Source organism: Scomber scombrus, chromosome 2 (assembly GCF_963691925.1).
Source record: "Scomber scombrus chromosome 2, fScoSco1.1, whole genome shotgun sequence".
Lineage (NCBI taxonomy): Eukaryota > Metazoa > Chordata > Actinopteri > Scombriformes > Scombridae > Scomber > Scomber scombrus.
In genome coordinates, this window is record NC_084971.1 from 10,969,033 (window position 1) to 11,111,966 (window position 142,934).

The 142,934-nt window shown below is 38.9% G+C and overlaps 9 protein-coding genes across 14 annotated transcripts in view; all 9 read left to right on the forward strand.

The window, feature by feature from the left end:
- Window positions 1-7,452: 7,452 nt before the first annotated feature.
- Window positions 7,453-10,706, forward strand: LOC133987885 (tubulin beta-4B chain-like). The gene is made up of 5 exons (XM_062427368.1): window positions 7,453-7,616; window positions 8,717-8,825; window positions 8,938-9,048; window positions 9,180-9,424; window positions 9,505-10,706. The coding sequence occupies exons 1-5, from the start codon at window positions 7,560-7,562 to the stop codon at window positions 10,315-10,317; spliced, it is 1,335 nt and encodes a 444-aa protein (XP_062283352.1). The 5' UTR covers window positions 7,453-7,559; the 3' UTR covers window positions 10,318-10,706.
- Window positions 10,707-11,444: 738 nt separating this feature from the next.
- On the forward strand, window positions 11,445-19,682 carry dennd1c (DENN domain containing 1C). Of its 2 annotated transcripts, XM_062427380.1 has the most exons (23): window positions 11,445-11,580; window positions 12,064-12,128; window positions 12,733-12,776; window positions 12,895-12,944; window positions 13,050-13,169; window positions 13,256-13,325; window positions 13,411-13,491; window positions 13,585-13,650; window positions 14,366-14,419; window positions 14,635-14,745; window positions 15,082-15,182; window positions 15,371-15,416; window positions 15,524-15,625; window positions 15,839-15,964; window positions 16,221-16,322; window positions 16,898-16,988; window positions 17,084-17,124; window positions 17,216-17,266; window positions 17,375-17,422; window positions 17,520-17,627; window positions 17,890-17,969; window positions 18,072-18,285; window positions 18,381-19,682. In XM_062427380.1, exons 1-23 carry the CDS (start codon window positions 11,564-11,566, stop codon window positions 19,398-19,400), a joined length of 2,808 nt encoding a protein of 935 aa, XP_062283364.1. In that variant the 5' UTR covers window positions 11,445-11,563; the 3' UTR covers window positions 19,401-19,682. The 2 variants fall into 2 exon arrangements, with proteins under 2 accessions (XP_062283364.1, XP_062283371.1); XM_062427387.1 differs by lacking the exon at window positions 13,585-13,650.
- Window positions 19,683-25,500: 5,818 nt separating this feature from the next.
- On the forward strand, window positions 25,501-45,021 carry LOC133987932 (complement C3-like). 3 transcript variants are annotated; one of them, XM_062427426.1, is made up of 43 exons: window positions 25,501-25,658; window positions 26,464-26,659; window positions 26,847-27,009; window positions 27,536-27,630; window positions 28,032-28,120; window positions 29,085-29,167; window positions 29,293-29,380; window positions 29,539-29,641; window positions 29,889-30,009; window positions 30,282-30,397; window positions 31,187-31,333; window positions 31,705-31,804; window positions 31,934-32,028; window positions 32,166-32,357; window positions 32,528-32,683; window positions 32,947-33,076; window positions 34,057-34,125; window positions 34,402-34,596; window positions 34,722-34,830; window positions 34,949-35,037; window positions 35,203-35,342; window positions 36,251-36,463; window positions 36,651-36,702; window positions 36,812-36,901; window positions 37,083-37,289; window positions 37,619-37,697; window positions 37,842-38,001; window positions 38,158-38,253; window positions 39,358-39,508; window positions 40,266-40,351; window positions 40,725-40,802; window positions 40,908-41,063; window positions 41,179-41,241; window positions 41,366-41,447; window positions 41,569-41,617; window positions 42,006-42,096; window positions 42,214-42,303; window positions 42,401-42,503; window positions 42,682-42,771; window positions 43,529-43,621; window positions 43,709-43,792; window positions 44,335-44,479; window positions 44,744-45,021. In XM_062427426.1, exons 1-43 carry the CDS (start codon window positions 25,582-25,584, stop codon window positions 44,886-44,888), a joined length of 4,956 nt encoding a protein of 1,651 aa, XP_062283410.1. In that variant the 5' UTR covers window positions 25,501-25,581; the 3' UTR covers window positions 44,889-45,021. The 3 variants fall into 3 exon arrangements, with proteins under 3 accessions (XP_062283410.1, XP_062283424.1, XP_062283417.1); XM_062427440.1 differs by lacking the exon at window positions 34,402-34,596; XM_062427433.1 differs by lacking the exons at window positions 42,214-42,303; window positions 42,401-42,503; window positions 42,682-42,771; ... (2 more) ...; window positions 44,335-44,479; window positions 44,744-45,021 and having other exon boundaries at window positions 41,569-41,621; window positions 42,013-42,065.
- A 2,003-nt stretch (window positions 45,022-47,024) lies between these two features.
- Window positions 47,025-69,510, forward strand: LOC133987910 (complement C3-like). 3 transcript variants are annotated; one of them, XM_062427398.1, is made up of 43 exons: window positions 47,030-47,335; window positions 48,587-48,785; window positions 48,950-49,112; window positions 49,515-49,609; window positions 50,552-50,640; window positions 51,298-51,380; window positions 51,477-51,564; window positions 51,760-51,862; window positions 52,052-52,172; window positions 52,941-53,056; window positions 53,417-53,563; window positions 53,820-53,919; window positions 54,044-54,138; window positions 54,275-54,466; window positions 54,645-54,797; window positions 55,603-55,732; window positions 56,132-56,200; window positions 56,344-56,541; window positions 56,663-56,783; window positions 56,898-56,986; window positions 57,159-57,298; window positions 57,652-57,864; window positions 58,685-58,748; window positions 60,196-60,285; window positions 60,406-60,612; window positions 60,846-60,924; window positions 61,050-61,209; window positions 61,397-61,492; window positions 62,533-62,683; window positions 62,849-62,934; window positions 63,442-63,519; window positions 63,693-63,848; window positions 64,052-64,114; window positions 64,282-64,363; window positions 65,213-65,261; window positions 65,731-65,821; window positions 66,017-66,103; window positions 66,529-66,631; window positions 66,788-66,877; window positions 67,243-67,335; window positions 67,436-67,519; window positions 69,100-69,244; window positions 69,336-69,510. In XM_062427398.1, the coding sequence occupies exons 1-43, from the start codon at window positions 47,241-47,243 to the stop codon at window positions 69,475-69,477; spliced, it is 4,995 nt and encodes a 1,664-aa protein (XP_062283382.1). In that variant the 5' UTR covers window positions 47,030-47,240; the 3' UTR covers window positions 69,478-69,510. The 3 variants fall into 3 exon arrangements, with proteins under 3 accessions (XP_062283397.1, XP_062283389.1, XP_062283382.1); XM_062427405.1 differs by lacking the exon at window positions 69,336-69,510 and having other exon boundaries at window positions 47,028-47,335; window positions 69,123-69,244; XM_062427413.1 differs by lacking the exons at window positions 65,731-65,821; window positions 66,017-66,103; window positions 66,529-66,631; ... (3 more) ...; window positions 69,100-69,244; window positions 69,336-69,510 and adding an exon at window positions 64,451-64,530 and having other exon boundaries at window positions 47,025-47,335; window positions 65,213-65,264.
- Window positions 69,511-71,589: 2,079 nt separating this feature from the next.
- On the forward strand, window positions 71,590-99,469 carry LOC133987954 (complement C3-like). Its single transcript, XM_062427452.1, is given in 44 exon segments — window positions 71,590-71,745; window positions 72,562-72,760; window positions 73,343-73,505; window positions 75,147-75,235; window positions 75,507-75,595; window positions 75,911-75,993; window positions 76,095-76,182; window positions 76,367-76,469; window positions 76,598-76,718; window positions 77,376-77,491; window positions 77,678-77,824; window positions 79,570-79,660; window positions 79,771-79,865; window positions 79,959-80,144; window positions 80,320-80,472; window positions 81,230-81,359; window positions 83,188-83,256; window positions 85,238-85,435; window positions 85,534-85,648; window positions 86,734-86,813; window positions 86,911-87,050; window positions 87,704-87,919; window positions 88,070-88,133; window positions 88,217-88,306; window positions 88,480-88,686; window positions 88,843-88,918; window positions 89,063-89,222; window positions 89,379-89,471; window positions 90,904-91,054; window positions 91,208-91,293; window positions 91,422-91,499; window positions 91,661-91,816; window positions 92,108-92,170; window positions 93,048-93,129; window positions 94,037-94,085; window positions 94,523-94,610; window positions 94,739-94,828; window positions 96,561-96,678; window positions 96,916-96,941; window positions 96,943-97,006; window positions 97,867-97,959; window positions 98,051-98,134; window positions 98,600-98,747; window positions 99,068-99,469. Coding segments are annotated over 44 exon segments (4,947 nt in total). The 5' UTR covers window positions 71,590-71,668; the 3' UTR covers window positions 99,201-99,469.
- Window positions 99,470-101,251: 1,782 nt separating this feature from the next.
- asf1bb (anti-silencing function 1Bb histone chaperone) lies at window positions 101,252-106,670 on the forward strand. The gene is made up of 4 exons (XM_062432612.1): window positions 101,252-101,514; window positions 102,895-103,010; window positions 104,392-104,568; window positions 105,517-106,670. The coding sequence occupies exons 1-4, from the start codon at window positions 101,406-101,408 to the stop codon at window positions 105,712-105,714; spliced, it is 600 nt and encodes a 199-aa protein (XP_062288596.1). The 5' UTR covers window positions 101,252-101,405; the 3' UTR covers window positions 105,715-106,670.
- Window positions 106,671-108,568: 1,898 nt separating this feature from the next.
- Window positions 108,569-124,868, forward strand: prkacab (protein kinase, cAMP-dependent, catalytic, alpha, genome duplicate b). Its single transcript, XM_062427464.1, has 11 exons — window positions 108,569-108,981; window positions 111,113-111,174; window positions 112,305-112,433; window positions 114,023-114,121; window positions 115,436-115,518; window positions 115,877-116,003; window positions 118,234-118,329; window positions 119,089-119,211; window positions 121,676-121,735; window positions 121,835-121,939; window positions 122,033-124,868. Exons 1-11 carry the CDS (start codon window positions 108,936-108,938, stop codon window positions 122,156-122,158), a joined length of 1,056 nt encoding a protein of 351 aa, XP_062283448.1. The 5' UTR covers window positions 108,569-108,935; the 3' UTR covers window positions 122,159-124,868.
- Window positions 124,869-126,299: 1,431 nt separating this feature from the next.
- samd1b (sterile alpha motif domain containing 1b) lies at window positions 126,300-140,975 on the forward strand. The gene is made up of 7 exons (XM_062432885.1): window positions 126,300-127,469; window positions 128,669-128,891; window positions 129,258-129,379; window positions 136,829-136,883; window positions 136,992-137,109; window positions 138,838-138,952; window positions 139,065-140,975. The coding sequence occupies exons 1-7, from the start codon at window positions 126,318-126,320 to the stop codon at window positions 139,206-139,208; spliced, it is 1,929 nt and encodes a 642-aa protein (XP_062288869.1). The 5' UTR covers window positions 126,300-126,317; the 3' UTR covers window positions 139,209-140,975.
- An 857-nt stretch (window positions 140,976-141,832) lies between these two features.
- Window positions 141,833-142,934, forward strand: part of zgc:136908 (Transitional endoplasmic reticulum ATPase) — an 8,556-nt gene continuing 7,454 nt past the window's right edge. The window contains exons 1-4 of the mRNA XM_062441076.1: window positions 141,833-141,942; window positions 142,339-142,450; window positions 142,557-142,729; window positions 142,807-142,934. The exon at window positions 142,807-142,934 is cut by the window's right edge and continues 15 nt beyond it. Coding sequence (XP_062297060.1) covers window positions 141,833-141,942; window positions 142,339-142,450; window positions 142,557-142,729; window positions 142,807-142,934 — 523 coding nt within the window. The remainder of the gene's footprint in view (window positions 141,943-142,338; window positions 142,451-142,556; window positions 142,730-142,806) is intronic.

Consider the following 142,934-nt stretch of genomic DNA (forward strand, 5'->3'; position numbering starts at 1 on the left):
ATTGATAGAGGAAGATAGAAGACAGGGGGTAGATGTAAGGATTATATTATTTAAGGATTATTAACCATATAAATGATTTTTTATGTAGCTGACAAAACAGTATTATGTTATAATGGGGTTTTCAAAGTTTGAGAATGTGGGTCTCCCCTTAGACTAAGCTTGGAAAAAGGCATTCCCCACCCCACCTTAGTTTACCTGCTTAATTTTGCGCAATCCTGGATGCCTATGGGATCATGATTATGTTATTTGGTCCCATAGATGTTGGGATTTTGCTCTTTGAAATACATCAGACTACACCAAATACATAAATAAGATCTGTCCAAAGGCATTTATTAGTTTGTGAAAATGGGAATAACAGTAACATTTCCTGAAACTTGTGTACCTCTGAACTATCTCTTTAACCAAATGACACATATTTAGGCTATTCTATGTGATCTCCTTTTGATGACTAATGTAATAACTAATGTAATATTTTTTCTCTTCCATTCACAGAACCTCCTCTCACTCTCTTCTATTTGAAGGACCCGCCTCTTCAAAACATATGTCATAAATCATGTCTGAAGTGGATCCTTAATCAGCAATAAATAACTGGGTGGAGTCTGACACATTTGTACTTTAAATCAGTGAATTTCTCCTCCAAAACCTCAGCTGGACTCTTTTAAGGAACAATATCACTTTTCGTTTGCTGCTGTTTCCACCTCCTTAAATGCTTTAAATAATTTGCTCATGATGTGCACTAGCAGAAATAGACACGTTAGTCTTTATAGTGCCTTCATACATGAATATTGACATTAATACAACATAAAGAAAATCATCTTTTACAGTAAAAATGAAAACTGTCAATTTAGGGGAAAACGTAGGTGGCCTTGTCGAGATGAACTGCAAATTACAACCTTTCCACATCTTTGTTTCTATGGTTATGGTGAGTAAGACTTGTAACAAAAGAGTAGGAGAGCTCCAGTCAAAATGTGTGTGTGTGTGTGTGTGTGTGTGTGTGTGTGTGTGTGTGTGTGTGTGTGTGTGTGTGTGTGTGTGTGTGTGTGTGTGTGTGTGTGTGTGTGTGCGCGCGCCTTGTGTAGCATCTAATTTTTGAATGAAATTATTCAGCCAGAGGATGAGCAATTTGGATAGGATTGGAACTGTCAATCACATTATATGTACTTTTATATTACAATATATATGTCGTTATATTGTATACCTAGGTAAAATCGCCAGACAGGAAATCTAATTCTGTCTAATTCAGTGACTTTTCAGTGACATTCTTTTTTGACTACTTTTTTCATAAACATTACAGCAAAATATCTGATGGGTGACAAGTTTCAGTATGGATGAGTTAAGAAAATCAATGACTATATAATGTCATTCTACACAACATCTGTTTTTATATGTTTGGATTTTGATTGCTTTTATGCAATGCTTTTTAAATTGTATTTATTCTTATGTATGTTTCTTATTTATATAATAAATACAAAGGAAAATTGAGATGAATGGTGCAGACAGATTCTTCCTCTCGTTTTCTTGGTTGACAAACATGAATGCTGAATGTGTAAAGACGCAGAGGAATAAATCTCCTGAAGACCATACTGCTGCACACACGAACACATGTGAACACACTGCACACCCACACATTCTCTTTCCTTCCCTCCCTCAGTACATTATAGTCTTAGCCTGAACCATCATATTGATTAACAACAATGGCCGCCAGCCAAAATCACTTGCCCCGTTTATATCGAATCCCCGCCAGTCATAGATAAACAAGTAGCAAGAGGTTTCTGTGGGTTTTTACTCCAGTAATTCATGTATCACTTAAATTTTATTCACCTTCAACAGCAGCACTGATTTGGGTGTGAGTATCTACTCAAGAAAAACACTGAATCACAGTAATTAATAGATGTGTATAAAGTTTCATCTTTATGACAGTGTGTGAATAACACAATAAATGATGTTACATTATACAGCAAATCAAGTTCTTTCTGTGCTCAGCCAGTGTTTACTTTAGCTTTTTTTACTTGTGTTTCTCAAATGTATTTTGTGTGTGTGTGTGTGTGCATGATTGCACTTGTGTGTCCGTCCTTTTAAAGTGCTGAGTACCATCTTCAGTGATCTAGGTGTTTCCGACAGGCCGGGTGGGTTTATGACTCTCATAAATGGGAGGGAATGTGTCTGCCAGCTCTTGCATAAAATGACAAACTGCTGTTCAGGTGTTCACCTCAGTGTAACATATTTCAATAGCTGTGAAATTTATGAGCAGTAAGAATATGAAAGTGTGTTGAGCGAAGTGTGTGTGTGCTTTTTCAATCGGGACATTTTAACAAATCATACTAGGAGGAAAAGGCTGGACAGATGTTGTGCAGGAGATGCATAGACGATGGCATGACAGTGGTGATGTGTGAGACTGAGACTGAGAGAACAAAATATCTGAAACTATAGGGGAATATGTCATGAGGCGTCTTAGGCTTGATGGAGCGTTTTGAATATATGACATCAGGATATGTTCCTACAGAGGATAATATCCTCTGTACACTTCACAAGCACCAAAAGGAAAGGAGGAGGCAATTTTAGCAATTGTTTTTCGCAGAAAGTCAGATGTGTCTGTGTGTGTCATGTGCGTTAGTCTTAAAATGCTCCACTATTCTCCTGCTGCCAACAGAACTGTGTAAAAACTTAATGTGCCACTTGAAAATGATAAAAATCAAAAAACGAAAATTAAATCACAGGTAACCAGAGGCTTCAGTTTTCACCACCATCTTTCATGGGTAAATCAGCCTTTTTCATATACAATGCTGATTATTCCATAGAATTAGAAGCAAGCTGAAGAAATTTTCCGCTGGCATATTATGCAAATATGAGACACTCTATAGAAGAGGGGGAAAATAATTATGGTACAAATTTAAAACCTAAAGACCAAAACCTCACTTATTATACCATCTTCACAGACTTCAGTTACATTTTATTTTGTATGTACTCAGGGCACATAATACAATGCACTGATCTATAAATGATAACACATAAATAGTAATGAAGATGATAAGATGGCGCAAGGGATGTAATGGTGTCAGAGAAGCAGGCAGCAGAGTGAACCTTAGATCTCTGCTGCCACACGGTGGGTGTCAGATGTTACTACAGTTTTATGTTTTTGTTATTTGTTTTTGTTTTTTTTGTTTTGTCTTGTTGAATTACTCTTTATTCAAATCATGGGTCTAACAATGTTGTATTGCTGTTCAAATTGTAAAGCCCCCTGAGGGAAAGTTTTGATCAGGCGGAGCCCCTAATAACAACCTCTATAAGAACACATTGTGCAGTATACAGTGCTGCTGCCATCTCTGTATCTTCTTTAAATATCCACAGCACACACAGCAAACTGGAAATTTGATCTTAATTCAACTTTTTCATAGAGCCCCAGCAACCAGCATGTGCTCTTACATGCTAAAAGACTTCCCAGCTACTACTGTGCATCATTCTGTGGATTGTTTTGTAATATGCAGTGGCAGCATCATCAAACTGAAATAACGATGGACCCACCATAAGATTCATTCATTTAAATACCAATACCTGAACAGCTCCGATATTTTTTATCAGTTTAGTGGTACATATTCCTAAACAGGTTATGATTTCTCTCAAATTAGCATGCAGAAGATAAAACCTGAGCACTGGTTGACTCTGGTGGTCTTTAGCCTCAGAGCTGCTTAATGCTAATAGTGCTGCTTTGATAATAATAGTAAACTCTGTTTATACTTTAAAACAAGATGAAGCTCAGGATAAAGTTATGTTTTTCAAAGTCTCAATCAGTGTTAATATTTAATATAAAGACCGTATATTATATAAAGAGATAAAATGTACTGTATTACACTTCTCAAACATGTACATTTATACAATGTGTGCCTCCTACAGGTTTGTATGTTTTTTGTTTACATATGTGGCCCTAATACGCCATTGTAAAGTTCACATCATTTCACATTAATGAAGAATATTATTCAGTGTCTATGAATTTACAGTTAATGTGTATTTTCAGATTTTTCTGCCATCAATTTACAATTAAGTTGTAATTCCCAAAAATAGTCAATCTTTTTTTCTTTTTTTTTATATGGTCGAGTTTTGTACACACCACAAAATTAATTTCACATTCAAATTTCTTAATGAAAATAAAAACACTTTCTGTTATAAATCGGGCCAGTGCTATAGTGATCATACAGGACTGCGTTACCAGGAAATACACTGACATTAAATCGTTCTTTATTGTTTCTTAATGACAAAAGTGGCAAATTATGGTGATTAAAGATCAAATTCGACATATTATTGATGGCACAGTTTAGCAGTATTCAAATAAATAAATGAGCACGTATAAGAATGAGAAAAGCAGTTAAGATTATGTTTGATTAAAACCATCCAAACACAGCCAACTATTGCCTCAGATTCATGTTATTTGTGAACAATGTTGGCTGTATTTCAGTTTTTGGCTGCAATACTGACTGATCACTGTTTCGCTAGTTATTGACGTCACGGGTGTGGCTAAAGATAGTTTGAGGTTATAAGAAGACAATGTGATGTTCACACAAACCAACAGCAGATAATCTACTGCCGGCATGTTTATGTCCTCTTCCAAGTAACATGATCTACAATCTTGAATCCAGATGGTTTAAGATTGTGTCAGGATGATCTAAAACAGCAGCTCAGTGGGTGACTACTTGTGATATCATGTCAGCTCCTTACCTGCATGTGATGGTTCTCTTGTAAAACTTTGTTGAAAGAAGAAGGTCAGGGAATGCCATCCTGGTTGAAGATTGTCACATTATTTCCTTCCTGTCTTTCTTCCAGTCTCTGTTTTCAGGCTTCCTGTTTCTATGGGCAACAGCAGACACAATACAACAAACCACTCCCTAATAATGGACAACAGGCAAAGAACTCAGGGCTACAGCTCCCCCTGAGGAGGATACTGCAATCATATCCTCTGTTTTGTTTTTTGTGCTGTTTTTGTTTGTTTGTTTGTTTCTGGAAATATGGTAGTTTTATCAACCTGAGGGGAAATACATTTTACATTTAAAAACACAGTGACATGGTGAGAGGTATCAATCTTTTAAAGAACTCTTTTTCCAATTATATATTTAGATTGGACTACTTTTGACAAAAAGAAAAAAAAGTTTTGAACATTAAGGCCTTCATGTTAGAAATACAAATTGACCAGGAAATATAAATATGTCTATGTATGATGCTCACAAAGGTTTTAGATGACATTTTAGTGTGTTTATTTTCAACAAAGAGAAGTCTATGTCATAATCCCTTACAGCCTGGATGTGCCAGTTATGTGTCTGCATGTGTAAACATCATATTATTGTTATGAGAAATGCAAATATACAAGTGTATACTTTGAGAAACTGGATTTTAGGTTTTAATAATTGTCTGCCATGTGTAAAGTTACAAACTGCACCTGAGGAAAATGCAATGATGTTATGTTATTATGTTAATATGACATCCTGCATTCCTTTATTTCTCCCATCGGAAGAAGCCTGAGTGCACTCAGGACTGTAAAGATTTTGTGTGGACTGATAATATAATCATTTGAACAGTTGGGTTATTTCAATGTTTCATGATCAAATATTTACAACATATTTTTATGATCATCTCATAATTTCAAGGTTTTTGTAACTTTAAGATTGGGAAATCTTCAACAACTTTAAAGGATATGTGCAGGAATATTCTGATGGATTCTTTTTGAATCACTACAGTTGCCGGTAAACAGTTTTGCACCAAAAGTCCATCAGGAATGACCTATATATTACTCTGCAGGATTCTTGTTTGACCTTTATTGTAAGGGAGGTGGCGCTCCAACTCCAGTGATATAGTAGTCAGTCAGTAAAATCACATGAAAGAAGGTACATCTTTGACCCATCAGGTAGCTCAATCAGACCAAAAACAGACAGACAGTGAAAACCTGTACACTGTTAGGATCATGAACAGATAAAGGCTGGATTACCAAGTGGGTGGAGTTGCCAACTGCCCCAGGACCCCAAAAGTCCCTGTTTGCTGCATTTCAGTTGACTTTGGCAATTCTAAATATTCATTATTATAACAATTATCAAAATATTAATGTAATACCTTTATTACTTGAGTTTACACTGAGGCCACGCACTGCATATTCCTCAGTATATCTGTATTTCATCAAATTATCACATACTAATTGACACACCAGAAATCTGAAGCCGGTAGTATTCCAGCATAGGAATGCTAGTTGTTCTCTAGGTTTATCTTAAAAAAAAAGATGCCATGTACAGTTTGTTGAATGCACAACTTAAATATGACAATATAAATCAAACAGCAAATGTTTGAAGTATATGAAACCATACATATCACGTTCACAGAAAACAGGAGGTGGGGATGGAGGAGCAATATGGGCCCAACAAATGAGACTCATAATATAATGTGTGTATGTAAACATTAATTTGTAACAGGGAAACACACAAACACACACACGGTCATGTTCCCATCAGATCAGGGGAATTACATTGACTTACATTAATTTCCTGGAGACTTATCCTAACCATACATACAACTTGACTAACCCTAACCTTCACCTTAAACCAAGTCTTCCCCAAAATGAATGATCTACATGATAGGGATTTGCTTTTTGACTGCAAAAAGAAAGCAAGTCCCCACAACATGAGGAATACCTGGTACATACACAGACACACACACACGTTTCTCGTTTTATCCTTGTGAGGACACTCAATGACATAATGCATTCCCTAGCCTCTTACACTAACATTAACCATCACAATGCCTAAACCCAACATGTACCCTAAACTAAACCTAAACCCAGTTCTAACCTAACCCTCTTAAAGCCAAGTCTCAACCCTCAAATTGCCATTTGAAATTGTGACGACACAACAAAGAAATGTCTCTTAAATATAGAAAGATATGCACACACACACACACACACACACACACACACACACACACACACACACACACACACACACACACACACACACACACACACACACACACACACATAATAAACAGATAAATGGCTTCATCCAGTAGGCAATGTAACCTGCAGGACGGTTACATTGTCTCAATTATGCATCATTCCATTATCGCCATATTGCATCCAACCATATTTGAACTAACATGAATTATAACCTAGGATATTTGAACAAACATTTAGCCACATGTGTGTTCATTATTTCCCTCACACATAGGCTAATGCTGACCAGCACCTTTGGATCCAGTCTAGAGTGAAAGACTATTCTCGGGTTTTTATCTGTGTCATCTCATGCAGACATGTCAATCCCACAGTCACCGGTGTCTGCGCGGCGTTCTTCCAACCAGTCCGGGCAAGGCAGCCAATTTTTCCGGCCGTGCCCGGTTCCCGTTGCCATGGAGATGACGTCATGCTGCAGCACCGGGAGGAACGGCGCAGCCGCAGGCGGACGAAGAGAGAGGGGGAGGGAGAGAACGAAAGAGCTTACGACGCATCAACAGTCCTCCAGTCCAGCATTCAGCCAGACCGTCGACTAGCAATCACAGTTTCTCCAGCTCTCTCTCCACACAGCAACGACAACATGCGTGAGATCGTGCATCTTCAGGCCGGGCAGTGCGGTAACCAGATTGGAGCAAAGGTATGAACATACACTTCGGCCTTTTAGGTCAATTGTAATCAGTTTTATGTAACTGAATTCAAGTTTATCCCTGTTGCTGACTGTGTGGGCCGCTGTACGAGGCCTTGCTGTCCGTGGGAAATACTAAATAGGTCATCATAGAGGGAAGTGTTAGTGTGGTGGAGGCAGAGTACAATAGCATCCTTCAGGATGGGTGGTGACAAGCGAGATATCCCCGCTGATGCGGTGGATGCCATTTAAATGAGCAAATACATGAGAAATGAGCTGATCACTGTAAACTGCGACAGTGTCTCTCTCAGATCAGCCTGATCTGGCCTCTGAAATTATGAGGGCGTTGGCTGAAAAACTAATATATATTATTATATTATTTTATTTGTGTGATCTGATGTGATGTGATGTGATGTGATGTGTCTATGTGTGTGTTTGTGTGTGTGTGTGTGTGTCTGAGGGGTGTGGCACTCAGACACCGAATGATGTGCTGGTACGCAGCAATGCAGTTTTTCAGCACACACAGATTATATTTAATCATAATTAGGCCTACAGCTTGATATTTTATTAACATCCCTGCCTCAGCCTATAGGTATTTTCATATCCTTTAAATGTTCCTGTGTGTTTTGTCAATGTGTTATCCAGAGGTTCATTTGAGATTGATGAACCTGAATATTTACATAATACATTATCCAGGGCTGCAACTAACGATTTTAATAAAAGTACATTCATTATCGATTCATCTGTTAATTGCTTCGTCTATAAAATGTAAAGAAATCCACATTTTCAAGCCTAAGGTGAAATTTTCAGATCACGTTGTTGCGCCCATATAGTCCAAAATAAATAATAAATAAAAAATAAAAAATTTAAATCAATGCACAATTATATAAAACAGAGGAAAGAGGCAAATCATAATTTCTGAGAAGCTGAAAGCCGTAAATATTTAAATTTTTTCCTTCATAAATGACTTGATCAACTAGTAAATTCATTGTTGCAGCACTATAATATTAATATCAGGCTTTCCAGCGTTGTGATATTAAATGTAAATGTGTTAAATTCAGACTGTGTTTTGCATATTTTTATTAACTGGTGTCTCTCAAACATGTCTGTAGTTCTGGGAAGTCATCAGTGATGAGCATGGCATTGACCCAACAGGAAGCTACCACGGAGACAGCGACCTGCAGCTGGACAGAATCAATGTCTACTATAATGAGGCCTCAGGTCAGGATTGTCAAAATGAAATATTACTGTAGTGTGATATCTAAGTCACCACTTTTTCCTTTTTTCTTTTTTTTTTTTAATAAAAATGTTGAAACGAGTATTTGTGTTCTAGGAGGGAAATATGTGCCCAGGGCCATCTTAGTGGATCTTGAGCCAGGAACTATGGACTCTGTCCGCTCCGGCCCTTTCGGACAGATCTTCAGACCCGACAACTTTGTCTTTGGTATGATCAGCTGCACATGCACATATGTTGAATATTACATAGAAAATGGAAGGTTTTGATACTTAAATAAAGACACTTTCTATAAACAGACTAACTGTGACAGCAGATTGTAATTAACCCCTTCCTTCCAGGCCAGAGCGGAGCGGGTAACAACTGGGCCAAGGGCCACTACACAGAGGGAGCCGAGCTGGTGGACTCCGTCATGGATGTAGTGAGGAAGGAGGCTGAAAGCTGTGATTGCCTTCAGGGTTTCCAGCTTACACACTCCCTGGGCGGTGGTACCGGCTCTGGTATGGGAACTCTGCTCATCAGCAAGATCCGTGAGGAGTACCCCGATCGTATCATGAACACCTTCAGTGTGGTGCCCTCCCCTAAGGTACAGTGATCATGTCACACTGCTTGTTTGTGTTTTTTCTTGATTTTCATGTCGCTGACCTTAGTGTGTTCTGCCTCCAGGTGTCAGACACAGTTGTGGAGCCCTACAACGCCACCTTGTCTGTCCACCAGCTGGTTGAGAACACAGATGAGACCTACTGCATCGACAACGAGGCCCTGTATGACATCTGCTTCCGCACTCTCAAACTCACCACACCCACTTACGGAGACCTTAACCACCTGGTCTCTGCTACCATGAGCGGCGTGACAACTTGCCTGCGTTTCCCCGGCCAGCTCAACGCTGACCTCCGCAAACTGGCCGTCAACATGGTGCCCTTCCCCCGTCTTCATTTCTTCATGCCAGGCTTCGCCCCTCTCACTAGCCGGGGAAGCCAGCAGTACAGAGCCCTCTCAGTGCCAGAACTCACTCAACAGATGTTCGATGCCAAAAACATGATGGCCGCCTGTGACCCCCGCCACGGCCGCTACCTGACCGTGGCAGCTGTATTCCGTGGCCGCATGTCCATGAAGGAAGTGGACGAGCAGATGCTGAATGTGCAAAACAAGAACAGCAGCTACTTTGTTGAATGGATCCCCAACAACGTCAAGACCGCAGTGTGCGACATCCCTCCCCGTGGGCTCAAGATGGCCGCCACCTTCATTGGCAACAGCACAGCCATCCAAGAGCTGTTCAAGCGCATCTCCGAGCAGTTTACCGCCATGTTCCGTCGCAAGGCCTTCCTCCACTGGTACACTGGCGAGGGCATGGATGAGATGGAGTTCACCGAGGCAGAGAGCAACATGAACGACCTGGTGTCCGAGTATCAGCAGTACCAAGACGCCACTGCTGAGGAGGGAGAGTTTGAGGAGGAGGGAGAGGAAGAGGTGGCCTAAGGCTGAAATCACCCATCATTTCTTGTCTGCACTTGTCATAACTCCATCCATCCACTTATTTCAGTCCTACTCTGCTCTCTTTCTCTCACTCCCGCCTTTCCTGGTTCCTTTTCTCTCTGCCTCTCTTCTTACTTCCATTGACAGTCATTCCTCCAGCCACAGTGTAATTCACAGCACTAAAAAAACTGAATCTCTCATCTCAGTGCTCTTATAAAAGTAGCTAACACTGGTGTGCTTGTGGTCGTTTGTCAGTGGCTTTTCTTTTCATGCTCATCCATCAAACAGCTTATACCTGGACCAAAAAAATCCAATAAAACTGTTTAACTCACTTTAAATTTGATCACTTGTCTAATTTGGCATTGATTGAAATAAAGTTGTTGGAAATAAACACCTCATTGTGTGATTTCTTTTGTGTGATACATTTAGAATTTTAATACACAACATATAAACAAAACAAGTAGATAATTATACCTTATGTCATACCTTTTGAAATATATATAGGCTTACTAATTTCAGGATGAACAATTCAGCATCCAGAGATGTCACATAGGAAGCAAACCAAAATGGAGACCTGCATTGTCATCATATGCAGCAGTTTTACTTGACCACCACAAGGAGGCAGTGTGGGATCTGAGGGTTTAGTGTGTTTGAGCAGGATGTGGACATTGATGCCTCTTTTGTACTATGAAATCCATTATACCAAATGCTCTGTTGTGATGTGTGGTGCACATACTCCTCTATTGTAAAGGTGAAGGATTTTGAAGCCCTTGTATAGGTTTTTGTTGTTTAAATAGGATGGCATTAACACTAAAAGCATGTCTCTTGATACAAAGTATATAATGCATGATCAGAAAGCAGTGGTTTATATGGTCCCTGAGCAGGATTGCATTTTTTTTTTTTACTGTACCTTACTTCATCTCATCTTAATTTAACCTGTTCATCTCTTGGCTACAAATTAGCAAAATGAGAGATACATTTAAGTTTAGAGAAGTTATTATGAATACTGAGAGTTTGGGGAGGTAACAGACGTCATACATGCGTTCGCACTGACACTGACACAACACACATACTGCCATGAAGCAGGAAGTGTTTCATCAGTCCGGTGCTGATTGTGCAGACTACTGCTGCTGCTGTCTGCCTTCATTTACACCACTGCTACATCACAGATATGACCATCATCTAATACACCTGCCGAAGAGCTCTTTCTTCCTGGACAAACATATGGACACAGTCACATTCAGGAATTATGGGATCCAGACTGAAGTAAGTTAATCGTGTAATTTTTGATCGACTTCCATCATCATCACTCTGCCTGTCATTCTGTTCTTGTGGTTTTTATTACTTCCTCTCACAACTGCACAGGAAGTTTCCTGCAGCAACTTTGTTGCCATCTATAAGCTGCCACACTCTTCATGGTAGACCTGTTCATGTTCAAAGTAGAGCAAAATGTTCCTCTGTCTTTGTTACAAATAAGCAACATTTGAATGTGTTAATGTAATCACACTCAACTCTATCTGTAGACCTTAATACCATCATCCAATATATTAATAAAAGTTTATCATTGTCATTAAAAGCAAACCTGTTTCATAATGACCTGAAAGCTAATTATTTTCAGTTTTTGGAAATTATGATACAAGTAATCTGATAAATGTTTTCACTGCAATATCTCATCATTAGTGTCCGAGTCTGGTGAGTAACACATAACAAGTTAAACCTCACAAATGCTATGAACATCTCTCCTGTCAGACAAAACCCTGAGCGGACCTTCAACTGCTTCTTTGAAGCAACGTGCCCTGTTGCCAGAGACAAAGGTGGGTCCGTTTCAACCTCCACATTGTATCAAAAATGTGTCATCTGTTATCGCACCATTTACTGTGCAGAAGGAATTGTCAGCAACAGAGAAGTTGATTTAAAGTGTTCCTCAAACACTTTTGCATTACTTTTTTTACTCTCTTCTTGTCATTTTGTCATATGACAGACTACACTGACTACACCTAAGCTGGTTGATATGTTTTTTTTTTTTTTTTAAAGGAACATTTAAATCATTTATGCTGTATTATAAGATGATAATATATAACAATGTATGGTTAATGAAGGTGTCTCTGCTGTACTGTGAGTTGCTCATGCTTCCTGTCATGTGATCAGAAAAACCACACAGCTTGTCTAGTCGCATTTGAACCAGCACAAATTGTGGTAATCTGATAGACTGAGCAGCTGTGTGGAAACTGAAGGAAATACTTATCATTGACTATTGCAACAACTAGTCTATTATCAATAATTAAATACTTAATCCTCTTTGTATTTAACTCATTGTTGCCTTGATGTAAAACCCTGCTATAAATCCGTTGCAAGTTAAATTTGCATATAGGATAAGTGTTATTTTGATCTATTTATTTATTTATTTTAACGTTACAGATCCAGGTGTACAGTTTCAGTTTCCAGAGGACTTCGGTGATGAGGTAGCTACTTATGTCTCCTGCTCCTGGAAACATTGACACATTTATTGTCACATTGAAATGAACATTGCAGCTTTTTAAAGGACATTTTTTACAAAAACATTTTTCTCTTCCACTCTAGGAGTCCTGTCAAACATTGCCCAGGTTCTGCTTCCCATATGACATACAAAGGTGAATATAAGTTTGCCATGACTGTATTTGCTGTTGGTCACATTTGTGGCCTGACAGTTTTTCTATTTGTCCATCTCTTACTCCCTGACCCATATATCTGTTCAGGGTGAGGGATGGCGTGGCAGTGCAGCACTTTACTTTTGTTCTGACTGACCTTGAGGGATGCCAGCGCTTTGGCTTCTGTCGTCTCACCAACAGCACACAGACCTGCCTTTGCATACTCAGGTACAACTACATTATGTTTGTGTGAGGGATTCATTCTCATGTTGATCTGAACCATGCCTTTAACGCCATGCTCAAACTAATTACAGTTACCTTCCATGGTTTGAAGTGTTCTACAAACTTCTCAACAACTTAGCTGATTACCTATCAAAAGGACAGGTGAGTTTCGGTTGCTCTTCAGTTACTCTCTAATCCGCACACCCTTGTATGAGATTCATTAACATGATCTTCATTGTCTCAACAGACCAACGAGATGAAAGCGCTGCTGGCTGCACTCTACACGCAGCACTTACCGCTGGCAGCTGGATCTGTCACTCTGCAGATGGTAAATCTAAAATTAACCAATAAAAACCAGGAGTCTCACTTGACTTTATGGCCAATTCCTGTCAGTGGTTAGCATGTTGTGTTTTTTTCTGAGGGAGAGCAACTATTGGTCAGCACAAAAGTGTCCCATCCTGTCGGACACCCAGAGGGACAAGAGGGGGTGAGTCCCACAGGGGTTCATGTGGTCAAGCAGATACAGACTAACTCCTGCTTCCTAAACCTGATGTGCGTGGACTAAAACCATGTCACTCACCCCTCTAACTGATTAAATCTTCAAGTCAAAAATAACACAATTTGCACTAACTAATGTTCAGTGTGATCTGTGAACTAATTAAATTAACCCATGACTGCCCTCAACAAGCTGGTTGTATCTTGTGGATTTTTGTATTGAAAGAATTTCATTTCAAGATGTGAAAATACAGAAAATATTATTAAAGTTGTAATCCATAAGATTTCAGTCCTGATTGGTTACCAGGGTAACAGAACATGTGGTTTAATACCACAAGTAGGCTATGGCTTATAGAATGTAACTACTTAATAGCATTATTCATTGTTAATTATCAATATGTATTTCAGGAAAATTGTTGACCATAAATAGTACCAAAAATTGGTCTTGATTTATTGAAAATCTTAGGGATTGTAACTTTAGAGGTTCTGTTACAAGAATATATTAGCTTGCACAATAGTTTGCGTCAAATGACAACATTGTTTAACAGATGCAGTGAATTTTGGAATGAAAATCTAAAGTCTGGTCCACCTGTGATGCAGCCTTGTCTCTATGATGTTAAATATACTAAGCCAATTGAAAGCTAAAACACCTTAATTATATTTCCATCACTTTCTCAGTAATACTGACGTTTATTCCTTTTGATTAGATTCCATACTTCATTGCTCCAGACCCCAGAAGTCTCCCGTCCATTCCTGAAAATGTAAGTATGTTATAAACTCAGGATATATATCTTATATCCTGAAGTATAGGCTTTTTTGCACGGTGCTTTGCCCATTCAAATTGATGTATTTTATTTGTGTGATGTGGTGTGTGTGTGTGTGTGTGTGTGTGTGTGTGTGTGTGTGTGTGTGTGTGTGTGCGTGTGCGTGTGCGTGTGCGTGTGCGTGTGCGTGTGCGTGTGCGTGTGTTTGCCAGAGGAACTTGACAGAGCTCATTGTAGCAGTAGATGTGGGGAACCTGCTCCAGATCTATGCCAGCATGCTGTTTGAGAGACGCATCATCATCTTTGCTAGCAAACTCAGCACTGTAAGACATATTTCTTCTCCTATTTCTTATAGTATTTTATTTTATTTATTTTTTATTCACTGAAGCAGGTTCATTCTCTGGAAACTTAGGTAACCAGTGACCATATTTACCACAAGTGCCAAACCCCAACTTCTACCCATCAACATTCACCTAACCCCAGAGACTGAAACCACTGTAGCTTCTGCTGAATACATTTAAAGGGAAACCAAATTTCTATTGGCTGGGAGTCACACAGTGGCCACCATACGTGACCTATAACAAACCGCACAGGCAGCCTTGTGTGTCCTTGGTCTTATAACTGTCTCAAACCATCCTCCATCTTGTGTTTGTGTGTAGTTGACGTCTTGCGTGCATGCACTCACTGCTGTGTTGTACCCCATGTACTGGCAACACATCTTCATCCCTGTCCTGCCACCACACCTATTGGACTACTGTTGGTGAGATATCAATCAGTCAATCAGTCTATCTATCTATCTATCTATCTATCTATCTATCTATCTATCTATCTATCTATCTATCTATCTATCTATCTATCTATCTATCTATCTATCTATCTATCTATCTATCTATCTATCTATCTATCTATCTATAATAGATTCACAGTTTATTTTGTTTTATATTACAGTGCACCTATGCCGTACCTAATAGGGGTCCACACCAGTCTATCTGAGGTAAACTACTGTTAAAAATTATTATCACAAAAGTTTCACCAGACCTATGAATCTACCAGGTTTGTCCCCAGTCATGGACCCTTGATCATAATGTGTGTGTCTGACAGAGGGTGAGGAGTCGTGGGTTGGAGGAAGTTGTGATTCTAAACGTGGATACAAACACACTGGAAACCCCCTTCGATGACCATAAAAGGATACCTTCAGATGTGGTACAGTTATTAACACTCACACTAAGTATATGTTTGTGTCTCTTTGTTGGTGCCCATTTAACACTTAACACATTGTTTTATATAGTAAGGAGTAGAGTGTAGAGAGTAGAGAGTCTATTGTGTAGAGTCATTGTGACCATAATACATATAATGTAGAAAATTACACATTTCTCTGGATTAATGTCGTGGATAACAATGTAAATATGTCTCCAGATGTCCGGGCTGAAGGTATGTTTGAAGCGTCAGGCAGTGTCTCCCGGCTGTGGTGTCTCAAGGGCCTTCCTGAAAGCTCAGGCTCTGCTGTTTGGAGGCTACAGGGACTCGCTGCAGAGCAATGGGGTCAGAATGGCTTGTTGCCCCTTATTAACATTTTAATTTTAAATTGTATGAATGGTAGTTTGATAGTTTGTTAAACACTTGCAAAAAAAAGCTGAAAAAAACAGGAATCCATGTTTATGTAATTGGACAACTTTAAGTGTCATCTGCATTTCAGCAGATCTTCAGCTCTGCATGGTCCAGGCAGTTGGCCTACAGTATCTGTGTTTTTTGTTCTCATTGTTCTCTTGTTGTGTATATTGCTCTGTCTCTTTTGCAGGAGGGTGAAATGTTGTTCAGTGAGGAGTTGTTTTTAGATCACAAGTCCCACACTATGAGACAGTTTCTACAGAGTGCTGTTCATTTACAATCTTTCAAACAGGTACACAAATTATCTGGTCATTTGCTTCCCTCTGCTGGATAGATGTGCTAATTACAACATTTATGTCTGGTAGAACTTGCAACTCAATGTTTAGGTTTCTACAGATACAGTATTTACTGGAGAAAGGTTTTTTGGGTGAAATGTTGCAGCCGGTTTGTGTAATGCCAAACATCTGGTCCATCTCATATGGGATTACAAGACATTGCTACTTTATAAAACATTTATTTTATGGAAATACAAATACACAGAATATAAAAAAGCATGACACAAGATCTTTTTTTAGGGACCCAAGGTATTTTTTCACCAAATTTGCAACATGCATGCTGCTATTTGCTACATAAAATAATTTCCTATCCTGCTTTGACGTTTAACTCATCAAAACAAAAGCCATACTTGCAACCCATGCATGAGCATGTGAAGGCTATACATGATTTACTTAATCTTCAATTTGCAAGCATAAATCATTTGTTAAACATGACTGCCAAATTTATGAAATGGGCTAAATATCATTTTCAAGTTAAATGAGTATTGTCATGTAATATACAGTATTGTGATCAATACATATATTTTTCCAGTTCATTGATGGCCGCCTGGATATTCTGAATACAGGGGAGGAACCAGATGACCTCTTTGAGGAGGAGATTGTTAAGTGTGAAACAACAGCAGGTGGATATTTCTGCATATATATGTTCTGTCGCGTGATGTTAATTTATTGTATTATTCACTTATCTACTTTACTTTGTATTTTTGTCTTTTTGCAGGAAAAAGCAAATCTTATCAACAGTTGGTTGGTAATTTAAAGGTAAGTTCATTTAATCGTCATTGAAGCAAACATTGCATTTGTTCTCATCTTGTTGGAATCTGCAACAGGGGTATATTTCTACTTTTAACAGAAAGGGGGAGGAGCACTAATCCTCAACATGAAGTCCAAAGCAAACATAACGGTGAGTACAAGCTGAGGACTTCTGCTGGGTGGAGGAGAGGTCTGTGTTTCACAATTAAATTCTATCTGTATTACCAGAACAAGTCAAAATCTTTTTAATCTCTCCCAGGCCAAAGGTCTTGCAAGGTCTGGTTTGAAGAACCTGCTTATACACAAGGTGGGTTTGAGTTTATGTAGGTACTGACCTCAACTGGTACACATTCAGCTGTGGTTGTAATACTTTTACCTTGTGTGTGTATGTGTGTATAATGCAGCCCCACAATGAAGAGCACCGTCTTCACAGAGGTGGATCAGTGTCACACCGCAGTGCCCAATCTAACTGCCTCCAGAACCGGCTGCCAATCACACAGCACTTTGGAAAGGTGAGTTCAGTCTCACTCTACCACATCATTCAGAACAATCTCACACCTCAGCTTTATCTCACTAATTTTAAATGTACAAAATCTTCAAAAATAACAACAATCTTCCTCTCTGTTGTCTCACTATGCTTTTTCGTGCTGTTTTTTTTTTTTTTTTTTTTTTTACTTTTCATTGCTCCATATATGTTGCTTTATTGTGTTTCACAACAACATTTGTTTGTTGGGGGGACGTCTCTTTGCTTTGTTACTGTGTTGCTTATGTTAGTCACGTCCTCGTCGGCCAAATTACAAACATAGCGCTGCCAGCGACGTGGACTACATGGACACTGGAGATGCATGGGATGGGTGAGGGATGAAGAGATACAGAAATGGAAAAACCCAAGAAAAAGAATATGCAGCATGTATTTTCTTGTTTTTGCTATTCTGTTTATTATCTCTGTGCAACAGAGCTATGTCTGGGCCTGTGGCGGAGCCTGACTCCGACCGCCAGAGGGATGAAGAAGAGGAGGAAGATTCACTGCTGTGTGACCAGGAGGAGATGGATCTGCTTGGGGAGATCTTCGACACACTCAGCACTCGGAGCTCCCACGAACGTGGCCTGCTGTATGGCACACGCAGCCTGGATCTGTTTGGACCAGACAGTCATGACTATATTACAAAGGTAAGAAAATGAGGGACTGTCACACACACACAAACAAATGTATATATGACGTTTGTAATTTCTGGCATAATAACAGCTTTTGTTGTGTTTTCCAGCGCTGTCCAGCCAACCCGAGCCAGGAAAGCCTGTCTCTGTCCATCGGTGGCAGTGGCAGCCTGCACAGCTGGCATGTAGAAACTACTGAAGAACGGTTAGACCTCACAGAGGACTCTGATTTGCTGTGCCTGGACACCAGCATGCCAGAGGAGGAGAGATCAAAGAGTTTGCTGGTTGCATGTGCAATAGAGGAACAAGAAGAGGGACAGGGGGATGCCAGAGAAAAACAGGAAGAAGTGAAGGTAGCAATAAATGGGAACCAAGGAGGAGAAATAACAGACAAAAATAACTCTAAGGAAGTAAAGTTAGAGGAAGAGAAAAAGAAAGAAGATCCAGAAAAGAGAGTGTGTTTTGGAGAGGGCTATGTGATAGAAACAGTTGAGCAGCAAGAGGATGAAGGGTTGAAAGGAAAGGGGGAAAGTCAGACTAAGGATGTAGTTGAGGGACATGAGACGGAAGAAATAAATAAAACTGAAAAAAATGTAGCAAGTGGGGAAGAGGAAAAAGAGAGGCTGGAAGAGCAAAATGAAGTGGCGACAGAGTTATTAAACAAACTTATAAAACTAAATCCCCAGTCTGATCATCATCCTGACACTGTGGAAGAACAGCAAGGACAGAAGGAGACACCTAGTGTGAAAACAGAAGCTTCTTTTGGATCTCGGAGTCTCGCTGCCGACCTGACACCTCCAGCAGGCCAGGAAAAAAAGAGTGAAGCAGCAGTAAAGAAAGAAGAGCGGGAAATGAGACGGACCCCCCCTCCTCCTAAAGTCCTATCTGCTGTAACACGCTTCCAGTCTCAGGGACCCAGTCAAGACTTTCAAGTGAAGTCCAGGGCCAAGGGCTTGGCTGAACCTGAGAGACCTTGCAGCGTGTTTCGCAGCCGGGAGAACGCACAAACTCACCCATCATGTGACTCAAACACCCAATCAGATGCCAACAGCTGCTCCAAGGAGCATGAGGAGGAAGACCCACTCCCAATTATCAAAGTGTCTGAACTTAAGAAGAAATTTGAGGCTTAATGAGTAGGCCGCAGACTGGCAGGCAGGTTGCTTCACAGAGATTGATCAGATATTTAAACGGAGTTCATTTTGTATATGTGTGGACAAAACACATTTTGCACATCTGCTACTTTGTGATGGCCTATATGTCATTGTAATATGAATATTTTCTACAAATATACCTGTGAGAGAGATGTGCTCTCCATCAGCTACTTCCCCAACAAAAACTGACACATTCTGAGGATAATCCTTTCATTTTTGGCAACTCTTCACAACAGAATTTCAATAAATGACTAAACTAAACATCTACCTTTTCCACTCTTGGTTCAGGACAGGGGAAAGAAAGAGCAGTAGTACTCTGTGTGCACATTTATTAACATAACACTTTGTGTACTGTACATACTGATTTTTTTTCAAACTAAATCATGCTTTTTAATAAAAGTGCATTGCAGTCATAGTCAGTGTTTCTAATCAATATCCTTCATAACAAAAGTAATTCTTGTTTTATATATAAATACACAGAATACACAGTACATTAACAGACAAACCTCTGTACAAATACAAAATATACTAGAGCACAGGTCCCTTACGTGGCAAAATAAAGGGAGTGACTTGTTCAGATGAGGGAATACAACAGTGAGCAAAACGTCCACACTCCAAAAAACATACATTTCCTTTTCTCATGCAGGGAAGCCAGTGATAGAACTGATCAGATCGGATCAGTCTTTCTGTTGTCATCATGAGCACAACATTTCAGTGTTTATTGTGTTGGATCATTCCAAAGGACAGGTGGTTATATCCACAGGCTTGCACAGTGACAGTGAAGTAAAACTGAATATGGTGTAAAAATCAAAACAAAAAACAAAAAAAAGTAAGCAAGGCCACTTTTATACGTTCATCATATGAGTCGTTCTTCTTTGGGCAGTGGTAGAGGCAGGACAGGCTTTTCAGATCCTGCTGATCCTGTTTGTTTCCTCTCCTCTGCACTGGGATGGTACGTTCCCGCCATGCTCCTTTTCTTCCTGATAACGCATAGCAGCAGCAGCAGAGCCAAGCTGAGCAGGGATAGTACAGTGCAGACCAAAGCCGAAACTGTAGGTGTGATTAGTGTCTGCATCGCTTTGGTGACCGACAGCTGTGGAGTAAATCACACACACAGGTCAGCAAGTCAGAGGGGTCAATTAATGCATTACCTCAATTTAAACCACTGTTGACCACATGCAGCATTTTAAAGATCCAGACATCTCACAGAAATAACTATGTAATTTGGTACTATAAAATACCAATAAAATCCCCATACTAGTATTATATAATACTGCTTATATTGGTTAAATAGAGACAGTGCTCAGTTAGTAGACTTCAAAGTGAAACTTAACATTGGAGGACAGCGAGCGATTCAATACACAAAGAGAATAAAGTTCCTTGCAGTAAATCAGGATTAATCAATATTTTCATGGGTTTATTTTTCTCCTTTTGAGGAAATTATAATTTGTTCCAAAATACAAAATTCTTTTCAGGAAAAATCCTTTGATCAAATTACAGATAACAGGTGGGACAAAAAGCATTAGCGTTTCTTCTAAACTTACCTCTCTGATGTATAAAAAGTATCTATCAGGTCAGTGAGATGCCTGAGATCTTACATCTGGACCAAAGGGAGAATCATTAGATACAAGAAGACGATGGAACATCTGAAAAAAACCCCCAAAAAAAACACACAAATTGGGGATCAGATGGATCCTACTAGATGCTTTCTGAGATTTTATGCGTGAGGAGAAAAAAAAATCTCTAAGGCTTTTCAGAAATTCTTGTTGGTTTATGTAAAAAAAACAACTCACATTTATTCATACAACACATTTTGTAAGAAAAAAAAAACCAATCAGTTTGTTTTGGTATCATACACAAAGAAAATGCGAAAAGGGGGACAGGCCACCATCTCAGGTATACTGTATGTATACATGTAGCTACGTGTACTGTATATGCCAGACTACATATAACTAAATTCACTTTGAAATTATAAAAACTATAGTAAATTGCTGATGTTAAAGGACATTAAATAAAAACAGCTGCTTCTGGTGCCAGTTTTATTAAAATCGCCAGTCAGATGACCTGAGTGACCTGTGCATGGAAGAGAGAGTGCAGCAGTGATTGAGCGAGCCAGAGAGTGAATGAAGGGAGTGAGCAGCATTGGCAAGAACAAAGCCATGAATCAAATTGAATGAATGAAATGAATTCTGATTGTTTCATGGCAGTTAGGTGCTAAAGCACAAATAAACACACCCACACTTCCTCACAACCTTGCAGGAAGGTGCTGCGTTGTCGGATTTCGTGTGAATGCAGAGCTTCTTCCTGCTCACTGTGGCCTTTCTGCTCTCTGTGTGTGTATAGTTCAACACCAGACCTGCAGCTCTTTATTAAACCTATGAACCAGAGACAGAGAGCAGAGGAGAGATGAAGACAGTTCTGTAACCTGGCCGCTATGCAAAAAGTCCTGACTTCACACCCTGTATGCTGTCATTGGCTGGGGGCTACACACCCAAATGCCCATAAGTGTCCTGAACACAGCAAAAATAAAGAAAATACGAAAACACAGGAAGGTAAATACAATACCATAAACTTCTAAAAGGGTCATAACAAATGATTAAGAGGGCTTACTTTTAGTAATAACCTAATTCACTCATGCATACACCTTAAAGATATACTTCTTTTAGGTCTCTGAGAGCTTTGAATATCCAGAAGTAAGATCTTATCAATTCTAGCTCTGACTGGAAGATAGCTGAAACATTTAAGAACAACGATCAGGCCTATGTATCATGACTTAGTCAAGACAAGAACTGGAGTATAATGGATAAGCTGTACTTGAGTTGCCTTGAAGTCCTCTTTGAGAAAAATGGCAGCATACTGTTGCCTGATGTGTGTTAAACAGCAGAGACATTGTTCAATATACTCCAAACAACACCAGAAAGTGTAGCCTCAAACAACTCAAACATCACCACAGAGCCGAATTAACACTTCTAACGCGCACAAACCAGTTTATTTTCAGTGTGTTCTACAAAGGTAATATTTGCTGGGTTGTACTGGATTGCATTACACTCCTTAGGAGGTGTTGAATTCTCAGTGAGTGTACTATTGCCTAAAGGCCAAGCAACCAAAGACACTGAAAGTTGGTAGTGGAAATAAAGGAAAAAGAGAGAAAAACATTAATTTATATAACACTATGTGAGCACAGCTGTCAGTGTAAAAAGTATCCAAGCTGAAATGATCAGTCAATGCCTCAGTTGTCAACAGAATATTAATATTACTATTTTGGTCCACTAAAAAAAGCCATAGATTAGTTATTTCCAGCCTCTCAAATGTTAAGATTTGCTGATTTTCTTAGGATCTTAGGCTCCAGGAAACTGTGACTGGCATTCTTCTTCATTCCTGAAATTAGCCCTGCAACTATTAGTCAATTAATTGATAAGCTGATCCACAGAAAATTAATAATAATTTTGACAACCAATTAGTCATTGTAGTCATTTTTATGCAGATATGATAAATATTTGCTGGCTGCAGCTTCTTAGATATGAGGATTAAAAGTGTTTCTGTTTCACAGTAAACTGAATATTTGGATTCTTGACTGTTGATCAGAAAAAATAAGACATTGGAAGATGTCACCATGGGCTCTAATAAGCTTGTTTCACTATTTCTGATGTTATACAAAACAATCAATCAATTGAAAAAACTGGCAGATTAATAAATAATGAAAACAATTGTTAGTTGCAGTCCTTAACACATAACATGTTTTGAACAAATATCGATTATTATTAATAACAAGGCTGCATTTAAAAAAAGAAAGCCTTCTGCATCATATGATAAACTTGATCACTACACACTGGGTAAATGTAATCCTATAATAGGCAACAACATGTAAAGGAAACATCGAAAGTACAAAATTAGTCCTGGTAAGAGCTGAGAAAATACCATTGATTTGGCAGTAGAAGAAGAAAATATGCTAAACTCACCAGAAAAGTCCTTGCAGAGAAGCAGGAACTTTCTTCAATGAAAAAAGAAGTAAATCCCCTGTACCTCGATCTCTTAAGACAGAAAGGGCCTATATTGTCCCAAATTCTCGGTTAACTAATCACATAGACACACCTACCTGAGGTTTATATTGCCACAGGCGGATGCATGTCTCTTCACGGCGGAATGCAGGTCCTGCTACACCTGTTAAACCGGTGGCTCCTCTGCTCAGGTGAGAGTGCTGCTGCAGCTCCTGTGAAATGTCAGGTGAAACCACTGGTACTGCAGGTAGAGCACTGAAGCAGGTCCTGCAGGCTCTCTGGCTCAACAACACGCTGTTTAATAGGTTAATAGGTTCCTTCGTTGGTTACGTTTTTATTTAAAGGAATAAAAATAATGAGTTCAGTGAGAGTTACCTGTCCGGTTATGACGTCTCAAACTGAGATGACCTGCGCGTTCTTGAGGTGACGCTTGATTGAAGGTACGCTGCGGACGGAAATGAAGAGTGCCAAGGTTCGAGGTGTTTGCTGAAACTATTTTCTCCCACGCTCACCTGCCTGTCCATATGCAAATGAGATCGGTCACGTGTACCTCCCACCACCAATCAGAAACAGCTGCTTATCTCTCTCTCTCTCACACACACACACACACAACACACACACACACACACACACACACACACACACACACACACACACACACACACACACACACACACACACACACACACACACACTGCATCGGTCAGTTCAAATTCAAATATTTTATTTTCTGACATGTATTTTATTGACTTTTTTACTTTTGTATTACCATCAAGCCACAGAGCTCACTACAGAGAGGATGCGGACTGACGCCGTTTGCCTTGACAAACACATTGTCAATCACTCTGAGACCAGGCTGGCTTGGGTTTAATAATTAGAGAGAAAAGGCCTTGTACTGTTTGTGTCAGCTGAGGGCAATCTGCTTTCTGCCGCGGCCTAACCTACTTTCATTATTACTATTCAAACAAAGACACACTATGACCGCTCTGTGCTAAATCAAGTCTTAAAGGAAGTGGAGAAAAAAAATAAGACTGAGTCACAAGGAATAGATAAGAGCAGATATCTTATATACATCTTTAGATGAGTTACACAGAGTTTTCTCCTTTTATATTCTTCATGTCAGTGATGGAAAGAACATAAATGTAATAGTTTACAACTATTTATCAGAGATAAAAGTCACTCCATTTAACTGGAAATCCAAAGTGCAAAACAAAATGACTGTTCTAAACTTTGCCTTCTAAAGATTTGCTGTGCTGACTGGGCCACTTTTAGTTTCTTATTGGTAGTCATGTGATTTCATGAGTAACAATGAAGTGGAGTAAATTGAATTAAAATACTTATTAAAAAACAAAGGCAAAATGTTCAATAGGCTATACAAAAAGATTATTGTTAAACAGCACTTATATATTGTTTATGGGACTCGTTTGAAAATGTGGGTATTACTGTAAGTTTATTCTTGTTGAAATTCTTGCTGAAATAGTATGGCTGGAACTCCTTAAAAATACATAATCATGGCGCGCAGGTGGTCGAGTGGTTAAGAGCGCATGCCATGTACGCAAATAAAGGTGTCTATGCCAGAGAAAAAACAAACAATCATATAATTCGAGAAAGCAACAAACTAGAAAATTAATATACAAATAAATAACAAATTAAAATGATAGATTACCTCACTGGAAAAATTCCCTGGTGTTGCAACTCAAAAAATCCTGCCAGATAGACGCAATAGCTGTCTGTTTGTTTGTATATGTATGCAAATATACTGATTCAGCAGGCTGAGAATTACAACAATAAGTGAAATTTCCCTAGCAAGTAAAAGACAAAATTATCATATTAGAAAATGTCCATAAGAAGTGTGGAAATACTGTTTTAATGTAATTGATTAAAGAAGTGTTTACTCAACAGTGTTTAGAAGTTAGTCCAAAATGAAAGCCCTCATTGATTTTTCACTGTTTACCATTATCATTTATCAGAAGCGAGCAATTTCTCAACTGTTGCTGGTAAATCATGTGAAAGTCTGTTCTGTGTTTACACATGTGTACAGAAATCTTGGGGAGGGGGACGTACTAAACATTGGTGAGGACAGGTAGAGGTGGGGGAGGATAAAAGGAGAGTGCTGCAAAGCTCGAGTCTTCATCGACAGCAGACCAGGATCCGGTGGGAGGATGTGCAGAACTCCACTGTGGCTGCTGGCCTCTTTGGCCTTTGCCTCCCTGTCTTCTCTAGCTGATGGAGCTCCATTGTAAGTAGACCTTACTTACCTTCATACTCTCTTCCTGAGATTTAATTAATGCAGAGAAAACATAAAAATACAAAATATACAGTTTGTTCACTCAGCTTCCTGATATTCAAAAGTTTGCTATGAAACTAATGAGCGCAACAAGATCAGTGGTTGTCTGCATTTATAATTAATTTAAAAAGTGTATGTATACAAACAATAGTATTGTGTGAGTATTACACATACACACGCAGTACTGATTTCACTTGTGTCTTACATAATGGTCAGCAGATCAGTTTGCAGTCTCATAAGTCAAGGTAATGTGGTCTTTCAAATGATGCCAGTAAGTTGGCCCACAGAGTTTGCACAGTGATGCATTACACCAGAGACAGCAAACAGTTTTATTGATACAGTGCTGGAGTTTAGTCCAGATAATAAATAGATTACTCATTCTGTGTGAGGTCTACACTAGTTGGGTGGGCAGATTTGAGTTAATCAAACCTTGAACACACATGCTAAAAGACAGTGGTTCTAAATGTTGAAGGTCATTAGGGGGGGAAAAAGCTGAAAAAATTGTGGAAATACTGGATGTTTTAATCTCTTTAGGGCCACAACAGTTCTTTTTAAATGGGAAAAAAGGAAAAAACATCACCCACAGCAGGTTACAGCAGTAAATCTGTGTTTTAACAGTGACCATTATGATTAGCATTTGTGTTGCTTAATGCCTTACAATAAAAAAAGACCATGTTTGTCAGTAAGTCTGTTCATCCTGAGTTACAACGTGATTCAGTGCAGTCGTCCCTCTCTCTCTCTCCCTCCTGCACTGCAGGGATGTGATGTCTGCCCCCAACTTGTTGCGGGTAGGAACAGCAGAAAATATCTTTGTGGAGTGTCAAGATTGCACTGCGGGTATTTTCCAGGTCGAAATCAAGGTGATGAACCATCCAACTAAAACCAAAAGGCTGGCAACCACCGACGTGACCCTTAACGCAGAGAACAAATTCCAGGACTTTGGAAAAATTACGGTAAAATAAAAACTGTTTGTACATATGTACTGTATACTACAAATAATTGATTTTTCATATTTTGCTTGCATTAATCACCTAATCTGTAGAAATGTTTTTTCTATCAAGACCACAAACAAATACACTATGCATTTATAATTTCTTTCTGATTGTGCTCCTCCCTCAATGTTTGTGTCTCTGGTTTCAGATCCCTGCTGGGGACTTCAGTAAGGATCCCAATGTGAAGCAGTACGTGTACCTGCAAGCTCAGTTCCCTAACCAACTGCTAGAGCAAGTCGTCTTAGTCTCCTTCCAGTCTGGCTACATCTTCATCCAGACCGACAAGACCCTCTACACCCCCGACAGCATAGGTGAGTAACACAATGTCTACCCTTGTGAAAAAGTCTCTGGGTACTCCAAGATTTCTCCCTAGAAAATATATAAAACCTAACCCAATCTATTTCAGATGGTAAAATGTATTAAAATTGAATTGTTGCAAAATTGGGCAATAAACATTATGAACTACCTCTGCATGTTCATGAAGGACATGTATTTGCCGGTGTTGATAACATACAATGTTCATTTTAAAATGCAGAATATACTTCTTGAGATGAACTATAAGTCTTTCAACTGAGAGATATCAGTAACAGACAATGAGAAGAGAAACACATTTAATTAATAGAGATTACAAACACCAATAAGCAAATGCTCATATTCCCTTCTTAAAAATCGAATCCTCTCTGAGAACATCAAAGTTTGACTTCGACATTTTTAATTTTTCAAAATGAGTGACTACATGATAAATGATGTCAGTAAAATTGACCCATATTTTCACATAAGTGGAATAGTAAAGCCAAAACTCAAAATAGCTAAAGCGTGACCCCTTCTCTGTTTCAGTTCATTACAGGATCTTTGGATTGACGCCCAGTATGGAGCCTGTAGAGAGGGATGACGCCACCCAAACTGATGCTTCTATTTCCATTGAGATTATGGTAATGTATTTGTATCTTTGATAAGCACAGAATTCAATATAATATTGAATTCAGCTGTCACTGTTCAACTTTAGGCTGAATTAGTTCCATACCTTCCACGTTGTCTCCCTGCAACCCTAAACCAAACCCTAACCTCTTAAATATATAGATGACCATTGTTTCTTTCGAGTCGTCTCATCTGACACCCATTTGACCTCTCACTGTAAAAACAAATGTCTCCCTCTAGTGGTTGAGTTGTAGCCCCTCCATCAGAGGTAGACAAGACACTTTTACAGTGTCCATGGGCTGATCAGGCTTATGAATAGTACAAAAAGGACTTGTTAAAATATTATCAGAATTCAATAAATGTGTAAACTGGCAACGCTCACTTTTAATGATTGTTCAATTTTTCATATTTTTAGACCCCTGAAGACATCATTTTACCACTTGATCCAGTCTCTCTGAAATCAGGCATGCACTCTGGAGATTTCAAATTGGCTGAAATTGTCAGGTGTGTATTTTATTTGACTTGAATCACCTTACTGCATATTCCGCTTTAGTGGGCAGGTGTTAGTGGTGATTTATACATTTTTAACATGTAACATTTCGGATTGGAAACATTACAGTGATAAGCCTGAAAGTAGCAAGTTAGCAGTTACCAGGCAACCAGTGCAGACTCCAGGAAGTTTTTTTTTTTTCTTTCTTATTGAGACATAATACATTCATGTATCTGGAGGTCATGTAATATGACCAAAGCTCTCTCTGGCCGCCAATCTAATTCCACCAAAAACAATTTGGTGTAACATACACATATACAGTACATACATACACATAGGAAATAGAGTAATACACACACCCGCATACATTGACACACACATGTAGTTGCATTAAATCAGAATATCTACAGAGGTAGGTGAATGGCCAGAACAAGTAAAGAGAAAATAATTTACATAAATAATAATATCTATAGTTATAATTGTTGTACTATCTTTACCTATAGACTTAGCCATACTAGTTGTTTTCCTTTGTTTCCAGTATTTAAAGCCAAGCTGACTAGCTGCTGGCTCCAATTTTATGTTTCATGTATAGATATGAGAGTGTTTAAGTATCAATCTTCTCATGTAACTCTCCAGTTTCCCAAAAATATTCCAATGTGAATATTAATTGTAAATAATCATTGTACTAAGTACCACTAAACAGGGGTAAAATAAAGGTACTATAACCTTTTCTAACTATTGTTTAGTCAGCCAACCTAAATGTAGGGCACTAAAAGTTGCTGTTTCAGCAGCTCATTTAGGCATATCTCAACTTGTATAAGACATAAATAACTTCAATCTGAGGTGTGTACTCCAATGTTATGAATATTTTAACGTGTGTGTGTGTGTGTGTGTGTGTGTGTGTGTGTGTGTGTGTGTGTGTGTGTGTGTGTGTGTGTGTGTGTGTGTGTGTGTGTGTGTGTGTGTGTGTACGTTTAGTCCCGGACTTTGGAAAGTGGTTGCCAGGTTTCACAGCAACCCACAGCAGAAGTACTCTGCAGAGTTTGAGGTCAAAGAATACGGTGAGTCCCTCTTACTCAAACTGTTATTTCAATTTTACACAACTTACTTTTATTTTATTTATTCAGTTATTCATTTATTTATTTATTTATTTTAGACATCCAATAAAATGTTTCCAATTTTTCAGTGTTGCCCAGTTTTGAGGTCAAACTGATACCTCAGATCGCCTTCTTCTATGTGGACAGCAATGACTTCATTGTCGAAATTAAAGCTAGGTATGTGCAGGGTTTTGTTTTGTGGATTTAGAGACTGGGTTTGATAGAGGATGTAAAGGGTGTTTTGACTGTTCCTATTGTGATAGCACCTATTCTAACTCTCTCCCGGTTTTATTTGATTGTGGGCTAACAATGTGTCCTTTTTCTTGTGGTTTTAGGTATCTGTTTGGTAAAGAGGTGGATGGGACAGCCTACGTGGTATTTGGGGTTGTGCATGAGAGTCAAAAGAAGAGCTTTCCCAGCTCTCTTCAGAGGGTGCCGGTGAGCAAATACTTACACTTTTGTTGCATCACAAGTATTTACCCAAAGTGCTACAAAATCTGCAAAACTGCAGAACATGAAAACGTTCTGGGATTTTACTGTTGTCCATATGTCTACAGTTATAGCTGTTACATTCAGAGGGAGGTATTCATGTTCAGATTAATCCAGATTGACAAAAGAATTTACAAGCCCAACAAACTACTACTGACTGTATTTCAAGATGCATTTCTGTATTATCTCATGCTAGATAACGAATGGTGTTGGACGGGTCACATTGAAGAGAGAGCACATCACAGCAACCTTTCCAAATATCATTGAGCTGGTGGGGCATTATTTGTTTGTAGCTGTCAGCGTGCTGACAGAGAGCGGTAAGAAAGAGACTGTTTCTACCTGTTCAGTATGTTTGATCATGTCATTCACATGATTTAACAGCACATCAGTGTTCAAATTAATCTTAAATGAGTTTCCAGCACAACAAAGAGAAAGAAAGAAAATAAAATTATCAACATAAGTAAGTCAGAAATTGAATGGCTATACGGTGTTTCTGTGTCAGTTAGTCATGAATAAAACAAACACATAAAAATTCTTCAGTAATCAGTCTGTGTGTTTGTGTTTGTGTGTTTGTTTCTGTGTTTCACAGGTAGTGAAATGGTGGAGGCAGAGTTGAAAGGTATACAGATTGTCACTTCACCTTACAAAATCACCTTCAAGAAAACGCCAAAATATTTCAAACCAGGAATGTCCTTTGATGTTGCGGTAAATAATTATTTCCAGAAAACATTTCACAACTGAAACACATCACTGTTTGAACCTAACTTTTTTTGCCACCAGACATTATTGACATAACTTACTACAAAATACTAGTGCAATGCCTCAATCTATGATGGATCATTGATTTAAAGCAGATCTTTACACTGTAAAAATTCACACATAAACACACAGGGTCCCTATTTACTAAGTAGGGTTCAACAATACTTTACTTACTAGCGGTTAACAAGTAGACCTAACAACAAAGACCAAAGTTAATTGTCATGTTTAAGTGTCATAGATGCGAAGCAACAAACATTTTTGCATATCAAAAACTGTATGACCACCCACTTTCTTTCAAATAATGGAACAGACTCCCAAACCTGATGTCAAGTACTTTTTTTTAGACTTATTTCTTCCACTCCAAATTTCCTGATTACCTTCCTTAATATTTCTTGTTCTTAAGTGCATGCCAATATTCTCTGATCTGTGCAATGGGGCTATGCTGTGTAATAGAGAATGAGAGCATAATTCATGATATGGCAATGATCCAAAAAAAATCCTTTTTTATTTTTAACCACTTGCCCATTCAGACAATTAAGTTGCTAGATTTACTAGCCCGACATGGCATTTTATTTGCCTTATTGTTGAACCATGAAGTCCTAATACTTAGTGCCCAGTTTGTGCAGTTTGCAGCCAAAGTAATCTTGTAGCATTAGGTTACCATTGATAAAATGTGTCTTAATGAGGTACTTCAATGTTTTCAGACTGTTCAGCTGTGTGTGTCTTGAATGGCAGGTTGAAGTCCTGAATCCTGATGGGAGTCCAGCAGATGGTGTTATGGTAGTGGTTGAGCCGGGCGAGGTGCGTGGCACCACTGCAGCCAACGGCATAGCCAAGCTTACCATAAATACGGTGGCAGGAAACCAGGATCTGAGGATCACCGTAAGTCTCCAAAATGTTTTGAAAGTCTTAACCATTTTGCATTACAATCAGGTTTGGCAAATTATAGCTTAAACCTACAGCTTCTGAGCTAAAAGAAGAGTGAATATTAAGTTCTCACTCATCAGGTGGCCAGTTCTGTTTCTGCTGGAAAGTCGACTCTATCATGGCAAATTTATAAGCCAGCAATACAGACATTTTGATGTTCTCTCAGCTGATGTTCATCTGGCAACATGTTGTTTCGTTATTTCTACGATTGATTTAACTTTTTCTAGGGCTACACTCGTCAAGACCAGTATTGGATAGGATATACATTTTTTTTATTTAACTCTGTGTGTGTGTTCATGCTTATCTATGTGTGTGTTTAATTGCAGGCAAAGACAGAGGATCCTCGTATTTCACGTGAAAGGCAAGCAACAGCCACCATGAGTGCTGTCCCATATAAAACTAAAGGCAACAATTACATCCACATAGGTAAGGGTCCTCCTGAAACAACATCAAATAGTAAAAAGACAGTGTGAATGGCAGTGACTGTGCTGCCAAACACAAGATCTCTTCTGTGTCTATTATATAATCATTAATCACAAAATGTAATTTTTGCAGGGGTGGATACAGCTGAGCTGGAATTAGGAGACAACTTGAAAATCAACCTCAACCTCAACAGGCAGCAAAACCAAAATCCTGACATCACATACTTGGTGAGAGATGGTTTGCAAATGCGCATGTTTCTGTGTGTTGTGCGCATGCACAAGTGTTTATTTTGTGCTTCACACAACTTGTGTATTATATGCATGCATTTTAGATAAGTGCTGATGTTTTAAATCGATGCCCTTAGATCCTGAGCAGAGGTCAGCTGGTGAAACATGGCCGTTACGAGACAAGAGGACAAGTACTGATTGCCCTGATAGTTCCCATCACCAAAGAAATGCTGCCATCATTCCGCATCATAGCCTACTATCATACAAGTGACAATGAAGTGGTATCAGATTCTGTTTGGGTGGATGTCAAGGACACCTGCATGGGCACGGTGAGGCACAACACTAAAGTAGTTAAACTAATGAGGTTCTTCTAAACAAGTTCTGTGATATATTTTTGTAACTGCTTTAACAAATACAAATCTGCATGTTTCCTTCATTGCCCTTTCTACCACACACTTTTTGAGGTTTTTTCCTTCATTGCTCCTCCCTTTGCATATAGCTGAAGCTGGAGTCATCAAGACCTGCTCCATCCTATGAGCCTCGCAGGATGTTTGGTCTGAAGGTCACAGGAGACCCAGGGGCCACAGTAGGACTGGTGGCAGTTGACAAAGGCGTCTACGTCCTCAACAACAAGCACCGCCTCACTCAGAAAAAGGCAATTTCTTTATTCTATCTGTATTTTCTAAGCTATTTGAAAGGGGATTCATTTCTAAATCTATATGTAAAGCATAAATAACACACGTGTTCACTTTTCTGTATTTCTAAAGTACTACTAGGTACACAGTGTACAAGTGTGTTAGTCACTTGTACACAGGATAGGATATTGTCATGCAGCAGATTTTTGGCCTGCAGTTTGTCCTATGTTTACTGATACATCCGTTTTACTTAACCCTTGTGTGTTTGTATTTTGCTGCTCAGGTGTGGGACATAGTAGAGAAGTACGACACAGGCTGCACACCAGGTGGAGGGAAAGACAACATGGGTGTGTTCTACGATGCTGGGCTGTTGTTTGTGTCCAACACTGCTTCTGTGACCACATACAGACAAGGTGAAACTACTTACTCTGTAGTCACAGTTTTTATCCTACAGCTATAACCACACTCAATGCTGCTAATTAATATTGTTGACCACTGAATGTGCAATAGGGCCGTGCAATGACAGGACGTAACCTTGTGTGTGTATGTGGGTATACTTGGGCTGTTTTTACGTATAGTATACATTGATTATCTTTTCTTTTAGTAACTATTATATATTTTTAGTAAATTTCATTTAAAAAAATTTTTTAATGAATAATGCGAGATCACATCTAGAGATCTGTGCAGGATCTCGCGCGACCACACGGTATTTCAGTGATCGCGCGAGATGTTTACAGCTTTAGCAGTAGCAGCAGAGTAAAAGCTATCAGGTAGCTAAGTGTTTATTTTAATAAACTCCTGGTGTACTTACAAACTTTCCAATGCATCGATTTATGAGTAAAGACCCTATTTGTACTACTGTAGAAGTTTTAATAACCATCCAGGCATTATTAGTGGAGTACTTTACGAGATACACTGGTGGTTCCGTTAGCGCCTGTACTAAGCCATTCGGCTGATGGCTCTAACTCCACTATTTTGCGACCAAATGAAAAAAAAGGGCTGAGGCGGTGATTAGATAGACCTCATGGTGCATATGACGCTAGGTCGAAATTACACCGAACCATTGCTTTAATACACCTGTGCATCTCTGCAGCGAGAGAGAAAGTTTAACCACTAGAGGTCAGCAAAGACACAATTTTCAGGGGCTGTTAAGTGACTTCCATTTTGTGGTATTTGATTGATTTCACTTTATTATCATTTTTTTGCTCTGAGCACACCTAACTTCAACAGTCAGCCTCTATTCATAGTCCAACAAATGATATATGCAATTGCTAAATGACGTCATTCTGAATCTATCTTCATCAGCATCACATCACAGACACCATGTAGTACTCAAGCCTAAATTTTACATTGTTGAGTTCTTTTAAAGATCTGGTCTGTTTTGCATTTCCAGAACTGAAATGTCCGGCCCCCAGCAGGAGGAAACGAGCCACTACTATAACGGAAGTCACAACCAGCTTAGGTGAGAACCATGGCTGAAATTACCCATTAACCAAATATCCAGTCCCCTCTGCCACACAGCTCTCCGAAATGTTTGTAATTACAAACAATATTTGTCTTTTCTTACTGTGTATTAGTGAAAAGATAGAAGCACAATTCATGTTTCTATTTTTGTTGTGTAAATGTATTTTCATCTTACAAACATATTTTGAATAACTATGCAGTTGTCCATCACCTTCTTCTTGCTCTCCATACCTTCTCACCTCTGCTTCTCCTTCGCAATCTTCCATCTTTCAAGTGAGTAAGTATAAAGGAGTTGAACGTGACTGTTGTTTGGATGGCATGAGGGACACCCCCCTCTCATACACCTGTGAGGTGCGCAGCGAGTACATCACTGACGGTACAGCTTGTGTTGAGGCCTTCCTGCACTGCTGCAAGGAGCTGGAAAGCCAGCGAGCTGAGAAGAAGCAGGACAGCTTACAACTGGCTCGCAGTAAGAGACAGGGATGAGGGATGGGAGGAAAACCCTGAATGGTTACTATCCACAGTCATATAGGTACTTAGAAAACAATCACAGTCTCCAAGTGAAAATCTATTTTTTTAAAATCTATTCATCAGGTGAGGAAGATGACAACAGTTACATGGACAGCAATGAGATTGTTTCTCGTACCAAGTTCCCAGAAAGTTGGCTCTGGTCAGATATCAAACTGCCTCCTAGCCCTAATGGGTGAGTCAACTGAGATCTGTAAACACACACAAATACAATGGTAACTAATTTCATGATGCCACTTGAATTCTAAGTTACCTTTTACATGTCAACCTGATCACACTGTTCTATGTTTCAGTCGTCCCACAAGCATTACTAAAAATGTTCCTTTGCAAGACTCCATCACAACCTGGCAGTTCACTGGCATTAGTCTCTCAAGAACTCACGGTGAGGATTCAGTGACTAAAATATGTCTTGTGTTTTAATTTGTGTGCCTCCTTTTAGCCTTAAAACCAAAAACCCTCTATTGTACTGTCTCTGTATCCCTCACTTTTTTTCTTCTTGTCTCATCCCTTGCTTTGTTGTGTTTTTTTAATCTCTCCCATATTTAAGGAATCTGTGTTGGTGAGCCGTTAGAGGTAATTGTCCGGAAAGAATTCTTCATTGATCTCAGGCTGCCTTACTCTGCTGTCCGTGGAGAGCAGCTAGAAATTAAGGCAATTCTCCACAACTACAGCCCAGACCAAGCCACGGTAAGTCTATGTTACTCTGCTCTGGTGCTTCAGAACGTTCAGCAAGCCAATTAAACCATGATATTCATTTGGAGAGTTTGCAAACAGAATGGCAAAAACAATAGTAAATATTGGACTGACAACATGTGGCAAAAAGAGATATTATAAATGAAAGTAATGCAAGAAGCAATCTTTTCTCCAGTCTTTAATACTTGTGATATCTCACTTCAATATTCACTGTATGCCTTTCCATTCAAGATCAAAGTGATCCTCAGGGAAGTTTAAAGCATTACATTTTCTTCAAATGGGGACTGTATCTTTAATTGACTTAAACTAATACTGATCATTATTATTACTTATAATCATGCAAATCCCTATTTAAAGGTGCAGTGTGTCGAATTTAGTGGCACATAGAGGAACATACTTGGCAGAAACAGAATATATTATTCATAGGTGTATTTTAATTAGTGTATATTCACCTGAAAATAGGAATTGCTGTGTTTTTGTAATCTTAGAATGAGCCCTTTATATCTACATAGGGAGTGGGTCCTCTTCCATAAAGGCTGCCTTGTTGTACTCCCATGTTTCTACAGTAGCCCAGAACCACCAAACCAAACACTTCTCATGTTTTTGTGAGTTTCGCAGCAACCATAGGTTATCCTACACACTTGGTAGGCATAGGGTGTATTCTGGTAGTTAGAGTCTGCAATCTCACAACTAGATGCCCCTAAATCCTACACACTGGTCCTTTGAGACAGACAAAATGTTGTTATTCTATAGATAATTGTGAAAAGTGACATGAAATTATCTGTAGATGCTCAGAGGAATCAACATATTTCACTAGCATCTGCTACTGTGGGATGGGATCTTCATCTTTGATCAACTGCATGTACCTTATTTTCTTTCTCCATCTTTGCTTTGTTTTCAAGGTGCGTGTGGATCTGACTGAGACAGAGCATGTGTGCAGTTCAGCTTCTAAGAAAGGAAGGTATCGTCAGGAGGTTGAAATTGGACCCGAAACAACACGATCTGTACCCTTTATTATTATTCCTATGAAGGAGGGACACTTCCAAATAGAGGTCAAAGCAGCTGTTAAAGACTCATCACTCAGTGACGGAATCATGAAAATACTGCGGGTGGTGGTAAGTGGCTTTCAGCTAGTTGTACAATCTGTACTGCTGCCCTATTTAGCCACTTCATTGAGATCGAAGTCATATTGGTCATTGTCAGTAAAGGGAAAAACTCATCTTTTGGGGCCTAACCTTGATCCATGTAAAGAAGACTTGTTTGCTGTATATCAGTCTTTTAAAAGCAGTTTTTGTTTTTCAGCCTGAAGGCGTACTGATTAAATCTCCTCAAATTATAATTCTGGATCCTAAAGGTTTGTGTGACTTTAACCATTAAATTGCTACAGTATGGGCACAACAAAGTAATATGTTTTTATCACTTGGTAATTAATCCTCCAATTTGATCATGGTATGTCCCTTTAGGTGGTGAACAAAAAGAAACTCTCAACAGTGGAATTGCTAAGAAAGACGTGGTTCCAAACTCACCTACTAGCACACAGATCTCTGTGACAGGTGAGATATCATGTTGTTTGGGCATGCCAGGTGAAAAAACTGATTTAAACTGTTACTGTTGTATGTGTCTCACTGGCAATGACTTCACTGGTTGTGCAGGACCTATACATGTTTGTTTGGTTGTTTCTTCCAGTGGATCTGTAATGGTTTGGTTTCTGTGTGTGTGTGTGTGTGCATGCAGGGAGAGAGGATATAGGTCCACTGGTGGAGAACGCCATTAGTGGGAAGTCAATGGGTAGTCTGATCTACCAGCCCTCAGGCTGTGGAGAGCAAAACATGATCCACATGACCCTGCCTGTCATCGCGACCATGTATTTGGACAATACCAACCAGTGGGAAGCTGTGGGCTTTCAAAAGCGCAACGAAGCTCTTCAACACATCAAAACCGGTGGGCACACATAGATACAACAAATAACACAAAAATCTCTGAGTTGGATTTTTATATTTCTGATTTTGGCAGAGCTTGAATAAAAAATGCATGCTGCCCCTGCCCCACAGATCTGGGACAGGGACACTCAGAATATGGGTTGATTGCAACACATAGACTAAAGCAGTTTTCAATAGGATTTTCTTACTTTTATTACAAACAAAAAACCATGCTGTCAACATTATTTGAAAAGTAACCCAATTTAACAAGGCTTCTCAAATCGTGATCCATTGGATTAAATTAATTGAATGGCAGTCAGTGAAAAGGTTGTGTATTTTGTCTGTGTCCAGGCTACCAGAACCAGATTGCTTACCGTAAGAACGATGGTTCTTTTGCTGTGTGGGCCAAGGGCCACAGCAGTAGCTCCTGGTGAGGCATCAAACATTCATGAACACATGTGCAAATGTTTGCTCATCCTCCTTTAACTTAGATTTTGACTTTGTGAGGATGTATTTTATGTGACAATAAACGAAAGTAAACTTTTACACCCTCTTCTCTCCTCTCCTCTCTAAGGCTGACAGCATATGTTGCCAAGGTGTTTGCCATAGCCCAAAATCTGGTGGCAATAGAAAGACATGTGATCTGTGACGCTGTCAAGTATCTGATTCTCAATGCACAGCAACCAGATGGCATGTTTAGAGAAGTTGGGCGCGTGTACCACGGAGAGATGGTTGTACGTGAACTGATTTCGGTTACATCAGTCTTTAATTGATGATAAAAAAATTGCTAATCACATCACTATGATCTTACATTATATTAACAAATAGATGTTTATTCTGCTGATACTGATGATAATGATGTTCTGATAACTGTGTGTGTGTGTGTGTAGGGTGATGTTCGGGGTTCAGATTCAGATGCCTCCATGACAGCCTTCTGCCTCATTACTATGCAGGAGTCACGCACACTGTGTGATGCCACAGTTAATGTGAGTACCTCACCTCATCTTTTTCCCTCAGCAGGTTTATTTTTTCATTCACTGATTCAAATCAAGATTTCTCAAGTCACTGAATCACTATTAAGCAATTGACCAATAGTTAATCCCTGCCCCCCTCGTTATTGTTGCTAAGCCTGTGAAGCTTTCCATTCTTGCATGACACATACATTGTTAACAATACTCAATGTAGCTCACATTTTTATCATGTTTTCAGAAGACTGGGTAAAAAAAATGAGAATACATGCATTAATGCATGTTTCCATCCACTAGTGTTGACCTCAAATATTAGGAATTGGGCATATCAAGATACAAAGTTACTGGTGCTGATTCTCCAGTTGGGTGCTATTAAACCATTGCAGAAGATGAGGGTGAAACAAGATAATGTAATTGAGAGAGTGCTAGTCAAACTTCATACAACGGAGAACCATGTAGAAATGTGGTGGAATTTACATTAACATTTACATTTGTCTCATGTTTTGTTCTCTTCCTTTAATTGCCGCTTCAGCCTTGGCAGTGCACCAGACATTATATTTACAGTGAAAAAATAGCTAATAGTCTGATAATGATGTAACAGGGTTTCACAGTACTAGAGAAACTAATTTCTATATACACCGTGACTGATGTGTTTGTGCTATAACGTTTTCTGGGGGGTTTCTGTAGTGTAAGCTTCAACAAATCCAATAAAGAGCAGGACATGCTGACTAACATTATCCTAAAATCAAGTTTCCAGGTTTGGCTTAGTTAATTATTGCCTCTTTAGCATATCTGCTGCCACTTTAGTTAGAAATCTAGTTAGGCAGACGTGCAAACAATCGCAGCTTACCATACAGCACATAAAGACAGGCCTCATTCTTTTCTCTTGTGTTCATGTGTACCGTCAGGCTCAGTAGGGCTCTTACGGCAAAGAAGATGGTAAGAGAGTGAACTATCCAGACTTATCCCAGGTTCAAATACTGCTCTAACATATAGAGTGGATACTGAAGATTAATGAGTTGCTGTCTCAACCCTATTTTAAAGTCTTTTGTGTTCACACTAACATTTATTCTGTCTGCCTTGCTCTTCTACCTCTTTCCATCATCTTCTCCTACTTTCCAGAGTCTTCCAGGCAGTATAGACAAAGCTGTTGCCTACCTGGAAAAGCGTCTTCCTAGCCTCACCAACCCGTATGCTGTTGCCATGACATCATATGCCCTGGCCAATGAAGACAAACTGGACCAGGAGCTACTCTACAAGTTTGCTTCCCCAGGTGGTGTTACACAACATCATGTTAAACATATTTAGAAACAACATCTATAGATGTAATGTTATTGCAGATTCAGGAATATCAGTGAACACATCAGACAATAAAAACTAGAGTACAGAAATATCAACAATATGTTGGATGTAATTAAGAAACAGTATCACATTTACATAGATGTCATAGATGTCCATCAGAGCAAATGTTATGTTTCAACAATGTTCAATACATTCAAAAGCAGTGGAAGAAGTATTCAGATCCTAGAAATGCTTTTGTCTAAGAATACTCCACATAAAATACTCCAACAAATAATATTACTACTACAAGTAATAGTCCTTAATTAAACTGTTATTTAAGTAAAAGTACAGAAACATTATCAGCTAAATATACTTTACAAGGATAAAAGTGTTATGCAGACTGTTTTCTTCTAGAGTGTAATATGATGATAGTATATTACATTGTTTGTTTTTATTACTAACAAGTAACAAATATTTTAATGTTTTAGTTCAGTTCATGAATGTTGAGCCAATTTTAAATACTTTGGGTTGGTTAATAGTAACAGTGCTGCATCATAATCATCATAAAAACATATTTTTCTTCTTAGTATTATTATTATCATTAATATTATTATTATTATTAGTCACACTTTTTATTTAATTTATCACATATTAGGTTAGACATTTTGGGATTGGGGATTTAATAGCATATGAAGCTTTTCACAGGTACAGCACAGAAATAAAAAATGTTTTGTCTGTGTCTGATTCAGAGTTAAACCACTGGCCTGTCCCTGGGAGACCTGTCCACACCCTGGAAGCCACAGCTTATGCTCTTCTGGCTTTGGTCAAGGCCAAGGTGAGTACATCCTAATTATGTGTGTTTCACCAGTGCATCATGTTGCAGAAAACATACAACAGTCTTCATTCTTATTACCTCACCTGATGGTGCTGACAATTGGTAAATAGAGGCATTTCCCTGACTGGAGACTGAAGTCAGTGAAATGTGTCTGTTGGTAATGTTAAATGTAAAAATAAATCAGACATTGGGTTTTATTGTGATTGATTGTTTGTGTCAGGCAAGTTTCAACTCTCTGCAAGATGACATGGAAATAATAATTGAAAGTATAACCAGAACAGAATCAAGACTTCTCTCTATTTTCACAAATGTAAAAAAATCCAATACAGTCACACGGATTTCAACCTTTTTTCCCCCGCTTCTCCCAATAAAGAACTTTGAGAATGCTGGACGTGTTGTGAGATGGTTCAACAAAAAGCAGTTTGTGGGTGGAGGCTATGGATCAACTCAGGTAACACAGACGTCTCTGTCAACCTTGATACAGTGCATTCATATATCAATATTTTAACGTCAAATGGGTTCATGTTCACCTCCCTCTCACTCTTTGTCTCTCCAGTCTACCATAATGGTGTATCAGGCTGTAGCTGATTACTGGACAAGTGCACAAGAACCAGACTATGATCTGAATGTGGACATCAAGTTGCCAGGCAAGTCAGACCCTGACAAGTTCAACTTCAACAGGGACAACCACTATGCCACAAGAACATCTAAAGTGAGACACAATCATTACACAGAGACTCATTGATACCATCATGCCCTCTGCTTTCTGTGTGTGCTTCCCCTGCTGACCCCTTTGTATGTTTGTGTGCATATTTAAATCCCAACAGATCAATGATATAAACCAGGATATAAAAGTGACTGCCACGGGCACAGGAGAAGCAACACTGAAAGTAAGTACAAATGTTTTGGTTCTGATCATCTGTTGTTTAGCAGTGTGTCCTTTTGGAATTCCAAATTATTTCATTTCATTTGTCACACTGAATCCAATATTAAGATGTACTGTCTATTTGATAGATGGTATCGCTTTATTACGCTCTGCCTAAAGAAAAGGAGAGTAACTGCAAAACATTTGACCTGTCTGTGCAGCTCGTTGAAGGTAAGTTGATGCCCTCTGTCTCTTCCTCTTCAAATATTACTCTGTGATATTACTGTTTTTTAAGTTTTTTTTCTTAAATGAGGAAAACTACTAATGCTCTTCTAATGTTTTGCTCCTCCAGATAAAATGGATGAGGATGAGAGGGTATACAAGCTGAGAATAGAGATTTTGTAAGTACAATTAAGAAGTCATAATGACCAGTGTTTCAGTAACATGGCTTTATACAGATGTTTCAGTTTTGCAAAAAAAAATAAAAAATGCCTGCAGTACAGAAGAAAGGCAAAATCAGCAATTATTTTTACTTGCCCTGCCCCTCGTGTGCCTGATTTATTTCTTCGTTATCAACCCAACTTCACACATTTTTTTTGCATCAGAAAAATACAATGCCCAGGAGGAAGAGCTGATTCTTTTCCCTAATTCAAACTGTTTTTTGAAGCAACTGTAATAGTTTAAGATATTTGATTTGATATTAGATTACTGAAATGTTTCACTTTTTCACTTTCTCTCCATCCGTGTTATTCTGTTTAAAAAAATATTCTGTCTGTTGTCTGTGTTCAGGTATAAGAGCACTGAACGTGATGCAACCATGTCAATCTTGGATATTGGCTTGCTAACTGGCTTCACTGTTAACAAAGACGACCTTAACTTAGTAAGATATGCACATACCCATAGAGAGCTCAAAAGTCAGTATTTAGGAAAACAAGATGTTTTATAGATTAGGAAGTTGTGTGATGATGTGTGTGTGTTTGTATGTTTGTGTGTGTAGTTGTCCAAAGGACGTGCCCGCACCATTGCGAAATATGAGATGAACACATTCCTGTCAGAAAGAGGCTCCCTCATCATCTACCTGGACAAGGTGGGGCATCAATACCACTTCCCTCTACCCCCTTTCTCTCTTCTTTGTTCTTTCTGTATCTATCTTTGTCTCCTCTTTGTTTCACATCTCTCTACAGGTTTCTCACAGACGTCCAGAGGAGATCACTTTTAGGATCCATCAGAAGCTGAAAGTGGGCGTTTTACAACCAGCTGCTGTGTCTGTCTATGAATACTATGAGCGTGAGTCTCAAAGACACTTGTACTGTATGCTCTGTGTGCTTGAATAATTTTTATTTGCTGCTGCTAAATGTTCAAAGTAATAAACAAAATGGATAAGCAGATTAGATTTTCAAAATATTTTATGATGTACTGCAATCAGCACAAAATATTCTCTAAATATCTTTCTTTCTCGTTGTAGAGACACATTGTGTAAAATTCTACCATCCGGAGAGAAGAGCTGGAGAGCTTTTGAGGCTGTGCAGGGGTAACGAATGCACTTGTGCTGAAGGTAAGCAGGATGATGTCTAACAGGTAATCTAATCTGTCTATAGTGAAGCCGAGAGTGACTCTGAAGTTACATGCTCTGTATAACAAGGCTGACATGCAGATGTTACTCAGGCATAATGATTACCATGCACCCTCATATTTGCTGATTAGCACTAAAGACAAAGTAGTGATTACAATTCATTCTGAGGGGAACATTAATGTTTGTACCAAATTTCATGGCAATTCATAGTTAAAATATTTCAATCTGGACCAAAGTGATGCACCGACTGACAGACATTTCTTGCAAGACTAAAAAGAATGTTCAAACCTTGATGACATGTTTTCACAAGCTGAGTAGTAGAGCTTGGATGGGTAAATATGTATAAAATCAATAAAATGCCCCTTTACGTTCTAACAAAGTAGATGATCCCGGACTTGAGTTTACTGTAAATCACTAGATGGTAACATACAGTACTGTGAAGTTTTAGGCACTTAGATCTTTATGACTCTGGTTGTATGTTTGGGGTTGTTGTCATGCTGCAGAATGAATTTTGGACCAATTAGATGCCTCTGAAATGGTATTGTATGATGGATAAAAATCAAAATAAAGTTCCTAAAATATTTGCAGGGTAATGTAGTAATCAAAAACACCTGCACTCTGAACAAAAGAATACATTGCTGACTAAACTAAATTATGACTTTGATTACGGCTTCACTCACCCATCAACTTAACAGGTCATTAGTTGTGTATTTATTTTGTGCCTTTTGCCTGTTTCCAGAGAACTGCAGTATGCAGAAAAAGGGCGACATCCCCAACGAGCAGCGCACATCTAAGTTATGTGAGAGTACGCCAGACACCAAAATTGATTTTGGTAAGAAATATAAATGGACTACGTTTTTTGTTATTTGTGTTAGTATGGGAGCACATGAGCTAACATCAGCAACTTGTCTGTCCTCAGCATACAGAGTGAGACTGGAGGCCTTTCAGGACACTGGTACCACCGACGTTTACTCAATGCGGATAGTGCATGTCATCAAGGAAGGTGGGTATTTATCTACTTTGAACCTTCAAAACAATTTGAAGTTGAAGATGTCATAATTTTTTGCCACTATCTTATATATTTCAAATTTGAAGAGAGTTTGACATTGGAAAATTTGGGAAATTGAGTGAGATGAGAAGATTGATACCACTCTCCCCTGCCCCATCAAACGATCAGTCATTGCTTTTGTACTTCACCACAGATTAAACAAATGAGATGCAACATGTTAATTAGAAATGTATAAGTGCTGGTAGTTAGATTTTATTATCTTTGGACACAGCCTGACTAGCTGTCTTTATGCTAAGCTTACTTTGATGGCTCATGCTGTAGCTTCATATTCACCATACATGCTGTATATAATTATGGTATTGTTCCTGTTGTGCAAGCCGCCAGGAATAGAAGTTGAACATTTCTAAATATGTTGCTTTAAGTATAATTCCACTTGGAATATGTGAGAATACAATAATAATGTTTCATACTACACCTTTAGTTATGCATTTATTCCTTAAGCATCTTCTTTCTCTTCTCCTACATTGAAATTACAGGAAATGATGATGTGGGTCCTCTGGATAAAGTTCGTTCGTTCCTCAGTTATCCACACTGCCGAGAGGCTTTAGATCTGCAGGTTGGCAAAACCTTCCTTATCATGGGCACATCCAAAGATATTAGCAGAGATGAAGAGCGTCAAACGTAAGTTTGTTCTTTGTGTGTACCCCCACCACCACCACCCCAATAACGTTGTCTCCTTTTAACATTTTTACTTTTTCACTGCTTTCTATTACTAAATCATATACAAAATCAGGTTTGCCTGTCTTGTGCAGCTTAGTTTGGTGCAGAATTAGCTTTTTATGGAAGGAAGGGAGTCAGGCATCTCCCTCTGTTCTACACTTCAATCAAAAAAGTTTAATCCAGTGCACTACAGGTAGCTGACTACATGAACAATGTTCTCCTCAGGTATCAGTATGTGCTCGGCGAGAGATCCTGGATTGAGTACTGGCCCACAGACGCAGAGTGTCAAACTCAGGAACACAGACTGACCTGTTTGGGCATGGAGGAGATGGCCCAGCAGTTTGAATTCTTTGGATGTCAGCAGAAGTAAAACTGAAGGAAATTATTCTTTCTTTTAAAATGAACTGTTATTTAGTGTAAAACTTAAATTACTACAATGTAAGTGATGTAAAAGTTAAAATGTGTGTTCATCAAACTGTGTTGATTAAAATGTAATGGTCTTATTCCCATTGTCTGTGTCTTAAATTGATATAGGAAATGACTGTAGTGATTACTGTCAGGTTACTGTATAATAAGCTTTAGTAAATTCAACTGGAAGTTTAATTAATTTGAATTTTTCACGTCATAACAAAAACATCCCACACATCCCACATGGGATCACATGACACACGATAAACATATTCACAAAATATAACGGCAAATAACAACTTTCGGAATTTGAGATTCATGCTCCAAAGAAAACCAATTCATCAATGCAACCCTAACGCTGACCCTAACCCTAACACAGTATGTAGTAAGATAGACCAGCGGAAAAAGGCTTGTCAAACAGAACAATGAAAATACTGATGGAAATGTTCATGTACTTTTAGGCAGCTTTTATGTTGATTTATAGATATTGACCTTTCTGCAATAATCATGTGAAACATTTGTTTTACATGCCAATTAAAATGCATCTACAAGTCAGAGCATTTCACTAATTGTATTTATTTGTTGTGTTGTGTGTGCTATGCTGGTTATGAAAATATCAAACAAAAGAGTAAAGCATTTTTCATTGGTTTAACCCCACAAACAATTGAAAAAGGGAGCTGTCATTATAGAAATAGACCATAATGACTGCAATATTTATTGCAACTTCAATAACATCTGCATTCACTCCTTTGAAAATCTCACCCATGCATCTCTCTCCCTGCATGACTCTTTGCCACATCTCTCCCACAAACAAGGAGTACAGTGCTGACTGCCTATGTACACGTGTGTATAATAGATAATCTGTTGACCCCAAATTCATATTTGAAAATTACGTCACATGGTTTTAACCTAGTGCCAATGTTCAGTGCGAATGCAGGAAGTTGTGGGCCTGTTTCTGGATAAATTAGGTTCAGCTTGTGGAGAATGGCCTGTTGGGCATTCAACTTGTCCTACACAATTGGCATCTAATCCATTTTTTAAATCAAACAATACAACATATAACAAAGGCATGCATGCATATGTGTCGTAGGGAGTACATTTTACTCAGTACTCTTGAATGCAGCCCTGGCCTGTTCATTACGTCCTTTTTACTTGTAAAACTTTTTAATGGTATTTAAAAGTATTTTATATAAAAAAATTCAAATTTTACTCCCTCTTGAACTATTAACTGATTTATTTTTCCTTCCCAGCAACATGAGCAGTTTCTTAATTACTCGAATAAAATCTGACGATGTTGATGTTAAGCAGGTGTATGTTATCATATAATTATTAATACATTCACCATGCTTACATTCTCTAATTAGTGCTAAACACAAAGTACAGTTGAGGCTGATGCAGGAATTTGGCCACCATAGTTATTACAATTCATCAAAATGTACCAAATTTTATGTCAATCCATCTGATAGTTGTTGACACGTCATTTAAAACAAATTTCAACCTCATGATGTCAGTCTGATTCATCATCTGAAAACCATGATGTTTTTACCAAATTTTGTGGAAAGTAGTTGTTGAAGATATTTTTCAAGATAAGTGAAGACTGAGGAACATGTGTGGGGAGTCCAACAGCACTTAACACTTTTGTGGTTACATGTGTAACTGTGCCTTTGGGAAGTGCCAGTACATAGTTGTAGCCCTGCTGTTTATTTTAGCAAGGCAAGTTTATTTGTAATTCATTTCAACAACAAAGCAATTGAAAGTGCTTTGCATAAAACATAAAAGGCATCAATACAGGATATTAAAAACATATTTAGATACAATTAAAAAGGGTTAAATTGGAAATAAAATTAAGTTTAAACAATACAAGAAGGATAAAACAGGAGAATAAAAAAATACAGTGCAGTGCAGTGTAAAATATTTGGTTTAATAAAAGCAGTTGCGAACAGAAACAATCTTGAGAGTTGCAGTAAACTTGCAGTCTTCTGGGAGTTTGTTCCAGATATGTGAAGCATAAAAAACAGAACATTGCTTATCTCAGGTTATTTACACTGCCCCATAAGAGACATCAATCTCTTGTTCATTTTTAACAGCATCTCTTTTTGTTTGTTAATGTTACGAGAAGCGTTACAGAGCTAGCTAAAGAACCACAGGTCAGAGTCGCAGCTTCTGTCAGTGTTTGCTGTTATGACTGAAGACTGTAGAGTTGATCTCGGTAATAAACTGGAATAGTAGTGAGGAGAAATAAAGGTGCAAGAGGAGGGAGGTAGGTGTAAAAGGAGCAGGCGCAGGAGAGCGGGAGTTGGAAAAAACAGCAGATATGGGATCAGACAGGAAGATGTGTAAGACTCTGCTCTGGCTGTTGGCCTCACTAGCCTTTTTCTCCTGGATTTGCTCAGCTGATGGATCTCCACTGTGAGTAAACCCACCATAGCGTCACACCTTCTTCCTTGAATGTCTGTTCAAAGAGGCAAGAGTTAGTTAAAGTGAAAAGACATGAATTAGACAGACAGGAAAAAACCTGCTGTATGTAATGCCTGTGAGGACACCACAGCATCAGCACGTAGGCAGTGCCTGCATCTTGCCGAATTTGTTTTATGTATTTTAAATACCACTGTAGATGTGGGTTGATGAAATGCTGTTGACAAATAAAGGAGTATTTGCATGGCCAATAGATCTTGTATTTCCATTTCTTATTCTGAATTCCATTTACATAAATGTGTTGAACTGAGATATTTGTTTTTACTGTACAATAACAGGATTCATTTTATTTGTACTATTGTTACTGTTGGGTGCTTCCTATCTTCTTTATTTGAATAACCCAATATTAAATAGAGTGTATGCAATCATGCATTATCAATTATCCCTGACTCAGCTGGAGAGCTATAAGACCAGGAAACTAAATAGAAGAAGAACACTGACAATAATAATAATAATAATTTTTTGGTAAAACTGGCATTTATTCTGAGATTGCAACAGTGCTTCAGAATATGTGCAAATGCATTTAGGACCACATATATATGTTAGAGACTATTGACCAGAGTTATTGATAAATGACTATGATTAAAGACTGAGAGTATTAGTTTAACTCAGTTCCTTTTCACCTTTGTACTATATAATTAAAGTTGCAGCGTGTGTCACATAAATCAAGGACTTACAAAGCCAGTAGTTTGTTTTGTGTTGTTTTGAATTTGCACAGTGTTGCATCCTATCACGTACAGCAAACAGAGTCAAGAAAAATGATGAAATGTTTATTGATACACTGCTGGATCTTGGTCAAGATAATCAATAGATTACTCATTGTGTGTGAAGTCCATTCTGGAACAGATGATTTTCTTTTCTTTTTTTTCTTTTGCAAATTGAGGGAAACAAAACTTAAAACATAATCTACATCTAGCGCATTTCCATAACAACCTTTCATTCTTATTAGTATGTGTGTGTGTGTGTGTGTGTGTGTGTGTGTGTGTGTGTGTGTGTGTGTGTGTGTGTGTGTGTAGATTCCAGTGCTTGAATATATCTGCAACATAAAAACCAAAAAATGTATTGTAAGTAACTGTGTTTGTCAGTTCCTCAGCTTGTCAGTAAGTTAGTTCATCTAGAGCAGCAATGTGGTTCTTTCTATACACTGTCTACATATGGTCTCTTTCTCTCCCCTCTGCTCTGCAGGAAAGTGATGTCTGCCCCCAACTTGTTGCGAGTAGGAACACCAGAAAACATATTTGTGGAGTGTCAAGATTGCACTGATGATAATGACATCAGGGTCGAAATCAGGGTCATGAACTATCCAACCAAAACCAAAATGCTGGTGTCCACATCTGTTACCCTAAACAGTAATAACAAATTCCAGGGCTTGGAGCCCATTCAGGTAATGTGGAAATACTGAAATATATGTTACTGTTATTTGGTTACATTACCAAAATATATCATCTAAAATGTATAATCTAATCTGAAATAGTTTTCTAACATGACACAAGATTGATATTTTACCCTTGTCTGCTCCTCACACATTGCTTTTGTCTCTGGTTGCAGATCCCTGCTGAGGACTTTAGTAAAGATCCCGACATGAAGCAGTACGTGTACCTGCAAGCTCAGTTCCCTGACCAACTGCTGGAGAAAGTCGTCTTGGTGTCCTTCCATTCTGGCTACATCTTCATCCAGACCGACAAGACCCTCTACACCCCTGGCAGCAAAGGTAAGTGCAGCGCTGCGGAGAAACGCAATACATACTGGTGTTAATATGCTTCTTTCCTTATTGTTTTCTAGCTCCTTTATCGAGAACACACGAAGGGGCACTCGCACTGGATGCAATACCCCCAATTATCACTAGAAAAGCATCTGTCAGTTAATGCTGTGTTTCCTTGGCAATAATGTGCCCAGTTTGCAGCTATCAAAAGAGGCAAATACTTTTTTGGCACTTTTTACAAGCAGCAAAGTCACTATTATTCTCAAAGTCTCTGATTAAACCAAATCCCTCCAATATGTCCAAATTGGTCTTTATCAATGTCCACAATTTTGCTAATTCACCACTGGCTATTTTTGTCTTTGTCCGACCCTCCTTCAACCACTAACAGAAAAAGGAATCTCTCTCTGTCAGTTCATTACAGGTTGTTTGCACTGACGCCACATATGGAGCCTGTGGAGAGGAACAATAAAACCTATATTGATCCCTCTGTTGAAATTATGATTATGGTAATGTATTTAATCTTTTGAATAGCAAATGACTGAATGTATGGTTATATTATTGGGGGGGTTTTTTATAGATAATTTACAAACATTCACCATTGTTTCCCACATGCTTCTAAAAAACCTAAATTACAATGAGAGCAAGATCAGTTACACAGCTGTGCTTTGAGCTAAATACTGGCGACAGTATGCTAACATTTTTCATGTTGCTCTCTCTTCACACCCGTCCCACCACTCACTATAAAAAAGTGCATGCCTCCTCAAGTTGTTGAGTAGCTCATTTGAATGCAACCTTTTCTTTGAGATGGAGACATTTTAAGATGCATATAAAACACTCTACTATGCATAATAGTTTGAGTCTAACAGGATTGTTAGACAAAAAAGTTAAATTATCTTAAAATCCTTAAAATAACTTTTCCTTCTTCACCCTCAATAAAAATTCCAGAAGCTATAAATATGCAAATAGTCCTTTTAAAATGTGAACTATTTTGCATTAGATGACCCTTACTGCAATGTAAAGTCCATTCTCAGTGTTTGTGCACTGGATGCTTCAAGTTTTCTCATCACACTTGTGTACACTTGAATATCGAACCAGGATTGGCTTCACCAGTTGTGATGTTACCAATCATGCTTGTAGGCCATCCCTTTAAAATCTGATTTTCAGTGAGCACAGAGAAACTTTCCACTTTCAGCAAATGAATGTGAAAGCAAACTCTGCAGATATATCAGTCTGCACAATGAAGCTCAAACAAACAACCATAGGAACAAGATGAAAAAATGTTTTTCAAGAGTCAGTGAACAAGTTAATCAGACGTTGTTTCAGATGTAGAAAAAAATCGTATTAGGCTATTTGAGGACAAAGATTTAAAGTGAAAAATGTGCATGAAATTAATACAGTATTTTGTAAACCAATCACAGTAAATGGTTGTTGAATGTGTCTGATTTTAGACCCCTGAGGGCATCATTTTAGCACTTGATCAAACCATTGTGAAATCAGGGATCCACTCTGGACATTATCAACTTGCTGAAATTGTCAGGTAGGCTTTACATTTATTGTTTGCATTTACATTTTTTGTATGAATGGATAGATTCAGTTGCATAGCATTTAAGACTAAGAAACAATGTTAGCAGCTCTGTAAGGCTGTATGTCAATATATTGCAGGTGAAATGGTTTACCATCTTAGTTTAGTGTGTTGCTAACATTTGTTTATTAGCACTAAACAAAAACAGCTGAGATGGATTGGAATATCATTAGTTATTTGGTCACGAACCAAAATTCTGGACAAAGTTACATTTTGACCTGATGATGGCAGTAGGGGCCCCAAGCCTGTTATAAACAACAAGATCAATGTTTTACGTAAGAGACAGCCTTTTATAGGATAAAGTAGGTGTAGTGCAGCACTGTATAAATTGATGTGATGACTGTATGTAAAGTTTTGAGAATTTTAAAAGAATTTCTAAAAATTGTGATTAAACACTTGATGGAAACTGTACAATAATATCCAAATGCAACAACAAGCCACATATGTGCCAGTCTCAATCTGTGCATGACCTTCTTTCGTCATGCCAAACTTAAGTCACCAATTATAGGTTATGGTTTTATCAATACTAATCCTTTACTTGATGATGAAAGAAGTGTTCTTGGTGTGTTTTCGTGTGTGTTTTCGTGTGTGTGTGTGTGTGTGTGTGTGTAGTATCGGACTGTGGAAAGTGGTGGCAAAGTTCCACAGCAAACCACAGCTGACTTATTCTGCAGAGTTTGAAGTCAAACAATATGGTGAGTCAGAGCAGGGTTCCTTGACCTTTTATTAAAAACACAATGGTATACACTTGTACTTTCTTTTACATACAATGAAGTGTGTTCATTTTTCAGTGCTACCCAGTTTTGAAGTTAAACTGACATCTGAGGCCTCCTTCTTCTACGTGGACAGCCAGAAGCTCACCATCAACATCAGAGCTACGTATGTTGAGGTTCTTTGTTTTGTGGATTTGGTTTGATCGATTGGTAGATTAAAAAAGTAGAGTTGCTTGTTAGATATCTGCTGTTTTATGTGATGCCACGGTGTTTTTTGTTGTTGCAGTTTGATCATTATCATTTTGTCTGCTCTGTTTAGAGTTAATAGTGGAATAAACAATACATTTACTTGTGGTTTAAGGTATCTGTTTGGTAAAGAGGTAGATGGGACAGCCTACGGGGTATTTGGGGTTGTGCATGAAGGTCAAAGGAGGAGCTTTCCCAGCTCTCTTCAGAGAGTGCCGGTCAGTACATATTCACATTTTTGTTCCGTTACTGTCTATTAGCCAGTTCTTAAATTAATCCATCTTTTTTAATCATGCATTAAATTGTTTACAAACCTTAACCTTGTTTCACAGCTTGGCTTTTACCTGTGCTGAAAATACCAACTGTCCACTGACTATATTTCAAATTTCCGTATTGTGTCACATTAGATTGTGAACGGTCAAGGAGAGGTCACACTGACAAGAGAGCACATCACACAGACCTTCCACAACATCCTTGACCTGGTGGGGAGTCCTATATATGTAACCGTCAGTGTGCTGACAGAGACTGGTAAGAAATGGCTATGTTGTCTCTGTGTGTTCCTTCTGTTAAAACAAAAGACTGTGCTGAATGCAAAGATTTATGTGTCACATACTCGTATTTCATCAATATGTGTGTAGTGAAATGCAAGGATGACATATTCTAAAGGATGTGGTAGAAGGTTAATAATAATTTGAATAGGCTCCACATAGCAACATTGACCACATGTCTCAGACTGTATGCTGCCTTGTAGAGGTTGGACTCAATTCAAAATGGACTTGTGGAAAAGCTACCCAAATCCAATGTGCATTATTAATTAATTTTCAAAAAACAGAGACCCAATTCAAGGAGGACCCAGGACCCAGCTCTAATAGACCTAAGTATAACAGACCGATCCAAAATGTGGTCAACCCAAACAGACCGTAACAGAGAGAGAGCACAAACATCAGCAGCAGCATTAAGTTATTTCATTAATTAACAATGTGATCTGGTGGGAATGGTAGGGAATTATCCATTTTAACTTGTACAGTGATTTTCAGTTTCATATTGATTCAGCAGCAAACATTTGTGCTATGAGTGCTGAAATTTCCCAAACAGGAAAGACAAAAAAAAGCAACGAGTTCATAGGTAGGTTAAAGAAATGTGTTGATGTGTTTTTCTGTACTCAACTGAACTGTTTGTTTTCAATGAACCAGTCCAACAAGACCAGATGGAAGAAAAGTGCTTATACTGTATGTAGTTATGTAATTTGTGTGTTCGTTTGTGTTTGTGTGCATTCACATACATGTCTTTGCACAGGAACTGAAATGGTGGAAGCAGAGCTGAGAGCTTTCCAGATTGTCACGTCTCCTTATACCATCCAGTTCAAGAGAACACCCAAATATTTTAAACCAGGAATGACCTTTGATATGATGGTAAAGTACACATTTACAGCTGTGCAAAATTAAACCAAGGTTAAATTCCTTGAAACACATACATTGATACTTTTTTTTTTTAAATTAGTGATAATAGACATTTCTTCAATGACATGTGTGATTTTAGTGATGTGCCATTTTTTTAGTCTCAAAATGTTAATATTCTAAACAAAGCTAAAAATCCACGATGTTTAATACTTTCTTTATAATATTTTTTATTACTGCTATGATCACATCTGTCATGCATCTTGTGATGCAATTAAAAATCTCCTCAAACAGATACATTTCCTGCAAAAACTAGACCTTCACACCTACTGGGTTAGTTGGATGTTTCTTAATTGTTTGTGTCTTGGATGGCAGCTAGAAATTTTGAATCCTGACGGCACTCCCGTAGAGGGTGTTGAAGTGGGAGTTAATGCGGACGTGGTGCAGGGCATCACTGCATCCAATGGCATGGCAAGGCTTGCCATCAATACAGAGGAATATGCTGAATCACTGACAATCAATGTAAGTTTTGAGAACAGGCAAAGCTGAATTTATTTAATTACATTTTGCGTTAAAGCCATGCTTAGAAAATGTAGGCAATAAGTGAATATTGGACTGTTAACTAGTCAGAAACACGATAAGAAGTTACCTCTTCCTCACATCATGTTAGTCTCAAGTTGGATCTGTCAGAGTATGCCACTCTGATCCTCACGGACATGGTTGCATGACAATATTTACATAACTCTCAAAGTGTATAATCACCCATGTTCAATTGTAGGCAAAGACCAATGACCCCAATATTTCACCTGAAAGGCAAGCATCAGCCACCATGGTAGCTCTTCCTTATATCACCAAAAGCAACAATTACCTTCACATAGGTAAGCAACGTCCTGAATTACCATTAGATGGTAAAAAAAGATGGTGATGGTGGTGGCAGTGCAGTTAAACTACAATTCAAGATTTTTTAAATGTCTGACACTATTTGTTCTAATGTTATTTCAGGTGTTGATACAGCTGAAGTAGAATTAGGACAGAATATGAAAATGAACCTCAACTTCAACAAGCAGACAAATGCACAAGATGACATCACATACTTGGTGAGAAATGTTTTGCACCAGTACCTGAGTGTGTGAGTTGTGCACATGCGCAAGTGTTTGTTTTGTGCTTCACACAACTTTTGTATTATATATATGCATTTTAAATAAGTACTGATGTGTAAAATTGTTTGCCCAGATCCTGAGCAGAGGTCAGCTGGTGAAACATGGCCGTTACAAGACAGAAGGACAAGTACTGATTGCCCTGATAGTTCCAATCACCAAAGACATGCTGCCATCATTTCGCATCGTAGCCTACTATCATACAAGTGACAATGAAGTGGTATCAGATTCTGTTTGGGTGGATGTCAAGGACACCTGCATGGGCTCGGTGAGAAACCCCAAAAAAGGAGCAGAGTTTAAGCGAGCAAATAAAACACCAAAGACAAATTGATAAAGTTATTTATAGTTTTCTTGACATAAATACAAGTAGGCATGTTTTTCCTATTGTTGTTTCAACAAGTAAAAATCTGCATGTGTCCCTGCACTGTTCTTCCCTTCTTCTGTAGTTAAAGTTGGAAACAACCACAAATCCACCTTATTTACCTCGCAATAAGTTTGGACTGAAGATAACAGGAGACCCAGGGGCCACAGTGGGACTGGTGGCGGTTGACAAAGGCGTCTACGTCCTCAACAAGCAGCACACACTTACCCAGAAAAAGGCAATTTCTGTATCCTGTCTGTACTGTTAAAAATATTTAATAGGTTTAATTTAAAAAAAGACAACTATATTATATTTATAAAGTTCAGAATAAGATTGACCTGTGGCAGATGTACTAGATAAGTAAATGTCACTAATACCATAACCAGTGTGCAAAATACAGGGGGTCTGGCATGCCGGAAAATCTAAAAGAAAAAAGGCGTAATTATTTTCTATTTAACTGTGCAGTAAGGCTTATTTTCATGTAACTATTGAAATCTTTGATATCTTTTCTAACACAACAGACATATATTGCAGTCAAAGCATTTACAGCATTTGAATTTGCTCCAACTCTGCATATTTATCATATTCAATAAAAAATCTGAACATGAACTAATTCAAACTAAGCAGAAACTGTTATTTACGAAGCTATAAACCACAGAACAAAGAAATAAATAGACCAATAACAAAGCACAACTCTCCTTGTACTTGTATAGCTGCTGGGATTTGTTGGCCACCTATTCAGTTTTTGAAGTAGCCCCCATGGCACCAGGACCCCTAGCTGTAACATGATATTTCGCACACTGGCCATAAGAAATATGTAGTTTAGCTTACATAATGTAGTAAATGTACTAATAAATCTATTGTATGTATGTAGTATTTTTATCCATAGTGCTTTATGATTTTGCCTCTTTTTCAACTATGCAAACACACTTACACACCAACGGCGGTGGAAAGGCATTGGCCCAACCATTGGAAGCTGTTTGGGGATAAGTGTTTAGACTGCCCATACATGTGGCATTGTTTGTTGGTATTTTACTGCTCAGGTATGGGACACAGTAGAGAAGTACGACACAGGCTGCACACCAGGTGGAGGGAAGGACAGCATGAGTGTGTTCTACGATGCTGGGCTGTTGTTTAAGTCCAACAGTGCTTCTGGGACCCCCAACAGACAAGGTGACACTACTTAATCTGTAGTCTCATTGTTTTCCCTCCTTCTACTTCTCATACCATTCAAATGTTGCATTGTGTGGTGCCAGAAAATGAACATTTGGGCAACATAATCGAGCCTGGGCCAAGCTGAAGCAGGGCAAACAAAGGACAGCCATTTCAACCAAGTTTGACTACTTCAGCCACCAATTAAAAGTGGGTGTAAGAAGTAGGGTTTTCTAATGAATTCCTATTCTGTAGAATCAGAATAGGAATTCAATAGAAAACCCTACTTTTGTTTGTTGAGTTGTTATCAACATCTGTATGTAACAAAACAGGCAGCAGGTCAAAACACAGGTCAAGTCAAACGTCTAGATTTAACTTTTCTGGGTTCTTTTGAACATCTGGTCTGTGTTATGTTTCCAGAACTGAAATGTCCGGCTACCAGCAGGAGGAAACGAGCCACTACTATAACGGATGTCACAACCAGCCTAGGTAAGAATTTCTGCTCTCTATCTTGTTTCTAATCTAACCAATTTTATTTTTTTATTTACAACTGTGCAGTTGTACATCACCCTCTTCTTGCTCTCCATACCTTCTCACCTCTGCTTCTCCTACGCAATTTTCCTTCTTTCCAGTGAGTCAGTATAAAGAAGGACTACAACGTGACTGTTGTTTGGATGGCATGAGGGAAACCCCCCTCTCATACACCTGTGAGGTGCGCAGCGAGTACATCACTGACGGTACAGCTTGTGTCGAGGCCTTCCTCCACTGCTGCAAGGAGCTGGAAAGCCAGCGAGCTGAGAAGAAGCGGGACAGCCTACAACTGGCTCGCAGTAAGAGACAGGGATGAGGGATGGGAGGAAAACCCTGAATGGTTACTATCCACAGTCATATAGGTACTTAGAAAACAATCACTATCTCCAGGGAAAAAACTTTTTAAAATCTATTCATCAGGTGAGGAAGATGACCACAGTTACATGGACAGCAATGAGATCGTTTCCCGCACCAAGTTCCCAGAAAGTTGGCTGTGGTCAGATATCAAACTACCTGCTTGCCCCCAAGAAAAGTCTAACTGGTGAGGCAACAGAAATATACAAACTAAAAAATCATGCCACCACTAAAATTTCTCAGTAAAGTTCTAGGCAAGTTCTTGTGCCACTGAAACTAACAACACTTTTCTTTGTTTCAGCTACCCCACATCATTTCAGACAGAATTTCCTTTGCAAGACTCCATCACAACCTGGCAGTTTACTGGCATTAGTCTCTCAAGAACTCACGGTGAGGATTGTTACTAAAATCTGTCTTGTGTTTTAATTATGGCCCCTCACCTTAAAACAAAAAGGCCCACCCTCCATTGTACTGTCTCTTCAATGTCACAGTTTTTTTATTTCACCCGTCTACCCCTTAGTTATGCTTCATACCTTGTTGGTTTCTTTCTTGTTTTTTAAAGGTATCTGTGTTGCCGATTCTCTAGAAGTAATTGTTCGGAAAGATTTTTTTGTTGATCTTCGACTTCCTTACTCTGCTGTCCGAGGAGAGCAGCTGGAAATTAAGGCAATCCTTCACAACTACAGCCCCAATCCTGGCACAGTGAGTCTGTCATTCAATAAGCCAATGAGAGAGTATTTTTCATGAAATCAATCCTTAACATTCATACCGCTGGTAGTTCAAAAGAAGATGGATAATATTGGTAGGAATACTCACTGAAGCAATTGTATAGATCTTTTTCACTGGATATTGTGAGTATTCCGTGGTTGTTAAGGCCACACTCTTCAGTTGGTGCAGGAGCTGGACCTCTATTTTAGACACAAATAATGTTTTTCTTATTTTATAGGTAATTTCAAATAGTTCCTGACATTTTCAGAAGCCAATCCACTCTATGGTTGGGGGGAGGGTCATCTTTGAAGATGACCCTGTTTTTCCATCTTTGTCTTGTTTTCAAGGTGCGTGTGGAACTGATTGAGGTGGAGCATGTGTGCAGTGCAGCTTCTAAGCATGGGAAATATCGTCAGGAAGTTACAGTTGGGGCCGAAATGACACGATCTGTACCCTTCATCATTATTCCCATAAAGGAAGGACAATACCGCATTGAGGTCAAAGCAACTCTTAAAGAATCACTTCTCAGTGATGGAATCATAAAGATTCTGCGAGTAGTGGTAAGAGAACAAGACTATTTAACATTTCTCCTCTTGCAGTTAATTATTCAAGCTGTATTAAAATATTACCATGCTTAAGGAGGTCATATTATGCACATTTTTAGGTATATTTCCATATATGTAAGTGTGGGGGGGGGGGACTTTTTGTCATTTTTTGGTCAAAATTTCAACTTCTCCAATATGCTCTTTAATGTTCGAGTCGAAATCCAATCTGACATATGGAAGTGAACTTCACAAACAAGACATAGAAAAACATAAGCAAAAATTACAGCAACAAAGGAACAGATGGCTGTTTATGTTTCAGAGTAACTTGAAGTCAGAGGATTTGACTTACAGAGAACGTTTCTACATACATTAACCTCAAGTTTTGGAACTAACAAAGTTTAGCACAAATATCCAACATTATAACAGCATATAGATAACAGAAAATCACAAAAAGCATATGCCCCCTTCCAACTTTACATTTCATCTCAGGCTAGCAACAGCCCAATTTATGTATGTGTCGCTGAGTATGTGTAACCCAGTGGAAATAAAAGTTATCTTGACATTAGCTATTACAGTACAACTCATTATTACTTGTGTAAGTGCACCCCAGTCAGTGCTATTAGTGGTAAAAAAAAAAAAAAAACTCCTCAGAGTAACCCTAACCCTAACCCTGCTAGTTATTCTGATTCAGCTGTGGCACTTTGTTGAGTTAAAGAATTATAATCAAATCCAACTGTAAGATTTCACACCACTAATACTGATGCACCCCACTTTAAAGAGCTGTCTTGAAAATATTTGTGATTTCTGATGTTTGTCCTAACTGTTGCTTTTCCAGCCTGAAGGCTTACTGATAACATTTCCCCAGATAGTAACCCTTGACCCTGCAAAAAAAGGTGTAGGTGAGTTTACTTATTAAGCAGCTGTACTATGGAAAAACACAATAATTTAATATCTTTTGTTCAATTTTAATTTACTGGCCATCAATTACAGTACATGGTAATGACAAGAAATATATGCAAATTACCTACCAGGTAAAGTGGATGATACTGAAAATTGTAATACTTCAGTTACTCAGTAATTCCTGAGTATAATTTAAAAAGAGGTTGTGTTAGTAATCATGTTGTGAGGTGCAGAATTAACAGCCCTGATATTCAGCAAAACAGACAACTCTGCAAACCATTGATGGAAGTTGAAATACTATCTTATTAAGATAAAAGAATGTACTACTATAAAGGACTTATTTCTTGTTCGAGATGGTAGAAGTTGGAACTTACAGTGGAGCACATGAGCTGGATCTAAAACTATCTTCAGGCCATTTTAATAAGCAAGTTAGTCCTCATACTGTAGATCGTACAGATCATATGGAGAGTATTCATAGCAGACTGCACCCAAAAAGAGATGAGGGACAAAATCCACAGACCTCGTCCCATGCAAAAAATGCATCTTTAAATTGAGTTGAGATTACATTTTTAAACTATTTCTGGATCCTGGCAGTTAGGTTTGGATCTAATTGCCTTTGGGCAGCTCAGTGTTTAGGCTAAAAAGCAGGAACCTGTCAGAGGTGACAATTCATTGTTGTAGGTTGTCATTTGTCCTATTGATTGGTCTGAGAACATTGAGAAGGTGAGTCTTATCTAATGCTATTTGGTTCTGTTAACTCAAATTAATTGGAACCTATGCTGAGCTCAGTTGAGGACGTTCACTGAAATTCAGGTAGCAATCAAAGCAATCAAGCCAGTTAATTGCTGGTATAGCTAGTTGGCTTCATATTAATTGGTTTCCCTAGATGCTCTTAGAAGGGAGTTCTATAAAGTCCTATTCAGGCCCTGTAACTTGTGGGAAGGAGATCATCTATTATTCTACGCTTTAGACCTTGACAGTAAGTGGTCAGCCTAAGGGCTTCACCTGGATAAACTATCAAAGATGCAGAAGAAGGGTAGAAAGGTGTTCTCATTTATCATGGAAAACACAGCACCAGATACAAAACAAATGAGAACATCCAACATTTTTGGGAAAAAAAGTTCTTACTTACCCAAAAAGACTGTTTTTTAGTGTTTCATTGCTGAAGTTGTCAATTACAGGATCGTCCTGACAGAGCCATACCACCACCAGCCACACAGCCTCTGCTCCAACTGTTTGATTACAAGGCTGCTAGCATAGGTGGCTATTAGTGGCTAATGCTAACTGTGTACATAATCTGCGCCCTCAATTTTACTTGTTTAATGCAGAATAATATCTTGTCATTTCTATTTAATGAATGGCTTTTAAATTAAAAAGTTGCCACACCAGTTTATTATTTTCAAATTAATCACAAAACTTAAACACTTTCTACTTTCTACTGTTTAGATGGTCAACAAGTGGAAACTATCAACAGTAGAATTTCTATGAGAGATTCGGTACCAAACACACCAACTATCACACAGATCTCTGTGACAGGTGAGATATGTTCTGCCATAGTACAGTAAGTGGTGCATGTGTAAATTGTTACTGTTGCAAGCGAAATGTGTTCTTCTTAGTGGCAAATTATCATCTCACTGTTTGTGGTAATGTTTGCAGGAAGAGAGGATGAAAGTTTGATGTTTAAGAATACAATTAGTGGGGAATCTATGGGTAATCTGATCTACCAGCCCTCAGGCTGTGGCGAGGAGAACATGATGCACATGACCCTGCCTGTCATCGCGACCATGTATTTGGACAAAACCAACCAGTGGGAAGCTGTGGGCATTGAGAGACGTAACGAAGCCATTCAACATATCATTACTGGTAGGCACAGATAAATTAATTGATTAACACAGATACCAGAAATTGTGTTTAGAACCCTCATGAGTTAAATATGAAGCTCTCTGAGTTTAGCAAGAGTGGTTTCAAATGGGCTCTGGGAGACAGCAATAAAAAACACCTAACTGTGCTCTTACAACTGGCTTCCAGTGGATAAGATTCAGTACAGAGAAGAATGGCAATCAGTAAAGGGTTGTGTTTTTGTTTGATTTATCTAGGTTACCAAACCGAGCGGAATTCCTCCCGCAAAAATGATGGGTCTTTTGCTATGGATCTCAATCACCAAAGCAGCACCTGGTGAGGCATACGAACATACTGAAATGTTTAAACATCCTCATTTGACTTAGATTCTGTCTATGTGAGGATTGGTGGATTTCATGTAAATATTACACCCTCTCCGCTCCTTTCCTCTCTTTTCTAAGGCTGACAGCCTATGTTGTCAAGGTGTTTGCCATAGCCCAAACTCTGATGGCAGTGGAAAGACATGTGATCTGTGACGCTGTCAGGTTTCTCATTCACAACGCACAGCAACCTGATGGACAGTTTGGAGAAGTTGGAAAGGTGGCCCACAAGGAGATGATTGTACGTGCACTAATCTCAGTTACATCAGTTAATCATCTTGATGCTAAACAAAATAAAATACCTTACATGTCACTATCTATCATCTTGTGTGACTAAACAGATGTTTGGCACTACTGATAATGTTGGTACTGACGTGTGTGTGTGTGTGTGTGTGTGTGTGTGTGTGTGTGTGTGTGTGTGTGTTTAGGGAAATGTGCGTGGTACCGATTCAGATGCCTCCATGACAGCCTTCTGTCTCATTGCTATGCAGGAATCACGCACATTATGTGCTGCCACACTTAATGTGAGTACTTCAAACAATGCTTTTTTAATATTTATTTTCCCTCTCCTTTTTTATTTCTTAATTTATTGACCGCACACCACAATGGTAACTTCAGCTACTTATACTCCGAATGGCGCTTAAGGCACAGGATGTAAGAGGGACAAACTGTTTTACACTGGTGTCCTATATGTGTAATAATGTAAGAGTATCACAACAACCCACATATTTAGTATCAAACTTGATTTATTTAGGAAATCTCATTGAGTTCAAGATCACTTGTACACAGGTTACATGTACACAGGATCACAATAAGACAGTTCATTCACATCACAATCACAAAACAATCATTATACTCACTCACAGACACACTACTTAAAACGATAAACATAATTAAGAATATCAGCTCGTAAAACTTTAAATTTCATCAGAAGAACAATGGTCTGTAACTGTCCTTAGAGCTGTGTTAAAGCTGTGTCCAGTTCAGAGCTTCTGTGAGGAATTTTAAATCCAATCTGCTCTGTGACCTCAAGTCATGGTTATTAGCTCTGAGCTCAACTAAGAATGTTAAATAACCCGAAAACATAGATAGCAAGGACTTATAAATAAAGACATGGGTATGCTGTTGTCTTCTCGATGTCTGCTACTTTCCTGCTGTCCCAGTCTTAATTCTTTTTTTCTGAGGATGGTGGTAGTCCTGAGAAATGGGTTGGCAGCAGGATTTTACTGTTACCACTGTTACAATAAGGTAATGAGAAAGAATCCTGCCTGCATTAATTATGCCTGCCTGCACGCACTCAATTAATTAAGTGATGGGGTTTCCCAGTACCTATATTAGTCTATTAGAATTATTGGTATGAATATGAGTCTTAATTTGTCCTGTGATAAACTGGTGACCTGTCCACATTGTGTCTCAGCCAGTGTATGTTGGGATCAATTCCACACAACCCTGAACAGAAGTGGCTATTTAAAATAGATTGATGTATTAAAGTTATCTCACCCATTGTATTGCCTGTTAAGCAGTTCTCCCCCTTTCCCTGCCCTCATCTTCTTCTTCTTTCCAGACTCTGCCAGGCAGCATAGACAAAGCTGCTGCCTACCTGGAGAGGCGTCTGCTCAGCCTAATCAACCCATATGCTGTTGCCATGACATCATATGCCCTGGCCAATGAAAATAAGCTGAACCAGGAGTTCCTCCTCATGTTTGCTTCACCAGGTTTCTTCCTAAAATGTTTTTCACTCATTTGCGTACAAAATCTGCAGATGAATAGATCAGATAAAAACAAAGATATGTGATGAACAGTCTGCAATTATATATCATTATACATCTTTGCTTGTCACAAGTACAGTATAATGAATAAAATGTGTCTGTCTCCTTCAGACTTATCCCACTGGCCTGTACCTAAGGGACGAGTCTACACCCTGGAGGCCACAGCTTATGCTCTTCTGGCACTGGTCAAAGCTGAGGTGAGAACGTCCTACCTAGATGGGTTTCACACGCATGTCATGTCATGAAAAACTTTCAGTAGAGTCATCATTAATGTTACCACACAGGGCAGGAGGTTGGTGTAGGGGGGGCATTTCCCTCAGATCTCTGTATTACTGCTTGCCCTCCTAAGCACCTTTTTTTATTTATTTTAGTACAGAGTGAAAATCCACTCTCAGAGACTTCATAATATGTCAAAGAGAAAATAATGTCTCCTTTTATTTTTGAACAGCCTGCACTGGATAACCACACATTAACAAGATTAATTTGACAAAAATAAAAAGCCATGATGAAATATTGCTTGTTCAGAAATCTAAAAATCTAAGGTATACTTTATGTATAATCATATATGATGAAAATTAATTGTCTGCGATATAGCAGCTACAACAACATTTCTCTATTTTATTATAATAATTTTTTATTTTAAATATCAGATACAAAGTCAACCGCAGTGATTATAATCTCTCTGTTTTCATCTGTTAATAAAGGCCTTTGAGGAAACCAGACCCATTGTGAGATGGTTGAACAAACATCAGAGAACGAGTGGACGCTATGGATCACTTCAGGTAATGCACACATCTTATTCTCTCTCAATGTTGATACACTGTGTATCTCTAGCTTTTTAGTGCTTTCACCTGTGTTTTTTGTTAGGTAATCTGGGCTCAAACAATTAAACAATGGTTTGATCCCAGATTCTGCCAGGTAGTTTAGACAACCCTCCCACTCTTTTTCTCTCCAGGCTACCATAATAGTGTATCAGGCCGTAGCTGAGTACTGGACCAGTAAAAGAGAACCAGACTATGATCTGAATGTGGACATCCTGTTGCCAGGCAGGTCAAACCCTTACAAGTACAATCTCAACGTGGATAACCTCCTTAACACGAGAACATCTAAAGTAAGACACACACTCACACAGACACACAGAGACTCATTGATACAATTCAATTCAATTCAATTCAAAGGGTTTTATTGGCCTGTAGATTTCAAGAACAATGTTGCCAAAGCATGAATGTCCAATTTTTCCAAATAAAATGAATATGAATAAATATATAAATGTATAAATAATTAAACAGTGTGTGTGTATTTAAATCCTCATAGATGAATTATATAAACAAGGACGTGCAAGTCAAAGCCACTGGCAGAGGAGAAGCAACACTTACAGTAAGTAGTGTTAAATTTAAAAAAATGTTTTTCTGATCATCTATTGATGACCTATTTGAATACCAGATGTGGCCAAAGCCAGCTATGCCATCCATGGATCATACATTTTTACTTCTTTTACCTCATCACACTAAATCGAATATTAAGATGCACTGTCTATGTGACAGATGGTGTCGCTGTATTACGCTCTGCCTAAAGAAAAGGAGAGTGACTGTGAAAAGTTTAACCTGTCAGTGCAGCTCCTCCCAGGTAAGTTGATGTCCTTTGTTTCTTCATGTTTATATATGTGTAACTATTTGTTGTAATTCTTTCCCGTGTGTCTGACTTTCTTTTCAGTGTTGTATTGTTACCTGCTGCCTGTCTTTTTAAGCCTTCAATGAGAACAATAAATGAATTTAATGGTAAAGTCGTGAAAGGTAGCTAAATACATTTACTCAAATACTGTACTTTAGTACAATTTTACTTGTGCTCTACTTGACTGTTGCCATTTGATGCTTCTTTATACTTCCACTCCACTATATTCTATTATTTCTACTTCACTACATTTACAGCTTTGGTTACAACAGCTCCACCAATTAGTGATTTTTCCCTCTGAACTTCTCACATGATTTCATTTCAATAAATGTCCAAATATCAACGATTAAAGAAAAAGTCCAAAAAAATTCAGCAGATTTGTGTATCAGAACTTTGTTTTTTCTTCTTTCTTCTCACATCAATAATCTTATGACCCCTCAGATTTATTTGGTGACCCTTTGGAGGGGCCTGATATCTAAGTTGGGAACCACTGGACTAAACTAGCTAGCTGTATATAAAGTAGTTTAAACTAGCTCTACCTCCAGCAGCTACAACAGTAACATGATGCTCTAACACTGATGCTTCAGTATTAATAATCTAAAGATGTCATATATAATAATATATCAGTCAAAAGGACCAAACCATTACTTTGATAATACTTATGTACTTTGGTGGGATTTTTCATGCAGATCTTTTCTTGTAATGGAGTATTTTCCATTATTGTATTGGTACTTTTACTTAAGTAAATGATCTGAATATTCACTGATGGTAAAGCTATATTCATCAAATGTTTTGCTCCTCCAGAAAAAATGGATGAGGATGGGAAAATATACAATCTGAGAATAGAGGTTTTGTAAGTATAACCAATAAGTCATACTCATCAGTGTTTGAGCAATATCCCTTTATATAGAAAACTTTCTAACCAGTCATCCCCATGCATTATTTCACACTGATTCTTAATCTAATTTCCACTATTCACTTTTAAGTGTTTCAATTGTTTTTAATTGCCCTGTCCACCATGTACTGATTTCCTTGTTCCCCGCCCACATTTCACACCTTTTTTTGCTGGCTCAAATAATTTCATTTTTTATTGTTAAATTAATTTAAACAACATTTTCAACATTTGTTTGCCACAGTTTCAACTCAGTGTCCATGCTGAAAGCTGAAATTTAGAGTGTTGACAAAACTGTCAACACCACAATTATTGTTTTGTCAATTATTTTGAAATTAATTCTGACATTTGGATTTTTATTATTATTATTTTTTGCTTTTTGCTTTTTTTGTTTCCTTCCTTTTCATAAACCTTTTCTTTCTTTGTTCAGGTATAAAAACAAAGAACATGATGCAACCATGTCAGTCTTGGATATTGGCTTGCCAACTGGCTTCACTGTTAACACAAATGACCTCAACTTGGTAAGACATTCAATTACACACACAGTCAACCACACACAAAGAGTTCAAAGGTCACTGTTTAAGGATAGTAAAAACATTTGTTTTCATGTTTGTGTGTCTGTGTGTGTGTGTGTGTGTGTGTGTGTGTGTGTGTGTGTGTGTGTGTGTGTGTGTGTGTGTGTATGTGTGTGTGTGTGTTTGTGTGTGTTTGGGTAGTTGTCCAAAGGACGTGCCCGCACTATTACAAAATATAAGATAGACGACCAGTCAGAAAGAGGCTCACTCATCATCTACCTGGACAAGGTGAAGCATCAATATTATCTCCCTCTACCCCGTTTTCTCTCTTCCTATTTCTTTCTCTGCTTATCTTTGACTCTGTCCCGAATTGCAGAGCAGGAGGACCCAAATGCAGAGACTGCAAGCTGACAGCAACTGAAAAGAGTACTTTATTCTGGGCTGAGAAGGCAAAGGGTTAGGGTTAGGGGCTACGGTTATATACAGTCCACAGGACTGTACGGGCAGCCAGGACGATGGTCGATTGGGCAACAAAAGTGTTGGGGAAGCTCTCTGGGGCGCACAGCCACCTTCTGCCACTTTTTGTTTTGCCTTCTCAGCCCAGAATAACGTACTTCTTTCAGCCTCTATCACCATACAGTCTCTGCATTTGTGTCCACCTGCTCCACAGTGACACAGTGACAGTCTCATCTTTATTTCACATCTCTCCACAGGTTTCTCACAAACGTCCAGAGGAGATCACTTTTAGGATCCATCAGAAGCTGAAAGTGGGCGTCCTACAACCGGCTGCTGTGTCTGTCTATGAATACAATAATCGTGAGCCTCACAGACACAAAATATAGTATATGCCTCTGTCTCTATCTCACACAGTCACAGACACACAAACATACCATAAATTTGCCACCTTTGCTCTTCAACAATCCTGCAATTAGCAACAAAATATCTTGCGAGTATTGTTCTTTCCTGTTACAGAAACATACTGTGTGAAATTCTACCATCCTGAGAGGATAAATGGAGAGATACTGAGGCTGTGTCTAAAGGATGAATGCACATGTGCTGAAGGTAAACAGGTTGACTTCTACCTGAACACATAAGCGGGCCTATACAAAAATGTGTGATCTGAAATTAATTTCTGCTGGAAGGAGGTAAACCATATATTGATCACTGATAATTGATTTTGGGGTTGTGATGAAACATTGTCTGTAATTGTTTGATTGTTTCATCCATCATGTAATATAACTGATTGTAATGAAATAACCAGAATGATCTGACACAGGTAGCAAGCACATACAGGATCATGTAGGTTCAGCAGTCAGAGCTAAAGAATAACTTAAACTGTGACTTGTATAATGCTGCACTCAGGCGTCACCTCACTGGTACATGTGTATTTAATTGTGTCATCATTTGTGCCTGTTGTATATTTGCAGAGAACTGCAGTATGCAGAAAAAGGGCAAAATCAACAATGATGAGCGCACAGCTAAGACTTGTGAGATTACAGGTCAAAGCAAAATCGAATTTGGTAAGAGTTTTGTGTTTGTTCTTGTGAGTAAGTTAGAAATGTAGGGAATGAGTAAGCAAAGAGCATGTGAGCTAACAATCTGTTGCTCATCTGTCCTCAGTGTACAAAGTGAGAGTGGAAAATCTCACAGATGGTTTGTCCACTGACATTTACAGAATGCGGATACTGGACGTCATCAAAGAAGGTTGGTATTTATCTCCTTTGAAACATGGATTGCTTAAACTGTCAAAAGTTCCCCCTCATGTGTTTCTTTAGTACATCCGAGGTGCCATACCAAATCTCATACCAAAACAACATCTTTGTCCTTAACAATAATTCACTGTTGAACAAAACGACACTAATGTTAAACTGTGCTTGTTGTTATGCATGTAAAGATATCTACAGAAACAGAAACTTGGGTTTTTATTTTAGTTGAATATTTATCCAATGGGGCAAGAAACACTGGTAGCCATATGATCATAAAGGCAGTGCGAGTGCATTTGGTCAAAGTAAGTAATTCTGTAAGCTACATCTGCTTTCTCATCCAAATATGTTTGGCTAATCTTTAGGTCTGCTTACAGCATGTTTGATCTGTTGACTTGTGTTTCTTGCCCTGTTGATTTTTGTTGTGTTCCTAAAACTCAGTTATTTTCACTTTCCAATGTTAGCTTAACTGATGAAAATGATGGTCAGTTGGAGGGGATTTACGTGGAAAAATATGATTAGATTCTTCATTACCCCAAAAATTAAACAACTTCAGAAAGGCCATGCAAGGTTTGGACACTGCTGGAGGGAGTGTGGAAATACCCAGGCAAATCACTTTCACATCTTCTGGGACTGCCCTGTTATCCGTCCCTACTGGTTGGAAGTAGTAGAAAAGATTAAGACAATAATGGGGTTTGAGATTAAGCATGACTTCTGTACAATATATCTGGGGAATATCTCATTGACAATTAACTTTAGTGATAAGTATTTGATCAAAATAATGTTGGCAGCTAGTAAAAAAGTCATTACGAGAAGATGGCTATCTAAAGAACCTCCAACAAGAAGGGACTGGATTGGAACTGTTAGAGAAAAGTTGACTTTTGCCATGAACCTATGTATGGCCAAATATTCCATCTACTGGAGGAAATGGACGATTAATTTGGATGCATTGGCTCCTCAACATGACAACGTGTGATTGTGGAGGTGTGGGAATGTATATGCAGATGTGGGTGCACATGGGAAGATGCGGATGTGTGTGTGATTATATGTGTATACATATAATTACCGGTGTATATATGTACAATTACATATTTCTATATATGTTGTAACACTTACATATGCCTCTGGAGTACAATAGTCCCCTCAGGTGAGCATTGAGCCCAAATGGACTGTGCACTTTGGTTTTGGACTTGTGATAATACACGCTCATTGCTCTGTAAATGGCCACATGGGAGGATTGGTTTCTTGAGTGTGGGGACACAAACTGGTCTAGCATGATCTGATATATTGAGAAAGAAAAAATTGGCACGGACTGGAATACTCACCTCCTGAAATTGACACTGTCTCTATCACTGTAAAGATGATACAAATGTGATCCTTTGACCTAATTTTTTGTTGGTTTTTAAGTTGTGTCTGTGTTTTTTCCTTATCCTTGTATTATATATTAAAAAATCAATAAAAATTAAGTAAAAAAGAAAAGAAAATGATGATCAGAGATGCAAAAACCTAGTTTGTGACACCATAAACCTTAATTTTCCTTCCAAGAGCTATTTATTCTATGTGTTGCCCTATATTTTACAGGAACTTCTGATGTGGGTCCACAGGGTAAACTGCGCACATTCCTCAGCTTTCAGCACTGCAGAGCGGCTTTAGACCTGGGGATCAGCAAAACCTACCTCATCATGGGCACATCCAAAGCTATTTACAGAGATGAACAAAATCAACTGTGAGTTGGTAGTGTGTCTCGTGAGTGTGTTTCCCTCATAATATTGTCAGGATATAAACATGTGACCTGATGTGTTTTTGACTCTCCTCAGGCATCAGTACGTGCTTGGTGAGAGAACCTGGATCGAGTACTGGCCCACAGAGGTGGAGTGTTCAGAGGAAGAATACTCATCAACATGTGTGGGCATTGAGGAGATGGAAAGGCAATTCAAATTATTTGGATGTCAACAGTAGTGAAAATTGAAGTAAATAAAAGTAATAAAAGCATTTCTTTTTTTTCTTTCAACATGATCAAAATACTGTAAATACTCACTATACACAACCACACTGCTGGTGCTTATGAAGAGAAACCATTCAGTCAATGAGACACAGAGGCATGTAATAATATAGTAATAATATAAAATAATACAATATTTATTAGTGAATAAATGTAGCATTATCTTAGTTTAAATGCTGCCCTCTATCAGCTGATGAATGAAATTATGAATGGCTAAAACACTAAAACTCTAATTGCAATTTGGTGCCAAAGGCAACCACAAAGACTCACACACAACTGTGGTACTTAAAATACCTTGAAGAACTATGTCAGGATTACTATACAGGGGCAGTGCCTTCTTGTGCTGCCTCGTGGTCTACAGTGCCATCTTAAAAAGGTGTGGACTAGTCCACATTGTGTCAGAAATAGGGGGTTCATTTTTTTTTTAAATAGGCTACTGATTTCCTAAAATATTTTTCCTGTGTTTAGTATATTGAGTATACTCAGAACAATTGAATCCAAATAAGTATTAGACATACTGACACTCATACCTGTATCAGTAAACTGAGTCCCTAACTGTCCAGATTATACTGAGTATAATTTATAACCCTGATCAGGTCCCTGATCCACAAAAGAAAGCTCATGCTAAAGCAGCACAGAGACAGAATGAGGGGTAAAAGGAACAGATAAAAGTTACATTAAATAAACACCTCTACTACTCGGTGGCCCTCACTACTGCTGGCTAAAATGAAAATTGTTGCCTACAAATGTCGCCAGCTGGAGCTAATTAATGTCAGATTTCATTGCCTTTGCCTACTGGTTAATACTGTTTGGTAAGTATCCTGTATAAGCTACTTATGCTATAGGTGAAATTATGGATATGTTATGGATAATTATGGATTGTGTCAAGAAAGAAGCTCCACGTGTCATTTAGATGTGGGAAAAACAGTTACTACTGTTTGTCTAAAAGGACTTGATAGTGATTGCAACCTCCATGCAAACCAATGTTATTATAGTAAACTAAAACTGGGTGTGAAAAATAAGTTTAGTTGTTTATCTTATAGTTTAATCATTGCACTTACAAAACTAACTAAAAATATACAGAAGATGTATTTTGTTTTAGCCTTTGTACAACAAGCATGAGGAGGGATCAGTGCATATGTCTGAGACTGGGATGTCTACATGACTTTGAGTCCACTTTCTTTCAAAAGTGTTGTGTTTGTATTATAATACCTATTTTGAACTTCTTTAATTTTACCTCTGACAAATACTCCCTTATTATACAAACTGTGAAACCGACCCTGAACTCTGAGTTCATGAACTTTGAGATGGGAAATTCTGAGTTTTTGCAATACCAGCTTTTGGGGGGAAAGTTCCTGGAATTAAGGGAACACTTAATCATCACAGTATAACACTATGTCAGTTAAACTTCAGGGATATCAATCTGTCCATTTAGGAAGCACAAGTGATTGTGAATCAATTTCACCTGCTTTGGTGCAAATGAAAGTAACAACAGGCGCAATGAAGAGGCAAAAGCAGGAAAACCCCCCAAAAAGGGAATGGTTTTGCATGTGGTGTGCACAGACAGCTGCTGTCTCCTTATCCTTCCTGACTGATTCTTCTCTAGTTTGGTGTTCTGCTAGTGTCCTTGTCACTACTGGTAGCACTAGACAGTACCTGCAGTCCAATCAGGTTGCACACGTAGTCCAGCTCATCCAGGATGGCACATCCATACATACGGTTGCAAGAAGGTTTGCTGTGTCCCCCAGCACAGTCGCAAAAGCATGCGGTGATACCAGGAGACCAGGTTCTTTTCACAGATGAGAGGAGGTTCAAACTGAGCACATGTGACAGGCATGAAAGAGTCTGGAGATGCTGTGGTGAACATAGTGGTGTCATAGTCAGCGACACCCTGACTGCTGTTAGGTACAGGGTGTGTGATTAAGGTGTTCCCTTAATGTTTTTGATTAGTGTAACATAACATGCTGTTTTCAGGCTAAAATAATCAGTTTTATTTGTGTAAACTTGTACAGAGATACAGAGTACGCCAAACTAAATTTGGATTGGTTAAAAGAAAGGGGGTGGGAGGAGGAAGGGGGTGGATGGATATAGTGAGGTTGTTGCAGAGCATGACTGTACATTGACAGCAGATCAAGACAAGCCAGGAATATGTGGCAGACACAGCTGTGGCTGCTGGCCTTTCTGGCCTTTTCTTCCCTGACTCCTCTGGCTGATGGCTCTGTATTGTAAGTAGCCCTGGCTTAGCATTACACACTCTTCCTGACCCTGAATGTCTTTTCAAAATTGAACTTGAGCTGTTACAGTATATTGATATGGGCTCACGAAACCTTATAAACAAATGACGAAACCTAGGGAGAGGATTTAACTGGAAATGTGTCCATTGACAGTGAGAAACATGAACATATTTTTGAGGGAAAATGTTAAGGTGGATACTATCATACATACATTTTGTAAGGGGAATACGATGATAAAGGAAAATTACATTTGGGTGGCAGTGATGCACTTATTAATCTGATTTTAAACACATCTTTAATGTTTTGAGTCATGGCCTTTCACTAATCAAAAAGTTAGATAATAGAAGTTAGTTAATAATTGAAGAATATTCCATTTCATCTGTGTCTTATACAACGTGGAGCTGCACTCCAGTTTTCAGTTTTTGTCACAAAGTCAATATACTGTGATACCAGGTACAGCAAACAGAGTTTTTATTTTTTGCCAAACAGTATTTTATAAGTCCATCTCTGGAACTTGGGCAACGTAATTAATGGATCACTCATTGTGTGTGAAGTCCATGCTGGAGCAGAGGATCCTCTCCTTAGTCTTCCTATGTTACCTCCACACTTTTTAAAAGTACTTTTTACACTTGCAGACTATATGACCAAAATCATATAATCATTATTTACAGCAAAAGTCTCTCATCATTATTAGGATGTATTGATAGTTTATAGCAACTACATTTTGTAAAATGCATGTACAATAGCTCAAGTGTTTTCAGCCTGTACAGTAACACCACTCTACCTCTCTCTCCCACTGCTCTACAGGAGGGTGATGTCTGCCCCCAACGTGTTACGGATAGGAACAACAGAAAACATTTTTGTGGAGTGTCAAGATTGCATAAATGATGATGACATCAGGGTCAAAATCAGAGTAATGACCCATCCAACCAAAAACAGGGAGCTAAAAGCCACAGATGTGACCCTTACTAAGAAGAACAAATTCCAGGGCCTCGGACAAATTACAGTAATGAATAAATGAGTCTGATTAAAATTTTAAGTTTTAATGTGTGTGTGTGTTCATCAACTTATCTAAAGTAATATACTTATATAGATTGTCTACATATTCATATATTTTACATAGCTCTTATATGCACACATGTTTATAACTGCTTTGCACAGTTTTGCAAATCTGCCCATTTTTATCACCATTCAGTTTAAGCTATCTGGATATTTGTTGATGTTTTGTTTATATTGTACTTATTGTACTATTGAAAGCACATCCACTTATTTGACCAACATTGACAGTTTTGCAATAGTAGCATCATTTCATTTAATCATTGCAACCACAATCTATCTATCTATCTATCTATCTATCTATCTATCTATCTATCTATCTATCTATCTATCTATCTATCTATCTATCTATCTATCTATCTATCTATCTATCTATCTATCTATCTATCTATCTATCTATCTATCTATCTATCTATCTATCTATCTATCTATCTATCTATCTATCTATCTATCTAATTGCCATCTATAAGAGCCCATGATATGTACCTTCTGCTCTTTATTCACTGCTTATGTCTCTTCAAACGTATTATAGATCCCTGCTAAAGACTTCAATAAGGATCCCAACATAAAGCAGTATGTATTCTTAGAAGCTGTGTTCCCTGAAGGAGTGCTGGAGAAAGTCGTCTTGGTCTCCTTCCAGTCTGGCTACATCTTCATTCAGACTGATAAGCCCCTCTACACCCCCAGCAGCACCAGTGAGTCCAGCACTACTTCACTGTACACACCCACACACCTACCCCTGTAAAGTGTTTATATGAGTTGAGATGGCAGCCAAATACACCTTAAATGTGGAAAGTGAGAGGTCATTTTTATATACACTACCAGTCAAAAGTTTTAGAACACCCCAATTTTTCCAGTTTTTTATTGAAAGAATGTTTTCAAGCTTACCATCTTGGTCTTTTTTCCTAAGGTAGTTCTGGCATAGCTTGGACTTGTGTTTTGGGTCATTATCTTGCTGTAGAATGAACCCCTGACCAACTACGTGCATACCAGAGGGTACTGCATGGTGCTGCAGAATGCTGTGGTAGCCGACCCTGGATCCAGAAAAACAGCCCCAGACCATCATGCTTCCTCCTCCATATTTGACAGTTAATGTCACACATTGAGGAACCACCCTTTCGCCTCCTTGACAGCGTACAAAACTCCTGCGTGATGAACAGAATATTTTACATTTTGATTTTTGATTTTGAACACCTTCTTCCAGTCTTGAGTAGTCCATTGGTGGTGTTTCATGGCCCAGGCAAACCTCTTCTTCTTATTCTGACGTCTTAGCAATGGCTTTCTTGCTGCAACTCGACCTGTCAAACCTGCAACTGGAAGTCTTCTCTTCACAGTTGAAACTGAGACTTGCTTACTACGACCACTATTAAGCTGTGCTTGAAGCTATTGTCCTGTAAGCCGCCTATCATGCAAGCTGTTGACTCTCAGAAACTTGTCTTCTTACTCTGTTGTGGCTTTGGGTCTGCCAGACCTCTTCCTTTCACAGTTTCCCCCAGTTTCTGAGTGCTTGTTGAAGGAAACTGTACTCACTGACACCTTGACTTTGTTCACAATTTCTCTGTAGGAAAGACCTACATTTTTAAGTGTTTTTGTATAATTTTCAGTTTTGGGTAACCTTACCTTTTTTTTAACCTCTGGCAGTTCACCACTTACCTTTGTATCATTTCAAGCTATTCATTGGACTTGAACTGCTTGAATTTCAATAAAAAAAATGGAAAAATGTGGGTGTTCTAAAACTTTTGACCGGTAGTGTAGGTTGTGAAGGAAGCAAAGAATAACACTTATGTTTCAGTGAATTGAGTTATCACCTTGATCAGCACAACAGTGCTCACATGCTTTCCACTTGTCTGAGTAAAGAGCCCTGGGGGCACTGGCATTTAAAACATTTTTTGCTACCTCTAGAGGTTGACTCTTGCCTTTTGAGGAGATGGATGGAAGATTTCCCTTCTGTCTTGTTTAAGCAAGTCTGGCCACAATGATATAGCCCATAGCATCCTTGATAATAGGGACTTCAGGTCTGTAACCTATGTTTAGGTTGGCCAATTTGCAGTCACCAGAATTACTTCTGTCTCTTCCTTCCTCACCTTGTCAAGCACCTGCTGTAACATGCAAAAAGGTGGGAACACAAATAGCACAACCTTTGGCCGGTGGTGAACACTAACAGTATATAAATGTGGACGACATGTCTCCACTTGCTACTGCTATGCAAAAGTGAAGCCAAAATATAATAATAATAATAATAATAATAATAATAATAATAATAATAATAATAATAAAAATATGAATTCATTCATATTTGGTCATGATAACCTAAGCTGTGTTTCTTTCTCTGGCAGTCAACTACAGGATATTTGGAGTGACACCCGGCATGAAGCCTGTGGACAGGGATTCTGCAACTGATCATTTTATCATCACAGAGATTGTGGTATTGGACTACACCTTTCATTAACACAGAATGAAGTCCTCCTTAAAAAACACTGATCTTAGCAAAGGAAATGAAAAATCAACTAAAGATCCATGCATGTCCCTTTCTAGAATTTCAAAGGGTTATATAGCCTCTCCCTCAACAGGAAGGTTGGGGGATATAAGTATATTAAAGCTAATCAGCTACATATAGAATACAATCATTTCATTCAATCATTAAAGCACTTGTTGGAACTGGTGAAGCTCACATCAGTGGTTGTACTTATTTTTAGACCCCTGATGGCATAATTCTTCGAAAGGGTGAATTCTCTCTGCGATCAGGAATCCACACTGGAGAACACAAGCTTGGTGAAATTGTCAGGTCAGTATTCATTTTTACTTCAGCTTTATTTGTTTATAGTGTAGTTTATTACCTACCAGTGCTCAACACATAATGTTGTTTAGCAGCCAACCCTAACCCTAACCCTTTTTGCATGGCTTGGTCCATTGGATAAATTAATTTGTATTCCCCCAAGTTCAAGATAAGTCATTAAAAGCATAACATTTTATAGAAAGATAAAAGAGAGGGATACTTACCTAGTTGGTTTAATATTTCTGGCTTGTTACCTCTTCAACTAAAATAACACCTAACAAGTGACTGCTAACACACTGTGTGCTTATGTATGTGTAATTATAGTACTGGACTGTGGAAAGTGGTTGCAAAATTCAACAGCAACCCACAGCAGAGCTTCTACGCAGAGTTTGAAGTCAAAGAATATGGTGAATCCTTCATAACCTGAACTGTTGTTTAAAACCTATACAACATTTACTTACTTCTCATCTCATGTTGGACACACAATAAGGTGCATTTAATGTTTCAGTTCTTCCCAGTTTGGAGGTGAAACTCACTTCTCAGAGCGCTTACTTCCATGTGAATGACAAAGAGCTCACCATCACCATCAAAGCTATGTATGTGCAAGTTTTTTTTTTCTGTGAATTTATAGACCAGGTCATTGCCTTAGTAGATTGACTGACTTCAGAGGTTGTGCTGAAGGTTCTTACTAATGATGTAGATGTCATTTTTATTGATGTTGTGTTTTAACCATTTGCATATTTATTGTCCTATTTTTTTTTTTTTTAATGGGGGTTTTAGGTATTTGTTTGGTAAAGAGGTGGATGGGATGGCCTACGTGGTATTCGGGGTTGAGCATGTTGGTCAAAAGAACAGCTTTCCCGACTCTCTTCAGAGAGTGCCGGTGAGCAAATACAGTTTTGCAGCATCTCAGTAACTATAGACACATTTATAACATTTATAAATGTTAAGTAACTTACTAAATTCCATTAACTGTATATCCTGATGCATGTTTTGAATATGTCACATTAGATTTTGGAAGGTGAAGGAGAGGTCACACTGAGGAGAGAGCACATTACACAAATTTTCCAAGATATCCATGAGCTGGTTGGGAGATCCATATATGTGGCAGTCAGTGTGCTGACAGAAAGTGGTATGCAAGAAAGACTGATTGTGTGTGTATCTGTTTGTGGTGTGCATTCTCAGATTCACAGTGTTTGATCATTTATGAATCATACTGATTCAGCAATATTAGTATTGTGAGTATCTCAAATTTTCAGGGGACAGAAAGAAAGAGAAAAAAAGCATAGACTTTGTATCTGGATAATTATATATGTGCATACTTTGACGTTTTATTAAAGTTGACATATGCTTTTGGCAATTTTCTTTTATTTATACATTAATATTAAGTTGGATGTATGCTAAACATGGACAAAGTTCCAACATAATGAGAACTTATGTAAAAATGCCTCCTGCAAGAAAAAAGCCCAGGTCTTAGCAGTCTCTTACATCTTTGCAGTCATTATTTTATTATTATTATTTTTTATGATGCTTGTCAAATATTAAATTGAATTAAAGAGGTTGTTCACATTATATCCTCTCACATATACCAGATATGATTCAGTTTCAAACTTTTATGGATACATTTAAGAAGTTCTTGTTTTAAGTAAAGAATTAGAAAACAAACAAACTGAAATGAGAAGAGGGTTAGGGTTAGGGTTAGGGTTAAACTATGTCCTCTTAATAATTATTTTGAACGCATGTTTCTTTGTATATATAATTGTGAGCATGTCTATATATCGTTGTACAGGTAGTGAAATGGTGGAGGCTGTGTTGAAAGGTATCCAGATTGTCACGTCCCCTTACAACATCCAGTTTAAGAAAACACCCAAATATTTCAAACCAGGAATGATTTTTACTGTTTCGGTAAAGTACACATTTACTTGTTTGTCAAATTAGATTATACTCAAATGTACAATTCTGCTCCAGTTTACACAGAATGTCTTCTATTTCCTTAACAGTATTAGATTGCCCTAAAAAACATAATTACATAATAGCATACTTTTTTTTCATGTTTTCTGACTTTTTGGATGTTTATTTCTTGGATGGCAGGTCAAAGTTCAGAACCCCGATGGTACCCCAGCAAATGGCATCTCAGTTGTGGTGAATCCAGGAGAGGTGGGAGGCAGGACCTCAGAAAGTGGCATGGCAAAGCTTCCCATCAATACACAGCGAACCTCTCAACAACTGGAAATAACTGTATGTGTCTGATTTGATTTGATTTTTTTCAAAATAGACACATTAAAGCCAAGGTTTACAAATGTAAGTGACAGGTTAATATCAGACGTCAAATTAATCACAGAACAGAATTATTACTACAGGTGAATGCTTATAAAGCTTTTATAAGCTGGTGATTTTTGTAGTGGCTGTGTATCTGTTCTTAACAGAGTTTTTTTCTGGTAAACCTGCTGTCTCTGATTGACCTTTCACTACCTGTTAGTTTTGTAGCATGATGTCATACATAAGGAAGACAAAAATGGCAAGTAATGGTAAGATCATTAAATATTAGACCCTACATAGTAACCAGTAGTAGTAGTAGTAGTAACTCATTTATTATACGTCACTTTGCTTGAGAGCATACAAAAAGAGGAGGTAACTTTGAGTAATTGGTAATGATTACTAAGTTTGTACCATTCAGCTATTGGTTCTGAGACTCTAAGAAAGTGGTCAGTGTTTGGATACACACACACATATAAACACAGACTCACAAACACACACACTCACACATATAAACACACTCACAAACACACACACTCTCACACATATACACACACACTCTCTCTCTCTCTCTCTCTCTCTCTCTCTCTCTCTCTCTCTCTCTCTCTCTCTCTCTCTCTCTCTCTCTCTCCCTCTCTCTCTATCTGTCTGTCTGTCTGTCTGTGTAGACATTTAGACTGAGCAACTGAAATGAACCTCCAACACTTTGATGAGTCAAACAGGAGAGGAACTTATTTCCAGTGAAACCTGTAGATATGTTTGTAGTTCATGCTCATGTAATTCGTGTTTGATCTAGACTTTGAAAGCAATGTCAGTGAAATAGTTGACAGACTGCACAGATATCTAAAAACATAATAATACAGTCAATAAACTTAAACTAGAAACAGAAAACTGAGGCACCTTTTCCTTATCAGGTATCATGAATCAATACAAGTTTTCTGAGCCAGCTGCACACACACACACACACACACACAAGCACAGTCGTTGCCATGGTAGTTAACGACTGCAGAGCATGACAACAGAGCATGCACAGACAGAATGGAGATTCGGGATTGAATGGGAGAGGAACAGGGTGCATATGTGTGTCCGCAGATCAAAAAGTATAAAACATAGTCAGACCAAATTACACACATCTATAGATGAGACTTGTGGCTACATTTAAATGACGTTTGAATGGAGTCTGTAACTGAAAGTATGCAGGAATAATATATATATTTTGAAAAGCCTGAAAAATCGTTGAAGATCCCACATGTAATGGCAAACTGTGCACTTCCTGTTGGATTTAGGTCAGTGGTGTCAGTGCATGATTTGTAGGTCTCGATAAGACAAACAATTGAGTTTTAGTTTGATCTTTCTATGACATTCCTACCAGTCGTAGTGGCCGTTTTACTGTTTCTAGGTGGCGCTAGAGAGTTCGACGTTGGTGAGTTTTGGAGCAGGTTTAGGGGGTCAAATTAAGGCTCAAAGAGACGGTAGAATAATAAACGATACAAATACAATACGGTCCTTGCCTCCAGGCAAGGGCAGGACTCCTCTGGAGTCCTCGCCCTCTTGCCTTTCGGCTCGGTCCCTAATTAGAGACACATTAACAATTTATTAATTATCAGGTCTCGACTTACTAACTTGCTCAATCCTTCGTTACTACTCACAATTTTGTGTACTGTATTGTAAGTTTTACCACTTCACATAGTTGAAGTTTTTGTATGCTAACTTGTGTTTATTTGAAGGCGAGCACCGATGTCGATGGTATTGACCAAGCCTCAGCCACCATGACAATTCATCCATACACCGGCAAAAGCAACAACTACCTCCACATAGGTAAAGAAAATCATGTGATAACATGGTTATGGTGGTTACAGTGCTGTCAAACTAACTTTCAAAGGGTCCTTTGTTTAGCTCACACTAATTTTGCAATGTCATTATTTCAGATGTGGCTGCTGCTGATGTAAATTTAGGAGTCAACTATAGGTTCAACTTAGTCAGCAACAGGGAGGGAAATGTACAAAAGCACATCACGTACCTGGTAAGGGTCTTCTCACCAGTGCAGATGTTGTGTGTGTGTAAATTGTGCACATGCTTGCATGTTTGTTGTGCTTCACACCACTTGTGTCCCCAGGTCCTGAGCAGGAGTCAGCTGGTTAAATATGGCAGATTAAGCGGAGAATGGCTGATTTCTGCATCATTTCCCATCACCAAAGACATGCTGCCATCGTTCCGCATCATAGCCTACTACCATGTAAATAACAATGAAGTGGTATCAGACTCTGTTTGGGTGAATGTCCAGGACTCCTGCATGGGCTCGGTGAGGCACACGACACTGAAGTAGCAGGTTTTAAATGAGCAAATAAGACACCTACACACAAACTGATGAAGTTAATAATAATTGTCTAGTCATAAATGAGGTTGTGCATGGCTTTATCCAGTTGTTTTAAATCTTCATGTTTCTTTCACTGTCCTTCTCTTCTCTTCTCCTTTAGTTGAAACTGAAGCCAATCACAGATCCACCATATAGGCCTCTCAACAGGTTTGAGCTGATGGTCACAGGGGACCCGGGGGCCACGGTGGGAATGGTGGCAGTTGACAAAGGCGTCTATGTTTTAAACAATGAGCACCGCCTTACCCAGAAAAAGGTAATTTCTTTATTTCATCTTTAAAATTACACATTTCTATTATATTTTAGATAGAAAATATAAGGTAATTTCATTCTTTATTTAAAATGTTATAAAATAAAGTAATAAACGGTGCAATACTTGGGAATTTCACTCAGGAAATATTTAATTCAAAAGATATAATTGATATAAATATAAGTATAATGGCAAATGTACTGCATTTCAATAGCACTTTTATCCAAGTTCATCACAATCACCATCTGGAGCAACTTGGAATTACCCATGTACACTTAGACATGATGAGTCAGAGGTCAAACCACCAAGTGTGTAATTAGTGGAACTCCCAATTGGTATAGGGGGGGAAATTGTCTGTCATAGACTGGATCAACAGTTCAGCCTCACAAAGACAGACACTATTATAAAGTAAGCAGCTCCTCCTGTTGCTAGTGATTCCTCCTGTTGTGCAGTGATGTACTCTCAGACACAAAGGATGATATACACCACAACCTGGACTGGCTTGAACAGAAAACCATGGGCCCTATCAGGTTACAACTCAAAAGTCTCTACTTAGTCTGTCTGGGACAAACTCCAGTTGTCTTTAGTAACCCTGGCAATGATTGACCCAGTAAACAAGGCCGGGGTGAGTTAAAGAGCAGTGAGAAAATGTCCCCCTCTGGTATTGAATGAGTAGATGCTCCTTAAACCATACCTAAATGTACTTTAACTTGTGTATGTTTTGTATTTCTGTGTGTGTGTGTATGACTTTCATCCTGTTCAGATATGGGAAATCGTGGAAAAGTTTGATACAGGCTGCACACCAGGTGGAGGGAGTGACGGCATAAGTGTATTTTACGATGCTGGGCTGTTGTTTGAGTCCAGCGTGGCTTCTGGGACACCCTACAGACAAGGTGACACTTTTTTACCCAAGGTCTGATTCAGTTTCCTCTTCCTACTAGTTGGATTCCAGAAAGGTATAAGAGGGAAATTAAGCACAAGAAGTACATTCTTATAACATATAGAAATCAGATTTCTAAGCATTGAAAATAATGTACCACACTCACACTAACCTCTATTTTGGCGACTTCAGCCTGTTTCTCTAAAGCGGCCGAGTACAACTTTCCAGGTGTCCTACCAGTATTCCCAAGCTTCCCATGATAAAATGTTTTTGTATATATATATATATATATATATATATATATATATATATATATATTTTTTTTTTTTTTTTAACAAAAACTAAAGACAGATTTGGTTTTTAGTCTAATTTCCATGCTTTTATGTAATTTTCAAGTCCTCTGAGCGTTCTGAGACTACTGGTGTTGCCCTATTTGATACAGTAGTTGGCAAATCCGTTGGAAAGTCAAGTTTATTTGTAGGGTACAGTATCATACAGAATTTCAAAGTGCTTTACAGAGTGATAAAACAGTAAAAACTTTGGACATGCCTGCAGATACAGGCAGACATTATATACACACACATTCAAGTATACACACACACATACAAATGCACACACACAGAGAACTAGTTCAAGTGTAACAACAAACAAAAAAAACAGTCTCTGTATTTTTCCTTTGGAAAAAAAAGTTGGTTGTGGTGCAAACCCCAAATCAGCTGGCAGACTGTCACCTGATTTGGACCTGACAGATATACTTGTGTCAGATATTCAGGCCATTTAGTACTTTATAGACCAGAAGGACATTTTTTAAATTACTTCTGTAATGAAAAGGTAGCTGTCTGAATTGGAGTGATATGGTCAGATTCTAGTCAAGATGTGGGCAGGAAAACCAGTAAAAAGGGTGTTTGACAGTTTGCTAATGTTTGAATTAAAATTTAGGTCAGCATCATTAATAACTGCAAGATTATTGACTTTGTCAGTGACGGTAAAGGAGTTACATTCCAAGTAAGTGCAGACCTGTTGCCTGTGTGTCCTTGCACCAAACACTATGATTTCTGTCTTGTCTCTGTTCGGCCACAGGAAGTTTTGTGTCATTCAAACTACCAGCAACATAACATTACTGGCAGATATATAACATTACCAAAACGTTAGAGCCATTAGATTATACCAATCAGCAGCATATTTCCACAAATAGACTGCAACAATCATTTGTCTTTTACGTTATGATGTTTACCGTTAGGTTGGTTAATTTGTTCATGAAACATGAGAAAGTTCTTCAGTTCTTTTTACATTTTGAAGGATACTTATTTAAGTAATTTTTATTGATTATAATACATTGAATCTCAACAGTAAGCACATTGGCAAAGCTGAAACTGATAAAATAGCAAACATAGTGGTTGAGCAATAGCAGTCTCACAAGTAGCTAAATAGCATTTGCTTTGCCTGATGCATGAAAACTAGAGCACCTGATACTTAGCTTGTATGCACAGCAAAAAGTGAAACATTCAACACTCTCTCTTGTATGACAGCGCAGATAAGAAAGGAAAAAAAACTACAACTTTACCATAACGGCAACCAGCAGACCAGGCAGTCTTGAAACACAGGCAGCATTAGGGCATTTGGTGCATGCATGGTTATTTTCTTCACAAAGTCATCCTAAAATTAACACAATATTAACATATTACGAAGGCCACCCTTTACATCTCTAACAATTTTCAAACCCACCAAACTACCTCCTTCTGATTTTATCAGTATCACATCAGTTATACCATGTAGAACTCAACCCTTTGTCTAAACCTGTTGGGTTTTGTTTAAGAGCTAGTCTTTTATGCAACTTCCAGAATTTAAATGTGAGGCCCAGAAGAGGAGAAAACGAGCCACAACTATACTGGACGTCAGAACAGGCTTAGGTAAGAATTAAAAGGCGGTAATATAAAAATGTCATGAATAAATGTTAATGGCTTCCATTTTTGTTTGTTTTTTGTTAGTTTTTTAAAGATAACTGCACTTTTTTCTGAACAGAGCTCCTACAGACCCAAGCAGTCAACACACATATATTTTAAGGAACGCATATAAAGTTGAACTCTATTAATTAAAAACTGAAAAATACTAGCATGGTACCCCAGCAACAGTATGTTACTTATTAATATGAGCTTGAAGTTATTATCATTTTATGATCTTGAAATGGATGTTGAATGGATGTCATACACATTAATTCCTCAACACACAGGTCAACAGCAGACAAACCTGGTGTCAAACCTCCGCTATTTCAGCAGCCTTGGTGAACACATTTGCTTTCAGCTAGATAGAGAACTTACCATCCCAATGGGAAATCACAGCGATAGACCAGCCAAGTCACATAAGAACCACAAAAAACAATAAGAAAAGGAAATTCAAATGGATAAGTAAAATAAAAACAATGTCTAGAAAGTGTGCCTGCTTCTTGGTGTATATCCCAGTGTGAAGGACTGTGTGAACAATGAGGTAGATGGCTGGATCAGGATATAGGAGTTCAACTATATCCCGTAGGGTGTCGATAAGGACACGGTAGGCAGGCATATGTTTAATGACGTTTATTCAGGTTCCAGGCAGTGTATGTACATTGTATGGTTACTGAAATAGAATAACAACAGAATGGAATATCAGTACCTTGTAACAATAACTGATACATAACGTGTTGTAAGCTATGGTGAAAGAAATTAAATAAACCACAATTTAGGCTGAACTACTCTAAATATCACATACATATTAACAGAGTATTACAGGAATACTACAGCAATATTACAGGCATATTACCAAAATAGTACAATAACAGAAATATAAGGGCACTTTCCAGCATACCAGCATCACCAGAGGCTAATGAATGGACATCTTTGATGTTAATCTAATTTAACTCGTATTGCTAAGCTAACATGCCAATGAAAATATGAAATATACAAATTATCCATCAAATGACAAAGAAATTGAACTTACATTCTTCATGAACGCATACAGGCTGTTAAGCTGCATTAAGACCAAAAGCGTCTGACGCGTAAACATCGCTTGAATCGCTTCTATCGCGCCGCTTGATCAAAATGTCAATTTTTGGATCAACGCTTCATTCGCGGCACGATGCTGTCTGAAAAGTTCAAATTTTCAAACTTTATTCGCGCTGCTTCAGGCGCTTGATTCATTCACTCATTCATTCATTTGCTTCAGACGCTTCATTCGCGCCGCCTGATATAAAATCGCGTGTGATCGCGCCATTTACATTCATTTTCTATGTAGACTTGCTGCTCAATTCGCGTCAGACGCTTTTGGTCTGAACGCAGCTCGGTTGGTTGGAGATTCAATACTGACTCCTAATGAGAACGTGTGCGATTAGGACCTTCTATAGGTGACCAAACTATGCCTGAGTAAAATAAACAATAACCAATAAAAAGATAGTACCACTGGGAGGCCTCCATAGGGCACTGAAGGATACTTATAGTGACCTAGTCACACTTACGTACACCCAGTGATCAGTCTATTAGTATTAATTACTGAAGCAAGATTCACAGAGGTCTGTAAGCCATTGACACTGGCATCATTAATGTCAGAAACACCTTTGTTGTGCTGCCTTAAAGCTGCACTGAAACTTCCTGCTAGGAGAACTAACATTAAAAAGGTGAGAGATAAATCTTCTCTATATTAGAATATTTATCTATTCAAAAGTCAGTCTAAAGAGGTGGGCTTTAAGTTTACGGTTAAAGATAACAATTTCAGCTGCTGTTCATTTTTCCTCTTAAATTACAAATTTCTTCTCTCGAAGCCAGAACTTTCAAAAAGCTATTGTATTTTCATCTACATTTTTGTTTTTTTAATTAAATTCTAAATTTCACATATGTATCTCACAAACCTCTCCCCTTTAAGTGAGTCAGTATGACAATGAGCTGCAACGTGACTGTTGTTTGGACGGCATGAGAGACACCCCCCTCTCATACACCTGTCAGAGACGGAGCGAATACATCACTGACGGTGCAGCCTGTGTTGATGCCTTTGTGAAATGCTGCACCGAGCTGGAAGGCCAGCGAGCTGAGATGAAGCATGACATCCTCCTATTGGCTCGAAGTAAGGACGAGGGATCGATGTTACATTCAGCTGTGATACTGGTAGTTAGTAAAATTACCACACAGTGAAAAATAGTCACTTTTTGAATTACCCTGCAGGTGAGGACGGTGTTGAAGATTACAAGGACAGCAATGATATTGTCATTCGTAGCCAATTCCCTGAAAGTTGGCTGTGGACACCTATTGAACTGCCTAGATGTTCTCGACGTAACTGGTGAGGCAACCAAAACTTACACTCACTCAAAAATACACTGATAAACAATACCTGCAAGCTATTTAAGGCCACCAACTTGACTCTGTCCCTATTCATACATTGCCATGATGAATACATTCAAACAACAGGGGGAGGAGTACTCAAATGCAGACATGCACACAAGGCAAGTGAGTAGATAGGAACAGAAAATGGGTCAAAACACAGGAACAGTTTAACAAATGGCTGGACTGATAGAAAGGCCATGATCTGATGGTGGGAAACAGATAGGTATACATTATGTGGGGTTACTTAGAGACAAAAGAGCATCCTCCTTTCATTTAAGCAGGTGTGGTACCATACCCTTTAAATTATGGTGGTGTACTTAACCCATGAGTGCTCAGCCTGCAAACTCACTCAGCTACTGCTGTCTACGTTGACATAATCTATTCCATGTGACTTGAATTTAGTACTTTGAGTACTTAGATTATGTGTTATGTCTGCAGTTTATGTACTTATTTAGTTACATTTTCAAAAAGGTAGCCTAATCCGTTATTTTTTAACCAACTACTCAGACAGGCACCCAGCTACGTATGGCAACTCGGTAAGCAAGTTGGGACAGCATTCATTTCAGTGAAATATTCACATTATTTTGATTTTATGGGAGGAAATGAGAGCAAGAACATAACAGTGACATGTAAGTTGTGGCCGGGTAACAAGAGCCTGTTGCCCTTTTATAACTTGTATGTGGGCATATGTTTTGGAAGACACTTTAATACAATAAAGAGCTGTACATGGGATATTTTGTCTGTTATTCCTGCTATTAGTGTAAATATTTACAGAATATGGGCCAGACTTGGCTGTGTGATGATGGTACAGTCATTATGTTTAAAGGAGGTCTTGACTAAAACAACATGCAAGGAATTACGAAGGGATTTTCATTTTCGGTAACGCAAAAGTACTCGAGTTACCTTTCTCAGAAGGTAATGCTGTAATGTAATAAGTTAGTTTTAAAAGTAACATTCCCCAACACTGTTCATGACAGCCTCTAACATTTTTATATTTTTTACCTCTTACTTCTTTGACTCTGCTTTTTCTGTGTATTTAAGTGAAAAAAAGATGAGCTTCCCCTTGAAAGACTCTATCACGACCTGGCAGTTCACCGGTATCAGCCTGTCCAGTACTCATGGTGAGGATTCCCACAGCAACTCTAATTTTAAAATCATGAACCTTTTTTCCCTTTTCCTCTGTTTCATCCCTTGTTTGTTTCTCTTCTCTTCTACAAGGTATCTGTGTGTCCGACCCATTAGATATAATTGTGAAGAAGGACTTCTTCATTGATCTCAGGCTGCCTTATTCTGCCGTCCGTGGAGAGCAGCTGGAAATTAAGGCAATCCTCCACAACTACATCAATGAACGGGTCACTGTAAGTTTGAGCTGTTGATCTCCCATGTTTCGGGACAGAGCTCTCTCAGTGTATATGCTGTAATAACTGAGTTTAATCAAAAGGGACTGCATGCATTGCTGTTAGTTTCACTGACTGCCAATCACACTGACTGAGCAGCGTAATTGGCAGGTCTGTTTTGTCTGAAAACCAGACCCGGAAGTTTCAAGACTGGGCATACCAAATCTAGATAGCAAATGGCTCAAAAGTGGACACTAGTGTCCATGCAGCAACATCGCTAAAAACTAGCAAGCACAAGTGGTCAGATGATAACTGTCAGCTTGACTAAAAATAAAATCCAAGGGGTGACAAACTGTAGTTTTCCCTTAAGTTATGTCAAAATTACATTGATGTGGTGACTTCCGACTTTACATATTATAGCAGGTCTGAGGACAGATGTGACTGTGACCAGACACAGTTTGTGTATTGCCATTCTAGCTCCTGCAGTGATTGGTTATGCCAAATACCTGTTGCCTATTCAGTTTGTCCAAATACTACACAAAAAATACTAAACACGTGCAGCAAAAGTAACTTAGAGCATGCAATAAATGCATACACAAATAGGAATAATAAGTTAATAATTAGTGTATGCTGTTTATTTTTTAGAACGTCTCCATCTTTGTCTTGTTTTCAAGGTGCGTGTGGATCTGATTGAGACGGAGCATGTGTGCAGTGCAGCCTCAAAGCGCGTGAGGTATCGCCAGGAAGTCAGTGTTGGGAGTGAAACTACACGAGCTGTACCCTTCGTCATTATTCCCATGAAGGAGGGAGAACACAGCATTGAGGTCCGAGCAGCTGTTAGAGGAGATCGTTATCTTAGTGATGGAATCAGGAAGATGCTTTTGGTGGTGGTAAGAGAGACAGACCCATGTGGAGCTTGGTATACCATATTGAAACAATTTCTCTGCTGTGATGCATTGACATTAAACCTGCATAATGCTGTAAAAAATTTGCTTGAAATGTGATTGTAATACCATATGGATTTAATTGTGTTCTTGCAGCCTGAAGGCGTACTGAAAAAAAATTTAAATATAAAAACCCTTAACCCTGCTGAGGATGGTGTAGGTGAGTTTAATATTTAAGGTACTGCAGTAAACACAGAAGAAGAAAAAAATTATTTGGTAATTTTCACCTGTTCCTTCTTTTAGCTGGCAAACAAGAAGTAGTTATGAACAGTAACATTTCTATGACAAATATGGTTCCAAACAGCCCTACTAGGACAGACATCCTTGTGTCAGGTGAGTAATAATACATTTGTGCTTGGAACATGAGACAGTGTTTGTACATTTAACTATTGTTAACTGTAAATGCTGCAGGAGACAGTTCTTCTTGCTGATTGGAAATGACCACCTCACTTTTGCATGTTTGTTTCTTCCTGTTGATCTTGTCATTTGTTTTTGTGTTCACACAGGAAGAGAGCAGATAAGTGAACTGGTGGAGAATGCGATTAGTGGGAACTCAATGGGTACTCTAATCAAAAAGCCCGGTGGCTGTGGAGAGCAGAACATGATCAGGATGACTCTGCCTGTTATTGCAACCATGTATTTGGATAAAACCAACCAGTGGGAAACTGTGGGCATTGAGAAACGTAAAGCAGCCATTGAACACATCAAGACTGGTAGGCTCACACAGATCAATTCACACAAATACCAGAAACTTGCAGATGCTTAACTCAGGAGCCCAATACAAGGGAACAAACTGGCTTCAGATGGATAACTTTTGGTAGAGTTAAATGACAGTCAAGAAAAGATTGTTTATTTTCTTTTGTGTCTAGGCTATCAGAACGAGCTTGCTTACCGTAAGAGGGATGGTTCTTTTTCTGTGTTCAAGCATCATAAGAGCAGCACCTGGTGAGGCATTCAAAAGTACAAACATTCTGCACAACCCTTATTTCAGTAAAAGCTTGAGTAACTGTGAATATATTAGATACAGTTAATGTAAAATTTGCTTTTTTTGTACTCTCTCCTTTTCTCTGCTCTCTTGTCCTTTGTAAGGCTGACAGCCTATGTTGCCAAGGTGTTTGCTATTGCCTACAATCTGGTTGCAGTGGAAAAGAGCGTGATCTGTGACGCTGTCAGGTTTCTAATTCTCAACGCACAGATCCCTGATGGCCATTTTAAAGAAGTTGGATCAATTATCCATGGAGAGATGATTGTACGTGCAACAAGTAACAGCAGTTCTTCATCTTGGTGCTAAACAAAAGTGCTGTTGTTATTGACTTCCATTGTGTATATTTAAACCACTGTTCAATACTACTGTTGGTAATGATAATGATGGAACTGACACATTTGCTTGTGTGTCTTGATGTAGGGTGATGTGCAGGGCGCAGAATCAGATGTGTCCTTGACAGCCTTCTGCCTCATTGCTATGCAGGAATCACGCACAATATGTGAAAAAGATGTTGTGAGTAGCTCACCTGCAAACTTTTTTTTTCTTTAGTTTTCCTTTACTTATTTCTATCTTCTTCTTTTGACAGCGTTTCCCCTACTTCCTACACCCAGCAGCATCTATGTATCCAGACAGAAAGCAAAGTTAATTTTAGACGTTGCATAAAAAGATGCAAGTAGACGCCAATTCTCCCAGGGTGCTGCAATCTGACACAAAAATGTTTCCACTTGAGTGAACAATTTACATCTATCCTAGACCTTTATGACTCTGCTGCATAAACATACAGAGACAAGAGGAACAAGTAGAGCAATTGGAGGGAAATAACAGAAAAGAAAGCTCTGGAGTGTCTGATGAGTTTTGAGATCAGTTGTTAAGTTGAATTTAGCACAAACTAGATAAGAACACTAGATAAGTGAAAACTTTGCCTATCTGGTGGTGTTGTGCCTAAATCTTCTGCAGGATGCAAAGTTTCTGACTCGTGTTTTCCATGTTCCAAAAACAAAACGTGTGCAAAAATGAGGCTGGAGTAAAGTACAAATCATCACATTTATTTGAACAAATGTCAAATGACAAAACAAAGCGTCTCCACTTGGAGTCCTATACTAGATAGTACTTTCCACCAGTCTATATCTTTAATAAAACTATAATAAAATCAACGAAAAATAACAGAGCCTGTTTACGGTCAGAAAACTGTTGCTCCACATCCACTCTCTTTGCACACCTTCAGGGTACTACCTTATATGCGCTTGATTACCCAGAAACCGCAAGCCCAGAACAGACTGATGGAGCACAGATATAGCTTACATAAAAGTAGATGCCAGATAAGACGATCGGCATTACTTCAAATAATAACCTTACTTAACTAAATAATAAGACTCAACATGTAGATATTATTAATGTACAATATGGCCTTAACAGGTGGCACTTGGAGTAAAATCAGTGGACCACTAACGTCAATGTGATTCATTCTCTGGGAGCCATGAATGTCAGTACTAAACACTGTCCCAATCCATACAGTAGATGTTGAGATACTTAAATGCATAAGTGAAAACTTTGACTTGGTGGTGGCACTACAACAAAGTCAGAGGATCACTAAAGTAATTGAGGTAATGTGTCTTTTGGACCAAAGTGATCAACATTTCAATGGCTAGGCACAGCACCAGTGGCCAGTTGGCATGTTGTCTCAATGGTTAGCATCAATATCTCCTAACTGGAAGATTTAAGTTCAAAACATGGTTGCGGAAGGGCTCTAGGTATTTCCTGTGTAAAATTATCAATAAACAAGTGCATTGCTAATCTTATTTCCAGTTATTTGATCTTGACTATTGACGTTCTGACACTCACTGGCAACCAAATCAATAACAGGAAAAAAGGGTTAGCTCATATTCAAAAGGTTCTCTGTTAAATGTGTGCATTTTTTGCATTGAAGTATTTTCCTTTTGTCCAGAATCTGCCAGAAAGTGTAAGCAAATCAGTGGCCTACTTGGAGAGGCATCTGCCCAGCCTCACCAACCCATATGCTGTTGCCATGACATCATATGCCCTGGCCAATGAAAACAAACTGAACCGGCTTGTCCTCGCCAAATTTGTCTCCTCAGGTATCAATCCATAATAATATTCTTAAACAAATTGAGGCAAAAAAAGTCTACAGAAGAATTACACATACACAGAATGTTTATTATACCTTCGCTCACTGATTGGTTGTGACTATGGGAGGAATTGTGAAGTATTAAAATGACTGTCTTCCTCAGAATTAGATCACTGGCCTGTACAAAGGGGGCATCTCTACACCCTGGAGGCCACAGCTTATGCTCTTCTGGCTCTGGTCAAGGCCAATGTGAGTATGTCACACTTATATATGTATGACCAGCATGTTACGCTGTGGAAAACAGAAGGTTATGAATAGAGACTGTCACCTGTCAGCCACAGAGATTTGAACCATTTATTTGACTGTCACTGTTAAAGGCTTTTGCAGATGCCAGACCCGTTGTCAGATGGTTCACCAAACAGCAAAAAGACGGTGGAGGCTATGGATCAACTCAGGCAGGCAACTCTATCACTCTCTCTCTCTGTAGTAAAACATCTATATTAGGTCTTTTTAATGCAGTTATCCTTATTATTTGATGGTTTATCTGAGACTAAGCATTAGGTCAATCTTGTGAATCTCGTGTTTGCTACCCCATTGTCTCTTTTTCTGTCTCCAGGCTACCATAATGGTATACCAGGCAGTAGCTGAGTACTGGGCCAGTGCTAACGAAGAGGAGTATGATGTGGATGTTAATGTTGACATGCCAAACAGGGCAGACTCCTTTCGCTATAACTTCAACAGGGAAAACCACTACGCCACTAAATCATCTAAGGTGAACATACACACACCCAAATATAGTAAGATGAATTACTGCTGCATTAATCAATGTCTGGCCACTAGGGGGAAAAAGAACTCCAAAACAAGCTGGTAGACACACAGCCTCCCCTATGTATGAAATTCAAATTACAGTGGAAAACACCAGTTTTAAAGTTATAATTCCTCTCAGTTTCTGTGTGCATTGCTTTTTTTTGATGAAATGTCTAATGAAGCTTCTCTCTGTGTGTGTTTTTTTTTCTCTGTGGATATTTTTATGCACACGTGTGCATCTTTTAAATCCCAACAGTTCAATAACATAAACCAAGATGTGAAAGTTATTGCCATGGGAAAAGGAGAAGTAACAGTGAAAGTAAGTATAACACATTTTTGAGTTTTATCATTTCTTGTGTGTTATTGTGTACTTCAAAGGGACATGAGAAGAAATTCTATGTATGGGAGGAATGTACCTATGTTACCATGCATGTATATGCTTTCTTTTTATGATATTTGAGTTTAAGATCTACATAATGTGTTATGGAAAGAACATATGTGGGCCTTCTTCCTACTTTCTGTATGTATAGAATAGACATAGACATATAAACATACAGTATAAAGCACATTAGGAGGTATCATATATTAGACAATGTTAAATATAGTTTTAATACCTGCATAAAATAATATGCAAACTACTAACAGCTCAACAGCATTAATGTTGGAATGGTCCTTTAATATTTTGCAACCAGAGTATTCTGATGCCAGGATCTCTGCAAGTAAAACAAAGCACTAGTTGTGCAACTACATGGAAACTGCCGATGTACCTACAAATGAGTCCTGAAAATTGTGATTAAATTCTGAATTGCACACAAATATTGCTCTCAGCAGCCAAATATGTCCAGGAGAGAAAGAAACAGTGCATACTGACCACCAATAACCCTCAGCAAAGGTTTAACAAGCTCCAATTAATATTCTCAATGGTGATTGGTCAGCCATTGAGTGGCTGCAGTAGAAAGAAAAAAGCCTGAAGGAGAGATAGAGGGGGAATAGGAGAAATCACTTTAAGTTTATAGTACAGTATATAGTTTTGTAGTATTAAGTATATAATAAGTTCCTAAAGTATTGTGTTTTGGAATTTAATCATCATTAAATCCCATCTGACCTCTTTTTAGCATTTATGCCTCTTTTCTAATCCTCAGTAATTAACTTGATGAGTACAATGTGTGTATGATACTCTTTTGTCTCTGTGACAGATGGTATCACTGTATTACGCTCTGCCTGAAGAAAAGGAGAGTGACTGTCAGAAGTTTGACCTGTCTGTGCAGCTTATCCCAGGTGATTTGATGCTCTCTCTCTCTCTCTCTCTCTCTCTCTCTCTCTCTCTCTCTCTCTCTCTCTCTCTCTCTCTCTCTCTCTCTCTCTCTCTCTCTCTGAAACCAGTAAATCCACTGATATTTAATGCATTAAGAGTAAAGTTGCTCCAAAAAAGGACACAGCGTTGCTGTCTCAAGCTTTCAGTTGTACTACAAAGCCATCACCATGGTATGGAATGGAAAATAATAATAATAATAAAATTATAGAAAATATAAAAACGCAACTGACAGAAATAGTTAGATATCCCACTTCCTAAAGAAGGGCGCTGGCATTTAATGACATTTGCCATTAGCTGATGTATATTAAGTCTTCCTTGAACATTGCTATAAAAGCCCTGGATCCTACACTTCTAATAATGCAGCTTCGTGACATCTTTCATTTGACTCTCGCTGCCTGATAAATGCCCATACCTTTCAAACACCACACTTCCAGTCTGTAACACAGTTTTCCTTATTATAATGCTCAAGCCCAAGGCTAGATAGCCCTGATGACATAATTAGGGTTATTAATTTCAGACTTCAGAAAGCTCACGTTTGAACCATAAAAGACATTATGCAACAGTTTTCACAAACTGAGTAGTACACTTCATTCATTTCATCTGTAAGTAGAATGCCCCTTTAATTGATGCCGGAGAGTAATCAGCTGTCGTTTCCTGGCACCTCGATCTAATGATGGTGTTGTAAAAAGTAAAAGCGAAAGCTTGAAACTGCTCAGTAACTCTACTCCAACAGTTTTGCGTTCTAATTGTCTTTATTTGTATTTATCGGCTGTCATTTTCTGTCTTCCCTGTGTTGTCTTGTTTATCTGCTTGTCATTTTTTCTGTCATGAAAAGAAAAAACATGCTCTGCTAATGTTTTGCTCCTCCAGAGAAAGTTCTTGAGGAAGAGACGATATACAAGCTGAAAATAGAGGTTATGTGAGTATGATCAGAAATTAAGTCTGAGCAGGACTAAGAAAGTATGTTTTTTTCCGAGTTCTGAGTTTTTCTGAGTGAGTTAAGTTTATGATATTGCATCATCAAAAATAGCATGCATGCCGGTATCTTTATTAATGTGAATTTGTGATGAATCCCCCTCATGCATGAATCATACATCAATAATAGCCCAATTTTAAGCATGATCCATGATAATGAAGATACAGAAAAATAGAAATGCATGGTAAAAATAACACATTGTCAGTAGTTTAGAGGCCCCCAAATTTTCACAAATTATGTTTGCAAGGAAATCATGTCTTATTAAGAGGAGCCAAGCTACCCCTGGCTGGCCTGTAGTTCACACCTTTTGTTTTTCAGGCTTCTCATTAGTTACCGTATGTTCTCAAAATGTTGTTTGCTTTGAATTATTCTGTGTACAGGTATAAGGGTGATCATGATGCAACCATGACAATTGTGGATGTTGGCTTGCTAACAGGCTTTATTTTTGATGAAAAAGACCTGAAATCGGTAAGAGCCTTTACATAAACATACAGTTCAAAGGTCAATGATTATGGTTGGGGAAAAACAGGATGTGTTTTAAGATTTATCAGATTGTCAGAGGATGTGTGTAAGTGTGTGTCTATGCTTGTGTGTAGTTGTCCACCGGACGTGCCCGCATCATTTCAAAATATGAGATGGACACAGCCCTGTCAGAAAGAGGCTCGCTCATCATCTACCTGGACAAGGTAGCACATACTGTCATTTTTTTGTTCACTCTATCCCTTTTTTTTCTTTGACTCTCCTTCTCAAATTCAAATAAGCTTTACTGACAAGACCTTTGATGTTAACTTTGAAGAGCAGCCGGTAAACTGCACGTGTAACTCTTCAGTACAAAAATCCAGAGGGTAAAACAAAACTACACAGTCTGTAAAGTTAAACTATTACTTGAGTACTCACAGGTCATACACAAGGAAACAAAAGACTGGAAAGCATGTATACACAAAGGAGAGAATCTGGCAAGGAACTAAAGGTACAAAACAAGGTACAGGAAAACTGGCAGGAACCCAGGTAAAAGGAAATAACATAGGAATCAAGACATGGGCACATGGTTACAAAATAAAACATGAAGTAGGTCCAAAACATGAAACATAAACAAAATCTTGAAAGGAACCATCAAGACCAGAATGTTTAAAAAAGTGTGATTGTGTGAATGAAGGAAGGATTGAACCCTGTTGTTGCACAGTCTGAGGCAGCCTAGCCATCTCTGCCCTCATCTGTGTTGCTGACTTTTATCAAAAAGGAGTTGAGGGGTTAAAGAAGAAAAATAATATGTCAATCACACCTGTGAACACCTAGAACAAGGCTTGTGTTAGCATGTGTGGACTTGAGTCATGAATCTGATGACTCAACTTGACAGAATCAAAAAAAGACTTGAATACCACCAATGACTTGCGATTTGACTTGGAATGACTTGATAACCTTTCTAAGCCCAAAGATCAAAAATTGTTATATATGTGCATAAAATCAACTTTTCATTTATCTGACAACAGATGTATTTTGAATTAGTCCAACAGTGGCCTGCCATGTGGCACAAACTACAGGGAAAGGTTTATTTGGTAGTGCAGAAAAAACAAAAGATGACCTCAGATTATTACATTCAGATGTTAAGACTAGATGTCAGCTAAATTGGCCAAATCAGCTCAGACATTATTAATTATTGTAATTGTGTCTATTTGATATAAATACACCTTAATTCTGTAAACCTACTTTACCAACTGTTACACTGTATTAACATTTTAAAATGCTAATAAACTTGGTAAAAGTCACATAATGACTTGGAATGGATACACTCGATTGCAATAAGTTTGTATTTTGTATAATATATAATAATGTTTGATATGATACAGTATACTATAATTCTGTATATTCTTTACTGATCTCATGATTTTTTAAATTCAATTATATCATGCAGATACAGTTTTTTCAGTGAAGAGAATCTGTTTGAATGATTGGTCTCAAAATTTAGGAAATTGTATTCAATTTTGTTATGTTTCTATACTGTGTTTACAATGAGAGAACAGCCTGCTTTTGTGCAGCATCAATAAAGGTTATGAGCAGCAGATCCAGCAGGTCAGAGTGCAAGAGGTGGAGATGAAGATGGTGTTGACTCAGCTGATATCTCACTAGATCACTGAGATAAATGCAGTCATAGTATATTCACCTTGGCTTTGGCTATTTGTTTTAGGATTGACTGTGTAGTGGTAACATGGGGTGGCTATGTTGTGCATTTTAAGGGCACAATAACAACTGAGATTAAGCTGTGTTTCTCTCTCTCTCTCTCTCTCTCTCTCTCTCTCTCTCTCTCTCTCTCTCTCTCTCTCTCTCTCTCTCTCTCTCTCTCTCTCTCTCTCTCTCTCTTCTCTCTCTCTCTCTCTCTCTCTCTCTCTCTCACATGGCTTGTTGTAAATGTCTCTACAGGTTTCTCACGAACGACCACAGGAGATCACTTTTAGGATCCATCAGAAGCTGAAAGTGGGTGTCATGCAACCAGCTGCTGTTACTGTCTATGAATACTACAACCATGGAAACATAAACCGTGAGTGTTCAAGGGTTAGACACACACACTGACGATAAGTTGAGCTTGAGCTTTTAAAAAGATAGCTTCAGGCTTTTTAAGTCTGTTACTAGAATAATGATATGTCCATATGAACATGCATAAAGGTCTTGGTTGCTGTAACATGTCCTACTCTCCATAATGGCCCTGAAGATATTTGCCTACCCTCCAGACCAGCTTGATTTGCTCCTGCCTAATAAGACTTCTTTTTTTTTGCAGAGTCACATTGTGTGAAATTCTACCACCCCAAAGAGGACTGGTGGATACCTAATGAGGCTCTGTACAAATGATGAATGCACATGTGCTGAAGGTAAATAACATGTAAGCTGTTCAAGAATAAATTTGGTATATCTGAAACTCTTCAGGAAACAAGAAAGAACAAGAAAAGAAAAACAACATTCTCAACATTGAATTTGAGGGTTAATAAGGACCTAATATTAACAAAAACATGGGTCGCAGTATCCGCTAAATCTCATCAACGGAATATAACTGTATCAGTATTCTCTTTCACACCAAGAACATGAACAACCTGCATTTAGTGATTATTTTGGTGATTACACTGCTGGACTACTGTATTTGTCTGTATGTTTTTGTCCAAAGCACTCAATGCATCAGTCAGTTGAGTTCCTTGACTGATATTTGCAACATGAAGCAACCATGTGTGACATGAAATTCAGATTATGTCAAGTATCTTCTCCTTTCAGCAACTGTTAATATAACATTATGTTGTAAAATCATGCGTACGCCACTATTCAACATAAATGAGGAGACAATATGTACACCTTAACCATACCTGAGACAAGATGTAAACATAATTTACTAAAACGAGACAAGTGTGATGTGGTGAAGTAAAAAGCTGAAGAGACATTAAATGTAGCACTAAACACACACACACTGAGTTTTCTCCAGAAAATAAAGACTTGCTAATTCCCCAACTTCCCTTTTATTGAGTGCATTTTTACTTGCTTTTACTTTTTACTTGGTTTACAGTTATGATTTGAGACCACATCTATCAGAGCCCATGATTTCTCTATCCCCTACTTATTTCCAGCCCTGCCTATTTAGAGTTTATAGTCCAGCCAATTTAGAGAAGGCAGGTGACCCAGTGTTGAGTGTTTTACTGCATATCACATGTGTAGTATTTACTTTGTGTTTATTATATACTTCCAGAGAACTGCAGTATGCAGAAGAAGGAAAAAATCAGCAACAATGTGCGAAAAGATAAGGCTTGCGAAAGTACACGGACCACCAAAATAGAGTATGGTAAGAGTTTGTGTTTGTGAGTCAGTGAAGAGAGAGTTAGAATGAATGAACAAGCAAGCAAGCTAACAATCTGCAACTTGTGTGTCCTCAGTGTACAAAGTAAGCATGGAGAACTTTACAGAGGGTTTGTCTACTGATATTTACACAATGCGGGTTATGAATGTCATCAAAGAAGGTGGGTATTTATCTCTTTTAAACTTCATAAATGTTACTAACCATTTAAGCTTGCCACCTCAGAGCTGATGAATTAATATGCTTCTTTATTTTGTGGCCACTCTGTGATGCCATTTATGCATGATTTGACTGATAATACTTTTAAGTATTGATATTTCGATATCGTAATGGCACATTATCATGAGAAAGTCAAGAATATTGCAGTTTATTTCCTTTTAACATTTAACTACTTGAGCTGCTTGATCTTTACTGTGATGTTTCTTTGCCGCTTTTTGAATTTTTATTGCTACTTTCTGTCTTCTCAGTGGTGTTCCCAGACACGCACAAAAAAAAATCATTAACCATAAACTTGACTGGGAATGTCTTTAAGATTACAACAGTGATGTTTTTAAACTGCACCTATAGTTTAAAATGTGTTTTTATATAATAGCAATTATCTTCTTTCCCTCTTCTTGGATGTTGATAGCCAAAAGCTTTGATGTGATTGAACCAAATGCACTGCGCATATTCCTCGGTTATACACACTGCAGACCAGCTTTTGATCTGAAAAAAGGCAATACCTACCTCATAATGGGCACATCCAGAGATATTCATGTAGACAACCAGAGACAGGAGTGAGTATTTGTATGTGTCTATATTCTCCACCTAACACTGTCTAAATTGAAAATTAATTTCTTTCTATTGTTGCATATGATTTACTTGCCTGTCAATCAGAATGCCTATTTTGCAGGTGTAGTTAATATGCATAGATTATAACTTTTTTTGGCATCAAGGAACACAACATTGTTCTTGCTGTCATTATTCTGTTCTTTTATACATTTCTTACTAGCATGTGTTGTAACATAGAGTGGTTTCCTTTGATAGGTGACCTTCTATTTAATGATGCACAAATATCTGGTTACATAAAAACACATTTTCACTTTGCTCTTCTCAGGAAAATATATGTGCTTGGTGAACGAACCTGGATTGAGTCCTGGCCCACAGAAGCAGAGTGTCTGACTGAGGAACTCAAACCTACTTGTGATGATATGGAGGATATGCTCCTGGGGGTCAAATGTCATGCTTAGAAAAAATGAAAAGAAATACTTTTTTTTGGATTGCTCTATTTTTGCATTGCTGTTTTTAGTACATTAATACACATGAAAATGTTACAACGATTCCGCTTTGAGAGCTGTATCTCCTAATCCAGGTAGTTGGAAATGACATATGCGCTTGTTCTTTAAATGTGAACGTGTACAATGAGAATATAAACTAATACAGGGGAAGATGTAAGACTGATAATATTTTTTAATTGGTTCCCATTGTATGAATTAAATAAAACCTAATTTCCATTGTTGTTTGGATTCCTTTCATAAACTAAATAAATCAAATAGACAAAATGTGATAAAAACGCTTAAAATCCTTAAAATTGTGAATATTGAGGGTGAAAAGAAATAGATGCTCGCTTTTGTGACTTGAATATACACGAGGGGCAAAAACTGTGGCTAGGGTACAGCTAACAATGATTTTTTTTAACATTACTGGACTTGTATGAAAACAAGAAGACAGTTTTGAACTGGAAAGAAGAAGAAAGGAACACCTCAGGAAAGTGTCAGAGGTCCTATATTTTTCTCTATTATGATAATTGATATTTTTGAAGATGTATCACCCGAAATGGGCACATCATTATTATGCAGATGATGAGGATTTGTGAAGAAAAAACCGCAAGAGGGAATAAGTCAAGTTGAAGTGTGGGTGAAGATATGGAGATTCACATTATCAGTAAAAAACAAACAAAAGCCAAAACTAATCATCTAAGAATATAATTAACTATAATTTAGACACGGTTGAGACATTTTGGATCTTAGGGGTATATTTTGTTTCTAGGTTATCCTGAAGAGAACACAAAAATTGATTTGTGGAAAAGGTATAATGCCTCGTAATGTTAAACTATATGGACCTAATATTGCATCCTTAAAATGTATATGTCTAGCTGTAATTAGATCATGGTTAAATTATAGCAGTGTTGTTTATGGATACATATCAAAAACTGTATTTGGAGGATTAGATGTGATCCGGGAGCAGTAAGAACATCACCTGTGTCTGCACTACAAGTTAAGACAGGACAAATGCCATTGTGGGTTGCACTGAAAACAACTTCGATTGGATGTTCGCGAGGTCATGGATATAGTCACCCAACCTTGAAAAGGAAGAGAACAACAACGTCAAAGTTTGGCTGGATAACAGATGCAGCAGCAAGGGACTTGAGGGTATATGACAAGGTTTTTTTTGTTTGTTTTGTTTTTTTGCTGTGATATGGTATATAATCCCTTTGTGGATACTTAAAACTCTGTTGGTAGATTTGGAATCACTTCATGCAATATACCTGCAGATTTAGCGTAATTGAATTCTGCAGTTACGGTATGAGAAATGTAAATATACACACTATGTGCAGCTGATGGCTTGAAGGCTCCAACAGAAAAAAAGGGTAGAAAATACATCAAGATTGGCAACATTTACATTTATTTCAAGTGTAGGCTGCTGGAGTACGGTGGAAGTGGATAAAGGAGAGGATGTTTGGCCATCCTCCAAAAAATGGGACTGATGGGAAAATCTGACAAACTGAACTGCATACAAAAGTTACAAACGGGCATCTGAAAAACATGGAATTAGTTTAGTACAATAAAACTGAAAGCATGACTGGCACAAAACATTGATGAAATCAAATAAATCGAAATGTAAAAGTAAATTATTATAAAATATAAAGTCCCTTCTAAATGTGCATTTTTATGACAGTGTGATTAAAAAAAATAGCCTACAATAGTAAGTCGAGTGTTTTTTTTTTACTACTACTAATAAATGTAATATGTATCAAGGATTTCAAAAAGACTGAAAGTTAGTTTTTTAATGCTTCAAAAAAACAAGAGAATTTTAAAATCATTACTTCTGTAAATTATATTTTGCCTACAGAATCATGTCGTTTACGAGAAATTCAACCTGTTTGCCTTGCATAAAACAACTGTAGGAGTTAACTAACTCCAGCAGGTGGCAGTAATGCAACACCAAGGCTGCACCAGCTGCTTAAAGCTCAAAGAAGAAGAATCAGAGTGACGTATTTCCTCCTTCAGCTGAGTCGCCGCTGGCTTGTGTTGGTGCTCTTGGAGAATTAAAAGAGTCAAACTTTCACTTACATCAGCAAAGACAGGCGCGGTGAAGTGCTGATAGAGTCGTTAAACTTGGTAAGAGATAAGCTAGTCAGTTCTCCAGGGTGAGGTGCCTCCGAAGATACTGCTATGGCCAAGGTACAAGTATTGAATGTAGCTGTACTGGACAACCCGAGCCCATTTGGAAACCCTTTCCAGTTTGAAATAACGTTTGAATGCATGGAGGATTTGCCAGAAGGTAGGTATTGTTTCCAGCTTTGTTATAGCTTCTGAATACTACCTCTCTGTTGTGACAGTGGTAAATTAATGAATGCACTACCGGCAGACAGGGTGCGTCGTAACTCGTCGATAATAATGTTTTTTCCAGTGCTAAGCTGTTATTTGCCTTTTAGCGGCATTTCATTTCGGCAAGTTGTTAAAAATTGGCGCTGGCGCGTTTATGCTCGAAGCCCCGCCTCCTGCCTGCCGTGAGTGGTTCACGGAGGTTCTACGTAGTTTTCTTCCAAAGAGCTGATTGGTTGCTGGCGGTTTGTTAGTGTAACGACATGCTCAAAGATTTGCCGCGAACCGCCAGAAAAGAGAGACAACAGTTAACCTTTAGTGACATGTCTGTCACTTGTATGCACTGTAAATATTAAGTGCCGTCAGTTTGGTGTAACCTAATTAATTGTAGGTGATTCTGAGGTTAAAAATAAACATTTTGTTTGTATTGTGAGTTTAAGGCGTGCTTTAATGGCATACTGTTAGCAAGTAAATCAAGTCAAATATGCGACAGTCCATTGTTATCTTAAGGTTATGTGATCTAATATGACAGGAACTTACCATCAAAATAATAATCAAAAAGTGTCTTCTTGTTGTATTGCTTACATTTTAGTATGATAAGTCTAAAAAAGCTTTCAATTACTTACATTTGAACTAAAACCCTAAAAAAGTGCATATTTGTGCTGTAATCAGAACTCCCAGCAAAAAAATAACATATGTATCTAAGCAAAATAAACTGAAACAACCTTTTGATACCAATTCCACTACCTGATCACAGATGACCTGCTTATACATATTCCAGATCCAATTCAGGTCCTCTTTTTTGATGTATATATTATTACAAATTTGAAATATGAAAACTTCTCTTTGTGGAAGTCACATGTAAGGTAACATTAGACAAGATGTTGTTGGGGCACTAAAACCTTGTTTAACAGCCCACTGTGACTTTTACAAATTACACAGATAACAAACCACTTTTTTTTTTTTTAGAGACATTAATTAAAAAACTGTATTTAATATTCATTAGTAACGTTTTCCCAACAGCAAATACTGATCAAATGATACAATGATTCTTATTCATTAGATCTCTGTGGATTAGATTATTTTGCGTTTGAATTATTCTGTTATGCACAGAGGTGCAAGAGAAGAATTGAGCACTGGTAATACAAATGAATTGATGTATAAAAGCTGTAGGCTTTTGTTGTATATCTCCAAGCACGGCATCTAGAGATGGAGCTAATGCCTATGCATTAATATCATGTGTAACACCTCTGTGTAACTCATATTCATCACAATACTGAGCTATACTTTTCCAGTATTTCACCAAGTCTAAATGTTGCCCTGTATATGTGCTCAGATCTGGAGTGGAAGATCATCTATGTGGGTTCAGCTGAGAGTGAGGAATATGACCAGGTTCTGGACTCTGTTCTAGTTGGCCCGGTACCAGCTGGCAGACACATGTTTGTGTTTCAGGTGAGTTCCCGGAGTTAGCTGTGGTCACATATTCTAAAGTAAAGCCGGACATGAGAACTAGCATGCATGATATATCAGAAGCTGATACATCATCGGCTGAGATGTAAGAGAATACAATTATTGTTATTATTACAATTAGAGCCCAATCGATATATTGGTCAGGTGATATTGTCATCCCATATTGATCTACCAAATTCTAATTGAAGTTCAATATATACGTATGTGTTTTTTTTTAGTTATAGTTACTTACAATTATTCAATTTAGTTTACTGTTTCACTGCACTAATGTATTGTTAAACTGTAAAATATCGCAGCCTCAGCTGTGCCTTAGTTCCAATTGTGGCATTTCAGCCAGTAATTTCATCCTGTAATACAGATCATTGGCTGTGGACCAGAGAGGCCACTTAAAACCTGCTTTGGCTCTTGAATGCTAATTTTATGTAACAGTTGAGTTTTATTAGCCACGTATCTTAAAATCAATTGAATTCCTCTTGACTTTGAGGATGGGCAACCTAGCTCATCCTCCGCTCTGACGGCAGACTGCACTTTTTCTAAATTGTGGAGTCTAAAGGGCTTTAGCTAACAACTAATCAGTTCCACAATATGTACATTTATTTTAGGTGTTGTCAGTTACTCTCCTTTCCAACAACTAGAACCTAGTACTGGCGCCAATGCGAGCTTACGGTTGGTTCAGCTCGGAAAACCTTATAAGAACCGTCTTACTTTTCCACAGACTTCCAAGTCGCTACATAACTGTACACAACTCCAGTTTCATAGCGGCGCTAACGCCAGCTTCAAGCACTTCACACTCTAACATAGTAGGTGGCTGTAATCCACCGTAACACTGGTTGCCACCCGCCACAACACAGATAAAAGGACTTTGAGCACAGCAACAAATTGGCGGACTACATCACAGCTTTACTTTCTCGCAGATATACTGCCAATTAATTATGCCATTACCAGCAGACTGACACAATGTAACACCTCCAGCCAGTGACCGCTTCACATCTCTGAAAAACGTTGCAGCAAATTTCCAAACAGGCGTTATTTGGATAAACTGACCACATATTGGTTACTTTCTCAACTGAAAATATATTAAAACTTAATAGTGATATTTGAATAACTTTCAGCCCGACTCAAAATGTCTACCACAACGGCAGAAGTTCTGAGTTTTGGTTTTGGTTGGTCAGGATAATCCCGATCCCAGTAAGAAGTTCTTATAGACCAGGAAAGTGTTGCTGCTGTTCTGGAACCAGTTTTTCTGGACTGAACTGGTTTGAGATTAAGTCCTGGTTCTGAACTGGCCCTCTGAATGGCCTTGGTCAAAAAGTGGTAAATAAGGGCAAAGATAAAGGTTAAATTTGGCAATCTGTGTCCTCAGGCGGATGCTCCTAACACAGGGCTGATTCCCGAGAGCGATGCTGTAGGAGTGACCGTAGTCCTCATTACCTGCACCTACCGTGGACAGGAATTCATCCGCATCGGTTACTACGTCAACAATGAATACACAGACCCTGAACTACGAGAAAACCCGCCTCTCAAACCAGACTACACTCAGGTAAGACAGACACACACACTCTCAGAGATAAATCACAGATTTTTGTCATCTGTCATGAGGGATGCTGCTCCAAATAATCTGTAATCTAGACTAATGCATACTACAGATCTCGTTGCCTCCTTTTGATGATTAAAAAGTTGCAGGAGTGTCTGAGCTGACGATAGTATAAACATACAGTACACTGCAGTACATGGACCATGCAACAGTAGTCTTTTGAAATATAATGTTATTTATACTGCCCTCTGGTGCTCTTAAATTGAAATGACATGCAACTCTGCACTGGGCTCAGTTGAAGAAAGTGTAATGCTTATAACACTTTAGACTTTCAATGCCTTTATTTTATTTGTTGTCCTTGCAAATTAAGGTCTGATTCATTTTTTCTCGTCACGGACTGATGCGCTGTAAATTGGAGCAGGATGACAGAGGTGATATCTTTAGATAGGTCCTTATTATTACAAAGATGATGGAACTTTGTTCTATATTATAATGTAAAAAAAACCAAAGTTAGCGGATCTTTGTAAGCAGATCTGTGCTCATACTGTGTGTCACTGCTGCAGCGGTGCACTTTTACACACCACGCTTCAACATCTGCTGCGGGTCAGTTTGATCTGTAAATACTGAAACATCACAGCAACTATAATTCTCTGATCAACACAATGAATCAGCACCCACCTCTGAACTCTTCTGCTTTTCTTTTTATTTCTCTGTACAACATACTACAACAGTAACAGCTCATCAATAATTAGCTGCAGACACAGCTGGAGTGTGCAGCATGTACTGGACACCGCTGTTCACAGGACATTATCGTTGTCTGTGTGGACGCTCACATCGTTGTCGTTATAGTTATCCTTTTCAGTGTGGACGGCCCTTTACACCTGTACATTATATTAAAAAGTTGTTCCTAATATTTTATTCATTTTATAAATTCCTTTTTTTTCATCCTCTTAGCTCCAGAGGAATATTTTGGCTTCCAATCCCCGTGTCACCCGCTTCCACATCAACTGGGAGGGCTCAGCAGACAAGATGGAGGACAGTGAAAACGTTGACCCGTCCCCAAACATCAGCGGCATGCTCCCTCCGTCCTGTATACCGGGCAAGATGCCACCTCTTGGACTGATGCCAGACAACTCCATGGATTGCATGTAAGAATCATCAGATTGACATAATGGACAAGGAGCCCCCCTCTTACCTGTACACGCCCCCCACACCACAAACACACAATTCAACAAAGAGGTCACGGACGCATCTACATAACACGTGGACATTAACAGGAAGCACGGACACTGTTTTTGTACAGCATACGTTAACGGGATGGATCTGGAATTGTTAATTGTCCTCTCTTACAACACAAACGCAGATCTCAACAGCCAACATTGCCTTATTTTACCGTATGTCTGTCTTAGATGATATTAAAGTCGAGCCAGAGAAAAGTTGGAAGTCATCGGGGCGGATCTGTAGACAAGGCCACCACATCCTCACAGCTTTGAGACTTACAAGTCACACTCATGCACTGATGTAAACCTGTTTGGTACCCATACAGTGCTGTTCCTTTTTGTCCTCCTCAGCACAAATCAAAGCTCTGGGCAGAACACACTGACCAGCAGAGCGCTCTTTGTTTCAGAGTAGGTGTAGCACTGGCTGCACATCGAAAAAGCATTTAATTGTTCAGGGGTTTGTCTCATCTGAGGTAAATTTGTTGTGTTGGATATACCTGTGGAAACAAATCTTCCTTAGCATATAGAGTAAAACCTGGTACCTCCACAAATCCGGAAGATTTGACTGACAACATTGGCAAATTTTTCCCATGAGTTCTAACTCAGTGAACATGCTTTGAAAATCCCCAGTTCAGATAATGTTCTAAAAGATGTCCGTCTGTACTTATGCACACATGTTAGTGAAGGCAACGATGGAGAAATGAATGCCACTTCACTGTTAAGTCGTTCTGATGATTGATTGAGGCTCACTGTAAATAATGTTTTCCCAGCGCTTATTTTGCCTTCGAGATGAGAAGGCATTTTTCTTTTTGTACTTATTCTCTGCCTAAGTATTTGTTACAACAGTAATGGGTTTAATAAAGTTTGTTTTGTGGACCTTGTGCTGCTTTCTGGTAATCACATCTTATTTATGCAGCTGCTCTCCACTTTGACTAGTGAGCAAGGCATAGAAGGAAGCTCAGCAACAGCAGCGAGACTCATTTTGTGTGTGTGTGTGTGTATGTCTCTTCCCCCTCCTCTCTGAGTTTTTTTTTTTTCAATTTCATTCATAAAATGCAGCAGCATCACTCCACCATTTTCACTCTAGCCTCATGTTGCTAGGCAACTGCAGCACAAAAGGGAGGGGAACTGTCTGCTCTCACCCATTTTATCTCTTAGTTGAAGGGACTAACTCCTCCATCCATCTGTCTGCATTTCACATGTCTGCACTGCTTAGAAAGACTCTGAATGAGTATAACTAGAGACTGAGGACTGGCATGTATATTCATGTATTGCATCACCTGCGCTCTAATAGCATATGAGTAGTGCTCATATAATCAGTCAATCAACAGGAAACAGATTAATCCGTTAAGTCTCTTTGAATACCAAACAAAACAAGAGATTGGGTGGACAGAATAAGAAATCTGCAGATGTATCCTTTTGAGAAATCATTATAAGCATTTTGTGTACTAATCTGTAACAATTTGTAGACTGGACATTAATTGTTAAAATAATTGACAATGAAAACTAGTTAGTTGCAGATGTGCCACAAAAATTACAAGAATTCTGTGTCAGGCAGCAACAATTCCTCAAAGCTTCCATAATTTCACAACAGACTGCAATATCACATAAACAAAGACTTATGTACTAAAGTGCAGTTTATATAGCTTTAGTAGTTTGTGGACATTTACATAATACAGACTGGCTGAAGAGCCCTAATATGATGGGGTCAAACCCTGCAGTAGCTGTAGGCATCTTCTATTTATAGCATGGGTGTTTGTTCATGGATCTGGGATCATTTTTGAATTCAGAGGGTTTCTTTTATTACCAACATAAACTCAAATTATTATTGAAATTAGAAAGATATTCAAATGCAAATCTATGTGATATTGTGCCTGTTGAGGAACCTGATAAGGGTCCCTTGGGCATCTGCCACACTCACCCTGTAGGTGACACAGGTGTGGGGAGGGGTGACAGGGAGATGCTGCTGGCAGATTCTGGCTACAGATGTGCAGATGAGGCGGTACACAGATAGCATGTACTCCCACACCCTCCCGTGTTTTCATCCAACACTGATTGTAAAAAAAACTGTTACCTAAGATAAACACTTCCCTCCTTTCACGACCGTCTGCTCAGATCTGTTCAGAAGTCCTGCCAGTCAGACCGCGCCTGCGCTAAATTCTGACCAACATTTCTAAAAATAGCTCGCGGTTGACGTCACTCAGCCAAACGTGTATTAGTCGCTTGGCGGCGGTGAGGGGGGCATCCTGTCAACCGCTGCTGACAGCCAATAGACATCCTTGCATCCACCGAGGTTCTCACGGTTCGGCCACGCCGAGCCAATGGATGAGAGAAGTCGGAGAAAGGAGGCGCGTACGTCGTCGGGAGAAAAATAATCGGTGACGTTCCTCTCGCCTGCTTTTTTTTTAGGGCGGCGGGACCGTGCCGTTGCTGATGGATTGCTAAGAACCAATCAGAACGCTCCGTGGGGCAGCGCCGTAGAGAAAGTGACCAATCGGTGATCCGGCTTTACCTGTCAATCAAGCCCGGTTCTTGACGAGTGGGGCGGGACACTCGCTCGGCTGTAGTTCCGTCATCTCGCTCCGTCTCCGAGGCTACGGGGGGCCAATGTTGATTTGGGCGAATTCCCGTCGTTTTCGGACCCTTGCGAGGTTTAATTTTTAAAAGCTGGGTTCGGTAACGCAAAGTGGAAGGCTTCCCGAGTGGGAATATTGCATCCCGCCCTCGGTATCGCTGTTTTTTGTGGTGGGGGGGGGCTGGGGGAAAGGTGGGGAGCCGGGGGGGCCTCGCTCGGCGGGGGCTGCAAGGAGGGACAGGAGAAGACTGGATCCTCCGTGTTCAGGCCAACTGCGCCGAGCTCGGCCTGACAGTCCAGCGAAGCCCCACAGCGACCGGGATACCACAGCGGCAGCACCCCGTGGATGTAGCTCGATATCGGCCGCCGGTTGGTTGTTGATGACCGCGCAGTGACTGTGACTCTTCCGTGTCACCACATCAGCAGCTGTCAGCTTATTAAACGTCAAGACCTCAGAGTTAACGTTGGATACAGCTGGATTTACGAAATACTGTTCGGACCTAATCAATCTAGGACCGGCTCGAGAGGGTTGCAGGGCGGCCGCAGAGCCACGGATCGCCCGCTGACAAGTTGTCATCATGGGCAACGCGCCCACGGCCAGGAAGGGCAGCGAGATGGAAAGTGGTGGGTACCGTCTCCAGCACACATCACTCCCGCAGCAACACCTGCTCTGTTACAGCCTCTCGAAACGATCAGAGACGTGTGATACAACAGTCAATGTGAGCTTCACATCACAAGCCATACTGATCATTAGAGGCCTATTGGTGGGTCCTTCTTCCCAATTCATTAAGATCCAGTCGTGCGACCATGACTAGTCCTCGCTGTAACGAATGAGCGTGTGGCATACGAGCTTCCCTAAACACGTAAAAGCTATCAATTCAAATTCAGAAGCACATTTACAAATAGATGTTTAAAGAAAGGAGAATCTGTCTTCGAAAGAGGAGGAGAGCAGGACTGTATAAGCTCAATTTTAGACATTGTATCATTGTATAAGCTGCAAGATTGCAAAGCACCATTTGTAAAGGCTGCTAGCATCTTGACATGTTCAGTGCAGTGAAATATTGGCATGCTCACAATTATATGTGTCAGATATTTCCCAAACACTCCATGCCTGTTGCTCCACAGAAACTGTGTGGGTAGAGCTAAGTCTCATCCATGTGGGGACTATTTTGTCTGGTGGACCCATGAAAAGTCTGCAGGCTTGGCTGTACTGTTTAGTACAATGCAAGGTTACTGTTACTCAGATGGATGAGAGTTACCATGACATGTAAAGTACAGGGTGTATTTTATCTCTTGCTGCATCGAGGCAGATAAAATGGGTATGTGTTTGTATCTTTTACTCAAGCCAGCCTTGACACCATATACATACTACAGAGATATGGATTAAAAAAATGTGTTACACCAGGGAGCTTCTCAGTAAGATAAGGGTAATGTACTGTTTACTGTTCACCGAGCAACTTTGCCTGTATAGTTGAGTGTTTGGTGCCTTGCTTAAGGGCTGATAATGGACAGTAGTTCTCCTTCCTCAATCAGCCTTTTCCCAGCCAGTCCTGGGACCTGTTGGGGTGGAAATTTGGAAATATTTTAAACCAAGCCATGTGCTTTATGTCCGCACTCAAAAAGAACAACGTTTAAATGATTTGTTTGGTTGATTTCAAGTTTGTTTCAATTATTTTGGTTACCTGCTCCTTGAAGGAGTACTCAAGGGGATTAGGTATTGTACTTCCATAAAAATAAAAAAAAAATCAGAGGCAGAGATATTCTGAATTTGAATCCCTTGATATGAGTAAACATGTAAAACTGCTGGATCTTACAAGTACCACAGTGCAACTCAACAGTGTCCTTTATCAGACCTTTCTTGCTGGTTTAATGCTCCCATCTTTCAAACACCTGTAGCTTGTAACACAGGTTTCCTGTCAAGAATTCAAAGTCTTAAACCCAATTTGACCTAAGCCTAAAGGCATCATCAGGGTCATTGTCACAGACTTTAGACAGGTCTCTCCAGAACTACAGAAGATGTTGTATAGCAGTTTCTAAAGGCCTGGTAGTACTGTCTAGAGCAGATATCACAATCTATTTGACCAAATACCTTAACACAGACTAGACATTACAACAGTATTATAGGAATAACTATTGGTGCTTTCACAAAATATTTACACAATGAGAGGTTTGATAAATAATCATCGATAATGTGAATATAATAACAAAGTGAGTGAAGACAAATAATAGAAGAGCTAGAACAGTCTGATAAGTTCAGAAAATCACTTTACTGTAATGCAGCCTTAAAAACCGGGAAGAGACGACACTTATGCCACATCACAATATTACGATATCCATAATCTAAGACGATATCTAGTGTCATATCACAATATTACAATATAGTATAGATATATTGCCCAGCTCTAGTAAAGTCCATGATTAGTTTTTTTTATCAGTGGAGTACCACTTTAAGATAACTGTTGTTTTACTATTTTTACTGCAGTTTGTAAACTAATCAGCTCTTTTGGTAATATTAAATCGCAGTTTAGCTTGAGGGCATCCCCCCTTACAAATGTTGATACACTGACACATGATCCATATCCTCTTATTTGGGGCATCTCTGTCAAGTTGTGAGTTGTTAACTTGAAAGTCTTAATCTCAAATTTATACTGTGTTTGTCCTAATGAGCTGAGATTTTACCTGCTTTCCTAACACACACACCCACGCCACATTTACTTTGTCCTTGTAAATACTGATGTGTTTTTGTCTTCCACAGTCAAGGAGTTCCTTGCTAAAGCCAAAGAGGACTTCCTCAAGAAGTGGGAGAGCCCTGCACAGGTTAGTGTGTGTACGCTCATGTGTGTTCATCTAACACCAAATCACTGTGCCAAAACAGGTTAACCCCATTCATCAGCTTTATTACATAGGTTGCATTCAAATGTCAGTTCTGTGTGAGCAAAGTGTGATTGCAACAGTTTAAAAATAGCAGTCATCACAAGGTGAATGTCATTTTTTGGGGGTCATTTTAATACATGGTGGAGGGAGAAATAAATCAAGAGGTTAGAAAAGTGTGTGACTGGGAGAATTAGAAGATGCTGAATTATCGCTGTGTTTTTCATTTGTACGCTTCATTGCGCTGAACATTAGTAATTTATTTTACCTGTAAAGTTTGTTTACATTTGCATATTATATGAATCATATTCATTTTAAGAAAAGAAAAAAATCATTTGTCATCTAGCCCTAAAAATATGATGAAAAAGTTGGATGTTATGTGTGCTGCCATTAAAACTAAGCTATAACACATTTTTGTGTAAATTATACAGTAATCTAATATCCTTCATTTTATAATAAACAGAGATTTGTAAATGACGTATAAATCGAGCACTATTTGTGCCTAAAATAATCATTGATTCTGATTGGCCAGAGGATGTACAATATTTTCAGATAAATGGATGGCTCTAATGTCACTGTGTTTTAAAATGATTACTCATGAGGCTGTTGGTCAGATGCAGCTTCTCTTACATGTTGCATCAGTGATATAAAGGTTATTTCAAGGTTGACACAAAGTTTGATAAACTGATACATTTTAGATTATTTCACTCAAAATAGATTTTACAGGCTTGTAAGATAGTATCAAATATGAACGGGATCAATATTCTGCACAATATTTATATTATATCCAGTCTGCACACATATGTACTGCATACAGATGATTAATACACTGCGTATCATATGTCTCATATACACCATAAATACTCTCATATATACTCTATGGCTTCTGCACATTGTCTGCACATATACTGTACACATGTGCTCACACATTTGATCGCATGCACAGACACATAAGTCATATACAATGAATAGTAAACATAAACACAGGAAACATTAGAAAATAAAAAAGTTCACCTCCCGCACCACACGATCACCGTCCCATTTTCACAGAACCCTATTTGTTTTTGTCCGTGCAGAACACTGCTTGCCTGGAGCAGTTTGAGAGGTTGAAAACGCTCGGCACGGGCTCGTTTGGCCGCGTTATGCTGGTGAGGCACAGAGAAACGGGACAGCATTATGCCATGAAGATCCTCAACAAGCAGAAGGTCAGTCTGGGCCATGGGTCAGGAGGGTCACAGTGTTTCAATGTGTCTGTCATGTAAAGTACACTGTACCACAATGTGAAGAACAGTTATTACTTCTACAGGACGGTTACAGAAAACATGGTATTATCACTTGTGAAAAGGAGATAGTGGCATGCTTGAGGACTGTCTGTCATGTAAAACTCAAGAAAACTGCAGGTGCTCTTGAAGAAAAGGGGAAAAAAGGGGGAAAATGCATCATGCATCATATCAATACATGTCCAAAAATATACAGTTACTATACACTGATTCAAATGCACCTGTATGTTTTACCTTGTCTGTCTTATGGTGCCTGGGAATTACTAATGTTTTTATAGGATCTACAGGTTTTAATGCCTTAAATATGAAACATCAATTATCTTTGTCTATATTAATATTCTACCTTTCATAGAAAAGGCATGTAATCAATCTCCTCCGTTAGACCAGGATATACCATTATATCAAGCTTTGGAGAAGTCTGCATAAACTATCAGCACCTCATATGGACCCCTTTACTAATTCTAACCCCTGTACCCTGGGTAATAGCACTGATTGAAAATTGTACTCGCAAGTATTGAGACATTTGTAGAAATTGGAAAAAGAGGACCCAGAGATGAAAATACAGGTGCGAGCCTTTTTTTTTTTAACCTTTTTGAACCTACTTATGCTGAATCGGGCATCAGTGAGAGAGGTAGAGCCGAGGTTGTCTTTGTGCACATCACATCAAGGAGAGTCATTTTGCTACCCTGTTTAGAATAAAATTATGCCCACATGTCTTCCCTGCACTGATCCACTCTCATGAAATAACATATCTAGATATATATTTTGGGAATGTTGGGACTGCTTTTGGATGAGTGGCTAACCAAGTGAATTATAATATTTTGAAAAAATGTGCTCTGCATTGGGAGCTCTTTATATTAATAATCACATTGCGACTTTGCTCCTCCTCAAGAAGAACGGCACAGTGCTTCGCTGTCTGCTGGGTGAGAGCAGCTCGTACGATTGGTCATTTTTGATGCCACCTGATGTAGACTGTACGTTAGATTGACCCGTTTCAGTCCCTTTTCCTCTTTGTTTTTCCACTCATTACCAAAACTGGAAAAATTAGTTTACTTATTACCTGAATAAATTGTCTTACAAAAGACCTACGGCTGGTATGTCAAGTAACCTTTGAAGCTGTAGTGTGCTAAATAAGTAGTGAACATCACCAGAAAAACAGCAGAACTAAAGTGTTCATAAAAAAAAAAAGAAATATATGTTGGTATAAAAGAATAGCTCCTTGATTAGGTTTATGAAGCAATTAGACAATGTCTTTGCTAATATTTACTGCGTCTGTCTTTTGGTGGAAACAGAAAACATCGTTTTATGTTTTTATCTAGAGAAGTCAGGACAGGGGCTGATGACTTGTAGATTCACCAGCTTCAGCTTGTTAAAAAAGATGAGATTATGCTGCCCTAAAAAGCAAACATTTATTTTTATTAAGACATGATTCATGATTTCACTTTCTTTGTTTTCTTTAAAAAAACAAAAAAAAAAGATATGTTATTGTGCCTGTCTACTTCTGTGCCTTTCAGGTGGTGAAGCTCAAGCAGATAGAGCACACTCTGAATGAGAAGAGGATTCTTCAGGCTGTCAGCTTTCCTTTTCTGGTGCGGTTAGAGTACTCATTCAAGGTATGGAGAATTTTGCAAGATTTTGCTTGTGTGTGTGTGTATTCAAACTTGTGTGTGGCTGCATATTGTTGATGAGTGACTACATACATTTTCCCAGTCTTCTTATCGACTTCCCTTGTGTCCCTCATACTAGCAGCTAAGTTACTCTTTGTCTCTCCTTTACATGTTTTCAAAGCTGGTCTGGTCTGTCTTATAGTAATTGAGCAGTTAAGCATCATGGTCTACTGTTTGTCTAATTTGAGCTAAAACATGAAAGATGATTTCAGCGCAGCTTTGTCCTGTAAAAATAGTCAAAACATTTTAATTAATAACACTTAATGCTCCAGTATCTGTTAAAACAGCTTCTTAAACTCCCGTCTCCATACCTTTCCGACTTAGACATTTGGGAGCGGGGCTTTATCCGACACTTAAACTTTCCGATCAAAGACATTTTTAGAAGCTAAAAACAGCAGATTGGCAGTTTTGATAAAAAATAAACTATTATTCGATGCTGATTCACTTTCTGTTGATCAGCTTATCGATTAATCAACTTACTGTTGCTACATCTGATCAGCAGCAGAAATGTGAATGACACGCCTTTTTTTTCTTCTAAAAGTCAACAGCCATCTCTTTAATCTTGTTAACAATAATCTGTCAATTTACTGATCTCATCCTTATTATCACTTCCACTATTATTGGCATATAATCCCCTTAAGGGTGTTTCATCAGTGAATTCTGAGTAAAGCGAGCTCGTTCTGCCACGTGCGCGATCATCCAACATTTTACACTCACATCCCGGCTTTGTCAGCGGCTGTTGGTACCTGCACAGAGTAACCCAGCTGATGGCCTCGCTCCAATTAAGGCCTTATTCGGGTTAAGCTGTTTACCGGTAGATGCACCCTGGGTGCCCTGGAACTGAATAACCTCGACTCCTCAAATAAACCTATTAACAGAATATTCCTGTACACGTGCGTCATTCGGCCCAAAATGGAAGAGTCAACAACAAACACATATCATAGAAAGTGTCTAAGGAAGATAAAAATGTATGCCAGGTTTTGAAAATATCAATGTATAATACACACAGTTACAGGCACTTTTTCAATTGGATTTATATATGGGAATAATTTAAATAGCAGTCCTGGATTCATTCATATTGAGCCACAAAATGCCATTTCCATTTAATCCAGTTGCATGTGCATGCCTGGAGGATGGTAGTACACGTGTGTGTGTGTGTGTGTGTGTGTGTGTGTGTGTGTGTGTGTGTGTGTGTGTGTGTGTGTGTGTGTGTGTGTGTGTGTGTGTGTGTGTGTCTAAAAGTTCCTCTGTCTTCCTCAGGACAATACTAACCTCTACATGGTGATGGAGTATGTGCCAGGTGGAGAGATGTTCTCCCATCTACGGAGAATTGGCAGATTTAGGTTAGTGTCTGTATTTGTGGAGGTGACATGATGTTAACAGCACAGATACATTTAATAGATTTATACAAGTAAATTCTGGAGCTCATAACTCCTTTTTTTCCCCTTCTTTCTCTTTTTTCAGCTCTGTTCTGCTCTTTTTAGGTCTATTCTAGCTCTACTCTTTTCTATTCAGCTCAATTCAACTCAGTTATGTACTGTGCACTCCAATGAACTGCTCTCTGTCTATCTCTTTTTGTGTGTGTGTGTGTGTGTGTGTGTGTGTGTGTGTGTGTGTGTGTGTGTGTGTGTGTGTGTGTGTGTGTGTGTGTGTGTGTGTGTGTGTGTGTGTGTGTGTGTGTGTGTGTGTGTGTGTGAACAGTGAGCCTCATGCTCGGTTCTACGCTGCTCAGATCGTGCTGACCTTTGAGTATCTGCACGCTTTGGACCTGATCTACAGAGACCTGAAACCTGAAAACCTGCTCATAGACCAACAGGGCTACATACAGGTACATTAAAAAAGCTGACTATAAACTACGTACTGGACTACTTTTTATATATATATATATATATACACACATATACATATATATACATATATATGTTTATATGTATACGAATTATTGCATGTATTCATAGACTATTTGTATTATTTAAGGGCTAAATTATCAGTGTTTACATCAGTGCGAGTTCACAATGATGCTAAACAAGAGCAGCCACTCCTCTGGTTACCTTAAAGGACAGGTTCACAGTTTTTCACATCTGTCTTAAAACGGCAGTCAGGTGTCCAAATGAACATTGTCACAGATTGTGTTCGCTATAACATTCCTCCTGTTCATACAAACCAATAAAAGATCCCCTCCAAACGCACTGTCAATATAAATGATGGGGGGACAAAATCCACAGTCCTCATTCTGAGCAAAACTATTTAAAAGTTTATCTGAAGATAATATGAGGATTTAGCTGTTTGAGTTAGTCAAATAAAGTAGATATTTTCCACAGTTACTGTCTATTTTTAGTTTAAAAAAAGTTATGTCTTAGTGTCTCGATGGACAGAGTTTTCCTGTTCAGCTGCAGTGGAATGATGGAACAAAAAGAGGGAATTTGGCATTAAAAAGACAGTAACTTTTTTACAAAGTACTTGATTTAATTAATTTGGACAGCAGCTCATATTGGCTTCAAATAAACTTTGTACAGAAATAGGACTGTGGATTTTGTCTTCCATACACTTCTCCTTACACTGAAAGTGCATTATGAAGGGATTTCTGAATGTTGTTTTACTGTAGGACAGAGTTGAATAATTATGAACTTATCCATTGGTGCCTGTTAGATTTCCAGCTTTCCAAAGAGGCTAGGTCCCAGATATTTCTGCCCTTAGTTTGGTTTTAATCTAAAATGTGAGTGAATACTGGTGCAGTATTTGAAAGGCGGAGTGAGCTCTGAGTTTCAGTACTGCCAAAATCACATGAGAGACAGCAAGTGCTACGGCAGCTGGTCATAGCATAACATTAACCAAGATTTCACAAATATGCACTGGTCTTGTCTTGAAGTTGTTTATTAGTTCACACAGGAGTAAAATTCATCATATAACTTTGAATGTGAGCTTTGTTAACTTGCTAGCTTGCACCGAGTGGCACCACCACACCCGATTCAGTGGATACTCGCTTAGTGTAACATATATTAACTCTACCTAGATATGAGATGTGTGATAAAGGTACCTTGGTTATGATATGCTTCCACAGGTGTCCTCACTGTAAACTGTTACGTTACATAACCTGTAAGATGTTTGAAAGTTGTGAGTGAAACCATAATATACAGAGTATGAGATGTTGTGGTCAAAGAGACGCTTTTGCCAGTGTTGTAGGAAGTTCTTACAGCTGCTCCTATCTGTTTCTTTGAATTAGTTATATTAATGTTCTCCCCTTCAGCTTCATTATAGAGACATGAATGTGATGACAGCTTCGAGTCCATCGGGCATCGATCACAACACATCTGCACCAGTCAGGGTTTTAAAAGCAGATTCAGCTCCTATCATACGACTGTTTCTGCGTGCAGCTCTGCAGTGCAGTGCAGTGGATGCCAGTTTATAATGGACAGTTTGAGTTTAACTGCACTTTAAAACCGGTCGAATCTTCTTGAGTTATGATGCTCTATAGACTCCTTTACAAAGCTACGTGTCACCTAACAGTGTGAACATAACCGATAGAAATGATTGACCAAATCATTCAAATAAGATCCAGGTTAGAGAAGAAATATTCTCTTAAAGACTGCATCAGTGAACAGTCAGTGCTACGTCATAGAAAAACACCACAGATGTGCCAGAAATACACAGAATTTGTGAAGTCACACGGATATGAAGGTGTCTAGAAATAAACTGTCAACCATATATCCACCATCAGCTGCCCAGTGAGTGCTCAAGTGCAGCTGTGTTGTGTATTTGCAGTAGCCTGTTTGCAGGCTGCTTTCATGCTGATGCTTCCTGTAAAACAGATTGTGCTGCCCTCTAGGGATGAAAAGTGGAATAACAACAGATGAAATATTCCACTGCTGCCTCATGATGCTTTGCTCTTCTTCTCCCTCCCTCTCTCTCTCTCTCTCTCTCTTTTCCCTTTCATGTGGTAAATCTTGGTCAGGTGTAACACTCTCTGAGAATGTATCTGTTTTTCTGTCTTTGTGTTGTTCATTCACTTTCTCTCTTTCTCTCCACGCGACATCGCTATTCTTTTGTTCCTCTCGCAGGTTACAGATTTTGGCTTTGCCAAACGTGTAAAGGGCAGGACCTGGACACTGTGCGGCACCCCAGAATATCTGGCCCCAGAGATTATTCTCAGCAAGGTGAGGCATCTTTGTGAATTGATCAGACAGTTATGTTTCTTTTCAAAATCATTTGAGCAAAATAATGGTTGTGAAAGGTATTGGTTGTCAAAATAAAAACACAGTCCAACACCTGCGTTAACAGAAATAGTTTTGGCCACTTGGAAGCAGAAACAACTTGTGATATGTTGAACTTGTTGGCACATATCCAGCAGTAACGCAGCCTTATCATTCATTTGGAGTTTAGTTTCCGTGCACTGGATGGATGTACGTCCAATATTCACTCTCTTTTAGTTCTGTTTCATCTCTACCAACTCCTGAGAGGAATATCTGGCACTCTAGCTGCTCAGTGCTCAATTATGTTCACCATCTAGCCGCTAACTGTGTCTGGTTGCAGTTTGGTGCTGAGCAGGTAGTGTACAGCAGGGTTTTAAGGGCACTGAGAGTGAACTAAAACAGTAAAGTTGCAGCCGGACTAAACTAAACAATGAGCTTGAACTTGCTATAAAGCCGAGAGGAGCTGCAGAGCTTCTCCGTAGGTTCATCACTATGAGTGACGTCATTTGATACATCGTTATTATGAAAAATATAGACAATAGCAGCTTTAAGTACTTGTAGTTGTTATTTGGACAGTCTGTTACACAAATCAGACTGTTCATATCAGACCACTCTGCTAAAGAACGCTTCAAAACATACACGCTTTTAGATCATATCTTGATTACCTGTTTATAACTCTGTCTTTTCCTTTTCTCTGATCTTTTCTTTTCTTCGATCAACCAGGGGTACAACAAGGCAGTAGACTGGTGGGCACTGGGTGTACTGGTCTATGAGATGGCAGCAGGGTATCCACCTTTCTTTGCTGACCAGCCCATTCAGATCTATGAAAAGATCGTATCAGGAAAGGTGAGTTTGACTGTCCGATTAGCACTTTACCACTTTACATTTGGTGTTGATTTGCAGTGTTCCAATGTTTTTTTTGTTCTGGGTTTATTTACGGGAATAAATAAACAATGTGACAAAAAAATACACCAGTATTTCACAGATAATGATTGACATTCCCAACTTAAAACAGTTGGGAATGCCTCCCTCTCCCTTCTTCCCAATGCTCACTGCTCTGACTTCTTTAATGATATCTCAGTCTCATTGCTTTTAAAAAGGTTGGGCTAACCCTAACCCTTCAATTTGTATTTTCAATAACATCAGCAAACATCTGGATTACAAAGATTCTGACTTGAATATAAGTTTACATTATGGCTCATTGGAGGCAAGAGGACGCTTTTAAAAACTTTGTTTCTCAGCTGTCTGTCCTTTAATTAGCACATTACAAAAGCGGACAGTAACTATGAACATGTGCATCTCTTTCACGCATGCTTTTACTTCGAGCTGCAAGTTAGGTTCACACGTTATCTCCACACATAGTGAATGTACACACATACTGCTCTCGATGCTTTGGGTTCTTGGCAATCGGCGGTGTTGCCTTTCCCCAGATTGACCACCGCTTTGTTGTAAAAATGTGTCTCTTTTATGCCTGTTGAATCATTGCTATTATTTCGTTATAAAGCAGATTTATGTCACATTTCTATGAATCTTATTTCTCCATGACAGTGATTTTTGTCTGGTTAAACATTTTCTCTGCTGTTTATGCTGTATATGTGGACTGCATGATGGTCATCTCCCAGTTGGGACTAATAGTCACTATTAATCATATATAGCTGAGGTATTCAATTAAAATTCATTGAGGTCCAATTTGTGAACATTTCCTCAGGTGAAGGTCCAGAACATCATATTGTCTGTGTTATTTTACAGTGGCTTGAAGTAGAATTGTAGTTCCATCATCATTTGTGTCTAGTGGCTAGATTGTAGAATTCTAGAATATGGTTACATTTATTAGTATTTACACTCAACTTGTGGGATTCAAATAAATAATAAAATAAGAATAAAAAAGAATAATAATTTTAAAAAAATTCTTATATCAAATATATATGGCATTTTAAAATAAAGCTTTTGATTGTGCTTCTTAAATAAAGTGCTTACTCTAAGAAAAATAAAAAAAATAATCCCTTTTTACTTTTAAACTTACCTTAAACTTAAACCATAAACTTAATTTCACATTTAATACCTTTATAACAAAACATCTTAACACATATTAACTCTTTACTCTGTGTGTATCTCACCAGGGGCGGATCTAGAACATTTTGATGGGGGGGCCAGGCTGGGGCACAGTCTCAGGAAGGGTGGCACATAATTTATAAAGAACTTGTAAAAAGTAAAAAAGGGTAAAAAGAAAATGCAGATCTAGACTCTTAATTATAATAAATGATACAGTATTGATGCCCAAACTAATTATTTCCACTGTAGGTTCACCCACCTTCCTGGTTTCACAGTGCTTGAATGAACCCCAGTGATGAACACCGGCACATGGTGCTCCAAAATCACAACAGAGGGACGGGTCTAGACTGGATGAAGTGAAAATAATGCCTCAGGCAAACAATTAAATAATTTAGCAAATATCAAATCACAGCAAAATATTCATTTTGGATAAGAAAACAATTCTACTAGTAGAAAATGAATATCAACCAAGTACATTCCAACAGTGGTGGGGGGAACCTGGGGGGGCCAATCACCCCTGGCCACCATGTTGGCTCCGCCCCTGTATCTCACTGACAGTCGGGTCCGGATTCACGGATTTGATTGGCTGATAAGCATCACGTGAAAAGATTGGCTATGCACAGCGGTCTGTGAGTTTCCGAGGGCCACTCCACATTTACCATAATAGCTGGAGAAGCTGCGCCTGTTAAAATAGAAACACTCTGACAAAATTTAACAATCCTCAATATTTCAACAGTTACAGATTCAGGTCCGGATAGGAAAGCGTCTGAGTCCGGACTGCGGTCCACCTATTAGTGACCTCTGATATACAGATTTGTTTTAGGCAGATGTTTTTAGAGCATTTTGTTGATCGTCAATTTACAATCATTGTCAATTCTTGTGCTGTCATGCCTGTTTTGTTTGAGTCTGTGTGATTGTTAATCTTTTCTTTGTTTGTTCAGCGGTGTCGACTATCTCTAGTCATGCTGATTGTCAGATCTTATTGGGTTTATTCCAACCAAACATTCGCTGCTGCTGAGTGCCAGAGAATTTCTACCTGGGAAACACTCACAGCATTTTCCCAACAAAGCATTTTATCACTTGATTGTTTTTGTTCGACACATCTATAACTGGGAACTGATGAGGAGTTTGGCTGAAGGAGATGAGAGCATTATTCACTGACTCTACTACGTTTTATTCAGGTCATGATGGATTCAATATGACAAAACATCTGGTCAACTGGCCGCTTATCAAATCTTCTTCTTGTCGTCTGCTTTAGGTGCGTTTCCCGTCTCACTTCAGTTCAGACCTGAAGGACCTCCTGAGGAACCTGCTACAGGTGAAAACAAATATCTCTGCCATTTTAATGATGACTTTACATTTGTATTGCTGGAGTTATAATGTTAAAGTGAGGAAAACGTATCGGTATCGTCCACAGGTGGATCTCACAAAACGTTTCGGGAACCTTAAGAATGGGGTCAACGACATCAAGGGACACAAGTGGTTTTCGACCACTGACTGGATCGCCATCTACCAGAAAAAGGTACGTGCGTATACTCTGTGTGTGAGACGTGTGACTTCCTGTGTGTGAAGTTTGCTTCTCACCTGGTGTGTTTGTTTTTCTATCCGTCCGCAGGTGGAAGCTCCCTTCGTCCCCAAGTTTAAAGGACCAGGCGACACCAGCAACTTTGACGACTACGAGGAGGAGGAGATCCGCATTTCCTTCAATGAGAAATGTGCCAAGGAGTTTGCTGAGTTCTAGAGTTAGAGAGCGAGAGAGGAAGAAAGAAGGAAGTAGGGAGAGTCAAAGGTAGGCTGGTCAAGTGGGAGACGCAAGGAGAGAGCACCGTCTCCTGTCCAATCACAAGCACCAGCTACAAAAAGAAGAGAAATGGGATAAAGAAGGGGGAAAAAAGAGCATGGAGACTGATAACCAGCAGTGTTGCCTTTTCTGTTGCGTTTCTATTGTATTTTATTTATTATTCTGTCTTATTTATGGATCCCTTTATAACGAAGGTGTGCTTCAGATTCATGGATGTTGGGAACCCCTCTTATTTAGTGTTGCCTCTACATATTTTCACCCAAGATCTTCCCCTGCTCTTTTTATTATTTAATTCATCGTTTACTCACTTTTGCGTCACGAGATAAACAAACAGTCAGTCTGTTTTAAACTTCTGCTCAGTATGTTAGTGATTACATGAAGCCCATTGAGTCTTGTACAAGTTGAGGTCTCAGTCTGCACAAAAAGTTTCTTAAATTTAAACTTGGCTCAACTCACTCGTTCCCTGGTGAGCAGCGGTTTAAACAAATCACACACACACGCACCTTCAGCTTGAATGACTTTACGTTTTGCAGTTATATCTTTATTATTTTCCGTAAATATTTCAGCCTCCTCCCGTTCACGGTGTAGACAGCATACACCGAGTCACAAGAGTGATTGGCCAAAAGAAAAAGAAATCATGTGACACATTGTGTTTTCAAGCAGTCCCGAGACAGATGACACTTGAGGGGGGGAATTAAAGTCAGTCAGTTTACTGTATAACTCCATCAATACTTCTTATCATTGTTAGCATAGCCGGGCTTTGTGCCTATCTACAGCACTCAGTTTTAAATGTTATTAGAGACTAGTTGCTCCAGTGATATCATGCCACGCTAACAAACAAGGGAATGTGGATAAGGGAATGGAAATATCTCAGTTTTGATGGTGTGGTGAAGGAACACCGTCACATAATGGTATCTCAGGTTTGAACATATCACTTAATAGAGACATCCTGTCAACATAATGCATTGGGATCAGCAGGTAATGAAGGTGTGTGAGACACTTGCTTAGGATAGATAAGGGAATTTAAAGTTCTGGTGAGGGTCGAGAGGAACATAAGGGAATATTAAGACTTTAGGTTAGCGTCTTCCACAGTTTTCCCCCTTCCAGAAGATGATTTTTTTTTTTTTTAACTTGACAACTCTGTTTGGTCTTGGAGCTCAGAGCTCATTTAGCAGTAAAGTTCATTCTGCATGTTGAATCAGTCGTTTGTCCCCCGCCAACTGAAAGAGACCACCTGAGGCAGACTACCTCAAACTGCTTCTGGCACTAGTTTGACTTGTCACAGATGGCGATCCGGATTGTGTGCCCTGGCCTGATGGTCCTTTATAGAAACCTGTGTTTTTGTTAACCCCCCCCCCCAGCACCCAGCCCTCTCCTCTTATCACTATCAATGTTGGACCACACTCAATGTGACTTACAGTCTTACATGTTACAACAACTCTAATTCCCATATCTGTGTTTGAAACACGCACAGGTTTTGTTTCATTTTTGTTTCTCGATGTGTTTGACCATGACGTAAAGATGGCCGGCGCTCCAGTGAACTGGTTAAGAAAAGGTTGAGCATCTGGAGCCGAGTACAGCTTGTTCTAAGAAAAGACAAAATGTCCTTAGTGCACAGAATACAACCTGTCTATTTAAAGTACATGACACACTTCAGGTGTTGAATGCCTCCTCAGCTCCCGAGCTATGACGGCAAAGTGCTTAAACAATGCCCAAAATGGTGGTCATTGCAGGATTTGCTCATTCAGACTTTATCAAATAAAAACCAAGTGACATTCGTGTCTGTTTCAAAACGTTAAAATGCCTTCTTTATAGCCGTATTTTAATGTGCCACCATTATCAAGATATTCTAATTTGGTTACTACAGATGTTTAGTTTTTCTCCCATCATTTTAAACTCCAGATGTTTTTGATTCATGTGAGTCCTTCCAGTCCAGAATAGTTCAGATATGGTGAAATATAACTCGCCTTTTCTCACAGTTACACATCTGTAATGTGTAATTGTGTGTGTGTGTCATTCTTAAAATGGAATAATATTTCAAATGACCTAAAATCAGACAGAAGTGCTACATGATTTGTTTAAGATAAGGTACTCTAGTGTACATTATGTACTCTGTACAATATGTACAATACTACTATGCTGGGATATCATATGGCCACAGTGGTATTCTGATAAACACAAGTTAATTAGGGAATATGCACCATGTATGCACAGTATCAGCTGCTTTAATGAGAGTCTTAAAGGGGCACTTCACTGATCTGGTATTTCACCTCTATTCATCTAAACAACATGGGCTCAGATATTCTGTGTTTTAGTCCCTGGTGTGGCTCAAGCTTCAAAAACTTGATTGTACATTTTTCATAATGCAATTTATTAGCATTTTCTATTACACCCTCCCTGCTGCCCAGTAAACACTCTTGTCCTTTGAACTCCACACTGGGTTGTAACAAAGTATGTCTTAGAAGTTTGTAGCCTCTACGCCAAGGCCGAGGCAACAGAAACAGAAATGTAAATGAACCAGATTTCGTCAAGAAGGCTCATTTTCATCTGTTGTCCCTGTTCAGATGTTAAAAAGACAACCCAAAATAGAAAAAAAGACACATCCAATGAAATTCATGTACACAACATAATAAATATGTAGTAAATGGTACAGTCCACCGATAATAATTGGTGCCATATGTGTTTACATTGTGCTGAGTACGGCATATTCCCAAACAAAGTTACAGTTGATCAAATTACCACAAATCAACGGCTGCAGTGAACCTGTAGCTTTTTGGTTGATTGGTTTTCTATCCAAGAAATGACTCAAATACAAGACAACCAACTTGTGACCAGAGGGTCCATCCCCTCCCCCTGTGTTACACTCCTTTTCACTACTTTTTATATGTAGTGCTCAACTACTGAGCAGTGTTTCCACTTCTCTCTCAACAGGAAAGAAGTGAAACAGCTGGAAGACTCCAATTTTTATTGATCGATCAGTCTGCAGTCAAAGTGGGCAGGTAGATGGTGGCAGAAGCTACAGAGAGGCTGCACACAGCCTACTTGTAGTCATCAGCTGCCCTGGTTATTATGGACTAATTTACAAACCTTTTATTATTGTTATTATAATTATACATTGTTGTAAATCACTTGTTGAGACTTCACATCCGATGTATTTCCTCCATGTCAAGTTTAATGTTGACTATATCATCATGGACAAAATGTTTGAAGTTATAATACAATATTATTCTGTGTCTCCTCGATGTTTTTGCAGTGATACAACTTCCTCTCGATGCAGGCACAATGCTGGCGCATACTGTCGCACTTTTTAGGGAAATGAGACCCCAACGTAAACCATGTTAACCCCAGCCACACATAGGCCTACATACACACACATACATATACACACACACAGTCATACACACACTACAAAGGGAAGCGTCTAAAGTCACGGGAACAAGTGACATAAAAACACGAAGTGTAATATTTTGCAACATGAGTATCATTCCAATAAAGTTTTACTTGTAAAATTCTACTGAACTTGTGTGTCCTTCCTGAATGTGTTGTGTTGTGAATTATTAGTGAGTAAATGATGAGATACTTTGCATTTCGTCGGTGGTGGAGGGCTGTAGCCTAGAGGTCAGACATCCATCATTGCCGCCTGATGCGGAATGGAGCCGTCATCCACCCATCTGTTGACCGTCCGGCTCCATCTGAATCACCGTAACACCTTTAAACACGACATGCAACAACTCCGCCGCCTCCTGTGCGTGCTGCTCGCTGCTTTCTCTTTGTGTAAACATCAGATATAAACTGCGGGTTGATCTGATCTCGACTGCGAACAAAGAACGTGTCTCTGATGCGCCAACGCGAACCAATTCCACCTTAAATGCCATTCGCGTCTGTGGCGGGGACCCAGGCGCCATCTTCGGTCCACCTTAAGCGCACAATGTGGCCAACAAACGCAAGCGTACCAGCCAGGCTTCCGTCCTCATTCTCCAGCCGGGGATCGCACTCTGGCTTCCCAGCTTTTTGACACAGCGTCACTTGTGAAACAACAGAAGGGGAGAGAAAAAAAAGACGCACTCGGGCCAAACCCCATCTGCACCAACAGGAGAAGATGTCCGAGCCCAATAAGTACCGAGAGTGGATCTTGGAAACCATCGACTCTCTCCGCTCGAGGAAAGCTCGTCCGGATCTCGAGAGGATTTGTCGAATGGTCCGGAGACGACACGGGTCAGACCCGGACCGAACCAGGACAGAACTGGAAAAACTGATTCAAGAGCAGACTGTGCTCAAAGTTAGCTACAAAGGGTCCATATCGTACCGAAACGCGGCGAAGGTGCAGAGGAAAAGCAGAAAGAAGACTGAGTTTACGGCCGCTGGCAGCAGCGGCGGCGGCAGCACGACCAAACAAGACCATCTGAACAACAACGGCGACAGTGCGCACAGCTTCACCGACCAGGAGGAGGACTCTGAGCCAAGCCCAGATCCCCACACTCAAACATCAGCCAACACCACCATCACCACCGACAAGAAGCTCAAGCCTGCCTCAAGCCCGAGTAGCGGAAACGTGAGTCTCAGTTGTGGCGCAACAATCGGGAGCGGCTGTAAAGAGGAGAAAGCAAGTGCATCGAGAGACAAGGGATTGGGACACCAGGGAGCGGGGGGCTGCCCGTCGCCCTGTCACGGCCACAGAACAAGCGCGCACGACGGCGGGGATGCCGGCGGGACAACCCCGAGCAGAGGCGATGCAGTTCAGGGAGGAAAGCAGCCAGGTTTGTCCGGAGCTGACACCCAGAACAAAACTTGCCCAGGAAGCGTCAGCAGCCTCCCTCAGCAGAAGCAGACTGCACCCCTCCAGCCCAAACTTCGAGTCGGAGGAGGGGGCACCAAAACAGCGGGGAACAACGCCAACAACTCCGACCTGGGTGACAGATTGGTGGCTTCTGTTCGCAGCCTGTCCGAGAGGAGCCTCCGAGGGGGCTCCTCCGCCGCAACCAGAGGCCACATGAAGCCGCTCGGGCTGAAGGAGATTTTGGGCTATCTGAGCAGTCAGGAGCGGCTCTCAGAGGAGAAACTGACCCGAGGCAAAGTCAAAGTGGTCATGGAGAGGGAGGTGGCGAGAGGCCGGCTGCGCAGGACCCGCTGCGGGAACATTACTCTTCCTCTGAGGGGGATGGTGGTGGAGGAGCCGATGCCGAAGAATGCGTCCGCTTGCAGACTTGGAAAGAGCGCACTGCAGGACAAGCACAAGCACTCTGTGAAAAAGGTGGGCTATGCTAACTTAATATTTCCAACACGTCCCGGCTGTACAGGACGCGCTGATGGCTTGCTGATAAATGAATGATCACTGACCACACACACACACACACACACACACACACACACACACACACACACACACACACAAGGCGCAGAGCAGGACGCGCTCGACTTCCTTTTGCCAAACCTATCTTTTTCGTTTCCCGGTAAACCTCGTTATTTCATGTTAAAAGTGTGTGAGGGTATTTCCAACATTTTGGAAGGTTAAGTGTTTCTCTCAGTCGGTTAATTGTCAGCGTTTGTCCCCTATATAAGAGTCTGTGTGTGTGTGTGTGTGTGTGTGTGTGTGTGTGTGTGTGTGTGTGTGTGTGTGTGTGTGTGTGTGTGTGTGTGTGTGTGTGTGTGTGTGTAGCTCGGCTTCCTGCACAAAAGGTGCGGGTTACATACAGGAGCATCTCCGGAGCGGCTTCCCCCGTATCCTAAAAAAAAAAAAAAAAAAAAAAAAAATGCGCACACAGGATGAGCGCGCGCATCGTAAAGAGCGTCTCTGCATGTTGCGAGCACGAGCAGGTTGTGGTATCGTTGCCACATCACTGTTTTGGGGTCAATACCGTTTTTTTTGCTCCCAGGAACTTCAGCCTTGCGGAGCAGTGTCTGGGCCTGCCGTGCAGTAGGCGGTGTCTGTCTGTCTAAACTTGAGACGTGCTGCTACCAAACAACCGGAGCATCGTGTTTGTTCACATTATTTACATTTCGTGCGTTTCTCATTGCTCATAAACCGCGTTGGTCACTTCTGCCTGTTATTCCCTCGCCCCTCCTCTTCGTTATCCCCGCATCTCCCCCGTTGCGTGCCTCATTAAATCCTTTGTATCATTTCTGACAGCTCCCTCTCCTCCCTCTCGCCTTCTCCTGTGGGCGCAGACTTCGGTAGACTACAGTAGGCGGATATTGTTATTTCTGATAGCCTATGTGTGTTTCACTAAGTGGGAGGTGTTTTTAATCTGCGCTGTCCGCCCCGAAGAAGCGCAACATACCCTAATATGCTGTGTGCAAAGCTCAAATCACGTAGCCAAGCCTGAATGAGAAGTTAGCTCTGGCAACTCAGGACGAAGATCCACTTTAGGCTACTCCTTTTTTTTCTCCTTTTTTTTTAATGGGGACGTTTTTCATAGCCTACAACTTTGTATGTCACCCCCCTCTCTCTAGGAGAATGAGCCCATGGAAACAGCCAGTGAAGAAGAAGAACGGGGAGAGAATGGGGAAGAGGAGGAGGAGGAGAAGGATCCCAGGAGTTCTGATGAGGAGGGAGGACTATCCCCGGTAGCCATGACAACCGAACCAGGCCTCATTGAGAAACCCACAGAAGATGCTGAGATCCAGACAGCATCAAAGCAGGAAAGCCCTCATCAGCTGCAGGACTGTGGCAAAGGTGTGTGTGTGTGCGTGCGTGCGTGCGCGTGACTGCATGGCTGACTACCAACAAGTATTTAGGTGGTTAGTTTTTCCTTTTTAAACTGTTACGGTTATATTTTAAAATGTAATTCATACAGCTCCTGTAAAGACTACAAATATAGACAATAATAATAATGAGTGTTGCATCAATAAACTTTGTACTGTAACTAATTTTTGTATAATTATTGTTGCTTGTAGTATTTTACTGTAAATAATAACCATGAGCACCTCTAATATAATTCATGGTTTCTTTACAGTGTGGTGGTTGTAAGTCTTTTCTCTCTTTGTTCATGAATGCAACTAATTTCCCCCTCTTGTCCATGTTTGACCGATGAACTCTCAGTGATGGATTCCCTCGACAGGACATTGTGTCCGCCTGATCATGAAGCTTCCCTGTCACAGTGTATCAGTGCACACCCACAGGAGACACCTGTCACCGCTGATCAGTTACATTTGGAGGCACAGGTAGGCTACATGTTTTGTTTTTAGTTTTTAAATTCCATAACCAAACAAGTCTGAATGACTCAACATGCCCCACATCTCAATTACTTTACCAGGCAATAACAATCAATCAATCAAACTTTATTTGTATAGCACCTTTTGTACAGGATAGTACAAGTGCTTTACAGACTGACTGACAAGCCAATAAGACAGAACAAGTGTGAACAGAAAAAAACTATTTGAGACTAATGCACACAAGGATGTTAGAATTAATTAAAATGAAATAAGAACTAGCTCAAATAGATAAAATAAAATGACATAAAATAGGTAAGAACAAAACATAAAACCTTTTAAAACATGAATACAATAAAAAATAAATAACTACATGAAGTTAATAATGTCCATTAAATAATATAATGAAAAGCCATGCTAAAGATGTTTTAATTTTTCCTCAGGCAGACTGTTCCAGTGTTGAGGAAAATAAAAGCTAAAAGCTGCCTCACCAAAAGTTTTTGTCCTTTTGCACTTTGAAACATCTACAGTAATAGGCTCGTGCCAGAGGATCTTTTTTTTTTCAAACCTTTATTTATTCAGGGAAATTCACTGAGAGCAATGCTCTGATATTAGGGGTCGTACAATACTTACAATAAAAAAAATAATAATAATTTTAAAATCCTCAACTCCACCAATTATTTTAAAGGTTTTGGAGTAATTATTATCACTAGCTATTAAGAACTCTGCCAGAAAGGTACCAGGTTAAACAGAGTACTGGACTGACCAATGTGATCCAGAGTATATTTAATTTGACCAACTGTGTTAACCAACACAGTTATTGAGATCCCTTAGTTAATTAAGACTCAGAATTACTTTATTGTAGTTATTTATTGTTTATTCTATTAATATTCATATGTTGTTATTAGATGTTATATTTACTCATACATTAACATGTAAGTAAAATTGAGGCAGTGCTAATTTTTAGACCTTCATTCACAGTTTAGTCTTAAACTATAACTATTTTTATTTAGTAATTTTTTTGTTTTATTTTTGTTTGTTGGTTTTTTACAAATGAAATTAGAAATTTGCAAAGCAGCTGCTAACTATCTCTGTCAAATAATTGTAGCGGAGTCAAAAGGAAAATGTTCCCAGTGAAATGTAGTGAAGTGGGAAGTTGCATAAAGATGCCAGCTGATGTTTTCTAAATATTGACTGTGAAACCTGGTTTAACATTAGATGGATTGTTCTGTTACATTCGTCACATTGCGTTTCCTTTCACCTTCTGTGATGAGTTTAACCAAACTCCTTAATATATATTATATATATTATGATCAATCAATATTCAAATGAACATTTTTGACGTTCAGTGCATGGTCTACACAAGAAGTTAAAAAGTGATGTAAATATAATATATAAATTCAGATCTCTAGCTTCCTATTTTCTTTATTGCTAGCTTCTGCTCTACAATTTTATATATATATATATATATATATATATATATATATATTTAGTGTACAAAATCAAATAACCTGTATCTTTGTGATTTTGTGTATTTTTGGAAGGGGCATGATAGTGTGTGTGCACGCTATCACACCCCTTCCGTTAATGCTGATGGTTTGTGTGGTGCACAGTGATGCGTTTTACATCTCCGGCAGCAGCAACAACAGTTGGCATGTAGCTACAACCACTCAATGACATATGGTGTGTCCAACTTTATCCAAAAAGACTATTGAAAAGGAGGTGAACATAAAGAGAACAGAATTATTTAATTTGTCGTCAGAGTTCATGTAAATTTGTCATTATTGAAAACATAAACTATTTTTTTATTCCAAGTTATCTGTGAGGTACAGCATCCTGTGACATGAAGAAAACAAACATGATTAACATTTACAAGTCGTTTTATCTACAAATGCTTTGAAAAATACTTAATATTTTTGCCTTTGTTTGACACTTGAATGTACGGAGAGACTAGAAATATGTGTAGAGGTCTATGACATGCAGCAAAAGTCAATGTTTGGATAGATTCAGGGTCCTGGATTGGTAAATGCTGGCTTACTGTCACACTGGCATGGCTCACTGAGACGCTCTGATAGAACAGAGACATTGTTCATGTTAATGGTAACACCTGAATTTTTCCTTAAAGTTAAAAAACAATTATAAGTCAACTGCAGTTCACCAGGCTGCACAAGACATGGTGCTAGTCTCACAACAGTCAACAGATAAACGTGTTAATGGCTGTGTTTGGTTCAGTGTTTGTGGCTGGTCTAGTAACCAAACTTTAGAATTTCATTGTTGGATTTCGACTCAATTATTTGGAAAATATTAGATATTTTTAAAGTATCCAGTGAAGTTAAACACAATATTGAAAGATCTGAACACCTACACAGGTGTTTTCACTTATTTGACCTTTTCTAATAGTGCAGTCTGTTTGAAATCTGCCAGGCAAAACATACTTGTGTGGGAGTTAGCATGGCTAGCGTGCTAACAACTGCAGTCTACAAAGTTGTGAATAATGCTGCGTTTTATCAGACATTATACTGTAATTTTCCATTCTCCTTGTCCTTACACCCTCCTAATAGTATTGAAGCCTTGAGTTTACATTTTGGCTGTCACCATCTTGGATTTTTGAAGCCAGAAGTGACCGTTTTTGGATGAGGGGTTGGAACTGGCCTTAACACTGGCAGCTAGCTGCTAACTTGGTTACCACGGTGCTTTTACAGTCACCTCCTGCACAGTTGTCATTAAGAGAGAAATTAATGATAGAGAGCAAAACTGTTTTTTGTACCAGGCTGTACATGTTTATTTCTGCTATAAAGTTGGGCATTTTAATAAGAGGGTCTGTGGGGAATGATGCACTTTTGGAGCCAGCCTATTTTGTCTTGGCTTATGTAGTTTGGTGACCTCACACAATTTCCAGTGATCTGAGCAGAGGTTTAATCTACCTAAACAGAATAAGTGAAATCAACTGTCTGGGAGTGCAGGCCCTTTAAAGCTAGTGGAGAAAATGAAGAGTTTATTTCCTGTTTTTTATTGTGCATTCCAGGTAATATCAATCAAACAGCTGTTGGTTTGTTTTGATTAATTGAAAATAACTCACAAAATTAAACTTTTTTTTTCTTTAACACAAAAGAAGTAGGTAAAGTGCTGAAAGTTGCAACAAAAACAGACCATTAATAGATAATATTACACATTTACAAGATCACACCTTGGAAAAACCCAGCCAGACTATAAAACCCCTGAGCATGAATGTGCCAATGTTTTAACCTGTAGGGTGTCATTTAAAACCACAGCTGTCCTTATTTAAAAGAGCTTCCACAGTTGTGACCAGAAAAGCTCATTTAGAAGTGTCTCACTGAGCCTAAAGTTTGTCATGGTTTTCAGTCTACAAACAATTCTTTGGGAACTACACTAACATCTAAAAAAACATAAACTATTTCACTATACTCCATGGCGTGATAACATATTCCATGTTACTTATAGCATTCAGTGTTTCACAGTATTCAGTTTAAACTCAGTTTTCAGCGTTTCCCACATTACTAAGTGTAACTCAGTATCAGTGTGACTCATTTTTTTCTCAGTTTTCGGTGTTACTCAGTATTCAGTTGAGCTCAGTATTCAGTCTCAAATCAGTATTCATTGTGACTCAATATTTCAGTTTCTAGTGTTTTACAGTTGATTATTTTACTGTCAGAATCAGATTGTTACCAATAATATCATAAGAGGAGGCCACTGTGTTACTGTTTTTCTAGTTCTGCTTCTCCAGTTATTTAGAAAGGTGCATGTTCTCTTTTCTCTGATTCTGGTTCTCTGGTTTTTATCACCTGTGAGTTCTGGGTCCTTCAGCTTCAATAGAATTTTAACATACATCTTTTGATGGGTGTCTGAATGCAAGGTTAAAGTCATGTCTGAATACGCTTATAATATAAAGTGAATGAGATCTGCTCATTTATATGGTGGAAGAGTGGTGCATCTTTGTCACATTGAAGTCAACTGGAAGATATTTTCTGCCTGGTGAACGACACCAAACATAACTCTGCAGGTAAAAGTTTTAATGTGGTCCCTCACAAATGGTATTTTGGCTGCCTTTTCATTTGAGATGTGAGCACCACCACAGTTTTCAGGTATTATCACCCTGTTCTGCATCCAGTACTTGGCAATGTTGCAAAGGCAAAGTTCTTTATTAACAGACTCCCCATCTTTTCTTCTTAGGGCAGTGAGCATCAATTGAAGAAAAATAATTGACATATTTTTTGATAGCTGATTAATTGCTTAAAATGATTTAAAGTTTAGAATCCAAATACCAAACATTTGCCTTTTTCAAATTCTTTATCTTTACTATTTGAATTGTTTCTCAGTATTTTGAGAAAAAAAACCCTCAGATACACTGATATACTCATTCAGAACAAAGTACTTGATTAGATCCCTTTGTTTGTGTTTTGCAGGATTATCCAGTGTAGGTCTTTGCCGTTTACCAGGCATGATATCCATGTAAGGCTCCCTCTGTAGACTGTGCAGATCCCTGACAAACTTCACAACAAAAAGTTGTTTTACAAGCAATAGAGGGAACTTTTCCTTGACCACTATAATGTGCTTTTTGTTACGTGAATAGGTTTTCCTCTTCTTTATACACCCTGAAGGAGATAACATCACAGACTCTTTAGATGTGGCCAAATTATCCATCTTAAAAGGTAACTTTAAGCTAAAGTTACACCAAAATTCACTTTCAGACAGACATTCGCTTTCTCCAGCAGGGATTTATAAAGAGAACTGAATACAGCATTGGAGGTGGGGCTCCTTTCACACCTATGAAAGTTGCTCAGTGGCACATGAAGCCAAAAAAGTTCAACTGGATATAAAACCCAGATCACCCAGGATCATGTGACCAGTAGAGAAGGCGCTCCAGAGACAACTGTCAGCTGAGCCAGCTAACTTCTGGTTTAACCTGCCACTAATTTGAATGTGGTTAAAATTATTCAATCATGAGGCTTCTCTGGACTTTCCAAATGTGATCGGACCAAATGCATCAACAAGTCATTTTCTGGAGGTTCAAAGTCTAGAGCTGTGGGGGCTTGGTCTCGGGCTCAACATGAATGTATAAAGAGAACTGGATACAGTGTCGGAGGCGGGACCCCGTTCATTCCTATGAAAGTTGCTCAGTGGCACATGAAGCCAAATATGCCACTTCCTAAAAACATACTGTGCATGCTCTATGGGACCAGCACACCCATGGAGCATGCTCACTAAAGACTGCAAACTGGTTTAGCCCTCTGGCTAACTTGAATGGGGATAAAATGATGATGCAGTTATTCTAGACTTTCTTCAGATGATCGGACCAAATTGTGATAGTGAAATGAGTCATGTCGCAGGGAGTATCCACATCCACTAATTTAAAGATATCTCTTTCACAATGTAAGTCTATAGGACAAAGTCCTTTTGGGCCCAATAGCATCACATGATGTTGTAATTACACAGTGTCAAATTGGCTGCAAAGCCCGGTGCTCTTCCAGAATCCACTTCTCTTTATACATCCAGGAGGATGAAAAGTGGAGCAACCATCTTATGTCATCTGACCTGAATACTGTGCGCTAATTCGCTGAATGTTCAAGAACAGCAATAGAGCCCAGAATGTGCTATGTTAAGAATAACAGAATGTTCCGTTTTTTGCAAATGAACTCTTCAAATATTGCACTGAAGTTCCGCCAATGAACATCCAATAAATGGTCACACTAACTAAGACGACATCTACATAACACAATGTCAAAAACGGGAAAAAAGACAATTCAATAAAAAAAACTGCTCTGTGAGATTTTTGTAAACACACAACATCACTATTTACATTGGCAATCTCTCAAATGATGCAATGCATTTACCTCCTCATAAAACATTTACAAAGCCAATTTTTTCAATATTTTAAGTCCCACGCTGTTAGCATTAACAGCAATATAGGTGCATTGCTACATTTCTTGCCACAATACAGAAACTGACTGTCAATCAGTGGAATAGTGTTATAGCCTCGGCAGGAATGTGTTAGGGTTGGGTGATATGGACCAAAAGTCATATCTCTTTATTTTTTAGCTGAATGGCGATACACGATATATATCCATATATTTTCCGTAAGGTAATTATGGTTTCCCCCAAAGCATTATAGCGTAGTGGTCCCATACATTTTAATTGAATAAATAGTTGGTCAGTGCCCCCCCAACCCTCACCCACTATCTGTCCATCCTTTGGGCGGATTAAATTAAATTACTCTTTTGTAATCTGTAATCCGCATAAAAGAAGACTCCAAATGGAAATATTGCCGTAAAGTGTGAATAGCTGGTCCCCTTATCGATACATCTTATAAACTCAATATACCACCAAGCCCTAGTCCTCATGCATGTGCATGAATACAAACAAAACAGACCGACATGTATACATTTGGCTAGGTAGCGCTACTAGTGGTGAAAAATCCCACAGGAAATGAAAAATCAACTGAATAAATGCAGTGTTTGGTGAAATCTGTGATAGCCTACTTTTCAAATCTCATAAAAGCATTTTTTCAACAACTTAAAGCAGGTTGTTTAGATGGTTTTGCATAAACCCTGTTGAGTCCTGGTCCTGGCTATCAGATGAAAAGGAGCTGTTGGCAACAGTCCATGTGTGTCACAGCTAATGTATTTAGGACTTTTGATGTTTTGATGTTGAGTATAGATAATTCTTCCAACAGGAGAATAAAGTGAATAAGTTAACAAAGAAGTGATCGTACACAGCAATAGTTTTTTTCCCCAATATCTGATGAATGACAAGTTGTTCAGATTTTACCAGCCAGTAGCTTAGTGAATGACTTTTATAAGATTTATACACATCATAACCTCACTCACTCACCTGCTTCATGTTTGTGTTTTTAAATTCCTGTTAGCATGACTCATGTTACTACAGTGCTACATCTATCTTTTGTTTTACTTTAACACTACTTTCACATTTTTTGATATTTTTGATATATTTCAAATCCATTGCTTTTTTGCATGTACTTGTAATACATTATACTGTACATAATCTCTATTGTACAGTATTGAGGCATGGCACAAATAAAGATTGTGGGAGAAGAAAAACAACCAGGAACATGTTTCAGATTTTCAGAAAGACAGACAATCAAACCCTCTTTGAGAAACCACGTTTGGTTACAGACATTTGTGAAGCAGAGGCTGGTGAGGACAGACAGACGACTCATCAGCCACGTCTCCCGCACCAGTCAACTTCCCACATCGCACATCATCATTTCCACCTCCACATGGTCATTTTGCAGTTTTGTCATGCTGCGTCTTAATTCAGCCAGCTCCTTTTATCCTTCAGTTTAGGTGTAGGTGGTATCACTCACTCAGCATGATTTTACCTCTCACACTGTCTCTATAGCGCTGATTTATTCCAGGTGACAAATATCATCTTTATGTCATGTTCATTAATTCACATCTCTGTTTGAACCGCTCTTCTCTCCAGACACAGAATCAGATGCTGCCAGGCACAATCAACCACACTTCCTCAGGCTTTAACAGTGAGTTCTGCTCTACGGATAAACTCAAAATGTGTTTTTGTGTATATGTGTGTTTGGTGGTTAGCAGTGACAGCAGGGAATCAGACTGTGCTTCATTTTTCCTCATAGGCTCGGAGTGTAAGACAGAGGTCGGTGTGTCGTCCTGCCTGCTCACACCCACAGCCTCCCCGAGAGACTCCGGCCTATCTGACGAACGAGGGATGAACGGAGGAGTAAGCAGTGAAGGGTGAGTCCAACAAAGACAGTGAGACCCTGAAAACACCAAACAGACTCACAGAGCTTGTCGAGCATCTGATCCTCCTGACTGGATATGTTGGATCTGTAACAGTTATTTCTTGTAGATGTAGATAAAGTCCAACTCTTAAAGCACAACCAGTCAGAAAACTGATGAAAGCGAGGATTGTTTTTAATGTGAAGCAAATGCTTGCATGTAAACAGACACAGAGCATAGAATGCTAACTGCACGCTAGAATAGATAATGAATCACAAATCATCACTTTTTTTGGTTGCAGAATTTTAGAGTTTCAGAAACAATGAAAGCTATAGTTGCAATGATAAGTTAATAAGTTGATTAGTCAATCAACTGATAATTAATCACTCAATTAGTTTATCTGGTTTGAGCTTCTTAAATGTGAATATCTTCTGGTTTCTTTAGCCCTCTATGACAGTAAACTGAATATCCTCTGTTTGTGAACTGTTAGTGAGGACAAAATAACACTGTAGGTTGCATCTTGGGTTTTGTATGTTTGGGAAACCTTTCTGAGGACTTTCTGGGGACATTTTCTAAAATTCCAAAGACCAAATGAAGAAAAAAATCAACAGATTAATCGATAATGAAAATAATCGTTAGTTGCAGCCCTGCATTATATTGTATGTAATACTGCAGCTTGCAACCGCAAACTTACTCACTGCAGCCTGGTAATGTTTACAAGACATTTCTCAAGATAAATGTGTCAAATAAAATATTTAATATTTGGTTGCAAATCTTTTGCTGTCACCAAGCAGTTTGTGTGGGGTGATGCTCTGTGGGGTCTGCACTGGAGCCATTTTCACTGCTTGCTTGTTTCTGGGGCTTTTTGACTTCAGTTTGGTCCTCATCAAATGATATACATGATCAGGTGGACCGAGGTCAAGTGACTGACCAGTCAAGTGCATCCTTCTGTTTTTCCCATGCATGTATGTATGATCAGGGTCATTGTTGCATTGTCCTAAATTGTGAGAACAGGATTATGATCCTGCACTACATATATACAGTGTGGATTTAAACACCCTCAAATTAAAGCTGAAGGTTTATACTCTAACCTAATTTAATTTAATTTGAATGAAGCCGAATAAAGTGAAACAAAGTCTAGTAATTCAGCAAAATTAGTAAGGCCTGTGGAGTTGCACTACTAAACTCATCACTTCTGTACATATATATATATTTGCACAGTTATTTGCACAGTACAGAAATCATGCATATGGCTTTAATATTGTAATTTATGCAATGTTAGTTTTTATTGGTCACATATACATTAAATCCATTCTGTAAATAATGGCAGTAAAATGCTTTCTGTTGTAGCTCTGCCACTATAGAGGGTAATTATATCAAAAAGATCACTACTAAATAACATTTAAATAATGAAAGCAAAAATGAACAAAAGAACACACATAGAAACAAGAACAAGAAAGCTCAAGTATCAGCTTGAAAGTGGACACAGATCAAGGTGCATGAATCTGCAACCGTGGAGAGGTATAATCATCCTCATGCATATAGCTTTTAAGTTTAATTTCTTACATTTCTTATTTTAAATAGCTAAATAGTTATAATCTTTAACTTTCCGTTTCCTGCCTTTCCTGCCTCTTTCTCTGCTTTATAAATCTTATCTTATTTCCTGCAGTTTTTCAAGCCATTAGACTTTTGAACTTATAGAGGATGAAATTCATTAAATCACCTTCTTCATCATCTTTCTAGGTTTGTGAAGTCTGAGGTTGCCAGTGGGAGCCCGGTGGACTGGACGGTGTCTGATGTGGTCAGTTATTTCACAGCAGCAGGTTTCCCCGAGCAGGCTGCTGCCTTCAGGACCCAGGTGAGCCTGCACCTCCTTTAAGCCCCACTAGAGAGCACCACAGACACAACGAATGGCTGTAACACTTGTAACTTACACCTCTCTACCTGCATTGCTTTGCTCTCTTCATCAGGAAATCGATGGAAAGTCCCTTCTCCTCATGCAGCGTAATGATGTTTTGACTGGTCTGTCAATCAGGCTCGGCCCCGCCCTCAAGATCTATGAGCGTCACGTAAAGGTTTTGCAGAAAACACACTTTGAGGATGACGACTGCTAACGATACGTGGAATAAACACTGTTTAGAGACTGAGACTGTTTATATCTACATATAACTCAATTAATCATAAAAAAATGCATGCATGATATAAAATATACTTTTTTATCTCATGTCCAAGAACACACAAACACACACACACAAATACACACGCGCATACCCACACACTTCCTCCAGGCCCTCTGCTACTGCTCTGGTTGATGGACGACTAAAACCGAGATTTTAGGATGCAGAAGTCCAAAAGCAGTCATGCAATTTCTCTCTTTTTCCAAAAAAAAAAAAAAAGTACAACAATGAAGCACTTTGCAATTTCTCGATTAAACTGTGGGAGATGTTTTGTTTTGATGTATTGTTATTTCGTGCTGACGTTTTGAAAGAGGTCATGTTGATTCTGTTTGGAGGCAAGTTCTGTTTCTCTTTCTTTTGAGGTTGTGATACGAGGGTTTTTTCTTGCTGCGGGTGTGTGTCTGTCCCTGCACACATACTGTTTGTGTGTCAACAGCAACAAATTACAAGTTGAACAGATTTAAGCGGTACTGCACACTTAAACATGTTTGTTGAACTGTAACCAAAATTATATGACTATACTGTGATGAAATACATCAGTGCTGATGTTAATATTGACACTGACACCAAGTTTATAAAAATTGGTATTTCATGGGTTGAAAATAGCTTGAATGGTTTAAAAGGAGGAATGTTAAAGCCACCCTCCCAGCACCTACCCTTCAGTCTGAATCTGTGGAAACGCCGGCCTCTTTTTCAAATATATGCTGATTGAGACAGTTTTAGCTTCTGGAGCTAACAGCAGCCAACAGCAAAACTGACTTGCTGGAGGAAATCTATCCATCTGTGTCTGTCACAGGACAGTCAGAGGTCAGGTGACGTCAGAGGAACTCCTGCCCTCCTGCCAATCTCCCCCCCTTCGCAGCCCACTCTTAGCATTTGTCTAAATGATGCAGTGGGTGGAGTTACGCTCAGGCGTGTGGGTGAAATTACACTTTAAATACATTCCCAGAAGCTGGAGTGGATGGTTGAGATTCTGTTAAATTGCTGCTAAATCACAACCTTTGGAAAACGGTCTTCGGCCAAAGCAATAAGCTGACAATTCCCCCAAGATGTTCTGGAGGTTGTTGGACTGGCAGGTGGTTGATTTTGTGTCGTTTAACATTTCAAATGAAACCCTCTGACTTAAGCTTGTTCATAATGTTTTAAACAGATCTCCTCCAGCCCACACGTGTCCCCACATTACAGCAGGCTCCATAAATGTTGATCACCAGCTAACTGAACTGAAATCGGCAGAACAATCAACTAGATATACCAGAGTAAATATGTAAATACATTCAAGCAAAAAAAACCAAACAAACAAAACATTTAATACATCCGCCTAAATGTATAAAGTATAGAGAAATAGCTATTTGAATGAAAGATGTTAACGCAGGGTAATGCTGAGTCAATCAATCAACTGATCTCATGCCACCAGCATTTTTTTTTACCGTTTTTGCAGCTCAAACCTTGGAAACCAAAATGCTGTCAGACTGTCATCCATATCATTCCCACCTGCTCTGTAAGGACACACATTCCAGGTTTTACATTGTCTTTGTACAAACATCTTTTTTTTTAAAATAAATTCTGTCATTTGTGTGTTTGTATATTTCTGTTTTCGACTTATTGGTGTTTATTTGTGTGAATGTTTTTTAGTCAAATCCAACATTTCTCAAACTTCTACCTCTCTCCTCTCATCCCCCCCTTCACTCTCACTTTTTTTTTCAAGTTATCACAGTTGGCTGAGGGTGTATGTTTCAGTGCTTGTCACACTCATTCAGATCATTTCATTCTTATTTGTTCAGTCTGTAGGAGAAGGACCGCTGTGTCTGATTCTCACAAAGGGGAATGTACAATACGACTATGCCCTTGTTTCCCATCATTTGTTAACAAACAACTTTAGTAATAAAAGTTTCGATTAAAACCCCACTATGTGTCCATTCTGAGTGTGTGTTAATGCTCTGTTGTTGTGGCTTGCGTGTTGTAAGATGTGTAATCGATGTTTGTGTCCATGTAAAGGATTGTGTGTATGTGTATGTGTGTGTTTGTGTGTGTGTGTGTTTGTGTGTGTGTGTGTGTTTGTGTGTATTTGTGTGTGTGTAGCAGATATAAATGTGCCACATATAATGAGTGAGGGAGGGCATGTATCGTCATATGTAATCGTTGATTACATATGACGATTTTGAGCAGCTGTGTCACAAGCAGTGTCCGTAAGTTACAACAGCGAGGAAAGGAGATGAGATATATTATGAGTCTGTTCTTTTTGAAAATAGACTCTGCACATCATTTATTTTGGCTGATAAATATCTCACAGTAAACCAGGAGGCAGTCTTTGTGAGTAGATAGGCTCTTGTGCTTTCTTTTGCTGGTTAGAAGCAGGGGGAGGAGGGAATATCACGCTATAACTGTCCTGGGACTCTCTCCAAGGTAAGTGCTCAGGATATCTGTGTGCGTGTGTATGTGTGTGTGTGTGTGTGTGTGCATGTGCATGTGTGTGTTACAAATAAGACTGGGAAGCAGATGGGCATATTTATACCTCCACTGATAAACAGACAGGCTGCAGCAGCCACAAACATGGTGGTTCAATGCAACAGAGTAAAGAGAAAAAACTGAGACTCTGCTTGGAACTTCTGGGCTGCAAGAAGACCAAAACCACACTGGGGCAGATCAGATCAGTCAGAACCTCAAACCTTTGGTACCAATCAGGGCAGAAAGCAGACTGGACAAGATCAGCTCCCGAATACGACAGTAAACAACTGCAGACGACAGAGAGAGGCAGAGTGTGAAAGTCTCAGGAAGAAATCTGACAAGACAAAGGAGAGCAGTTATGCCACGCTCAGCAGGAGTGGAGTGAGTGAAACAGCTGCATGTGTACAGTGTGTGTGTGTGTCATTTTTGTGGCAAGAAATTGTTTAATTCAAACTAATAGAACAGGTTAAGATATTTCTACATATTTAGAGACACTCTGTGATGTAGTTGCTACGTGCAAAGCCAGAGAGTCTAAATACAGCTCAGCGTCACATGAGGAAATTAGAGCCACCAGTGCAGATCCTGCATGTCAGTGTGTCATAATGTGCCTCTTGTTTGGAAGCCCAAAGGGAGAAGATTTCTCGACTGCCATCCTGAAGCAGAAACACAGACCAAACAGACTCATTGTGGACGAAGCTATCAATGAAGACAGCAGCATTGTCAGCCTATCACAGGTGTGTGTGTGTGTGTGTGTGTGTGTGTGTTTGTGTGTTTGTTTCAGGTGTAAATACATCACAGTCTTGAATGTATTTGATCTCAAGACTCTTGTTTTTCCACCAGAACAAGACAGAGGAGCTGCAGCTCTTCCGGGGGGACACAGTGGTGTTGAGGGGTCGGAAGCGCCGCCAGACAGTGTGCATCGTCCTGACTGATGCCACCTGCGGAGATGAACGGATCCGCATGAACCGTGTGACCCGCAATAACCTGCGTGTCCGCCTTGGTGACGTCATCAGGTAGAGCTTACACATGTGAAGTGAAGTTTAAGGATATTACATGAAAGATCAGGAGTAATCTATTGATGTTATTACAGTATTCATGCCTGCCCTGATATCAAGTATGGAAAGAGGATCCATATCCTCCCCATAGATGACACCATTGAGGGCCTGACAGGGAACCTCTTTGAGGTTTTCCTCAAGCCATACTTTCTGGAGGCTTACC

Coding starts and splice junctions, on each gene's coding strand:
- LOC133987885 (XM_062427368.1), top strand. CDS start 7,560: ATGCGTGAGATCGTGCATCTTCAGGCCGGGCAGTGCGGTAACCAGATT. Junction 7,617..8,716: donor GTAACCAGATTGGAGCAAAG/GTATGAACATAC, acceptor ACATGTCTGTAG/TTCTGGGAAGTCATCAGTGA. Junction 9,425..9,504: donor GTGTGGTGCCCTCCCCTAAG/GTACAGTGATCA, acceptor TTCTGCCTCCAG/GTGTCAGACACAGTTGTGGA.
- dennd1c (XM_062427380.1), top strand. Junction 13,326..13,410: donor ATTACCTATCAAAAGGACAG/GTGAGTTTCGGT, acceptor TTGTCTCAACAG/ACCAACGAGATGAAAGCGCT. Junction 17,267..17,374: donor AGTCCAAAGCAAACATAACG/GTGAGTACAAGC, acceptor AATCTCTCCCAG/GCCAAAGGTCTTGCAAGGTC.
- LOC133987932 (XM_062427426.1), top strand. CDS start 25,582: ATGTGCAGAACTCCACTGTGGCTGCTGGCCTCTTTGGCCTTTGCCTCC. Junction 30,398..31,186: donor GAATGTCCTTTGATGTTGCG/GTAAATAATTAT, acceptor CTTGAATGGCAG/GTTGAAGTCCTGAATCCTGA. Junction 43,622..43,708: donor AGACACCAAAATTGATTTTG/GTAAGAAATATA, acceptor GTCTGTCCTCAG/CATACAGAGTGAGACTGGAG.
- LOC133987910 (XM_062427398.1), top strand. CDS start 47,241: ATGGGATCAGACAGGAAGATGTGTAAGACTCTGCTCTGGCTGTTGGCC. Junction 56,784..56,897: donor CCCCAAGAAAAGTCTAACTG/GTGAGGCAACAG, acceptor TCTTTGTTTCAG/CTACCCCACATCATTTCAGA. Junction 60,286..60,405: donor CACACAGATCTCTGTGACAG/GTGAGATATGTT, acceptor TAATGTTTGCAG/GAAGAGAGGATGAAAGTTTG.
- asf1bb (XM_062432612.1), top strand. CDS start 101,406: ATGGCCAAGGTACAAGTATTGAATGTAGCTGTACTGGACAACCCGAGC. Junction 101,515..102,894: donor CATGGAGGATTTGCCAGAAG/GTAGGTATTGTT, acceptor ATATGTGCTCAG/ATCTGGAGTGGAAGATCATC. Junction 103,011..104,391: donor GACACATGTTTGTGTTTCAG/GTGAGTTCCCGG, acceptor CTGTGTCCTCAG/GCGGATGCTCCTAACACAGG.
- prkacab (XM_062427464.1), top strand. CDS start 108,936: ATGGGCAACGCGCCCACGGCCAGGAAGGGCAGCGAGATGGAAAGTG. Junction 108,982..111,112: donor GGGCAGCGAGATGGAAAGTG/GTGGGTACCGTC, acceptor TGTCTTCCACAG/TCAAGGAGTTCCTTGCTAAA. Junction 116,004..118,233: donor ACCAACAGGGCTACATACAG/GTACATTAAAAA, acceptor TTCCTCTCGCAG/GTTACAGATTTTGGCTTTGC.
- samd1b (XM_062432885.1), top strand. CDS start 126,318: ATGTCCGAGCCCAATAAGTACCGAGAGTGGATCTTGGAAACCATCGAC. Junction 127,470..128,668: donor ACAAGCACTCTGTGAAAAAG/GTGGGCTATGCT, acceptor CCCTCTCTCTAG/GAGAATGAGCCCATGGAAAC. Junction 136,884..136,991: donor CACTTCCTCAGGCTTTAACA/GTGAGTTCTGCT, acceptor TTTTCCTCATAG/GCTCGGAGTGTAAGACAGAG.